The 126,862-nt window shown below is 35.6% G+C and overlaps 1 protein-coding gene across 2 annotated transcripts; it reads left to right on the top strand.

The window, feature by feature from the left end:
• Window positions 1-32,435: 32,435 nt before the first annotated feature.
• On the top strand, window positions 32,436-109,829 carry LOC130851144 (platelet glycoprotein 4). 2 transcript variants are annotated; one of them, XM_057731035.1, is made up of 15 exons: window positions 32,436-32,540; window positions 78,779-78,868; window positions 79,355-79,563; window positions 87,881-88,041; window positions 92,184-92,331; window positions 92,778-92,957; window positions 94,349-94,440; window positions 96,457-96,503; window positions 100,200-100,269; window positions 101,380-101,567; window positions 102,574-102,692; window positions 103,443-103,516; window positions 104,083-104,137; window positions 104,953-105,117; window positions 108,919-109,829. In XM_057731035.1, the coding sequence occupies exons 3-14, from the start codon at window positions 79,444-79,446 to the stop codon at window positions 105,115-105,117; spliced, it is 1,419 nt and encodes a 472-aa protein (XP_057587018.1). In that variant the 5' UTR covers window positions 32,436-32,540; window positions 78,779-78,868; window positions 79,355-79,443; the 3' UTR covers window positions 108,919-109,829. The 2 variants fall into 2 exon arrangements, with proteins under 2 accessions (XP_057587018.1, XP_057587017.1); XM_057731034.1 differs by lacking the exon at window positions 32,436-32,540 and adding an exon at window positions 63,850-64,046.
• The last annotated feature ends 17,033 nt before the right edge of the window (window positions 109,830-126,862 follow it).

A 126,862-nucleotide genomic window follows, 5' to 3' on the forward strand; every position in this document is an offset into this window, starting at 1 on the left:
AGGCAGGGCCAGTGACCAATGTGAGGGGGAGACTTTATTACACTAAGGAAAGGAACTGAGTTCAAAGGGGTAAGAAAGCAGAAGTATTTAAGTTATGAGTGACTGGTGAATGCTTTATTACTCCCTGGCAAGTTCACTTACTGAATTCTTATCAACAAACCACACGGTAGGAATTATCAGAAATAGGGCTTCAATATTTGTAGGTATGGTTTGTAGTGAATATGGCTTTACAGCCACAAGCTCAATAGGGAGAAATATGTCATATACCTATGCCTTCTTATAAACTCAAATTAGATTCTGAGAACCCAATTAACTGGGAAAATTCAGTCTCTGTTATTATGGAGATTCTCGTTCTTCCTGTCAAGGTCATGGATAAATTTTAGAGGGTTAATCTGCACAAAAGCCCCAGAGGCTGCTCATGTCCTTCGTTCTCACTGATTATTACAAAAATCTCCAATGACCATGTCTTCATGGTACCCTGGGTTTATGGGACTCTGTGTTATGTTTTGGGTACAAAATCTTTTATGGAAAGTGACAGTCCTGGAGATGCCATGAGATGCTCCCCCAGGCTCAGCTCATAGCCACTGAAATCCTACCACTCCCCAGGGGTATTGTAATGAAAATGGAAAAAAGTCCTCTTTTTCTTTTTTTAACTTTTTTAACCTATCCACCCTCTACCAAAGTCACTTCTTCACCAAGATATCAAGCATAATCTCTTCAAATGTGTATGAACACTTAAAAAGCTATAACATTGAGTCAACTTCAAGTGACTTCTATTTTCTGCTCTACAAAAATCTTTATGGTAAGAACATTCAAATTGCACAACAGTATGCTTTGAAATAAGGGAAGGAAAAATGGAGGTCAGTCACATAGACATAACTCAATTTATCTATTCACTTTCCACCACTAGTAACCCTTTTTGTCCTCTCAAAGAACACTTGTTTCCCCTTCCTGTGTGACCACATACCATCATCACGGTCACCATCTCTACCACCACCAAAAAGCTGAAACATGTACATGTCATCCCACGTGGAGATGTTACCCCATAGTGTGACATGTACACAAAACAGTGCCTGTCATCATCTCAAGAACTAGGAAAGTGAGGTTGGGTGCCAGGACAATTTTTGACAAACCCTTTCAGGAGCTCACTTTTCTTCATCTTCCTTCTCCCACCACCAGCTCCATCCCACCCAGGGTCTCAGTCTTAGAAGGATTCTAGGGCCCCACTTATTCTCAGTGGTGTTTGTCCTAAACATAAGCACACCTGACCTAAACACAATTATATAAAGTTCACATTTAGTATTGGCAGTTATAACATTGAATCTTATTCCTCAGCAATACCATGTCATCTTCTTAATCATCCCTTTTTCTTCTGCCATGCCTGTATCAAGATCTCCTGCTGATATTTTCCTAAATTAAGCTACTTTGGCCTCTTTATCTCACCCATTTGAGGATCAGGCTTTGAAGATGAGGAAAGAATGAGAATTTCTGCAGCATAATTGCTTAGGACTAGAGTGACCTCACTCTAGCTTACCTGAAAACATCAGCTGCTCAAAACAATATGACTTTATTCCATCAATATCAGCTGAGTGTTGTTTTCTTGGGTGGATGTGGTTCATCTGAAATGTTCTTCTTTCCCACAGAGAGTTGTGTTATGTTTGCAAAAACTCCTTGCAGTGGCTCCTGGGGGTGTTTCCTCTTTGAGAAGGACAGGAAAGGAGAGAATGTCTTATTTCCTGACCTAGTGGAAGCCTGATCATGCAAAGACCCAGCTTCTCAGGTCTGAAGGGACAATGCAGAGAGTTTTAAGAGTATCTTTCACACCACTGTGCTTGGTGCCAGAGGGCAAATAACAGACAATCAGCCAAGGTGATTTACAAGGCCAAGGTATTACAGTGTGCCTGACTCTGAGGATTAAGGCTAGTGCTCTTAAGAATTTGGAGTTGAGGAACCAAGTCAAACGAGGTTAGAATGTGGACAGGATAGTGTGGCTGGGTGGAACAGAACAATTCCAGAGATGTTGGTTAATGGTCAATTCTAGATGCTTACATATTTCCCGATTTGCTACAGTAATGCTGATGAAGGCACCAATCCCCATTTTTTTTCATTTTTATCATAAAAAAGAAAAAAGCGCAAGAATAAGAATACCCTAGATATACTCAGTACTGATGACATAATTCAGAGTTGAAATAGTACATATCATTTAGATGTCAATAAAGCTATAAGTTCCTACATGGCACATGTCAAAGAGGAAGGGAGATCTGACTGGTAAATATCAGTCTTTAGGCTTTCTGTCTCATGCGTGGGTCTAATACTGACCCCCACCATAAAAGGCCATAAGAAACTCTCATTTGGGCTTTGAATGGCAGTGGATAATATCAAGTTTTCTAAATGAAGTGGCCTATGTAAGTACCTTCATGTCTGGCACAAATAGATGATCAATATTCTTATACTAGGTATGATGATGTATCCATAGAAGCTGCCCAAGGCCCAAGTAGGAGAAAATAAGTTTGGGGACTTTATGTCTTTCAAAGTGATTTTTGTAGTTAAAAAAATCTAATTCTTAAAAGGATTTATGAAGACAAAAATTATGGACTCAATCATTCACGAACCAGGGAAACCACAGCATAAGCACCACAGGCAGTCAGGGCTACTTTAGAGCCAGCGTGCTGCCTCATCTAAGCCTGGGGAAGCTCCTGGGTCAGAGTCAGGAGCCCAGTCCAGTGTCTTAAAAGGGGCTGAGCCTCTGGTGAGATTGGAGGAACGTGGGGTCTGAGAACCAAGGGGACCAATATAGTCACAGCCGTTTCAAAAAGGATGGAGAGCATCAGTGGAGCCTCACAGTGCTGAGATGCCAATTTAAAAATAGATTTGTCTTACACCATACATATCTGGGTTCCGAAAGGATTGTGATTTTATTTTTTAAGCTCTTTATTGGAATATAATTGCTTTACACTCTTGTACCAGCTTTTGAGGTACACCAAAGTGAATCAGCTATATTTATACATATATCCCCATATCCCCTCCCTCCCGCGACTCCCTCCCACTCTCCCTGTCCTGGCCCTCTAAGGCATCACCCATCATCGAGTTGATCTCCCTGTGTTATACAGCAACTTCCCACTAGCTATCTATTTTACAGTTGGTAGTGTATATATGTCTATGCTACTCTCTCACTTCGTCCCAGGTTCCCCTTCACCCCCCGACCCCCCCAACCCCGTGTCCTCCAGTCCATTCTCTGCATCCTTATTCTTGCCCTGTCACTGGATTCATCAGTACTTTTTTTTTTTTTTTTTTAAGATTCCGTATATATGAGTATGTGTTTTTCTCTTTCTGGCTTACTTCACTCTGTATGACAGTCTCTAGGTCCATCTACCTCATCACATATAGCTCCATTTCATTCTTTTTATGGCTGAGTAATATTCCATTGTATATATATGCCACATCTTCTTTATCCATTCATCTGTTGATGGGCATTTAGGTTGCTTCCATGTCCTGGCTATTGTAAATAGTGCTGCAATGAATATTATGGCACATGTTTCTTTTTGGATTATGGTTTTTTCAGGGTATATGTCCAGTAGTGGGATTACTGGGTCATATGGTAGTTCTGTTTTTAGTTTTTTAAGGACCCTCCAAATTGTTTTCCATAGTGGCTGTACCAACTTACATTCCCACCAGCAGTGCAGGAGAGTTCCCTTTTCTCCACACCCTCTCCAGCATTTATTGTTTCTAGATTTTTTGATGATGGCCATTCTGACCGGTGTGAGGTGATAACTCATTGTGGCTTTGACTTGCATTTCTCTGATGATTAGTGATGTTGAGCATATTTTCATGAGTTTGTTGCCCACCTGTATATCTTCTTTGGAGAAATATCTATTTAGGTCTTCCACCCATTTGTGGATTGGGTTATTTGCTTTTTTTGGTATTAAGCTGCATGAGCTGCTTATATATTTTGGAGATTAATCCTTTGTCCATTGTTTCATTGGCAACTATTTTTTCCCATTCTGAGGGTTGCCTTCTTGTCTTGTTTATGGTTTCTTTCACTGTGCCAAAGCTTTTAAGTTTCATGAGGTCCCATTTGTTTATTCTTGATTTTATTCCCATTATTCTAGGAGGTGGGTCAAAAAGGATCTTACTTTGATGTATGTCAGAGAGTGTTCTGCCCATGTTTTCCTCTAGGAGTTTTATAGTGTCTGGCCTTACATTTAGGTCTTTAAACCATTTTGAGTTTATTTTTGTGTATGGTGTTAGGAAGTGTTCTCATTTCATTCTTTTACATGTAGCTGTCCAATTTTACCAGCACCACTTCTTAAAGAGGCTTTTTTCCATTGTATATTCTTGCCTCCTTTGTCAAAGATAAGGTACCCATATGTGCTTGGCTTTACCTCTGAGATCTCTATTCTGTTCCATTGATCTTCCTATTTTTTTGCCAGTATCATACTGTCTTGATCACTGGTGTCTTGTAGTATAGTTTGAAGTCAGGAAGCCTAATTCCACCCACTCCATCTTTCCTTCTCAAGATTGCTTTGGCTATTTGGGGTCTTTTGTGTTTCCATACAAATCATAAGATTTCTTGTTCTAGTTCTCTGAAAAATGCCGTTGGTAATTTGATAGGGATTGCATTGAATCTGTAAATTGTTTTGGGTAATACAGTCATTTTCACTATGTTGATTCTTCCAATCCAAGAACATGGTATGTCCCTCCATCTGTTTGTGTCGTCTTTGATTTCTTTCAGCAATGCCTTAAAGTTTTCTGCATACAGATCTTTTGCCTCCTTAGGCAGGTTTATTCCTAGGTATTTTATTCTTTTTGTTGCAATGGTAAATGGGAAAGTTTCCTTAATTTCTCTTTCTGCTCTTCCGTTGTTTGTGTATAGGAATGCAAGAGATTTCTGTGCTTTAAGTTTGTATCCTGTTACTATACTAAATTCATTGATTATTGCTCGCAGTTTTCTGGTAGAGTCTTTTGGGTTTTCTATGTATAATATGATGTCATCTGCAAAGAGTGACAATTTTACTTCTTTTCCAATTTGGATTCCTTTTATTTCATGTCCTTTTCTGATTGCTGTGGCTAAAACTTTCAAAACTATGTTGAATAATAATGGTGAGAGTGGACACCCTTGTCTTGTTCCTATTCTTAAAGGGAATGCTTTCAGTTTTTCACCATTTAGAATGATGTTGGCTTTTGGTTTATCATATATGGCTTTTATTATGTTGAGGTAATTTCCTTCTATGTCCATTTTCTGGAGAGTTTTTATCATAAATGGATGTTGAATTTTGTCAAAAGCTTTTTCTGCATCTATTGAGATTATCATATGGTTTTTATCCTTCAATTTGTTAATATGATGTATCGCATTGATTGATTTGCATATATGGAAGAATTCTTGCATCCCAGGGATAAACCCCACTTGATCATGGTGTATGATCTTTTTAATGTGCTGTTGGATTCTGTTAGCTAGTATTTTGTTGAGGATTTTTGCATCTATATTCATCAGTGATATTGGCCTGTAATTTTCTTTTTTTGTGACATCTTGCCTGGTTTTGGTATCAGGGTGATGGTGGCCTCATAGAATGAGTTTGGGAGTGTTCCTCATTCTGCTATATTTTGGAAGAGTTTGAGAAGGATAGGTGTTTGATGCAATTCACCTATGAAGCCATCTGGCTCTGGGCTCTTGTTTGTTGGGAGATTTTTAACCACAGTCTCAATTTCCGTGATTGTGATTGGTCTGTTCATATTTTCTATTTCTTCCTGGTTCAGTCTTGGAAGATTGTATTTTTCTAAGAATTTATCCCTTTCTTCCAGGTTATCCAGTTTATTGGCATATAGTTGCTTGTAGTAGTCTCTCATGATGTTTTGTATTTCTATGTTGTCAGTTGTTACTTCTCCTTTTTCATTTCTAATTCTGTTGGTTTGCATCTTCTCCCTTTTTTTCCTGATGACTCTGGCTAATGGTTTATCAATTTTGTTTATCTTCTCAAAGAACTAGCTTTTAGTTTCAATGATCTTTGCTATTGTTTCCTTCCTTTCTTTTTCATTTATTTCTGATCTGATCTTTATGATTTCTTTGCTTCTGCTCACTTTGGGGTTTCTTTGTTCTTCTTTCTCTGTTTTAGGTGTAAGGTTAAGTTGTTTATTCGATATTTTTCTTGTTTCTTGAGGTAGGACTGTATGGCTATAAACTTCCCTCTTAGAACTGCTTTTGCTGTGTCCCATAGGTTTTGGGTTGCTGTGTTTTCATTGTCATTTGTTTCTAGATATTTTTTGATTTCCTCTTTCATTTCTTAGTGATTTCTTGGTTGTTTAATAGTGTTTTGTTTAGCCTCCATGTGTTTGTATTTTTTTATAGTTTTTTTCACGTAATTGATATCTAGTCTCATGGCTTTGTAGTCACAGAAGATGCTTGATATGATTTCAATTTTCTTGAATTTACTGAGGTTTGATTTGTGACCCAAGATGTGATCTATCCTGGAAAATGTGCCGTGTGCACTTGAGAAGAAAGTGTATTCTGTCGTTTTTGGATGGAATGTCCTATAAATATCAATTAAGTTGAGATGGTCTAATGTGTCATTTAAAGCTTGTGTGTCCTTATTTATTTTCTATTTGGATGATCTGTCCATTGATGTAAGTGGGGTGTTAAAGTCTCCTACTATTATTGTATTACTGTCGCTTTTCCCTTTTATGGCTGTTAGCATTTGCCTTATGTATGGAGGTGCTCCTATGTTGGGTGTGTGGATATTTACAATTGTTATATGTTCTTCTTGGATGGGTCCCTTGATCATTATGTAGTGTCCTTCCTTGTCTCTTGTAATAGTCTTTACTTTAAAGTCTAATTTGTCTGATATGAGTATTGCTACTCCAGCTTTCTTTTGGCTTCCATTTGCATGGAATATCTTTTTCCATCCCTTTACTTTCAGTCTATATGTGCCCCTTGGTCTGAAGTGGGTTTCTTGTAGGCAGCATAGAGAAGGGTCTTGTTTTTGTATCCATTCAGCCAGTCTGTATCTTTTGGTTGGAGCATTTAATCCATTTGCCTTTAAGGTGATTATTGACATGTATGTTCCGATTACCATTTTCTTAATTGTTTTGGGTTTGTTTTTGTAGGTCTTTTGCTTCTCTTGTGTTTCCTACTTAGAAAAGTTCCTTTAGCAGTTGTTGTAAGGCTGGTTTGGTGGTGCTGAATTCTCTTAACCTTTGCTTGTCTGCAAAGATTTTGATTTCTCCGTCCAATCTGAATGAGATTCTTGCTGGGTAGAGTATTCTTGGCTGTAGGTTTCTCTCTTTCAGGACTTTCAGTATATCCTGCCATTCCCTTCTGGCCTGCAGAGTTTCTGCAGAAAGATCAGCTGTTATCCTTATGGGTTTTCCCTATATGTTATTTGTTGCTTTTCTCTTGCTGCTTTTAATATTTTTTCTTTGTGTTTAAATGTCATTAGTTTCATTAATACGTGCCTCAGTGTATTTCTCCTTGGGTTTATTCTGTATGGGACTCTCTGTGCTTCTTGGACTTGATTAATTATTTCCTTTCCCATGTTGGGGAAGTTTTCCACTATAACCTCTTCAAATATTTTCTCAGACTCTCTTTTTTTCTTCTTCTTCTGGGATGCCTATGATTTGAATGTTGGTGTGCTTAATGTTGTCCCTGAAGTCTCTGAGACTGTCTTCCATTCTTTTTTTTTCTCTTTCCTGCTCAGTGGCAGTTATTTCCCACATTCTATCTTCCAACTCATTTATTCGTTCTTCTGCCTGTTATTCTGCTGTTTATACCATCTAGAGTATTTTTAATTTCGGTTATTTTGTTGTCCATTACTGTTTGTTTGCTCTTTAGTTCTTCTGAGTCCTTATTAACTGTTTCTTGTATTTTCTCTATTTTGTTATTGAGATTTTGGATCCTCTTTACTATCATTACTCTGAATTCTTTTTCAGGCAATTTTTCTATTTCCTCTTCATTTATTTGGTCTTATGGGTTTTTTCCTGCTCCTTTGCCTGCATGGTGTTTCTTCGTTTTCTCATTTTTTCTACCTTATATGATTTGCTGTCTCCTTTCCCTATGCTGCCTAGTAGTAATTCCTCTTGTTTCTGCCCTCTGCCCCCTGTGGTGGGGTTTGTCCAATGTCTTGAGTAGGCTTCCTCATGGCGGGGTCTTGTGTCTGCTTTTCGGTGTGTGGCTCTGTGTCTTTTCTCTCTGACAAGCAGGGCTATGTCAGGTGGTGCGTTTTAGGGTATCTGTGAAGTTAATATGGCTTTAGGTAGTCTGTGTGCTGATGGGTGGGTTTGTGTTCCTGTCTTGTTTGTAGTTTGGTGTGAGGTGTCCAGCACTGGCAGTTGCAGACAGTTGGATGAAGCCGAGTCTTAGACTCTGATACAGGGCTCTGTGAGAGTTCTCTGCAGTTTATCTTTCCTGTGTCTGAGGACTCCACAGTAGTCTACCATCCTGGATTCAGTGCTCCCTCCCCAGAGTCTCCTACTTGAGATGGAGTAGTCCAGACTTCAGAGGTTGCTTGTCCCAGTTGTGTCGGGATCTTTGCAGTCCTTTCTAGTGTCCAAGGTCATTTACTGGTGTTCAGCTGGTTCTTTGTGGGAATTATTGCATCTTTTGGTGTATTCCTGATGCATCTGTGGAGAGGGATGTATTCCACATCCTTCTACTTTGCACCATCTTTCTTCTCTCCGTGATTTTATTTTTAATCAGAAAAAAGTGACACCAAAGAGAAACACAGACACAGACACACACACAGAGAGAGAGAGAGAGAGAGAGAGAGAGAGAGAAATAGTGGCAGGTCTGCTTCTGATAAAAATTCCTTAAAAAGTTTTTTGTCCCTATCTAAAATAGCAAGTTGATAACATTGCTATTTAAAAATAGAACCATCCTGCTGCAGCCCACATGTTCAAAGAATTGAGGAGCAAAGCTTCTTGTATCTTTATTTTTGTAGTGATTGGGATTTGGAATTTTTAAATAAAGGCTCACTGTGTAATCTCAACAGAAGAATGGTCTCATTCCTGTAATTTCATTCAGCTCAGATCTCATATAAAATCTGTTATTATTGCTAAATTTATAGTATTTGTATAATTGTTTTTAAATATAGTTTTGGTTGGGAGTTTTTATGAAGGGTTATGATTTGCTTTTATTGCTTTTTCTTTCTAATGTGAGAATTAGAGGAAGTATTGATCATAATTCAGCCTAGCTTGCTACGAAACATGGGTTATGATGAGAATTTTAACAGTGAGATAACTAGCAAATAGGAGATTTCAGATTATTTTCACAATATGAAAAAAAAAAGAACTACTAATCCTGAAGTCAAAAAGAGGTCCATATAGTGACATAGGAAATGGTTAAAAAACAGGGTACTACAAAAGAAATGGCTGAGGTAGGATTTATTAAACAAAGATCTTAAAATCCAGAAGGTAGATTTAAGTTGCTCTGAATGCATTTTATTGCTTTTTCTGCTGTGTTCCTTTTAATGTCAAATATTCTATAATTCTATTGTGTGTTGTAATTATGACTAAGTTTATTTAATTGAGCTTCTTAGAGGCTCTGTGTTTTTTGAGAAGTAATTTATGTTTTAACAATTCTAATTTGGAACACTTAAAACATCATCTGTTACAGTTTATTGGACATAATGACCACCAATGAATATTTGTTGTATGAAGAGACTTGAATTCAAAAATATTTAAAATATTTTTAAAAAGAATGCAAATATGCGTGTTAGTTTGCTGTTCTCTACAAATAATGCTTTAATGTGTAAAGGATTCTTTAGTTTCCTGGCTTTAATCCTATTCACCCTTTTAGACTCAACTCAAGTGTTACTTCCTAAAAGAAGCTTTCCTGGGTTCCTAAAACAGTTTATTCTCATCCTTAGAGCTTCCCGTGCACATATATGACCCTGCACTTTTCATGCCATCGTGTAGGAATGCTACCCTATCTCCATGCTTGTCTTCCTTACCAGACTTTGAACTTCTTAAGGGCTTGGAATATATATAGTGCATCTTCCATGCTTGGAATGTAGAATGTACTAAATTAGTGTTTCTGGAATAAATATACCCATTTCTTTTTTTCTTTTTCACTTCACTTATTGCAGTAATATTCTCCATTTTCCTCTGTTTCCCTCTATTTCCCAAGTACCTTTTGACCCTTGGCCTTGATATTGAATATGTTTCATCATATTTTAAATAGACCCAGTCAGAGGTTCCCATGATAATCTCTGCTGTAAGCATGTTGGCCAAGGTGCCAGGAGGCGTGCCAGCACATTGCATAAGTGGCTGGATCATGTAGTCAGATACTGTGACATGGGACAAAGTGAGCAGGGGGAGCCAAAGAAGTAAGAGTGAAAGGAGAAAACCACAGAACTGCACTAGAAGTAGGGGAGGCTGCTGAGTCCTTCTGCAGCCATACTGTCAGAGAATATACTGATAGAAATACGTTTAAATAAAATCCAGACTCTAACTGTGAGAAGAGTTATTCCACTTGATTGATGACCAAAGAAAAGAAAGACATTTCCTTTGCAGCACAGAGCTAGCTTATGGTCTCCCTAGTATAGCTGGGACATGCAAAGCTGTGGTAGAGGCCTGATTCCCTCACTAATACCATGTGTACTTCATTTTTCTCTGAAATTTATTACAGATTTTGTTACAAGGAATTATAAGAGAATTAGGAAAAGTTTTAGAATGTATTTTCATGCAATCTCTGAAGTGTCATTTGTATAAAAAAATCTGAAAGGAAAGGGGTTTCACTTCATAGTGCATTTTCCCCATTTTAGGCACCATCATTTTCTGCTTACCCTCAAATGATTGTTTTCTAATACTCTTGCATATTTGGCAAAAAATGGATAAGCAATACACTCTAATTTTACATACAGCAAAGGTTAGAAAATCCTTGTGGTAGAAGACACTAACATCTCTACCTGTTCCTGTAAAAGAGCCTTAAGATGATATTTTTTCAAATCATTTTGTTCAACCCTTGCTCTCAGCAACCTTAATGTCACCACTTATCTGTACCTGAGATTTTCTAAATAGCTTTAAGATTACAAAAAGAAACATTGCAGGAACAGGTTTATAAGAAATGTCTGGATGTCAGATAATTTAGGATCTGAGCTCATTCTGTTTATTTACAGCTTGATTTCTCTAGGGAGGAAATATATTCCCTTTTTACTTATAAGATCTCCCAGGGGAAAGACAATTGTTCTTAAGTCATTCTCCCTGCTCTTGCAATCAAAGTTCTTGGACTTGAAACTGATATTTTTTCCCCCAAGGCTGTATATATCTTGGAGGAAGTAGATGATTTTGGAGAAGAAGGTACAATATAGAAAAAAGGGTACACAGGCTATGAAATGATTTGACATACTATTTCTTGTAAAAGTCCTTAAGGAATCTTTAGTTGCATGTCAACTTCCCCAAACTGAAAGAATACTAATTTTACACTGAATTAATACTCATAAAGTAGTTATAAAAACCATAGAATATTGTTTATGAGGCACTACTGTTTCTATTTCTTACTCTAATGTAAGTAAATAAACATTTATATTTTTATTTCTTAAACTTACATAAACTAAGAATATAAGTGTAATTCTGGCAGTTAGCATAAGGTGACATTTCCTTGGAAAATATTTAAACCATAGCATTTATACAGTCTTTTCGTATTTTTTATTTTTAAAAATTAATATTTGGGGCCTTTTTTGTGTTAAAGATGAACATGTTCCTTAAATGTAATTAGGGAAATACTTAAAAGTGAAAATCATATGTATCTATTACTTGTTCCACTAACTAAGGGTGACCACTCTAAATGTTTTGAATATTTTCTTCCAATGAAAAGGCTATTTCTTATTGCTTAAGAATAGCACTTAGTGGACTTCCTAGGTGGCGCAGTGGTTAAGAATCCGCCTGCCAATGCAGGGGACACGGGTTCGAGCCCTGCTCTGGGAAGATCCCACACGCCGCAGAGCAAATAAGCCCATGTGCCACAACTATTGAGCTTGTGCTCTAGAGCCATTGAGCCCATGTGCCACAACTGTTGATGCCCACGCACCTAGAGCCTGTGCTCCACAACAAGAGAAGCCACTACAATGAGGAGCCGCCGCACCACAATGAAGAGTAGCCCCCGCTTGCATCGACTAGAGAAAGCCCGTGTGCAGCAATGAAGACTCAATGCAGCCAATAAATAAATAGATAAATAAACAAATAAATTTATTACAAAAAAGAAAATGCTAATAGTTTAAAAAAAAGAGTAGCACTTAATGAAGATCAATTATTGTAAAGTATCAAAAAATTAAGAAATCAAATGTTATTAATTAGGATTTGAAAGAAATGATAGAAATAAAATAGTCATATTTAACTAAATTTATCATGACAACTTAGTCCTTGTTCATTTAGGCTTTGCCTCTATTGGATTCATTTTTTTTTTCTGGTTGGAGTATTTTCTGATATTCTAAGTATCTGTTGTAATGGTTCATTTTGACCACTATTCCCAGATATTATGACAGCAAACATCTATAGAGCTTAGTAAAAAATTAAAAATTAAAAAATTAAAAAACACCTTGATTCTGATTTCAGGCCGTTTGCACATCTAAGTTTCAAATTTATATACTGATAAGTCCAAGGCCAGCTTTAGAATCCATGTAACCCACAATCTAACCTTCAAGGGCCCAGGATTCTTAGCTCTTGCTCATAGCTGAGAAAAAGTGGTCCTTGGTTTTAAAAGAAGGTTAGTTGGGGCAGCTGAGTATTGGGAAGTCATCCAAGTGAGTGTTTGGAAAATAAAGATTGATGGGTGATCCATTATACATTCTTTTCCCGTTCCAGAACTGTAGTTGTGAGGGTAGAAACAATAAGAACTGGCTACCAGAACAAGGAAGGATGTTATTACTCAGCTAGATTTGGACACCTGATGAGTAGCTCTTCTAATAGCAATGGTAATGTGTAATGCCTGGCTAGTATATGGGATCGTTTCCTCATGTAGCAGATGGTCTGCAATAGAGTGTTCTTTACAAAGGAGACTTCATGAGGCTTAAATGAAATGGTTAATGTGTTAGTTCTCTGACTGCTAAGTAACTTTACGGTGGAATGTAGCAGCAGGAGTAGGAGTGGTAAAAGAGTGGTTATAAACTGCACATTGAAAGAACATCAGTCCTAAGTTATACCTTGAGACATAAACTCAGTATAATGTAGAGACCAGGAGTTTGTGATGGAGTTGTTCACTCATAGCTGTGGAACTTTGAGGAAGACATTTAAGTTTCCTCCTCTGCCATATGTGTGACTTGAGTTTGCGCTATTAATATGCATTCACTGTGAATAAATTGCTTTAAGTATATGTGTCAGTAAGTCTGGATTTTATGGTCACAAGTCATCAGAAGAGTTTTTCTTAAAATTCAACCTTACTCTGAAAAGTGCAAATGTAAGAAATCACTAAGAATGGCTTGACATTGGAGAGAATTCTGAGATCCAAGGGGAAAGATCGTTTAGCTTGATCTCAAAGCTAAACTTTAAAATTGCTTAATTGTCATAGGAAATCCTTACACATGAGGGAGATCGTACATGATTCTGATAGAACAGAGGATCAGGATTCAATCAAACTATGGATAATTGATTTTCCCTTAAAGTAGTGATGAATCCATGCATCCAAAAATATTATTGAGCATCCACTATGTTCTAGACACAGTGATGACTATAAAGCCACAATCACTTCCTTCCAGAGGCTTCTAATTTGGTGGATACTGATCATTAATAACACAAAGTAGCGTTCATTCATTTTCAAATGAGGGTCACTGACAGTAAGTTCTCCAGGAGTTCAGTTCATCAGAAGAAACAATCTCTTTGAATAGAGGGGCTCATAAAGTCTCTCTGCTTCCTGACAGTATTTTGTCCAGCTTCATGGAAAACTAGATGTTCGACTAAATGTAATTCTTTGCCAAGGAGAACCAGCTGGTGTTTATATGGAATTCCTTTTGGCTTTATTATTGCCATAAGCAACTTATTCTTTATTTCTGCTTTATAACACGGCTGGGAGCAGCAACAAACAAATGACATTAGTAATATTCCCTGAACATATTTCATTTATGTCTTTTAAAAACATGGTGCAGAATTACTAGAAATTTCTATTACCTGATTGTAAATGTGAGAATTTTTCTTAAACAGGAAATTCTTACATCTCATAAGAGATACAGAAAAACATCAATCATACTGATAAACTAGTGTGAAGGTTTATCTAGGACCTAGGTTCTCTGTGAAAGAAAAAAAGATGCTTTGATAATATGTCTTGATCATTTGCTTACATTGCAGTTGTATAAATACAGTTAAAAATTTTATTAAGCCACCAAAACAGTTAACCTAACTGTCCTTCCTGAGAGAAACCATGATAGAAAAGCATATGTGTCATGCTGTTTGTAAAGCAGTTATTCAGAGAACGGTAAAGGAAAGTTTGTGAATTCACAGAATGATCGATGGAAAGTTAGACGATCCCAATAATTTTCATTAAAAATGTCATGAAATCATTCAAAGGTATACACCAAGATACCTCACATAATGTAGGGATGTAAATATCTTTTCTAATTTTTATGTACCCTATCTAAATGCTTCTTCTTATAGGTTCTAGAGGACAGCCAAGTGTTGCTCAGTGATTCAAGACAAATGACACAAGTGTTGAGACTCTCCTCAGGATATTTTCAAGCTCCTTATAGATTAGATTGCTGCACAAGTTACTGATTTTCTCTAGTTTCTTCCTGTGAAGGTGGGAATGAAAACCCCAGCATGGGAAAAGGTGGAAAGGGATCTAGAAATCTGATTTAGTTGTATGGCTGTAAAAGATTTTCAAAGATGGGGAAGGGAGGTTGGGTTTAGGTGGGAGAAAAGGAAGATGGAGAGTCACTGGTCACATATACCTTTTGTTCTTAGGGCTTCTGTGGTGCTCACTGGAGTGTGGGAAGATTCACTAATGTCATCGGGTGAGCTCAGCTAGTTTGCTCATAGAGCCAGTGCTGACGTGGCTCAAAAATGTAAAGTGGGTGACTTTCGTCCTCAGAATATGACCAGCCCTCCCTTTAATGGCTCTTGTCACCTTGGTAGCTCATTAATCTCTCAATTGCTTATTCTGATACCCAGGAACATGTTTTCTTACATGGCTCATTGAACTAATTTGTCCAGTGAATTTTCATAGAAAGCTTTCAGTGTGACAAGCTGTGTGCTAAACAAGGATAAGCTCACTAATGCTGGCAAAAAAAAACTGAGCCAAATCTCCAAGGGAATTTATATTACAACGTGACAAACCCCTATGTGACGTTAAGGCAGTGGAACAGAATTCTCATTTGAGGTATCATCAAGAAGAGTAGAGTTGACATTTTAAGTTCCCTGATTTATATCATCTCTCTGATCCTATGGATTTCTTAACACTATAGCATCCTATTATGAAATATATCTACAGTTTCTTCTGGCTTGCATACGAAACCAACATACAATTCATAACTGTTTTTGCCTGGTGACTCCAGACCTTGGCCTTTGTGACTTTAATCTAACCTCTGACTTAGCTTCCAACTCCAAATATTTACATAGCCATTTATTTTGTATGTGTCCTCCATGTTTCCCTTTCTTTTCATCAAGGCCTTTCGGGCTGAAGATCTAAAGCTATTTGCTGTCCAAATAGCAAAATGTTGATAAACATTGAAGCTGGGGGATGGTCATACAAGGTCATTACAAGGTCATTAGACCCTTATTTCCACTTTTGTAAAGTTCAAGAGAAAGTCAAAAGACAAAGAAAACCATAATAAAAGTGATTTTCAGGTATTGTGTAAGAGAACCAGATGAGTACGAAATTGACATTTAACTTTACAGGAAGAGAGAAGTTTAGAGGAAGACTCACAGGCCTAACTGTGCTACCTCTGTCCATCAAAAAACACAAGAATTTTCTGCTTTAAGAAGTTTGTGTGCAATTAAATCTTTATATGAAAGACTATCAATCTCTCATAGTTCCTAAGTTTCCTTGATGGGGTGATGTCATATCAATCTTGATCAACACAGGCCTTGAAATCTTAACTGCTAAATTCACCAGTTTCTATGTTGTGGTCATTGTTGTTAACTTACATTTAAAATTCCACAGATCTGCGTTTCTTTTTTAACATATCACTAATGTTAGGGACCAGATGTTTCCTCTAGATCAGGGTAGGGCTTCTTAGTTGCTTCCCTTGTTTCTTTTATAATATACATCTTCCACAAGGTTGTTTCACAGACATTGCAGTGTAGAGTCCTTGAGCTGGAAGCTTGGAATAGTGTCTCAGGGACAAAGAAGGAAGCTCTGAGAGAAAAATGTGGTGGAAAAGAAAAAAAAAAAAAAAAGGAAACAAGCACAGTGTATGGATATACCAGATGAGGCTAAGAAAAAAACAGGAAAAATTCTCACAGTTTGTTTAACTGTGATCTTAGTGTAGAAGGAAAAAAAAAATTCTTATGGGGAAACATTCCAATCTGCATTCTTAGGTTACTTTAATATTCGGATAAACTTCTAATAATTTTCTTTTAGGGTGTGATTGAGTATTTCCATAGCTTAATATTCTCATCGTATCATTAAATTTTATATATCATTTAGTAGGAAAAACAACATACTGACAGTGTCATTCACTAGGCTTCTTTTGATATAACTTTTGCTCCATGTGATCAAATAGAATATATGCACCATCAAAAGTCATTCAGGATTATAGTGGCTACTATAAAAACCAAGTTCCTCAGCTCCTATAAGTTATTTCTGCTGCATTTTACAGTTGATAAAATTAACCTTTAGAGAGGGTAAGTGGCCTATACTCACACATCTTAAAGTGGGAGAATCACACTCCCATTATATGCACTCCCGAATCTCTCGATTCAGAACTGTTTAATTTTCAAGGGCTCCCGTTATATGAAAAGCACTTTTGTTTCCTTTAACAATAAAAGAAAAATAGCATTTAAAAATACATATTCCGGGTTTTTTTCCCCCCAGCTTTTCAAATATCTCCTACAGAAAATGTAAATGAATCTCAACCAGGTTGTCATTTAATTTACAAATGTGTTGAAAGGTTGAGTTCTGAATTTTATCTAATCTCGTTGCAAGTGGTTACATAATGTTTTTGCCTGAAAAACTACGTTATTTCTTAAGAACCCATTAGATTTAGAACCAGGTTATTTCCAAAGGAAAAAAAAATGACAGGACAGTATCTTTTTTTTTTAAGTAGATGCTGTATTTTAGGGATGAAGGCTAACTTCTTCGAAGTCTCATAGCAACTATGATGAAGAATCATGTCACTAGGAAAAAAAAAGTCATTAAATTTTGTCTTACATACATGCCAATTCACAACCCAAAGGAAACTGATTGGATTTATTTTGCTATCAAGTAACTTTATTGACATATACACAGTATATAAACAAATTCTTAAAATGCCTTTAAATACTCAAATATCTCTTTTGAAGTGCATTTTAACAGATGGTAAATGAATTCAGGAGACCTATCTAGACTTTATTTTTAACCCCCAAACTGTACACAAGCTGGTCATTTGAAGCCCCATCTGAGTGTCGGGGAAGAAGACTGATTCTTCCAAGGTCCAAGACCTCATTGAAAATATCCCACTCAAAAGTCTACAAATTCTTATTTTGTGATGGCATGAGTCTAAGCAAAGAATGTAAGATAAAGCTGAGATCAATATTCCAGGCAGAGCACCTATGAACACCACATCCAGTGATGAAGCTTAAGGTTAAAATCAGAGAAGTATTCAGAGCTGGATGAGAGAATGTCATGAACACAGATTGGAAAGGAGCAAATAGGTCTGAGTTTCACAGGCTGTCTGAGCTGAGCAGCAGAGTTCAGATGCCAGTGATACAGACTTCTTTCTCACATATTCTGAATGGAAATCTATGCTAGTAATTAGATACAGTGATTTAGCAAAATTCTCCTTGTTTTCTGCTGGGCTTTTTTTCCATCAGGAATAATCACCTATGTTCTCAGTGAAGGCCTCAGACCCCATAACTCCCCCCCCACCCCACCCCCGACCTCCACCTCACACATAAATCAGACTATTTAAACTGGAAGTAAAAGCAAATAAATTATATTACTGCCTGTTCAGCAATTTCTTAGCATCTGCCTGCTGGCAGGTTTGTGGCACTTATACCAGGCTTATTACATACAGTTTATATTCAATCACTTCTGGTGTCCTCAGTCACTTAAAAATGCATGGTAGGTCCCCATTGAGTGTATGGCCACTCTCTGTGCTAGGTATTGAAATATTATTTGGGGGAACATGAAAGAAAAAATATCCTCAAGTTCCAGAGTCATGGTGTGTCTCAGAATAAAAAGTTACCCAAGGATAGGTTGCAGGAATCCAGGGTTAAAAAACATACTAATGATTCACATCAAATGCAGGGCAGAATGAGCCATGTTGGGAAGGATACATTAACAAGACTGGTAGGATCATAAAGAAAAAAAAAAAAAGTTTCCACACTTTCATGGCTACGGTTGGGCCATTCAGTTTTCAGAACTTTGACCTTTGCTCAAACGATGACAGTATTCTACGCTTTGGCCTCTATATTTAATCTCTTTGGACAAACAAACATGTAGTAAAAATCTATAGCCTTAAAATTTCCCATTTATATCTGTGCACTTTCAAATATAATTTGACATGGACTCCATTCAGGCAGAACGATCACTGCTTCATTATGCCATTTTAACCACCAACAGCAATTGTAGACAACAATGTCCTTTGAGTACTGTGTATAATTTAGTCTATCTATTTGTGCTTGAAAAGGTAAAAACAAAGCACATAACTTCTAGATGAAAAGCAAAATAAAAACATCACCAGAGATACATGAAGTAAAGAACAGAAAGCTGTTATTGGTAGCTTATCTACAAATGAAAAGGCAAAAGTTAAAACTGAACTTAGCTCACATCTTTCAGGAATCTACTACTGGAGCGCTGAAATTCAATAAATAAGTGTGATCAGCAAACATACAGGCTTTCATTATCATCTAATAAAAAGACTTGTGATATGTAATTATTAAACAGTTATTTGAACTTTACCTCCTACAAAAATGTAAAAACATCCTCTTATATAATATTATTATTGTCTTTAGGCTTTATGGCAAAACTATTTCTCTTTCTTGTACCCTTATGGTTATGACTGATTTCTGGCTACGTGCTGAGTCACCAGCTGAATCATGGACAGCACAGATAGTGATATGATCTGAACTCAGTAATAAGGCACATAAACTTGACCTGGCTATCCCCTTATCTCCCTCTAGGAGTAGGTTGTTATAAACTATTTACTAAAATTAAAATATTCTTTACATGTACCTAGATGATACTCATACTAGATGATACTCATACTAGATGATACTCATACTAGATGATGTGGCAAAGAATATTCAATTTACATGATTAGAGTTCTAAGGTAAAAAACAAAAATTTGGTAATTGAATGCCAATATGTGAATAAAGCAATAGAGTATCATGGAGGTTAATGGATCACAAGATAGGATAATAATAGTAATATCAAGGCAAAAGGTAGTACAGGTGTCTTGAATATCATTCTAATATTCTTTATTACTATCCTCAGATTCTTATAATTTTCAGGGAGGATAACAGGAGTTAAAAACAGCAAAGCAAAAAAAAAAAAGCAAAGCAAAGGGAATGTATGAGCCAAGATAATTCAGAGATTAAATTCCACCAACCTCTTTCATAAATCTTCAGTATCTCCCCAGTCCCTACTGAATGGCTACTTTGGCCAAGCATTCAACTACTTTTGTGATCACCAAACATACAGACTTTCTTTTCCTTTTTTCCCCATTTAAAAATTATTTCCTACTTCTTGAGTTGGCAGGACTTCAGGCAAATTGATTGCCTGTCTCTTTTCTGTACATATCCCACACTTTTAAGGGCCTCAGAATTTTTCTTAACATTGTGTGCTCTACCTAGAAGCCCTTTTCCGCTTGTTCAAATCCTACTCATTTTTCTTTTTTTCTACTCATTTTACAAAGCTTAACATAATAACCAGCTATCTATGCATTTCCTTATCTCTCTCTGTGATCTCAAAGCAAATTATTTATGCATATTTTATGATTTTACAACTAGCTACCTATTACTGTAAAGCAGTTTTTCTAACCGCTGATATAAAATATTCACAGATTAACAATGATAAAGATAGTAAATGTGTCCACTTCAATTTCAATTTTAAAATCAATTGGAAATGTAACTGCTTACAAGAGAAAAAAATAAGTTTGAGGTCTTAAACACTGTTAAATGAATACACATTCAATTTATCAAAACTGAACACCGCCAGCTATAGGAAGAGCTTTAAACTCTATTCAGTTTTAAACTACCATTATTCTTATATTTATAACTATTTTATAAATCATTGAATAAAGATATTGAGAGGCCTAAGGGTATTGAAACCCACAGATGGGAATAGAAGTAAGGAAGTTTGTATATCTGCAAATTTGCACCAACGCCATCTTTATCAGATTTGAAAATTGCACTCAGCTGATTCATATTTCAATAAAGCAGAAAGAGTTGTGTCTGAAAATTCAAGATCAATAGCCAAAGAGAATATACGTGTCACATATATTAAATTTAATCTTTTACTTGTTAGGTACAAAAGCAAGTCACATCTAAATAGTATTATTGATGCAGAAGTGTTTTCATAAAATAGTCTCTAACCTTCTTTCTTATCCCATAACTAAGAAACTGAACAATAGAAATATAAAAAATAATATGATATAGCTTAAAAGTATGAAATGCAAAAAGTCAAATATTGATTAAGGAAAGATTTTTTTGGTCCATATCTGATGACAGGAAAATTGTTAAATTTCAGGTCACCTTTCACTATGTATTTGGTACTGAAACACAATACATTAAAATTTTAGTTTATGCATTAACAAATTAAGCTTCTTATTACTTAATTATTTGGAAGTAAAATTTTCTTGGTAGGAAAAAATTTAGTTTTCTGTTATGGCTATATTAAAGAATACACAATCAATAATTTCCTAATGTAATTAGAAATCTGATTCTTTACCTCATATCATTAAAAATAAATAAAAATTTTTAACACAACAGGCTGTAGGTATAACTATAAAAATGGGCCACAGGTCTGAAAAGGTTTGGAAATGTTGGTTGATAAATAAAAATAATTTAAAACTGAATATAACTAATACTTTACATTCACTCAGAAAAGTGGTGTATAAACAAATAGATGAATAAATACATGAATTAGAAGGAGGAGGGAAGAGCAAGATTTGTTAGAGAAGAAATTGATTGTAAAGCCAGACAGACCTGGTTTGAATTTTTAAAACTGCCACTTATTAGCTATAGGTCTTTAGGAAAGATATCCCACCAAAAGCCTTTTAGCATAAGTTAATTATAAAAATAATAGATATGACAGTGCTACTAACAGACCTTCCTATGCAGTAGTCCTTATGCAAAGTTTTCATCCCATTCTTTTCTTGTTCTACTTTGAGTGTAGCTTCAGCATGCATGTGGTATACATGTGGCTTGAACCTGTGGTGAAATGTTCAGGAGAAAGATACAAATCCCAGAAGTTAATATTTTTTCCCAGCTTTTCTCTGTGTAATCCTCATTGATCCAAATTCAGTTGCATTTTCTCCCACTGTTCTTTAACATCATCCACTACCTTCCTAGATGAACTGGAAGACTAAAAGACCCAGGCTAAGACTAATCTTTTAGTTTTCCATCTCATCTACCTTTTGTAATACATTGTACCAAATTTTTTAAAAAAGAAAAATATATCTTTATAAAATTCAAATAAACAATAATCATTAATCTAATTAAGGGAGTGAATTAGATATTATCACCTATATATTTTTCATAAGCTCAGATAAATCTTCTTAATTTTCTCATGCCTAAACCTCAAAATTAGCAGCACCAGGCTAGTTTCTTCTGTTATATTTGACTAGATAGATCTATGGATTGACCAAGAGATAGTAGAAGTCTCAATTCTCTCTATTCTTCTCCAGACTGCTGTTCTAAAAAGAGGAAATGGGTTGAAATTACATTTAAATGTTTACTATTAAATAATAAAATATATCTATAACTAGAATTTTAGGATCAAGTTACATTAGAATAAGAACATATGTTTTAAAATTATGCAGTGTGGCTTTCAAGTAGTCATCTGCCATGTTGTGAGAGGATCACATATAGCTAGGACCTGAAGGCAGTCTCTAGTAGCTGAGGAAAACCCCTAGTCAACAACAAGCAAAGAAGCAGGAACCTCAGTCCTACAGCCATAAGGAACTCACTTTCTCCAGCAAACATATGAGTGTAGAAGGTGACCTCAAGCCTCAAATGAGAATGTAGCCCAGCAGAAACTGTAAAACCCTGAGAAGAGAATTCAGCCACTCTGTGCCTGAACTTTTTACATGCTGAACTGTGAGGTAATAAATGGGTGTTGCTTTAAACCACTAAGTTTGTTATGAAGTGATAGGATATTAATCTGATAGGGTTTTTTGTTTTATTTTTGTTGTTGTTGTTGTTGCATTAATTCCCATCATTTCCTATATCAAAACAAACAACCTGAAAGCTATTTTTTGGACTAAAGACTTTCCATTACCCACAGAAATTCCTTCATGGAATTAAGGGTTCAATGTTAAATCTTAAGCACTTTAGTTGCAGGTTCATGCCATAAATAAAATATAAATATAGTTTATTCAACTAGTCAGCAAATATTTCTGGTATGCTTTCTATGTGTTGAGTACTCTTCTAAGCAATGTGGAATATGGCAGTAAACAAGACAGTGAAAATTCCCTGTCCCTAAGGACTTTACGTATTAATATAGTATATATTAAAGACTTAAAAAATACCAAACAAATAAATGATAAAATCAGGTAGCATAATAAATGCAATAAAGTGTAGGTAGAAGATAGAGTATGATGAGAGATTGTTGCTTTAAATACATTGAACCCTAGGGAGATAACATTTGAGCAGAAAAACTGAACAAAGAGGGGGAACAGAACCAGCAGACAAATATCTGGGAGAAGAGGGTTTTAGGTTGAGGGAACAGCCAGTGGAAGGTCCAGGGGTAGGATGTAGTTTAGCATGTTCCAAGAAGGCCAGTATAATGTGAGCAGAGTGAATTGAGTACGATATAGTAAGAGTTAAAGATGGAGGAGCGGCCAACCACATGAAGTCTTTTAGACTCTGAGCCTTTGAAGATATTTTCTATTTCTGAACCTTTTGTTAGAACTCTTTGAAGACACTGTCCATTTTAATATCTATCTCTTTCAAAGATCTAGTAATCAAGTTATCCTGGTTCAGGAAGATATTTGATGCCTTCTGAAGGGCTGCTAAGTTTTCTTTTATGATGAGAGTTTTAAAACACATAACAGTTCCCTTGTGGTTATAGCTGCCAGAAGATACCAAGCTTGGGCTTCAGTGAACTAACGTTCCTCAGCTAAGGTTTTAGGGTAAATTCATCTCCCCTCCTTCACAATTTTTTAAAAATTTGTTTCACATCTTCATTGATTTTCTGTTGTTTATTGTTGTTTTAAATGCCTTTTGCAAATAGGTATAATACAAAAGATCAATAAAACCACCAAATCTGCCATTCAGAGATCTTTCTATCTAAAACTATGATTCATATGACATCCATTTATTAAACAATTGGTTAGTATTTAGAGACTGTGGATTAAATGAATAAACCCTCAGTTCCATCAAAGATTAAATATGTATGCTAAGTATGATAAAATAAGATTTAAATTTATTTTAAATTTAAAATAAAGGAAGACTACTGCTGAATATGACTTATTATACACTGAATAATACTAAATGGTGTCATTCACATTGTATATGTGATCTTATATATATATGTGATATATATGATATAATACTTACATACATAATGGCGATTTTTTTGTAGGGTACTTCAAAGTGTTTTGAAGAAGTGGTTCCTTTCATTCACACAAAGTAACCCATAGGCCAATAGTAGCACTAACAGTAATTTTTAAATATGAAAGTATCCAGTAATTCCAATTCAATTTGTCTGGGATGAAGAATGAACATGTTATGTTTTTTAAAGCTTTCAGTGTCCACACCATGTTAAGCATCATTGAATTTGGAGAGTAACATTTAGGTGGAGAATTGAAAATTCTAGATAGAGGAATATTTAAAGCAACGGAAAACGCAAGAAAAAATGTGGAGACTACTTCACTGAAGAATAGATTTCATACATGGAAATAATAGTTGAGAAACTTCAGTACTGGTCTAAAGAGTTTAAAGTTCATTCTCCAGGAAATAGGTACTATTAATGTTTTATTTTAAATAAATAAATCATAAAATAAAATTTGGGTTTTAGAAAGATTACCCTGAAAGCAGTGGGAAGGATAAATGAGAGGGGAGTAATTCTGTATGCAGGAAAATCAATTAGGAGACCATAGTAATGGTTAAAGGTAGGTGGTGATTGAAACCTGACTTAGCTAAAGGCAGTGAAAATAAAATGCAGGAGACAATTGGAAAATATATGGTGAAGTTAGACTTGTTAGGAATTGCAAAATGCCTGGATGTATGGGCAACAATTTTAGGCTGGGTAACAGAAAGTTTGGTGATGTAATTTTACAGAGATTTAAAAAAATTTTTTTATTGGAATATAGTTGCTTTACAATATTGTGTTAGTTTATACTGTACAGCAAAGTGAATCAATTATATGTATACATATATCCCCTCTTTTTTGGATTTCCTTCTCATTTAGGTCACCACAGAGCAATGTGTAGAGTTCCCTGTGCTATACAGTAGGTTCTCATTAGTTATCTATTTTATGCATAGTATTAATAGTGTACATATGTCAATTCCAATCTCCCAATTCATCCCACCACCCCCCTTCCCCCAGGTATCCATGTGTTTGTTCTTTATGTGTGTGTCTCTGTTTCTGTTTTGTAAATAAGATCATCTATACCAATTTTTTCAGATTCCACATATGTGTTAATATACAATATTTGTTTTTCTAACTTACTTCACTCTGTATGACAGTCTCTAGGTCCATCCATGTCTCTACAAATGACCTAATTTCATTCCTTTTTATGGCTGAGTAATATTCCATTGTATGCTACTCAGAGCATTGTAACAGTGAAGTAAGTTACTTAACTTTACTAAACCTTCACTTAAATGTGTAAAATGGTAAATATTAGTTTTACATCCAGAGTTTAAAAAATTTAAATGAGTTAATACAGACACTTTACTAGTGTATAGAGAATTCTCAAAAATGCTAAGTAAATTTACTGTTAGGGTAGAATTTAGGGGTAAAAAACAGATTTGGGGATTAACTGTGCAAAGATGCTAAACTGAGCGCATAAAGTAGCGTACGTTGCCAAGGAAGATATAGGAAGGAAAGAGAATGGATAGGACTAGAATGTAGAAGATACCTATTTTTAGAATGCAAATAGAGCAAGGGGAACACAAAAAGGGACGGGGAAAGGACAATCAAGAACGTGGGTATGAAGAATTCATGCAGAAACAGAGGAATCCTATTTAAAGTATGATCTAAGGGCTGGAAATCTCAGTTTAGAGCTTTGTTAGAATGTTTTGATGGGCCTCACTATCCTCCTACTTAATCTTCCCCTGTCTCTCCTAAAGAAAACAGAGCTACAGCCCTCTAAATAGTGTTTTGTACAATCGCTCGCCAAGAAAGTCCATAAGAATTGTCTGATTATTAGCTGATTATTATGTGATAACATCAAAACAAAATTTCATAAACAGAAAGTACTACAGCATATAAGTAATAACTACAACAAACCAAAGCTCTGATTTAAAAACCAGTGGGACAACTGCTTGGCTGCTACCATAATTGGCTACCAGCCTGTTGTTTTGTTGTGCTAAAAGGACTTTATGTCCTGTGGATATTATTTGCTCTTGGTCCAGGGGGACTCAAGTTTCCATTGGATTACAAGCTGTATACACAGAGCCAGATGTGTGCAAGACTCTTGCACAATTTATAAGTCACTTAAAATTTTTTTCCCTTTTAGTATTAGGTTCATTCATTTTCCTTTGGTCCTTCCTCCACGAGAATTAATCATCTCCCTGGACTTCCAGTCTCTAAGGTGTCACCTGGTACATTGTGACTCTCCCAGCCATAGCCTTGTGAAAGCTTTGTATGGTAATCCAAACAAAAAAGATATATTGACGTTGCAATAAGCATTCACTCCTGTTCACATTGTACTCAATTCCATTCAATCACTCATTCATTTATGTAATCTGTCATTCAAGAAATGTTTTAGCACCAGCTGAAATATGCCAATCATAGAGCTAGATGTGTTCTTATATGTTGTCTGAAGAATGTGTTCATGTTATGGTGTAGAATAATTTCTAGAATAGCTTTACTTTCTGCATTGGGTCTTCGTTGCTGCACATGGACTTTCTCTAGTTGCTGTGAGCAGGTGCTACTCTTCGTTGGGGTGCGTGGGCTTCTCATTGTGGTGGCTTCTCTCAATGAGAAGCATGGGCTCTAGGTGCACCAGCATCAGTAGTTGTGGCATGTGGGCTCAGTAGTTGTGGCTAACTGACTCTAGAGCACAGGCTCAGTAGTTGTGTCACACGGGCTTAGTTGCTCTGCGGCATGTAGGATCTTCCTGGACCAGGGATCGAACCCATGTTGCCTGCATTTGCAGGTGGATTCTTAACTGCTGTGCTACCAGGGAAGTCCCTAGAATAGCTTTATACAGTTTCTCATTCTTCTCCTTCCCCTTTCCTCATATACCACAACACCAAAATCTGTTGATGTTACCATGTAAATATTTCACAAATCTATGTTTTTTTTCTCTGTTTTTTTTTTCATCCATTTTAGGACATTACCATCAAAGTCAGTAATGGTTGCCTTGCTGGTTTCCCCACATCCATCCTTACCTCTCTTTAATCCATTAACCATGAAGCTATTGGAGAGCTTGTTTTTAAATGTAATTCAGATCCAATCATGTATCTTTTGATTAAAATTTTTCAAAGGTTTCCCATTGTTCTTAGGTTAAATCCCTACAAATCCCTATGACATCTGGCTCTTCACCAGCTCTTGTATCTCATCTCATATTACTCTTCCCTATCTTCTCTCATCCAGCCACATTGGTCTTCTGCCGTGCTCCTTCCTGACCATGGCAGCCTCCTTACAGTTGCTGGACCCTTACTTTTGAATGCTTTCCTGTTTCTTTGCCAACTCAGTTTTAGATATTTGTGTGTGTGCATGTGCGTGTGTATGATACATATATATATATAACTATGTCATATACCAGTATTTATATATATTTGAACTGAATGGTAAATAAAGAGCCAAAGTTAGTGCTCTGAAGTACCTTACTGTTTAGTGAAGGGAGACAAGCATTATTTAAGATATCTTAATGTATTATCATAAACTGAGATAAATGAGGATAAATTTTGAAGGAATTTACACTGTGATAAGCTGAGAGGTCAGAGTGGCTTCCCTAACATATCTGTATATAAGCTTCCCTATATAATATGTATATTTATATACTTTATATATACATAAACAATATCTGCATATATCCATATCCATATATATATACACACATACACACATATAAACAAATGCATACAATATATAGAGGTATACATATATGCACATGTATATACATATATAAATAAATACATACAATGTATATATACATAGATGCACACATATATATACCTTCAAATGCATATGTATATGAGGGAAACCGCTCTGACCTTTCAGCTTAGCTTATCACAATAAAAATTTCCTTCATTATTTATCCCACTTTATGATAATAAATTATGCTTTGTTAAATAGTGCTTGTCTCCCTTAACTAAACAATAAAATACCGAGAGAACAAACTCTGGCCTTTTACTCACCATTTTTTCCAAAGGAGTAGCACAGTACCATACACATAAGCAGAATCTCAGTGTGTTTTGCTGTTGGATGGATAAATGATTAAGTGATCACCCATCCACCTTAGAAGGGAAGAATGTTGCTTTGGAGCTATAATATTTCATTGCAAATTATTAACTCTTTTACAGCTAATGAAGATGACATTGGAAGGGAGGAAAAAAATACACAATTGAGCAATAATTTTAGACTTCAAAGATTTAAGAGCACTATTCCATTAGATTAGTTTTAATAGTATAGATTTCCATTAATCCTCATTACTTTTTAATAACAAACATATAGCCAGCACGCGTCTTGAAAGTCAGCTTTGAGAGGAAATGGTGGTAAAACTTTTACCTCAAGCTGCTGTTTGGAATAAAGGCATTTCACACATGTATAGATTTGAGGAGAGCAAGGTAAGCAGAGAAGATTAATATTAAGACTTTTTCTCCATTGTATATTCTTGCTTCCTTTGTCATAGATTAGGTAAGTCAGAAGGAGAAAAATATTGTAGAGTAACGCATATATGTGGAATCTAGAAAAATGGTACAGATGAACCTATTTGCAGGGCAGGAATAGAGACGCAGACAGAGAACAGATATGTGGGCACGAAGGAGGGGGAAGGGGGTTGAGATGAATTGGGACATTGGGATTGACATATATACACTACAATGTGTAAGACAGATAGCTAGTAGAAACCTACTGTATAGCACAGGGAGCTCAGCTCGGGCGCGCTGTGATGACCTAGATTAGGGGTCGGGGGGAAGACGGGAGGGAGATCCAAGAGGGAGGGGATATATGTATACGTATAGCTGATTCACTTTGTTGTACGACAGAAACTAACACAACATTGTAAAGCAGCTCTATGCCAATTTAAAAAAAAAAAGACTTTCCCCCAGCTTTCCTGCAGGAAAATGCTCCTTATGAAGAATGTCTGAGTGAAATTATTTATTCCATGCTAATGTGGGAAAGCAAACAGACAAACACCAAAGCCTAGAAAGAAGTGTGTGTTACTGGAATCAGTGACAAATTAGCCCCCCAAATGTCTTTCAGATCCTGCATATACACTTTAAGCAAGCTGATAATTATCCAAGGGTGTTTTTCAAATGTGTATTTCCTAAAAACAAGTTAGCAAGGTTCACATGTTAAAGAATCTTGGTAAATAGTCTCAGTGTTTTCAAGTGTTTACAGGGGTTTATACCAAAATTTCCTGACAAAGCCACAAACTATTCCTTCCCTGTTATGTTACAGAGCCAAGGATTCAGGAACAGGTTACTGTTAACACTTACACAGTGGACAGGAATATAAACAAAGGGGCGAATCTTTGATTTAAAATTCAAATTTTTCTGAAGGGAAATTTTTTTTTTGGAAGGCATAAACTTTGTTTTTTAATAGATTGCTTTTTTAATAGATTTTAATAGATTTGGTTTTGAAACAATTAGTAGATGTCCAGTATTATTTATTAAATAAAGAAATGAGATGCTCTATTAACTCCTTGAAAGATCTACCTGATTTGATTTTTAGTGACCCAGGGAGAAGGGTGTAGTGTGAGAATTAGAAAGTTCTCTTTTTGCCACGTGAGTCAGAACTTTGCGGATCCAAGATGTTGTACTGGTTCTTTCTAAATGAATATATCTTTCCCCTCACCGGCCAGTTCATATTCATTTTATTCCCACACTTGCCACAATATTCTTTTGTTTTTCTTTTTTTAAGCCCTTTATTGGAATATAATTGCTTTATGCTGTTGTGCCAGTTTTTGCTGTACAACAAAGAGAATCAGCTGCATCTACACATATATCCCCTATCCCCTCCCTCCCGCGCCTCTGAAGGGAAATTTTTAAAAGCATCATGTTATTAATTGAAAGTGCCCAAACACATTCAGCAAGACATAGTACTTAAGGATGAAGTCAGTGCTGTTAATAATATTTGATGAAGCAGATGGTGCTGGGCAGATGGAGAAGAGATATCTGAAGGAGTGGTGGCATCCTGAGGGCATCAGGGAAACAGGATTTGGGAGGTAGGGCAATGGGAAGCACAGAAAATGAGTGCGACTACTGCCACTGTATCCATGATGCTATAGTGTATAGACAGATCAATTTGATTGCTGTTCTGAGAAAGAAAATTTCACATAGAAATGGGACATTTCACAATAATGTTTTGTGAGAACATACTATCAACAGCTGGCCACAGCTGCTGTTAGCAGCAGGACTGTTGGTTCAAGTTTAATGCCTTACAGTTTGTGGCTCTCCGTGTGCAACAAAAACCAGGAGAGGTTTTCATTTTGCCTAGTTTAATACTTTAGGTTCATAAACACTCGAAAGGCAACCAGTTTGGGGTGAAAAAGTCCTAGGTTTAATTAACAACCTGTGGTCAAATGTTTAATTTTGAGGATAGTTGCTGAAGAATGACAATTCTTTGGTTGAAGAGGGTCAGAGGTCTTGCCTGAGTTAGTTACCTCAGAGCCCAGTCATTTTTTAGCTTAATCCACCACTATTCTTCTCTCTCCCTCACCATCCACCCTTCAGAAGTCAAAGCCATCAGGGAGTGAAAAACTTAATAATAATGAATATGTAATTCACAGGAAGGAAACGCCACATTTCCTATCCTAATTTATAGGACATAATGCATATTCAAAGATAGTGGAGCTTCGGGTGTGGGCATTCAGTGGTGCTTATTGTGATTCATAGAAAATGTAAGTGATCCTGAGTTCACTGAATTTGTGGTTTGTCTTCTGACTTCTTTGATAAAACATTTTGTTTAACAAGTTCCTAGCTCAAGTAATAGAAAAGCTTTTTATACACATAGAACATTTTTTTCTATATAGAAAAGGGTCACGTTCTATGGTAGATGAGCATCTGGCCTTCCATCTCATGCCAAAATCTCTCTGGTATTGACCACCTGGCCTCACCAGCTGACTCCTTGCCACGTGGATGTCACTCCCGTATGCCAGTTATCCAACCTCTGACTGCCAATCATGGTATTAATGACTGAGAAGTGGCCATCAGACTGGCCCTCCAGGCTCTGGTAGGTCAAACTCTGCTTATGCAAACTGACAAGGACAAGTTGAAAAAAGTAAATGCAAGAGATGAGAAATCTCTGGCTAGGGTTGTGCCTTACAGATCTTCTATCTATCCCTTGTGTTAGGGACATAATGCCTCTGGGGATTTCCTGGTGTCATAGCAATACTCTATAGGGACCGTTTCTGTACTTTCCCTAACTTTGTTTGAAAAAAATTAAAGCATCCTTGGAATTACTCATAGGATGGTTAATCTGACACAGATAAAGTGTGAGGATGAAATTCATTTTTCACTTGTAACTATATTTTAGGGTGGGAAAGAAACATGCTTTCAATCAAAGCTGTATGAGTTAGACTCTATGAACCACTTATTAACCATGTGTCCATTGTCAGTATTTCTCCTTTTGAGTTTCAGTTTTCTTTCCTGTAAACATTTGGACCTAAAAATATTGACTTGACTTGAAAGGATATTTTGGGCTTAGGAACAAAGAGTGAGATTATATGATATCTACCTAGCAAAGTGCCAAGCACTTAGTGCTCAATGCATGGGATCTATTATCATGATATGAAAATACTAGTTTTGGTAATTTGAAAAAAGTCATGCTCCTTCCTGGGATGATAGGTAATACAATAGGTAAGATCAGCTTCATTTAGAAAGTGGTAACTCCAAAATCCATCATTTTTCTCTAATGCCATTCTGTAAAGACAATATTAACAGAAAATAATGAATACCTCAAAAATCTCAGGAGAGCAGCGTGACTTTTCTAGTTTTTCTATTCACTTTGCTTTAATATAGTATTATAGATACTTAATATATGAATCCCAGGAAGTGACTTATTGTTAGAAATCTTGCCATTATAGCTTCAGGGTAATATCTTTAATCATAGAGTCTGCTCAGGCTGAGCGTAGAGCCTTATTCGTATGCTTAACAACAGAACTAAGCAAAATTCAATTTAAATCTACTACATTATACAACTATACCAAAAGATTAACTTACACCAAAGCTCTCTGGAGATGCATGACACTTTCTGCTTTGTTAATTGAGGCAAACCAAAAAGGATGAAATCACTACTTAAACCATGTAGGAGAAAAAATATTGAAAAGCTTACCAAATACATATTCACATTTCAAGGACTCAACTGCAAAATTTCTCCCCAAAAGTTTGTTGAATAAATCTTTAATATTCACCATTATGTTTCTTTCATACTTAATCAAGCACAAACAATTCAAACCTGTCTCTATACGGTCACAACAAATGCTAATCACAGAGGGAAGCAAATTAATTGTTTACAATTGATGATCTGAATTCCCATGTTTCATAAGCAAAGCAGCTATCTGTTAAGGGACATAACAGGTTTTAACAGGAAAAGGATTAAGGGCTTTATTTTCCTCACTGAGGCTATAAATGAGTGAGATTTTTCAAGTTAACTTTCATTTCATCTGGCTCAGGTGTCAGGGATCTATATTTATCTCAGTCTAGGCATGCGTCCGAAGTGCTGGGAGTCTCAGGATGTCAATGGCTTTCACAAGTCAGGATAACCTTAAAGGCAGATGAATGGTCAAGACCCTGAGCCTCATTTCTGAGTTCTCAGCTGCTGTGCTGTGGAAATCATGTGTTTATTTTCTGCGTCTCCTCCAACAACGGTCACTCTGAAACCAGTTTTAAGAAACTACATCAGGGCAAGCAGGCTCCTCTAGAAGTTGGTGAGCACAATTATTTTTGATTAGGGGTGTGGCTATAAATGTCTTTGTAATTGATGGACTATTCTCTAGTAAATATTAATAATTGTTATTTTCTAACTCCTTAAGAAGATAAATACTAACTGGTGTAATAATTTAGTTTATGATGCTTCTTTTAAGAGTTATAAACTTTCAACTAAATGGATAAGTAGACTTTTAACACATTTTTTATTTTCCACTAGTCTCTCAATTCATTCTATGAAATTTAAACTTGCATATTTTCATACCTTTTATTTAGAAAGTACCAGAAAACTTTATTTTGAAAAGTACAATTTTAGTGGAAATTTTTCTTCCTTCAGATTCTCTAAGTTGATCTGGCATGTCCTAATCTAAACTGATTGTGTACCCTCTTTTAAAAATGTTTCTGTTTTGAAAAGGATGCTCTATATTTCTGACCAATTCAATTTTTTTTGCTTTGAAATTGAAAAAAAAAAAAACGTTTTTTAAATGAGACTAGAAGTTGAATGACCTTTGTTCATGGGACCTAAAAATGTTTTTTGGTGTGTTGCCAATGCTGACAAGTATATTTAAGAAATAATTTAAAAGGCTCAATCCTCTTAACTGACTCCTAGAAGAAAAAAAAATTGTTCCATACATAGACTTATTGATCACTAGTGATGATAGAAATTGTATTGGCTGTGGGCGCTAGATATTTGAGGCGAGGGGATTTTGTTATATAGCAGAATTTTTGTTACATGGTGTGTTTTTTATACTATGACTATATAAGATCAGGAAACACTTCAAAGAATGATAGAGTAATGACTTATTCAAACAGGAAACTTAAGGATATACTTATCTAGAGACAAAATTAAGTGCTGAATAGAAAAAAAAGCACTTCCCTCTGACTCTATGCTATGCTACAAAGTCTAAGAATGAATTGAACAGGCTTCTTTACCTTTAAAGATGGTCACTTCCTTTATTCTTTGGAGAATGGTTTCTTGGAGCTGTGCTGAAATCAGGGGAAAGCATTCTGGACTGATACTTGCAAAAGTATTAACTTCTTGTTCACTTCCTATGAGAGAACTGGAACTGAGGTAGGTTCTGGATCAGATGAAGAGAAATAGGCAACCTGTCTTGTTCTCAGCTATATCTGACTAAGTAATAGAAGTGGCATTTGTGGGGCAATATATGAGACTCCTGCAATCCTGACAAGGGGAAAGGAGAAATATTTTCAGATGATGTACAGCACAAACTGTAATTCTTTGGAATCAGATCCTTTTGTAAAGGACGATGACAACTTTGCAATGAACTGTTCTCAGAGTTTCAGAAGGAAAGCAAACACCTGAGGATAATAAAACGATTTTCACCTAAAAAAAAAGGTAAGCCCCTGAGCTAAGAAGAATCATTGTTAGGCAAAAAAAAAAAAAAAGTAAAAAACAAAAGACTTTAAAGTGCTAACAAATCAGTGGCAAAGACCATATAAGACTGCAGATTGGACCAATCAAATAGAGCAGTATGTTTTTCTTAGAGCAAAGAAATACATAATAATATCTTGCTGTTGATGTGACTAAGGCTGGCTTTGCATTTAGCAGAGATCACTGACTGAGATTACGAATTAAGGAATTTAATAGTCTTAGTATTTACAAACTAAGTTTCACAGTTGAATTCTTTGACAAAAATTCACAGAATTTTGAAATGAAAAAGAAATGCTTTAAAGTGAAAGTGTTTTTTCTGTTGGTCAGTTGTTTATATGTTTTTGGTTGCTTTTGGATGAAAATTGAAAAGCGTGTCACTACTTTACTACAACCTAAAAGCAGAGATCTAGAGTGAGAAGCAGGGAGGTGCCAGTGGAGGAGTAATGCTGTTTCCATATCAGATTCCTGGAATCCGAAATAATGTCTAATCCAAAATGATTCTCTCAATCACAAACAATGAACTGTTTGTCAGGAAAAGGAAATAGTCTAAAACTAGCTTAAGTGCACAGGGAATATAAAAAGAAATATAGTTTAGTAAATAGTTTTACTGTTTCATGTGTTTTATGTTGAAGTATAGATAATGGCTAAGCCACAGGAAACTTTTTTTCCTGAACAAAGGGCAGTTAGTAGGTATGTCATTGGTTCCACAATGGACTTTCTAACCAATTCTTTATGGAGAAGGATAAGGTGTATCCTGCTTTGTGTCTTCTGACAAATTTAGTTCTGTGGAGAATACATATACTTTTAAATTGGCGCGTCATAGTGCACTGTTAAATAAAGATGTTTTGAAATATGCTCAGAGACCTTTGTCACACAAACGCTGTCATCTGAAGGAGGAAATGACAGAAAATTGGCAAACGTTCTGGAGGGGACATAGCAGATAGCTTGGCCACGTTCACCAAGGACTCCAGAGTGTGCTCAGACAGACAACCATTGTTCCCCCTTCAGTGCTTGTGAAGTTTAAAAGTAGAAATGAGGGCAGTTTGAAAAATGATTAGTTTGACCTCTTAATGTTGTTTTTTTCTTATTCAATTTCCCAAACTTGAATCTTACATTCCTCCCACTTTAATTTTTAGGAAATCAAAAGGGATATTATTAGTCATCAGAATGCCGTGTAACTGAAATTCATCGGAGGCTCGCTTCGTTCTATGTGGAACTTCATTAATACTCTATTTGAAATGTAACGGATGCTATTATAAGGGGTCTTTCTTGTGTCTCACTCTAGGAAGTTTTAGAATGAAAGTAATAAAAGGTTATTCAGTACAGTGGTCCCATAGGGTGGACCCTAAACACAATGTCTTCTCAGAGCAGGTGTACATTTTAGTAAGCGGGACCTTTTCTACAAGTATTCCTACTTTAAGATGGAACCCTAAAACAGCAAAAACCTACTTTGGTTGAATACATGATGGAGTCACTATCTTCCAGATACACTTATTCATTGATGCATTGGTTGAAAAATATTTATGAGTATTTACTGTGTATCAGATGGTGTTGTAGGCTACAGAGAACATTATTAGAAACCTCATTGTGTGGGCAGGACATTTATAAGAATCCGGCATCTTTTTTTTCAGGTGGTGTTCAAAATTTTGAACCTTTTGATAAAAGTTAAAAAAGGAAAAACTTAAGTTAGTAAATGATGGAGACGTAAGTTGAATCCTGTGGATACTTTCCCACCACTGCACACAAACAGATCCCTTAAGGAGCCATCAATTTCCTGAAGAAAATAGGCCAAACAAGTGACTTAAAAATAATGCTATATTTACAGGAGGAGTAGAAGGAAGATACCGGGCAGAGTTAACTTCTTGCCATTGCCTTTCCAAATGCCTATTTGACTCTTAAAGTTCTAAGTGGCTAACATACAGCACATGGAAATACCCCCAGAATAAGATAACTGCACTGTGCACTCTCAGCCTTAGGTTTCGTAGCTTCCTAAACTTATTTTGGTTGAACTATTTTCATCTGAAATGGTGAATAAATACAGTCTAAATTGCAGCTATATCTCTTTGTGGGGAAGACTTCTAGTTTGCATGGAAACCTCTAGTTGACATGAACCCCATCCTTTTAAGAGCTGCTTGGTCAAAAGTTATATCCAAGCATACACGTAGACAGGGAGTTCCAGTGCAGGAGAACTTGAGCTGTGATAAGGACCATGCTCAGAGATAAGGGCTCTATTTACAGACCTTTGTTATTAGGTACAGTTTGCACTTCATCCTGAGCTGTGAACTCCATGAAGGCAGGGGTCATTTGTAACTCAGAATCAGCAATATTCAATGCCTGGCACATAGGAAGCACTCAATACACAGATTGTATCCATTTATTCAAAAATAGGTCTAAATCTTTTTTTAATTAATTTTTATTGAAGTATAGTTACTTTACAATGTTGTGTTAGTTTCTGCTGTACAGCAAAGTGAGTCAGCTATACGTGTACGCATAACCACTCTTTTTTAGATTTCCTTCGCATTTAGGTCACCACAGATCACTGAGTAGGGTTCCTTGTGCTAAACAGTAGGTTCTCAATCAGTTATCTATTTTTATATATGTCAAATAGGTCTGAATCTTTTCTAACCCAAAATGTTCGCCTTCCACTGAGGTTTATGACTAGAATGCTAAGAATTTTTAGTCATTTAAAACAATTTAAAACCTTTTTTCCCATCTCTTATGCTTAGCACTTTTTAAAATATCCAAATTGACATAAATCTCTACCATAAAGTAATACATAGATATGTGCATTTTTTTGAGTGAGAAATTCTCAGGTAGGTAGTTTCATGGAATATTACCATCACCAGCACAACCCCTGCCTTTCCCAGCATGTCTTTTTGTTTTGTTTTGTTTTTGTTTTTATTTTTTCTTTTGAATTGGGGGGGGGGGCTTGTATAGGGTAGATCATCTATAAAAATTAATTATAAAATTTAACAGAGAAATATTCTATATTTCACATTATACTAAGTATGTAAACTCACAGACACTGATAATTTCTCAGCGAGTCAAGTCCGTGAAGCTCATTCATCTCAGCTAATGTCACTGAACTCTCAGTCCTTTTCCCCAATCTACATGCAAAGCTTAGATGTGCTTACTTCTGTGTTGTTTCTTAGATGTCTACACTACATGTACCAAGTTTCTGAATAAAGCTAGAGAAAATCTCTTGGCTCAGTCATTCCACTCTGGGTCCAATGGTCATCTTTAAGATTTGCTAACAGGCAACATACAGATCTTGATTTCTCTACTTCTTACTTTATGGGAAACCACAATATGTATAGCAGTTGCTCTTTGCTAGCCTAATCACACATACCTCCAAAACCCTCCCTTGAGGCGGACATAGGGGCCAGCGAGTGGTAGACATGCAGATGTCATTATCTGTTCTCTTCCTCAGTTCATTGGTCAGAATTCCTTCCAGATCTCATTGAGTTTCTTTGCCTCCAGTTATTCAAATGTCTGTGTTTTGCATACTAAAACTGCAGTCCTATTACAGTATTTTAGCAAAATTCTATGTTTTACCAGATGAAGTCAGGAAAAACAGGATTAGGAAAGGGAAAAATTAAATTCTAGTATTGAGAGGCAAACAGAAAGGAAGCTTACTATAACGATTCCTACTATCTTCTCTACCCCATTAATATTCCTCTTAAGCATGAAAGATGCCGTTTTGTTTTGTCTCTCACATCTCCCATGCAGGACTCTGTACATAGTAACAGCAAGAGCATTTCTGAAGCTGAAATCCTGTAGAATAAATAAAAGCAATTGAAGCCATCTGAATGGGCTTTTGTGAGAAGAAAACTTGGTTAATAATTATTTACCATGGCAGAGCAGCAGCTATGAAGCTTGGCTTTTTTTCTGGGGTTTAAGGCTAGATGTCAGCTTTCAGCAGGTTTCCCAATGTTCACATTTGTTCATAGCAAAAGCTGCAAACATTGGAGGTGGGAATAGCTCTTGGCACACTCTTAAACCAAGATCCACTAATTTTCACAAGTGAGGACTCTGAGGCCCATGGAAGTGAAGTGAGCTTTTATGCCCTGGCCTAACCATTGGCATGTCATTCTTGTTTCCCTTTCTGCAGTTTTTCTAGGTCCTGCTCTCCCCCATCAACATCAACATCTATTTTTTAATGGTTTCAGCCTATAACCTAGATGTCAAAGAGACCCAGCTCTACTTTTCATGACCCCAATCTCTTCCCTGGGCTTTAGACTCATCCATTTATGTGTCTGCTGGTCAAGTTCTAGACATGGATGCTCTGTTCTTAAGTTGAAAGTATCTAACCTCTTGCAACACATAACCTTGTGTTCTGATTCATGATGTGCATTTTATGCTCAAAATTAAATTGTAAACAAACCCAAGAGAGATGTGTTTCCTACTCTGCTTGAATCTCTTCTCATGTTCAGTAAAATATGTGCACATACAAGCACTCTGCAAATCCTTTTTAAACAAATAGGATGTATTAAACTATAATAGCTAATTATAATCTCCTGGTGTGCTCAGGGCACTCTGATAATAATTACGCAAAATGCCTAGTATTTATTGAGAGGCACTGTAAATTATTGGGTGAGATACATTCGCTGCAGCTAGACTGAAAAGTTTTGATGAACCCAGTGACAAGACAAGAATAAGGATACAGATGCAGAGAATGGACTGCAGGACACGAGGTTGGGGGGGGGTGGGGGGTGAAGGGGAAGCTGGGACGAAGTGAGAGAGTAGCATAGACATATATGTACTACCAACTGTAAAATAGATAGCCAGTGGGAAGCTGCTGTATAACAAAGGGAGATCAACTCAATGATGGGTGATGACTTAGAAGGCCAGGACGGGGAGGGTGGGGGGGAATAGAGGGAGGGATGGAATATGTGTATAAATACAGCTGATTGACTTTGGTGTACCTCAAAAGCTGGTACAAGAGTGTAAAGCAATTATATTCCAATAAAAAAAAAAAAAGAAAAGAAAGAAAAAGAAAAGGTTTGAAACTTGGGATCTGCCACTTTCCAGCTCTGTGACCTTGGGCAAAATAGTAAACCTCTTTGTGTTTCTGATTCCTTGTCTGTTGAATAAGAATAATAAAAGTATCATCCTCATGGTTCAGTTGTTCAAAATAAGCAAATGACTATATGTAAAATACTTACACAAGTGCCTTGCACATGAGTGCTATAGTAGGGTTTACTATTGCTATCTGATTCTCACAATAATTTTAAATAGGTAGTGTTACCCTCACATAAGAATGAGTGAACAGACTCACAGATATTAAGATAACTGGCCCAGGATCCTGCAGTTAGTCAGTGAAAATGCTCGATAGAACTATCCTCTCCGACCCCAAATCTCTTATTTCCTCTCCATTCTTTCTTTTTATCTTGCTACTCTGAGCCTGAGACCTAGAGTACAGTTTTTATTTTTTACCTCTCTACCTAGCTCATTACTCACCGAAGCTTAGCTGTTCATTATACCTTCTAAATCGCTCCTCATCTCTACTAAATATCTCTGAAATCTTTTCCAATTTCTTCTTTCTCAACCACTGCATTAATTCAGACTATATCATTTTCTACCTAGATTATTTCAAAAGACTTTCTTGTGCCTTAGCTTCCATCTCTTCTCCATGGTATACCAGAGCCATCTTCCTAAATCCAAAATTTTTTTAAGAACTTTTATTGAGATACAATTGATATACAATAAACTGCATATATTTAAAGTGTACAATTTGATATTATTTTTCTTATTAGTAACGTATATATGGCAATCCCAATCTCCCAATTCATCCCACCCCAATCACCGCCTGCTTTCCCCACTTGGTGTCCATATGTTTCTTCTCTACACCTGCCTCTCTATTTCTGCCTTGCAAACCGGTTGATTTGTACCATTTTTCTATATTCTGCATATATGTGTTAATATACGATATTTGTTTTTCTCTTTCTGACTCACTTCACTCTGCATGACAGTCTCTAGGTCCATCCATGTCCTAAATCCAAATTTTATTATACACTCCTTCCCTAAAACCCCTAAGTGACTCTATATTGCTTTCAAGAGAAACTCCTGAGAGACTGAATTCCTAGGTATTCAGGCACAACCCTCAGTCTGGTATATTATGCATTATATTAGGGCTTCACGATGTCATTTGTGCCCACCTCTCCAGTGTCCTTTCTTGTCTTTACCAAAACTCGTACATTATACCAAAGCCTAACCAAACTATTTATATTTCCCCGGTTGTACGTTTTCTTATGCATCTGTATTTTGGGGGCATGCCTTTGATCCCTTGGCTCTCTCCCCACTTCTTTATCTGGACTTGTATTCTATATCAAGTAAGCTATCACTTCCTCCACCAGCTGTCCTTTCATATCCTTCCATGACACACCATTCTTCTCCCCACCTGGGCTGTAGGTGTCTCAATGTATTATAATTGTCTGTTTACAAATCTGGCTTCCTAGGCATGCTGTGAACTACTTACAGGGAAATACCAGGTTTGTGTTTTGTTGGTTCTCTCATTTTATCCCAATTAAAAGTCCAGGCTAAAAATGCTTAAGGAATTTATTTTAATTTACTCTTGCAAGGGCTACGAATTAACAAAACATTTGCAAGTGTCACCGGAGGAACAAAAGCATAAATAAATGAAAAGCACAGTTAATGACTCAAACTATTATAGGAAAGTAGCTTCAAAAGTAATCTGAAATTTTTAAAAATGTGAAAGAGTTTGATAGGACAAGCGATCCAATATGATAACCAGTAAAAATCATTGCAGAAAGACTGGAGCCAGAATTTGCATATCTTCTGGGTTGTGATATAGTGGTGAAGGGAGCCAGATCAGAAGTTGGTACAGATTGCAAGCGTGACTGCCCAGCAGGTGCTGGCCATGTAGGCAAGAGGTTGAGGGCAAGAGAAGATAAGGGAAGGACATGTACTATAATGGGTAAGCCAAGTTCAGAGTCTGGTCTGGTTTTAAATTCTTCTTTTTTGGAAAATAAGAACTAGTAAGTGAGTGCTGGAAACTAGAGAGGAAGACGTATTATCTCATGGCTCAGTTTTAACAGCTGTTTAAATCAGATTAGATTTAGCACAGTAGGTCTGAAAAAATTGGTGTGCATGAGAATAGCCAAGAACGCTTGTATGATCAGGCCACTCAAGATGGCAGTTCTCTTGCTCTCTGCACATGCCCTGCTCTATCAGTCCCTGCCCACCTACACCCTACTCACCTTACTGACTTTCCCTGTTAATCACTGAGTGTAATCAATAAATGCCTACAAACTTGTCCCTGGCCCCAGCTAGTGATTGTTCTAATCTTTAGATCAGAACATCTCCACCAAGATAGCTTATCAAAGGGGAAGTGAGGAATGTGTTTGCTGGTTTCCATGGTAACTGATGACTCAACCTGATGTCAACTGGCAACCTCCCTCTCCATGCCATCCTCCCCCCACGTCCCCTGACCCCAGCAAAGACCACTGCCATGTCCTGCCTATCGTCTGCGCACTGTTGTTCCAGGACCTTGCTTCAGACATGTAAGATCCCCAATCCATTAAACCATCGATGTCTCTGTCACTGACTCTGGGCTCTTTCTTCAGTCTTGAGGCTGAGCAAGCACAGGGCTTGGAGGCCAGGTGCAGCCCAACAGTGCTTAACTCATTACTCATAGTGCCTGCTTTCAAGAAACTGATTGTTGTTGTATTGCTGTTATAATTCATCGTCATCATTACTCTTATTGTTTTCCTAATCTGCATTTGTACCCTTTTCTTCCCACCTCACTAATTACCTAAAATGTCATCCCTTCTAAATACAGACTTTGTCTTAATCCCTTCTAAGTTATATACAATTCACCTACTATCCCCTACCTGGGAGGGTCATTAGTTCCCTAGTGATACTGTGCTCTTCTTTTGTGCTCTCTTACAGATATAAGAATAGTATAATATCTTCAACATAGTGGCTGAGACTTTTGAAACAGGGTTATAAAGCTCTTTGATGTTTCACAGTCCTTCAGCTGTGCCCTGGCTTGTGGACCTCATCTGGGCAGGATCTTTTACCCCATACTTGAAACAGCTACTTTTACCTCAAAATCTTCGTCCAATGTCATTTTGTACACCCCATAATAATCTCTCCTGTTCCTTATCACTATGTCATCTTCTAATTTTCCTTCTTTGAAGTTCTATTTACTCTGCTCCAAAATTCTGGGCAATTATGCTACCAAATATGTCACAGCTTTCTATTACTGTCCATGCCCTTTAGCCAGAGACCCCCAGGAAGACACCTGGTTGAAAAAGTTGAGTTCATTACTTATTGCAAAGAGGGAGATGTGTGCTGTAGGGGTGTTAGAAAGAAGGTCTTAAAGAATTTGAACTTTGGGTGAGTGATCTGAGGAGAGGGTTTAAAGAAGTAGAGCATTGCTCTGAATTGAATGTTGTCAGGAAGCACAGTAATTTTACAATTTGGTGCCCTAATAAGTCTTATCTAGAAAGAGGAAAGAGACCGGTTTGGTAATGAAGCAGCGGTGACCCATACTAGCGAAGAAAGAGGTAGTGTAGTGTGACTTAGTGTCTGTGACTTAGTGTCCATAATTGGTCTGTGTTCAGACATGATTGCAGAGTGTCTTGTTAGTGTCTTGGTTGCTCATGATCATAGACTGCCCTTGTCTAGTGCTGATGTTCTATGAAATTGTTTATGCTCAACAAGAAGATACAAGGCCAGGCTGTGAGTACAAGACCAGTGTCCAGAAACAATAAGACCTAACAGATAGCACCAGGCCAGGTCCTGGACGTCAGGGGCTATTTTCTCTTTCTTATGATAAAATTCTTTGCTACTTCATTAATTTAACCTACTTCCATGATATCTACTTTCCACTACATTGGCGATAAGATTTTAATAGCGTTTCTTTGTAATTTCCTTCCTAAGCCCTATAGGATGCTCAACACATAGGGCATTTTAACACAAAATTTCATTCCTCTTATGTTAGCAATATGATGACAGTCAATGAGAACCACATGAGAAGATTAATCTGTGTGTAAATAACTACAAAGTGCACACATTGTTTAGGGAATTGATTAGTTGTTTTGTACTTATACCATAAACACTAATTTGTTATGTAAATGAAAATGCATACCATTGGCAGATATGAAATAAATGGAATAAAATCTTAATTTTATTTAGTGAAAGTTACTCATGAGGAAATTAAGGGATCTTTCCACTTACTACGTAGAGAAAGAGCTTAATAATCAGAGACTGTAGAATCTTGGAGTTGGGAATTATCATAAATCAACATATCTCTGGAAATCTATATCTAAGCTAAACATATAAATGTGGTTAAAAAACTTTCTACTTAGACATTTAGATGCCTCCTAAAATAAACAGGATAATCTTTTTCTTTTACATAATAGACTATCATTATCATAAGTTTTGCTTAAAGAAAAGAACATCTAGTAAGTTATTCAAGTTCATGATTGAATTATATTCAATATTTAAGTAACGTATGGACTTAAAATAAGTAGAAACATAGACAAATGTCCTGTGCTAATAATTTGCTTTGTAAGTTGTTATAGGTCTGTAGAGGAAGTGTTGTGGGTGGAGGGCTCTGGGGAGAGGAGGAGATGGGATAAGGCTATATAAATTAGGCTTGATTCCATAAGTCACACATGAAAAAATATCTTTCCAAAATGTAATATTTAAGGTATTTAGAATATTGTTAAATATAACACTGTCTTTGACTTACACATATATGCTCTTTAAGCATGAGCTGTATAATAAATTCAAGGTTACAGTCCCATACATAAAATTAAGTTTCTTCATCTTTGAGTTTTTTGGTTGGTTTTAAAATAGAATACAGGCAGTACAAAAGAAATATTTATTTTCCAGCTCTGCTTTATTTATCATATTATCCTGTTAATAAGGAGATGTTTTGATTGAACTTCATAGAGTTTGCCCTTTAGTTACCCTCCTAGATAAGATCTAAACAAAGAAAGGTGCTCATTTTTCACTTTCTCCTTAAGGTTTACCCTTTTGTATGATCCTATTTCATCTTTCCTGTTTTCAAGTAAAACATGTAGCTATATTGTATACGAGCCAGAAACAATAATTTACCAAACATGAAACTGAAATTCAGAGGTTAAAATTCCAGTTAAACATTTTAACTTTTAATTAAACAACAAGGCTTAAATCATGTTAAAGATTACTGGTGGCTGTCATGGACCTAGAGGTGGGTTTATTCAGGCCTTGTATAAACAACAGCAGCACTTTGGATCCTTAAATCTGAATGGTTCAATAATTAAATTACAGCAGAATCCTGACAACCAATTGAATTTTTTGTTAACAGTAATAAAAGGGGAATAATACTGAGAAATATCCATTGGTTACTTGGGAACTTCGTATTCTTGGAGTCTACTGTATGCGGGATCAAATGTGTATAATCAGCTTTTGGATATGTATGTTCTTTAATATTACTGTCTGGAAGTTTGCTACAGATGAACATTTATTACTGCTTTTTGTCAAAAGGAGTATTTTGTGTACCCATTTTAGCCACAGGTACCTATCTGAAATGAAAATAAAAGGATTAGAGTCAATCAGTTTTCTCAGCTGAAATATTCCCGCACACGGCATGCTTCTGCAAACTCTTTACACATCACAGATATTCTCAAAATTGTTGTTGTGTGACTTATGCCAGAATAAAATGGCATCTTTCTTTTTTGCTTACATATAATCCTTGCTTCTCAGAGTATATCAGGCATGGAGGCAAACAGTAGCAATTGTTTTCAACTGCAAAATCTATCCAGATGATTTCTTGGAGAGACTCCTTTTTTCTGATTGCTTTTAGGCTTAGGTCCTCTTTCCCTCTTATCCTGTCATTTTTGAACTGTCATGATGCATTTACATGTTACACACCTAGTGGCTAAATAAGATAAATTATAAATATGTTCAACAAGAAAGCAGGTTCATTTTAATCCATTGCTTCCTCCTGACAAGGTCCAGTACTGACTCTTGAGTAAGTAAATCAAATGACCAGCATCTTCTGCTTACTGTACCGTGGCCGTTTGCAGCAGAGCTCTCCATCTCCTGACCTTCGTTCCTCACCCTCAGCCCCTACATCTTTCTCCCAACTCAGGGGAAAGATGCTGAGCATGGCCCAAATTCCACAAACCAGGGCCTGGAATGTGAAGTGGGGAAATTGAGAAATTAGGAGATTAAATACTTCCTAATATCAACTGAAGTCTGTGCTTGCTCTTGTTATCTGCTCTGCTGTTTGTAGAGCAAATACTGTGTTTGTCATTTCATCCAGAGCCAATATAAAAGAAGTACTAACTCCTTCAGTTCCTTTGACCTTTAGTGTATTGCCTCTCCTTTTGCCAGGACTGTTACTTCAGTTCTTATCCAGTTTTCCTTACTTCTTCCCTTTCTACCCCTGCTGTTTTCCCCCAGAGTGCCATCAAAAAAAAAAAAAAAAAAAAGGCATAGCAAGAGTATTTCTCCCACTCATGATGATGGCTGTGAGGGTTGCTTTTTATTTTTACAGCCCTCTTGGCTTGGCTGCCACCATAAGCTTCACCCATTTCCCCTCTAATCCAAATTGTGTCTAGAATGAATCCACCTTCTCTTCATTTGACTGAACACAAGTCTTGGTTCAGAGCAATATGTCTTTCCAATATTATTTTATTAGTCTTCTATGTAGATTCTCTTCCCAATTTACTGCTTTTAATTTGGCCTTTTAAAAGTGAAAACACTTATCCTGTCCTTTTCCCTATTTACAATTACTCAACAATTCTGTTCTGCTTCCAGAGTAAAGCTCAAGTTCCTTGGAATATTTTACAAGGAGCTTCAGCATCTGGTCATCACCCATTTTTCTCACTTTTTGCTATTGCCCTAAAAATAAATACTTATGATTTTCCAAATGTATCAATTCCTCCTGCCTCTGAATTTATGCACACTGTTCTTTCTGCTTCTACTGACCTTTCTCTTTACTGTGTGATTAGAAAATGTCTTTTGTCCACTGAAGCCCTTCTATTATTTTATAGTCTATCTCCTCTTAACAACACCGCAATCTATTAAAGACCCTATGTTATTCCTCTTAGTATCCCAGTGCCGAGCTCAAAGTCTGTATATAGTTGATGGTCAGTAAGTGTTCAAATGAATAAATCAGTTCCTGAACACCTTTCCTTTCTTTTAACCCAAAGCTTGGAATTGTCTTTACTTCCACTTTTTATAATTTCTCCCATGAAGGCTTAGGGAGTATGCTTCAGTGGTTTTTGCGGATAGTAGTTCCCAAATGTAAAAACTAGAGGTTATATGGCATTGGATAGATTCCAGTTCAAGTGTTAACTGCTACATATTAGTTTTGTGACCTTGAATACATGATGTAACCTCTCAGTGTCTCAGATTCCCCATCTGTAAAATGGGTACAAAATTATCTTATGGTTAAGATTTTAAAGAAAACTATATATGAACAATTTGGAACACTTTTGTTTCCTCATCAGAAAAATAAATCATTTAAATTATTTTAATATACCTTTCAGCTTTCAAAATCGAGAAACATTAAGTTGGTCCCTGTTCTCTATCTGTGACATTGAAAAAGTAATTTCTAATATCACATCTCTGCTTCTTAGCTAAAATGAGGATGTTGTACCAGATGATCTATAAAGAATCTTCCAATGTTAGGTTTATTTGATCATCTATTATGTGAATCTATGTTTCCGTTTCCTTCCTTTTTTTGTATATACTATTACACTAAAATTTTTAGACTAAACAGAAATGATATAAGCAAAATGGCCATTACAGAAATGTCTACACCCATCTCCTACCAGAAACATGAATTTAAACAACTATCAATGTGCAAAAATACCTTCACAATAGCTCATGATTCCAGGTGAAGGATTATACTAACTGGGTGAAGGAAGGAGGTGTATTTTGAAGAGATGTTAAGAGATACACAGTGGAGGGCCTCAAACTTTTCACTAAAGTAGAAAATAAAGCTGTATCCTGAGAAGATAGATTTCTAGGGAAATTCTCAGGAAAATGAAGCCACAGAAAAGCCAAGAGAGTGAAGGTAAGAGTCACAAGACAGAAAAAAAAAAGTAAAGGATTTTGGTAAGCACAGCTCAGTTCAAATATAATCTTATTTAAAGATGTATGTGGTTACCAAATGAATGTTTGTTGTTAAAAAAAAAAAAGAAAAAAAAGGTCAAATAGTATTTTAAAGCTTAAAGAAAAATAAAAAGACAATTGCCCAATTTTTCCTACTCTCTCGCATCCCCATGTTTCTTTATAGGAGGACACTGAACTGTTTCTAGATAATATACTTAAAGTGTTACTCATTGGTTTAAAAAAAAATTGTTTTGTTTAACACAATTTCCTCCTGTGGAAGAGAGAATCTAACTTTTATAGTATCACACACAATAGCACTCCACCCACTCCACTCACCACATCCCTATACACACGTCTTCCACACGATCAATGTAGTTATTTTTTAATATTATTGAATGTTTCAATCATTATTATAAATTTACTGAGCAGCAGAGCCAAGAAATAAACAATGACTGTTTTCTTTCTGGTACAGTTAATGTTTTCTTGGTGATAATTACATCCTTAAATCCTCTGTCCTCTTGGTTCAATACTGTTTTTTTCGTTTTTGTTTTTCCCTTGATCTGTGACATAATTCTTCCCATGAAACTTCCTTTCAACTCTTCCTGGAAATTCTCTATGCCCCTTATTTGTCAGGTTAGCTATTTCCTTAATTCTTTGCCTTCTGATTTCTTGGTTTATTTCCTTGTTTCACTAAAGTTTATATTCTGGGATTTCTTGGGCTCCTTAAAGTACAAGAGAAGTAAAATTTAGGACCTTGTACATATTAAAATGTCTATATCCTCATTCTTGAAGATGTGTTTGCACACAGAATAGCAGTTGGAAATCATGTTTGAAGATTTTTGAAGAGATGGCTCATTTGACTTCTAAATTCCCAGTTCCGTTGTCTGTTGTCTTTCTGATTTGTATGTGACGTTATTCCCAAGTCCACCAGAGGCTTTTAAGATCTTCTGCTTATTCCAGATACCTGTGACGTGAAGACAGGCAGGTAGGTCATGGCCTGTGGCCCTTTCTATCCACTGTGCTGTAGTTGGATGGCTTCCTGCACTCTGGAGACTTATGTCCTTCGATTCTGGAAAGTATTCATGCATTCTATTCTATTTCCCCACTTTCTGTCTGCTTTTATCTTCTTTTCTTTGGAAACCCCCTTATACGGATGTTTAATCTATTCTATATCTCCTCTACTGCTGCTCCAGTGGCTCCTCTGTACTCAGATATTCCAACTGCTTGCTCTGCTGACAGTGTTATTTCTACAATCGAGGTTTTAAATTTTCCAGGTTGCTGCCTTTTATTTCTCTGGGTTTTAGGATTGCATGGTTTTCTGTTTCACTAGTATCATGATGCAATATCATCTCCTAGTTGCCTGAAGATATAAATCACAAAAATATTTACACAAAAGTATTTAGTGCTTTTCTTGTATTCATCCTTATGGTTTGCTTATTTGTTTTTAACTTTTTTCATGCAAGCCAGAGGTATTCCTCAAATGTCTGGTGATTATCCATTTATATTTAAGATTGTGGCCAAATGAATAACGATTTCATTCTAGAGCTGCATTGTCCAATACAGTAGCCAATAGCCACAGGTGGCTATTGAGAATTTGAAATGTAGTTAGTCCAGATTGAGGTGTGCTCCAGGAGTAAAGTGAAAACCAGACTTCTAAGACTTTGCACCAAAAAAATGACAACAACAAAAACCAACTCCAATAATTTATACTGATTGAAATGATAGTATTTATGATACTGAACTACTATATAATATTAAAATTAATAGTACCTATTTACTTATACTTTCAGTGTGGCTACTGGAAATTTTAAAAGGATATTTAGCATGAGGCTCATATCATACTTCCACCGGAGAGTACTGCCTGGGAGTGATCAGATGAGGTCCTGACCATTTCACTGTGCTCCCTTACCTCCCCACCTCCACTAAAAAGTAGTATCAACAAGTGTTTTCTCTTGTATCAGTCAATTTCCCTAGAAAGGAATCCTGTAATCTTTTGTTTGGTAGAGTTCTAGAAGTGGCAGTGGAAAAGGAATCAGTATGTGAACTTTCACTTACACTTATTTCAACATGGATCTCCCCCATACCCTTAGCTGGGCATCCCAGACTTAGGTCCAGAGATCTCTTCCTCCGTGTCTCCAAAGAGGAAAAACCCCACCTCCTGAGAGGTGAGGAAGGAGAGTGAGCAGGCTGTGCAGAGTATATGGGGAGAAGATCTAGGATTTAGGACTTGTGAAGATGTTCAACCAAGTTAGATTCTGCTTCTCCTGCACCCATGGTTCTATCTCAGATTGCACAGTAGATTCTTTTTGCTTCTGCTCTAGGTCTAGATGTTTAGAATATGACACATGAGGATGTTTGGGCAATTACCATTGGTCCATTATGCTTTCCATATGTTGACTGGTTTCCTGTCTTTTGTCATCTAAATCTGTGAGCTGAACATGTGTGTTCATATTTTGTAAATTGTTACTTTCATTTTAATGAGATTTCAGGTGCAAGTGAAAATGTATTCAATCTGCCACATTACCACAGGTAATATTACCAAAGATAATAATTTTAAAACTTAAAATCATCTTGTTATTCCCTTCTTCAATCTTTTCTGTCAGATTATGCTCAGATACTTAAGTCTCCTATAACCTGGTCTAATGTGCTTCCCTTTACCTGTAAATATGAACCTTCATGGTAAACCAGGCTTAGCTTGTGCACATGGTTTTTTTCAACCATGCCAGTTACATTTCTAAATGCTTTATGTGATTATCTAATTTTATGTGCTGAGAATGCCACTTCCTTCTACTTTTTTTACATCTAACTGCTCTTTTAGGGAAGATTACGGATCTAAGAGTTCTGTGAACATATTCTTAGGAATTTAGTCCCACTGATCTCTTTCGCAGCTAAACGTCTATCACGTTTGTTTCCCACAATTTATAGTTTTTATACTATGATAAAATGGTATTGTGAGGTATTAATCCACATGGTTTTGCTCCTCCCACTTGATTCTCTTTTCTAACTGCAAGATATGAAGCTGCAAACCGAGGGAGGACTTTTAGTGGAGATAAGAAACTGACATAATGTTACTATTCAGATTTAATAAAGACTAAGAAAAGAGTTACGGTCAACTTGAAACAATTATTCTCAACACTGTCCTAAAAATGATAAAAGGGCCATAAGCTTGGATAGAAGTTGGACCATGGGAGCTTAGATGAGGATGACAGCCAGTGATCTGCCCTGCTGCAGACTCACTCCTGAAGGCAGGTTCTTTCTTCCCTTTCGCCCACAAGTGTGAGGATCTCAGAGTGGAAGTGTCACTCAGAGAGAACAAGCCTCAGAAAACACTGCATCCGTCATGGCACTAGAGCAGTGGAGTATCCTGGGCTACTGTGGAGTGTAGGCAGCTATGTGTAGAAGCAGATTTGTGGAGCCCCTGGGACCCCAACACTGAGCTTAAGGCCCTTGGAGGTTGCGCAAGTCAGGTGAGAAAAAAAGAGCCATCACCTGCAAAGTGCTCAAGGCCAAGATGAGGGAAAGTCATAGCCACAGATTCAGAGAGGCCATGCTCTGTGTTGTCATCTCCTCCTCTTAAAATAGCAGCCATTGAGAAAAATTGTTATATTTTTAAATGACTGAGAAATATCAAAAATGAAAAGTTTCTTAAAGGTGACTATATATCCTGGATCAGACAGAACCTCGAGGTAAAATGCTATTTCATTTTTACACACCTGAGTCTGTGACTGTAAAACTCATTTCCATTTCAGTAATACACAACCATCCCCAAAGTTTCTTCTTGCCAAAACAAAGGAAAACCCTTTCCGGGTAACCATGATAACTTTTGTTTTAGATTAATTTTACATTTCACATTCCCTTTGTCAGGATAGACAATACCATTTCCCAGAGTGATGGAAGCTTGGACTTCATTTTTATTTTGAACTTGATTTGATTTTGAAAGCTGAACATGTAATATTTTCTCCCTTTAAAGAAATATACCCTTCCAGGTGACAGGAGATGGTGTGGCATTTCTATGGTCTTTATTTAGAGTTGATTGTATGTACATACACATGTATATGCAATTTGAGCAAATAATTGTATTATCAAGAAGGTACAACAGCCCAGTATTTTAAAATGGCTGCTTTGGAGAATAGCTGAAAATTATTTCCTAATATTTATTATTTGACAAGTAGATAAGTTCCCCTTATATTCTGATCTACTTTTATTGGCGTATTCTGTTACTTGCAGACAAAAGCATCCTAACTGTTACAACCATAGCTTGGTGTTCTTTGACCTTGAGCAATTTACTTAAACTCTCAGTCCTTTTGCCTCTCAGTACCTTAGTACTTTTGCCATTTATAATATTAGAAAAACAGTATTTCTTCCTTCAAATCATTTTTATGAAGATTAATTTAGCTAATCCATACAGAGTCCTTACAGTGGTGTCTGGCCTATAGTAAGCACCCTCAGGATTAGCCGTTGGTATAACATGACTCAATTTGGGTTTTTCAAAAAATGAGCTTCTAATAAGATTATCATTTCACACATTAAATGCCAAAGTGGTAATCCAAGGAATAAAAATGGTGATGTGATTATTTTAAAAGTCAGTCAACACACAAAACTGTGTCAACTGTCCTCCAGACAGATTCTGGAGATAAGTTCAATGACTTTCAAAAGTTCTCACCAGAAATAGCTTTGGTTACACTTAGCCTAAAGGAGGAGAGGGCACAAGATACCATTTAGGTATTTACAATCAGACTTAAATAATGATTTGCCCTGTTGTCTCATTCTTTGAGGTTGCCCATGTACTGAACATTTATTTGTGAGTTTAAACGTTGAAGCTCATTGAATTTCAAGGCAAGAAGAGACCAGTCCCTGCCCTCAGGAACTTGGGGAGTTTACCTATGGGATAGGCCAGAGCAAGACTGCTTCTTATTACCTAATCCATTTGAGCAACAGAGGAGGGAGAGACTCCAGGACAAACTGCCTGACAGAGGCCGGAGGGAGGGTTACACGTGGAAAGAGTGTGTTGTCCTCACGTTGCCTCTGAGTCTGGTAAAGTTAGTAGAGCTTGGAAGTGAATAAGATCAGAAAGCCTTATACTTGGGTGGTACCTGTAGAGTAGATTTTAAAATGAGCGATCTGAGATTGTGAAAAAACTTTTAAAGTGAGGGGAATAAAGGATATTAGAGGAAAATCAGTACTTCTAAAAAGCCAACTTCCATGACATAGTGCGACAATATAGGCTATACATATTTTAAGAATGTTTTATGGTAAAAAAAAATAGAAGAACCAAGAAATTTTTATTTAAAAATATTTTTCCTCTGTTCTTTCAAATGTAAATAAATTTCCCCCAGGTTTATTATTTTTTTAACATAACAATGCATTATTAAGTTTCTATCTCATCATGAATTAGTATTTATACAACCTCAGGTTGCTTATTTCCTTAGCCTTGTATATGAATGTTTGCTTTCTCTAACCCCTAACATTCACAGTAAGAGGATAAGCTTTAACTATAGTAAGAAACATAGAAATATACTAAGATCATTTTTAAAATTTTATATTACTTAATACAGCGAAGAAATTGTAACTATCTTAAATATTTACCTTTTGATATATTTAGTCTGACTAGTTTTCAATTTGAAAATCACTGAAGTGCTTCCAAAGTTATATATACACCTTTACTTTTAATCTTTATCATTTTCAAATTAAATTGGTAGGTTTGTTTTTATAACAGTCAACATATTTATCTTCATTTTCTAAATTTAAATGAGCCTTCCTTTATAAAGGCACCAAATAGTAACATAACAAAGATATTTGTAAAATGCATCCAGTATGGTTTTCTTCCTTTTTCAATATAAAGTAAAACTTTTGTGCTTTGAAGCAGAATTTTTAGTTCTTACTATACTGCTCTTATGCAATAAAAGCTATAACTTTTGGCAGTTCAGTACAAATTTCTTTTAAATTCTAAGGTGAAACTACATTTTTTTTCCTTAACAGTGCCTGGACATAGCAGACACTCAATTCGTTTTCAATGAATTTCCTCTAATCTTATATATTTTGATGTTACCACAGCAACTTTTCATATCTTCTTCCTTGAAGTCACTGGCTTCTGGTGGAAACTGCTATATCCTTCAAAAGATTGAGAAATATTCTGACTTTATGTTAGCCAATATGTTCTGTGTTAGCCAATACATGGTAATTGGTCTCTGACTCATGCTTGAGGAAGAAGCTGGAAAATCAGGTCATCTTTCCTTCTAAAATCACCTCCCTGTGTAAGTTTTCTACTATACCATAAACCTTCCATTAGACCATCTATTGTATGATTTTATAATAATTTTTCTATATGTCTGTCACTCTATGAAGCTAGAGTTTATTTTATTTTCATAATTTCTAGACCCAGAAATATCTGGTGCAAGGAGGAATAGTTTATTAAATTAAGTAATTCTGTGAACAAATGAGTTATTTTAACTATAATCTGTACATGAAAATAATGAAAATAATTCTGAAATATCAAAATAGCATAACACAATTACTCAGCTATAAAAAGGAATGAAACTGGGACATTTGTAGAGACATGGATGGACCTAGAGACTGTCATGCAGAGTGAAGTGAGTCAGAAAGAGAAAAACAAATATCATATGTTAACACATATATGCAGAATATAGAAAAATGGTACAAAGCAACTGGTTTGCAAGGAAGAAGTAGAGACACAGATGTAGAGAACGAACATATGGACACCAAGTGGGGAAAGTGGGGGGGGGGTTGGGGGGGAATGAATTGGGAGATTGGGATTGCCATATATACATTACTAATAAGAAAAAAAATACCAAATTGTACACTCTAAATATATGCAGTTTATTGTATGTTAACTGTATCTCAATAAAAGTTCTTAAAAAAAAAGCATAGCACAATGCATGTGCTGAGAGATTTATATTGACACAAGGTAAGGATTTAGATATGGGCAAGAAAATGCCTTACACGATCATGCACCCTTACATCTTCCTACTAATCTTTGATACTACTTGTCATCTGGACGCATAAACCCAAGGTGACCTATTTCATATTAGTGCTGGAAATCTTAGCATTTATCTAATTTTCTTGATTTTCTCTGTCAGTTACCCCCTCTCTAAAAGTGTGGCTAACAATACATAATTATGGAAGTTTTGGAGACAAATAATGATATGGAAGCATTTAGCGTGATAATATGTTAACAAATATTTGTCCTCCCCCTTATCCTTTCCTAGGACATTTCAAGTTGTCCTTGTAAGGGGGAAGAAACAATATTCTATTTTTATGTTTAATAATTTAATTTAAATAATTAAAAATACATATTTAAAATAAAGTAAAATTTAAAAAGTCAAAAGAGCACTGGAACCAGGATAATTTGAAAAAACTAACTTCACTCTAGTAACAGGGTACAGTGTATGGGAATCAAAGAGGTATAAATTATTCCAATTATCCAGGAAATTAATATTAAACTGACTACCACTGCTGAAGAAGAACAAAGTATAATGACATACACACATAAAACCCTAAAGTAATACATTAGCGAATATCAGGCCAGATCCTGGGAGAAGAGATGTGAAAAGAGGTGAACAGAACAAAAAAGAAACATCAGGAGAAAAAGAGAACAGTATTCTAGCTGAGCGGTTTTGTTTTTTAACTGCCGTTAGGGCAATGTAAAACAAGAATTTCCCTGGACCTCTGAAACTTCATCTGTTAAATGATCAAGACTAGATGATTCTTAAAATTCCTTCACATTTTGTAATATAAAGGTCATTCACGAGAGAGAAAAAATGTGTCATACATGGAAGTGGGTAAAAGGTCTTTGAGCTAACAGTCACAGCTATTTATATCTGAGTAAATGTGGATGTCTTGTAAGCCTGGAGACTTGTGGTTGTCTGCGCTAGAATCTTTATGTAGTTTGTCCTCTGTGTCTGAGCTACACCTCTAAAACATGAGCTCCTTGAAGTTTAAATGTTGCTAAACTATCCAAACCAATTTGAACACACACTATTATTGCGTTACCTTGGTAAATATTGGTAGCTTTCAGTAAGTAACAGTAGGGAGAGCTATAGATCTCCTTCGCAAGACAAGTACAGAGAAACCCTCTCAGAACTGGCTTCTGATGGAAGGAGTTAAGCAGCAAGAAGGAACCCAATCTGCTCCATATGCTCTGTGAAGTCGCCCCTCTGTCCTTTTAAGTACCCCAATAGTTCTTACATGGAAGATTTGTCAGAGGCACACACTTAACATGCTAACTACAGAATTCAGCTAACCATCTAGTCCCAGTCAGACAACCAGAAATGCCTTGAAATCAAGAGCTGGACAATAGGCCATTTCTGAACTGGGCTTGGTGGGTTTTTTATAGCCTATGATGTAAGGGTAGAGACTTAGCCAGTAATATTTCTAGCTAATTCATAAGTCTTGGAGACCATTAATTTCAGCAGTAAAAACCTCATTGTTACATTGAATATGAAAATATCCAGATTTTAGGAGGTGAAGATAACTAAATTATATGCCAAGTAAACAGTTCTAGAATGAATATTCACAGCTAGGTTAGCTGCCTGCTTTGAGATGGTAGATTAAAAGTGTTCAGTACTTCCTCATTGCATTTTATATGCAAGTATTTGTAGTACATTACAGAAAACCTCACTGCAGGGATCACGCTATCTTCTTTGTGACAGGATTCTCGGCGCACAGTGGCCACATGACAAATCTTCATGGAGTATGTGTGTGTGTGTGAGGATGCATGTCATCAACTTTAACCCTTACAGAATTATTGCCATAAGTGATACGGGGAAAATCATATATTTTTTTGTCTAATTTAGCATATAATTTAATGGCTTGATTTGCTTTTAGAATATCTTTATTTTTGTCTCAGTTTCTTTATTCTTTTTTTTAAAGAAATTTTATTGAGGTATAATTGCCATGCAATGAACTGCACATATTTAAAGTGTACAATTTGATATATTTTTTCTTATTAGTAATGTATATATGGCAATCCAAATCTCCCAATTCATCCCATCCTAAACTTTCTTTATTCTTACAAGTTGCATATATAATAGCATACTCACCAAATATTGCTAATCTTACATAGTAAAAGAATGTCATAACTATCATAAACCTGCACTTGTTCATTTTGCAAGGCCCTGCCCAATGTTGCTATCATCTCCAGCTTTCCACAAACTAGAATACTCACTGATGCTTTGTTTCTTATCCTAAAGACCAGTGTGCATGTTGTTATGTGGTTCCTAGCAAGACTGTAATGTCCTAAACAAAGACGAAGGATGAAAAGAGTCGAGGGAATTGCTATGAGAAAATAAGTAGGAATATCTCTGGAGAGGGAGTTGCTTCTGTGTTCTTTTAAACGTCACAGAGTAATTGTTTCTTTTTTTAAGGAGAGAACAAGGGGGATGAGCAGCTCATTTTCAAGCTGGGGAGCTTGGCAAACACAGGCTGCAGGGTTTACTTTGGTTGAGGAATCCCACTGCCTCACTGAAGTGTCAGTCAAAATCCCACAGCCATTCTTGGATACTTGGAGGTGGGGCTGACTGATGTACAGCAGTGACTTGACCCAGCACTTGAGGCAAACACAACCAGAGTCATCAGTGTTAATTCCGTTGTCCTCCAACCAGCATTCTGAAAGTGCGTTGACATTGGTGGCCTTGCACTTTTTCATCGGACTTCTAACTGGTAATTACACCTATATAATCACTGTGAAGTTATCTAGCCTAATAGCGTAGGATTTAAGAGGTGGTGGCTGCTAAAATCTCTTACTTTGATCTGAGTTCTGCTTTGTTCTTGTCCAGTTTAAGCTATACGTGCATTTTTCTCTTCTCTTGAGGAATAGATTATATGAGATAGTATAGACATTCACACACCCTATCCCAAGCTTTTAGATAAGAAATTGTGTCGAAAAGAAAATGGAAGGAGTTGGTCAAGTATTGTAATTTTACTATGATCTTGTCAGTAATAACTACAATACTAAGTGATAAGAGGACATTCAAAAATATTTGAAATTGTCCAAACCCTCCAACATGCCTATGCTTGCATACATGCAACACTGGAGGAATACCTTAATAGAGCAACATATTAAAAGGGGAAATTCATGTGCAGCTACCTTTTATTCTTAAGAAAATATATGCCCAGGAAGACTGTTAAATTGTAGATGGCCACTTTTACCTGAAGAGGCAATTATAATGAATATTATCATATATGTTTTGGACTCTCTTATACTAAGTTTGTTAGGCAGAGTGGTAATCTTCCCAGTCTTGGAGAAAGAAGAATCTATCCTTCCCCATCTCTTACAGTCAACAGTAACCAGTAGAGGTCACAGGCAATTTCTACTGGGGCATTCCTGGAATGGATCTAGTTAACAAGGTGTCACTATGACTTGCTAGAGAGGTGACTTTGCAGTTTTATTTTACCCTCAGGTTAGGGAAACTCAGTCATCATCTTGTATACCTGACTTGGGCTACTGAATCTTTGATGCAGCAGTTAACAGGATATAGGAAGTAACATTAAAAAATTAGCCATTACATTAAAGCCAATTTTCCATTTGTAAATCATTCCTATGAGGTATCTCATGGCAAGAACTAGCTACATAGAATGATAATGGGAGGCAGAGAAAACCAGGTATAAGAATTAGGTAAAAATTTACAGATTCCAGACATAATCATTTTATTGGTCACCTATAACCATTTTTATTAATAACATTTTATTTCAACCCATATTTGTGATGCAGTTTTCTGTAGGAACAAACAACATTTGTATAACTTAACTTCATTTCACTGTGATTATCTTAAACAGTTGGAAACTGTGAATTAAAATTGGAGGCAATGGTTTGCCTCAGTGGGGATTGTGTGAAGACAGCAGACTAAAGAAAGTGTTTAACATAGACAAGGACAGGAAGTGTTAATACAAGCTCATTCAAGGAATAATTCATAACCTTGCTTGTACCTCAGACCTATACAATTCTATTTGACCTTTTGTAGTTAATATTGTTATTTAAGTATTCCCAGACAACCCATAATCAAATATTTCAATTCAAAGTCACAAACAATTACTGACTTACAATTATGTACGTTACCTTAATGTAAATAATTAGGAAACAAAAAATTGAAGTGACATGCTGTATAGTAATGCTACTAAACAGATATACTTTTTATACAAAAAGGCAAGGACTTCATGAATGTCAGCATTTTGTAAATGACTTTGGGGTTGGATTATGCAGTGAATCTTGTTTATTCATTCGACAAATATTTGTCTGCCCATCATATACGAGGCACTGACCATTTTCTGTACCTAATTTCATCCACTTAGCACTTTGAGTGATCAATTAATTCCCCAGTATAAATATCATTATTTAATAAATTAAATCTGTCAATATAGGGGATGTTGTAGAGGGGTTACTGCTCTACTGGGTAATCGGGAAACCTTCCACTGAGTTTGGTACCACAGGTCCTCATACTTTTTCCCTTAAGGATGATGAAAGATCAGTGGACTCCAAAGTATCTGAAGTCTGTGGAGTCTTAGGTTGCTTAGAAACTCAGTGACTATGGGCTTGCTACAGCAACCCAATTTATCAGTGAGTGGAAAACTAACTCAGCTGGCACTTTGCCAAATCTCTGTATTCAGCTAGTAAAAATATTCAGGTCAGCTCTTCTATCACATAAGTGTTTTTATTATTCGCACAAATTAAATAATACTGCAATTTACCAGATTTTGAAGAGAATAATTTCTAGTTTATAATAGACAGCAACTACATGAAAATTAAGCTTAAGTTCACTATGTAATTTTAGTTATTTCAAATTTGTTATGTCAGCTGGTTATTACTCCATTGCCTGAACTTGCCTATATACATATAAGATTTGCACTAAATTAGAACCATGGGAAAGTTAGACTAGTACAATATATAATCTATGTGTTAATAAAAAAGGCTCTATAAATTTGACTTCTATTAATCTATACAAATCCATAAATGTATCCATACACGCATATGTAGTACATTTTAGTGATATTTTTATTTTACATTATTAACCCCCTTTTCACATATAAATATAATACATTTCAAAAAATTATTTACCATATTATTTCTGTTTAAAATCTTAAGTAATATGCCATGTAATTTGTATACACAAATGCATTAGAAAATTAATTTATTTGAAAGTACATTTTTGCAATAACAGAAAAGATGTTAGGGAATGTACTTGCATCTTCAATCTAAATATTTTTTCCTTGCAGTACATTTTCAACTCTTTTGCCCTTTCTAATTTAAGGCATGTTTTTAGCTTTTAGTAATACTTTCTGTTTATTAGTTTTACATACTCATGCTGTATATAAACTGTAATCTCTGTACCTCTTCATATGTAGGTGTTGTTTTTATCTTATCTCACTATTGATTCCAACTCTCATGTTTATCACAGCCAATAGCACAGGTAGAGCTGGCAGCCTCTCCAGAGACTAGACTGCTACAGAGTTCTAGTTACTGTCCTTTGCCCATGGGTTTTGGCATTTATGCATTTTGTTTTGATATTTAAGAGTTTATCGTATTACAGGTTCTCTTGAGAATAAAAGAATCAGTGTGACTCAGGTTTTTATGTGACAGGGATGCATTTGGTTATATTTTGAATTTTTCTTTATATTTGATTTCTACAGAATTCTGCAACTGATCAAATTTTTGACTCCTCTAGTATGTCAGTTCAGTTGAGCAGTGCCCATGTTGCTGATAATATATCTCAACTCACAGATGGAAACAAATATGAAGACAAAACTTGAGTTGTTTTCTTTGAATTAATTGCCATCAGAACAGAAAAGCCAGTTCCCAGGGGTCCTTATTTAAGGCTCCAATGACTAGGCTACACTGGCAACCTCTATAGTGGTACATTTTGTAGTCAGATAAAAGCCTGCTGTTTTTTAACAAAATAAGTGAGCAGTGCAGTACAAACCCACTAAACAACCCAAAGGAATCAAACTATTAGCAAGGGATCACACATGTTAGTTTATAAAGAGATAGTAGATTGGCATGTAAAATTAGATGGCAGAGTAAAATATTCAGGAGACTTAAAAAGAATTTGGAATAGGCAAAATAAAAAAAAACCAACACAGGGAATGATCCATATTTAATATTTTTTTACATTAATTAATTAATTTTTGGCTGCGTTGGGTTTTCATTGCTGTGCGCGGGCTTTTCTCTAGTTGTGGTGAGTGGGGCCTGCTCTTCACTGCAGTGCACTGGCTTCTCATTGAGGTGGCTTCTCCTGTTGCGAAGCACGGGCTTTAGGCACATGGGCTTCAGTAGTTGTGGCATGTGGGCTCAGTAGTTATGGCGCATGGGCTTAGTTGCATGTGAAATCTTTCCAGACCAGGGCTCGAACCCGTGTCCCCTGCATTGGCAGGCGGATTCTTAACCACTGCACCATCAGGGAAATCCCTACATTTAATATTTAATCATGGTTTTTGGTGTGTGATTGAAGTACTTTCACAATTTTACAAAATCTTCAATTTAATCAACATGTCTATTCCTGGTAATGGAGACAAAAGCACAATTGGTACATTTGATCATTTAAAATGTTTTGGAAAAAGCTTATTGTGTAGTCACATGTCATTTGTTCTTGTATTACAGTTACTCAATAAATATCTGTGGAACAAAAGAAGTAAGCCCTTAAGAATATTTTCCAGTGTGGAAGAGTCAGGCTGTTTAATACACTCAGATTTTTGTTTAAAGGAGAACTACATCTGTCCTTTATTCCATTACATGCCTGGTATCTACTAAATGTAAAAGATGCACATCTAGAAAATAACTAGTCCTTTTAAATTTGTTGTTGGATAACCTGGAAAAGTAAATATGCTTTTTACCAAAGTATTTAACATACCCATGTCTCTTTAATGTATGTTGTGATACTTGTAGTATAGGTTTTTCAGCAACTATTCAATGAACATTTGAGCACCAATTTTGTGTCAGGCACTATTTTTGAATCTGGCCTATTACCCAACACAGTCCCCAGTGAATACATTATAGGGAGTTTCATTGTGACCTACTCCCTTGCAATTCACAAGTGAACAAATAAATAATGAATTAAGCTTTATTATGACACTTTGTACAAGTAGGCACAGTAAAGTATTCTGAAGATGTAGAGATGAATCCAATATACTGCCACGGTATTTCGTATGTGCTTAATATTAAGATCTCTGTTGCATGTAGTATAGAAAACCATGCTGCGGGGATTTTTTTTCTTTCTTTACTTTTTTTAGGCACCTACTGATGAAATCATATTTCTTGACCATACTTAATAAGCGAGAAATTTGGTTAGCTGTTTAGTTGTTTAAAATGTATGTGATCTACAGTTCATATTTTACATAGAATCTCAGGGTATCAGTTTTGAGTGCTTTCATCTCAGATTAGCTGAATCAATACAGCAATCTGGGGGGCCCACCTATTGAAAACTTCAGAGTCAGCGCCCTTCAGGTACGGCTGAATCAAACTGCTGGCTCTTCTGAACTTCCTTTGCTCTTCCCTTCATTTGGGTGTTGGCTTTACCCCTGGTTTCCTTCCCTGAAGTTCTAAGATGGTTCCTGGCAGCATGAGTACATGTTTCCTTACTTTTAAATATCCTTACCCATAAATTATGAGGACGGGGAGAGATGACAGTGGAAAGATGAATTCCCACCCATATTGAACAAAGGAGCTTAGCTTTTGTGAGTCCTGAGGAGACATAGGTTCTTAAAACACTCAAGTTCTTGTAATGCTTTAACATAACAATTAAATGGGGATTTAATAAAGGAAAATATTAAATAGAACATGGACATTTTTAGAGGCAATATCATGTTAGTACCATGTTAATGTTTTATAAATCAAAATTTGGAGGTAGCTTTTTTTTTAACCAAGTCTTTTTTTTTAATTAATTTATTGTGTGTATTGGGTCTCCGTTGCTGCACATGGGCTTTCTCTAGTTGCGGTGAGTGGGGGCTACCCTTCATTGTGGTGTGCAGGCTCCTCATTGCCGAGGCTTCTCTTGTTGCGGAGCACAGGCTCTAGGTGCGTGGGCTTCGGCAGTTGCCTCACATGGGCTCACTAGTTGTGGCTCACGGGCCCAGCTTCTCTGCAGCATGTGGGATCCTCCTGGAGCAGGGATCAAACCCGTGTCCCCTGCATTGGCAGGCGGATTCTTAACCACTGTGCCACCTAGGAAGCCCCTGAAGTAGCTTTTGAATTTTCCCTTCTGTACGTCAATATTAAGGGGCATCTCTGAAAACAGTCAGCTGCTCATGGCTTCTGGAACACAAGTTGCATCTCACTACACAGGAGGCACTAAAGGTCTAAGGATAAGTTATTGAAGAAACATTACTATCTTCCTTTTCTCTGAGAAATTCTTAAGCATGTGGAAATATTCCTTAAAGATTATGATTTAGTCAATCAAAATGGCTGAATTTATAGTTATTCATTACATTTCATCCTTAAAAACTGAAGCCAATCCCCTAAAACATGTCTTAACATGCACATATTGGAATTTTTCAGCAAACAGATATTGTCTATTTTCAATTTTAATTTCATTCACCTAAGATTGGATGAAGATTATCTGAAAGGGTGACATTTTCGATGGTAGAATGTTTTATCACAGAAAGAAAAGGTTTTGCCTGTAATTAATTTGCACGAAAAGGCTTACAAAGAAAATCAATCACCACTGTATTTTTTTCCCTAACCTAAATGACAAGGCAGATAAGCCAGAGAAAGTTTAGTAAATAGTGCAAATTTAGTTTAATCTTTACTATTTTTAGTTTCATAGCTTGAAGAATTTAAATATTTTCTACTACACAGGATGGTAAATATGAACTTAAAAGAATAAGTGGCAGAATAAGGTTCAGTTGTAACTAAAATATTTTTTGGTAATATTTGGAAACCCGTGATTGTGTATTGAACTACCATTGGAGGGTGGATGTCTTTCAAAACAGAAATACGCATTAAGTGGATAATGTGAACATATCAATAAAAGGAGTGAAGGACCAAATGAATTCATGGTTTCTGCTATAGGAATTAGCTGTGATTTTGTAAGTATAATCACAGTAAGTTAATTTAGATGCAATTCCAAATTTACATAGCTAAAACCAAATTTAAATTTGGAAAACTATTAGAAAGATAAAGATGAGATGTCAAATAAAAATCAACTAGGACAGATAAATACAAGATAAGCAAGGAAGAAGAGAAGGCAAAATGAAAACTGAGAAGCTTGTGGAGGAGAGAAGTCTATGCTGAAACTTATTAGAAAAATATTTGGGGACAGGCTTCTTTAGAACATGGGAAATGTTTAGTGGTTTTTAATTTTTATGGGCTTATTTCGCCTCCAAATATTACTCACCATAGTCCTCATTTCTCTAGCCTATTGTGATTATCCAGTTTTCCCTGAGGTGTTGTAGAAAATGAGAGGAAAAACAGGCCTGCAGAACTCCTGGATCATGTCCAGAAAGTGCTTTTAGTCCTTGGACTACATGGAGGATGGTGCTGCAAGCCTTGCATACACAGATTGGGAAAACAGTGGTAATCTCAGCGTATTCACTCTGAACAGGAAAGCCCTGTGTCGTTAACAAAAGGAGTACTACAGAGTACACTGAAACGCACTTGGATAACATAAGCATCTTGACTCACATCTGTATATTTACCTACGAACAGGAGGCACTGTAAAGTAGAACAGTTCACTTGCTAAATACCACAACTGAGAGCCCGGAGCCCTGAAAGCCAGAAAAACAGTTGTGTTAGCAATCTCTGAGGGTGGATGTACTAATCAAGCCATGCAAAACTAGCAGAACCAGTTGATCACTTAAGGGTGACATTCCATGGCAATTCAGATTTCATGACCTGCTATCGTTTACTTAAATCAAAACCTCGGGACAAAAGACAAGACTGACATCTGAAAGGGGATGGTCAGAATATACGTGATTTGAGTCTTTGGTCACTTGTTGGCCAACAATGAGGATGACAGACACTTGCATAAAGACACGGCTGATATTACCTAAACCTACTTCAGAATAGAAGATTTCTTTCTACGATCATAAGGTAAATTCCCTCATCAAGTCCATTTTCAATGCCTCCTAATGTGAAGCAAACTTTAATGCTGCTACTAAAATGTTAGGGCTAAAAAGAAGTTTAATATGTAAGTTGAACTTTTGTATTATTCAGAATTTAAGTGTGCAGATACTAAAGGGAAGGTTTTACTCTACCCCTGACTAGTTGTCATTTCTTTCATTCAAGCAGAGAGAAACACGCAGGATGGTTGCAGGGTTTTGATATTTTAGAATTCTGAACTTTTCTGATATCTACCTTAAGTATTATAGAGCAGTAGTCTGCCACTTATATTCTGTTTGGATTTTAATGTTTATGATTTATAGAATATAGTCATGGAAATAAGATATATAGAAAGAAATTTAAATGATTTATAACATTTCCAGGAAAATATTTGCTTCCAGAAGTTTTATTTGATATATTAGATATATACCCCCACACACCCATACACTGTATATGTGTGTGTGTATGTGTGTCACAAAGGTTTTTGTTTGTTTTGTTTTTATAAACTACTATATGAGGCTTTGTTCAAACTGAAAAATACATTTAGAGCAAGATGATCCCACTTTGAATCCTTATGGATTCTTGGAAATCTTAAGAATATATTTCAAGTCCTTCCAAAGAGTTCATTTGAGAAGTAGCACTTTAAACCAAACCCTTTGGTCTCTTGGAAGACAGAAAACTCAGGCTTCTCCACAAGCAAATCCTTCCCTTAAGCCCACTGAGAACCAACCTGGACAATGATTTAATTTTACCATAGGGTTTGATAGGCTGTTTAATATTTCTTTAAAGCTTCTAGCAGAACCTGCTGTGCCACTCAAATACAAGGTTTGTGCCAAACATTTCTTCAAAGGGTCAGGGCAGAAGGATCAAACTTTTCCATTTTCAATCAGAGAAGAAGGGCATCAGAAATGTATTATTTCCTGTATGGTGATTTCTAAAATAAATTATTGTTATATGACATGTTTCTTAGAAAGCATTTTACTTCTCAGCCTTCAAAAGGAATTTAATTAGGTATGCTTCCATGTCCCTGGAAAAGTGTGTGGCGGGGGTGGGGTGTGCGTGCCTGTCTGTGCACGCACATATGTGAGTTTAACTCTTTCAGGAATCTGACACCCAAGTGTTGTGTATCTCCAAACTTAGACTGTTAAATGACATAAATGTCAATATAATTGTTTAAAAGATAGACTAGAGTGTGGTTAGTATGTCTGTTTATTTACTAAATGGAACAAAATCACTTTAAGTCTCATCCATCTGATTTCTTTTCTGTTTTTATACATTCATCAAGCTTTTCAACCTTTTTACTGGTGTTTAAATAGAATAAAAAAAACATTTTAGCATTTTAAAGCATATCATTTTGATCAAGCCATCAGCCAGTGTGAAGTGTGTAAATCGATTTCTCTAACCCTTCTTAAAATTATCACATTTATTTCCTTTTTAACACCCCACTAAAAGGACTGTTTATGGTGTAGATGACATTTCTCAAAACAAAACTTTGTTATACCCTCAATTTGATGAATTTGTATTTCGGCCATGTGAAATTACAAATTAATTCCTCACAATTTTTTTCGACCTTTTTTTGGGCATTTAACTAAATGCTTATTTTTGTTATTGATTATTGATTTTTTCCTACTATTTCATAACAACACGCTTTGAGGTCTAGTTATTCTTTTACCTGAAGATTTCTGTTTTTTACCCCTCATAATTGCCCTTCCACTATGCTGATCTTAACACTTCCTTAAGTTTCTTAGTATTGTTTAAGCGTTGACTTTCCCCCACTCTCCTTAGAGAGTTAAGTCAGCTTTGCAAACAGTTCAAGTAAAGATTAGGTGCGTCAACGTTTTTAGAAGGCCTGTGAAATTTACATATTGATCTGGCCTTGCCCACATGAGAACTATTTACATATATGGAGGTGTTGTCTCTTTGTCTTTGATACACAGCTTATACCACGGCGTCTATCAAACATATGGGGAAGTTTACTTTATATCATTAATGCAGTAGGTTTACTTTCATTGTGTGCTTTGATTCATTAAATGACACAGCTTAAGTCTAAACTTTAATGACTCTGATATTTTGCATTTTATCTTTAATGATGTCCTTTGAAATTTTCCTTTAAAGGTGATATTAAAAACCTCCATTTTAATCTCTCAAGCTTTCACTAGCATTACTGTATACTGCTATGTCTTGTGTATTTAATATTCTCTTTTTAAATTACATACATACATATATATTCATTTTTATTCCTGCATGTGAAGCCCCTCCTCACCATATAAAGCAGTTAGAACCTACCATTGGTTTAATACTTCCATAAATGAATAAGGTAGCAATTGAAAAAATAGATATTTGTTTATATAGCACACGCAATCATGTGTGTTACACGTGTGCATAAATGTTTATGTGTGTGTGTGTGTAAATCTCCATGATTAGTTACCCCAAGGAGTAAAGTGATAAAATGAATTTTGCCTATGGTTTTACACTGGCAAGTAATGTTTTGAGATACTTTATAGTGTGTGTGTGCAGTGTATGTGTTATAGGTCTTTAGAATGAAATCTGTATTAGTTAATCTCAAAATAATTCTAACTGCCTCTTACAGAATATGTTCACTGTTCATTCCTTGTTTATTGTACTTAGATATCATTTTCTAATATCATTGTTATTCATTTTATGCAAATGTGTTGAAAAGAATATGTAAATTAGGTATTGATCAAGAACTCATTTATATATACATTTTTTTCTTTCAGAAAAGAGTATAGATTCTTCAGTCAGTCAATCTGGGTTTTAATCCTTGTTTTGGCACATGCTGACTGTGTGACTTCAAATAGTTGTCTAAAAACATAGTAAAGTGGTATAATAGGTCAATGAGAGAACATATGCAAAACACTTATTACAAAACTGGCAGATAGTAAGCCCCCAATACATGTTAACTCTGTTATTGTATCATCATCATAATTTATAGGTCTTTGTTTACCCATACAATCTAGAATTGTAATGCATATGATACTAAAATTCATTTCATTTGCTGAACTGTAAAAAGAAAACAATTGATCACAAATATTTTTATCTACTACATAGAATCTGCATACATCTTTACATTTTAAAATTTAAATCTACCACATGATTTGATCTTCAGCTTGAAGCTGTAGGTAGGCTCTGTAGTTATTCTCTTTGACAATAAAAGAAGTCAGGAGTATGATAACTGTGTGCTGCCCAGTTTACAAAACCTATTATTATTAAAAGAGCTGTGGTCAGAACTTGGACCATGTGATTCCTCTTCTAGAACGCTTATTATGCATCCATTGTCTGCTTCTCAAATATGTTGCAATGTTTATAATTACTCAACATACTTTACTCTTCCTCTTTTACTTCACAAGTGTTAAATTCCATGAATCAGCTCATCTAGAAATACTGTTCTAAAGGATTTTTTGAAACCATACAAATGCTAGAAGAAAGTTTATTATTTTTCATATTCTTGGACAAAGCCTTTCAAAGCATGACACAATACTTAAAAGGAATTACTGTGAAAGCTAATGGCATAAAATCTGAAATTGTCAGTAATTAAAAAATACAATAAAAATAAAGTTTAAAACAGTCAAAAAATTTCAAAAAATTGTCAAATGTCAGAAGATGAGCTATTTCCTTACTAGCTAATAAGGAAGAGCAAACAAACCCACAGCGGGGAAAAAAGATGAAAAAAGGTATTATTACAAATATTTAAAAATATAAATGCCAATATGCTTAAGAAAATAGGTGAAACTTCACTCAATCAAATATTTACCAATAAAATAAGTACTTGTTAAAAACAAAGTTTAGTATAAACCAGTGTGTGATGTATGGAGATAGGCATTTTCACACATTGCTGTGTACATGTATGAACAGAAATTTGGTAAAACTGCCTCTGCCAAAAAAAGTACATACTTTTAAATTTCACTTTCTGCTGCTTACTAGTGTCCTAGCACAGCAAACAAAACTATATGGGGACTTCCGTGGTCGTCCAGTGGTTAAGACTTCACCTTCCTATGCAGGGGGTGCAGGTTTGATCCCTGGTTGGGGAGCTAAGATCCCACATGCCTCACAGCCAAAAAAATAAAACATAAAACAGAAGCAGTATAGTAGCAAATTCAATAAAGACTTTAAGAATAATCCACAACAAGAAAACCTTTAAAAAATACCTATATGTACATGAATTTTTAGTGTTGTTTTTGTAAGATCAAAGAACTAGAAAAATCAAAAGTTCCATTAAATATGATACTAGTCACTTGAAAGACAATACTACATTTATTATGGACTATTTTTCAATAATGGAAAAAGAGTTAACACTATGATATGAGAATATCTCCAAGGCACTTGATATTAAAGAGACAAGTTGCAAAAAGTGTGATTCATTATATGTTTTAATTCATATGCATATATGTTATAAACTTGTAAGTATAAGTTTATACTTACAAGTTTATATATATATATAAAGTTTGAAATTTATAAAATTCCAAGGGGGTGGGGACATACCTAACATTGGTCACTTCTGGTCACTTCTGAGGAACAGAATCAGTAGTTGAAAGAGACTTCATTTTACACCTTCCTATAATTTTCAATATTTTTTACTTGTCCACATTACTTTAATAAGTTCCCTAAAACAAAAATTTGCCTAATAGCCAATGATCACCATACCAATTATTTATTCAGTAAATACTATATGTCAGGCTCTGCACTATGTCCTTCATATTATCACTCTCATCTTTACAACAATTCGAAGAGGGAGTTATTTCCACTATAACGAAGAGAGGTAAGGTAGTTAGCAACAAGTCCCACACTGTAGCAAGGGTTGAATTCCCAATTCCAGCTTAGGTCCATTCACTTCCATAGTACATGCCCTTCATCTCAAAGCACTGCCTATTTGTGGTACAAACTAGCAATATAATAACTTCTCATTTCTCATCATTCTCACTGCTTTCAAAATATCATTGTGGTTGTGTCCATATATTCAACTGATTACCAGCTATAAGCGTACTCTGGGGATTCAGCAGTGAACTAAACAAGTTCTCTTGGAGTCATGGAGCCAACATTCTAGCAAATGCAGAGAAAGGACACACACAAAAAAAGTCAAATGTATGTCTGTTGGACATATGTAATCTCCAGGAACAAGGGCAGAGAAGGGAGAAAATGGGCAGGGCCCCAGTGGGAAGATAAGCACTTTGTTGCCTCATAATCAGGCCTTTGTCAAGTGTTGCACACAACTCAGCTCAGTTAATTCTTTTTATGATGCTGATATTTCATTTTCTCCATTTTTTGATTAAGAAAATAATGTTATTAGTTAACTCCTAATCCCCAGTTAATACAGCTAGCAGTGGTAACATCAGAAGTCACTTATATCTGTCTGATTCCGAATTCTAAGTGGTCTTCCAGAAAAAAGTAGTTCCCAAAGCACTGTGCCTAAGCTGAATTAAGCACATTGACAGTTTTATCTTTCATTCCACTAAATTTGTCTAGTACTATAGTGGATTGACAGAAGGCAAGGTGTACCCTCATATAAAACATACCCTTCAAAATATTGCACACACATAATCTTTTTAAAATGAAAACCCAAAATGCATTACTCAGAAATAGGTGCAGCAGTTTTCTGCCTTGTTCAAGGTGAATATTTTGCTCAAAATATAAATACATGGTTGCAGATTTTACTTAGCTCTGCATTTTCTGGGTCTTGTGTGCTAAGTTACTCAGGAACTTTGTCTGTGAGGCTGCACACTTAGCAGCTGCCTCTGGGAATGTAAATTTGATTCTTTGGGCTGCTCAGGGGAGGGTGTGACATTTTCCTCTCCAGAGACAGACATTTGGGTGGCCTGGGGCCACTGATGAAACAGTGAACCAAGGAAGTTCAGTGTCAGCTTAGGCCTGTATTTGACATGTATTATTTCTAAAATAACTTTCTCCAACAGTGTTCATATTTTCATTGTACTTTAACTATCTCTTCAACATATTTAAGATATGCTGTTTAAAATAGCATCTGCACTGCTGTGTTGGGGGCTGTTTCCAAATTGTCACACTGGAGGGTGTGCGTATGTGTATGTATTTGTGAGAATGAAGGCTGAGAAGGAAATGTATCAAAGCAGCTTAAATACAAGAAAGCAGATATTCTTAATCAAAATAATTATTAAATTAGCCTTTATACTACCTTTTAATTAATACAACAAAGATAAAAGTTCACAATTATAAGGAAATCATCTTTTTAAATTATCTGAAATCTCTTTAAGTTATTCTTTTTAAATGAAAAGCATCAGTCATAATAAGATTACACAAGGCCATTTCTACTTTATCTTAATTAAGTGATCATATATTTGAAAAAAAAATCCTAATATACCTAAAGACTTTTATAACTATTAATTTTTAAATAACTGTATCTGTAAAAACATCCTGGAAAAAGAAAGTCATGCTCAAGGAGAAAGAGCGCTCTGGATTCCCTTCCAGTTGTACTGCACAGCTGGCGAATGAGAGGCTCCAGCACCAGCCCAGAAGGCACAGCACAAGCAATCCAATGAGGACTGGTCTAAATGTGATCTAATGAACTAAGTGTATTTCTGCCTGTGACTGTCAGGTTGTTGTCTTTGAAGGCTGACTTCGAGGCGTTTATTCAGCTGGTCTGTCTGATAGATGACAATTTAACCTTCTGAAGATTTTGATTTTCCCTGTATGATTCTGAGAATTTCTTTATAAGAATGGGTTTTTAATATGCGGGTTTTCCCCCAAAGTACAAGGCCTTCTATTTTGATTCGATTTTAAAATAAATGCCTTTCCTTTAATGTAACTTCAGTATATATATTTTTTTATTAAAAGGTCATTCTAAATAGTAATTCTATTTAAATATTTAATAGTTGTCTTTTTATATGAAGAAATCTAAGAGAAACAATTTTTTGTTTTCGTGGAAAGATGTTGCTGTGCTCGTAAAACTTCTGTAAAGCTAACAGAAAATAATAGTGAAAAATTTCCTGTTGAAACAGTCTGCTATTTCCTTTTTAAAAATCTGTTTGTCATCCTTGTTGATTGACCGTCTCTGTTTTCAAAATTATTAGCCTCAACACATTTTAGAATAATGAGGCATAGAAAAGTGCATCTTATTTAACTTCATGAAGTGAGTGTTTCAAGCAGGAAAGTTAGACTCTGGTAATTCTTCCCAATCTACACCTTCCACCCTCTAGCCCAGTTTACCATCTGGAATAAGGATTGTGCGGTAAAACAGAGTACATCAGCAGCTGCTCAGAAAGTTAGTTCGTTTTGTCTCTCTGGCCTCTGACTTACTTGCATGGGAAAATGGCCAAAGGAAAAAAAAAATGTACTGCCGAGGATCTCAGATATAGGCAATGAGTCCTTACCAGAACATAAAAATAGACCGTTAAGAGCCATATCAGTAGTGGGATGTGTGTGGGTTCCTTTTTTTGTTTTTTTAATTCCTCTTGCAACAAAACACTCACTGGGATCTGACGTTGTCTCTTTCGCTCTCTCTCTTTTTTTTTTTTTTTTTTTCTTAAAGCATATTTAAACTCACACACTTTTTATAAGGAGGATTTCAGTGTAGGGTTTTTTGCAGAATACCATTTGGTCCTACTAAGAACTGACTGTTCAAATATTGGAGCATTTGATTGAATGCTTCTTACCCCTTTTAAAGGTAAGTCACAATGATTTTTTTTTAAATAAAAAGATTTCTATCTCCCAAGGGATAGGAGATGACACTACTATATAAACACCCTTAAGAAGTTATAGAAATTATAGAACCACAACAGCAAGCAGGAACTGTTTTGTTGAAGTCATTAGGCTTTTTTTAAAAAACTAGGTTTGAATTGTTTTCCAAGTTATTGATCTTCTTACCTTTTATGTTTAAAAAATGTTAAAACCTTGTCCAGTAGTCAGTGGCATGTCACTTCTTGATGTTTAAAATCTTATGTTTATCTGTAAACATTTATCTGTTAATATTTAAAATGACATACTATCCAATTGATTATTGCAGAACTTTCATTTTCTACTTAGGCTATTTATACATGATTTTTAATTTATGAATGAAATCAACATAAATAAAAACCAGTATAATAGGATTAGTTCTTGTAAATGACTTGCCACTCTTATGCCAACATGCTTTCTAATATGCAATTGTTAACTAATTTTAGAGAGTCATTAGTTTGTTTAATCTTCTATCTTAATTGCAAAATTTTTGGTGAACCTGGCTTTATCTACATGGTTAAATGCAGTGAATATTTTGGATATAGTCTTATTAAGCATTTTTTAAAAATGAACAAAGTAATTGCTTTTGGGAATGATAAATTATATTAATTCCAAATGATTCTGATTTATATAAATTTTTTCAGATTATATAAAATTTGGTAATAGAATAAAAATTAAAGTTTTTGGATATTTAGGAAGCTTATTACAAATATCAGCAAATTATTTTCTTGAATGATGATACCGAGTTTAAATAAAGGACAAATCATTCTGGAGAAATTAAGTTTTAGTTTAATTATAGTAAGTGAGTTCATACATAACTGTAAATGGCATAAATTCTCTAGAATAAATTTCAAACAGTTTCTAGAATTGTCAAGTAACATATTGATTTTTTTTAATCTTTGCATGTACTTTTTAGTCCTTTACTGTGTAGTTTTAAATTAGTAAAAGAAACAGAGCTTTTAATATTCATTCAAAAAAAACCCAAAATAGTAATTTTAAAAAATTTTGTTATGTAGAGTCCAAGGGTCCACTGAATTTCATGAGAGAATAAAAGACATAGAAATTTTTTTCATTTACCAGAATCTTTATGAGACCGGAACAATAAATCTAATACACAATCATCAGAAGTTAACCTGGGAGGAATAACAATTACAATTGGAGAGGTACTGGACAGAGTGTACTAAAATTTTGGAATTTATATTGGGAGTTATAGTTGCTATGCTTATTTTTTAAGAAAATGTTGGCAAAAAAAAAAAAAAATACTTGTGGACCTTTTCTTCCTGAAGGCATCGATTCTGTAACTATTTTCTGATTTAACCATAAGGTGTTTTAATTCACTCGCCCAAGTCATGGCTGAAAGTTTTGAGGAGCATTATTCTAAACTAGAAGCTGCCTTTTCATTTGCATGATATTCTAAATTCCTGTATACATAAGAAAAATGAATCTCATCAGATTTTACTGTAATCTAAGAGTTTTGGAAATGATCATTCTTATTTGTGTAAATTATATACATTTATTAGATTTTCAAAAAGTAATACTTGGCTAATTTGCAATAACATTTTACTATTGTGTTACAGTTGTTCAGTATGATGTTTCATAATAACATTCCAAGTAACATAACATGCTATGATAGGAACTTTTATTCATTATCTCATTGAGTTTTGTTTGATATTTGTTACCATATATGATGTATTTATAGCCATTTTAGAGAAAACTGAGCCACAGAGAAACTGTTAGACTGAATTGAACCTAAATTACTTGAAATCAAAGCCCAGAATCATAACTATTGCAAATCTTATAGTATTTTACTGTTTATAGTAAGAGTTGGGTTGGAAAAAAAGAGATAATACCATTTCTATATAGGGCTCAAAAATCAAGAATGGCTCCAGATAATCCTATTTAAACAAGACAAGATTCTAAGACAATCATTTTCAAATCTATAGTAATCTCTATAATCAAGTACTCCAAAAAGTACTCTAAAAGATTGGCTTGTTTCTAGAAGAACATTTAGTGTAATAATGAGCTCAATGTAATTATTATTTTAATTTTTTAAGACTGCCACTAAAACAAGTTTTAAGTTGTTATATTTGAAAGGCATAATTTAGTAACGTATATTACTGTTTTGTATTATAGATGTCTATAAATTTTTTTCCATTATATATTTTTACCTCCATATATTCTGATAGGATGGAAATGCAGTACAAATTAAAAGGATTATGGTAACTTCAATAAGAGAAGGTGCTGGAGCTCTCCAAATCTAGTTATTTAAACATTTTGCACAGAGCCCTTGGGTTCTGTAGGGTTGACTCAGCCCAAATGAGATGTGACTAAAAGGAGAAAGGGCCACAGTTCTTGCCCACTTTGACCAGAATACTATTCTTTTAACTAGCTTTATATTCTGGAATTGCATATAAAGTAAGTACCAGTCTAATGACCTTCTGTTTTCACATAATGAAACACAACCAGATTTAAGTGACTGATTTAATTAACTTGATGTGAATCTGCACTTTACTCATGGCTAGAGAATCTTGGCTTTGCAAACACACCTGGATATCGTGTAGAGTAAGAGTGTGAAAAGGAGCTTAATTTGGGAAGTTAATTTTCATCATTCATATTCAACCTGTTTAATTAATCACCCCCAAAACTCCAAAATTGGATTTTGTGGGCAAATACTGTGTTTCTTAGGTAAGGAAGACTGTGTATCGAAAAAATCACAGTGTGTGTCTAGTGTAAAACAGAGGTGTGTGATCTGGTTTCCCATTCTAAGGAAAAAGTGGAATGAAGGCTTATGGATAGAATAGGAAATATGAGATATTCATGAGTTAGAAAATGTCCTCCAGGTGCTGACATTCATTTATGGTACAAGTATGTACTCTTGTAATCTGAAACTGTTTTGAAGTTTTATAGTTCACAACCCAGGAATCTGTACCTTGGGGTCATGCCTTTTCTGGGTGGAATTTCCCAAGAAACACAGTTCTAGACACACATGGGAATAATTACAGACTCTCTGGAAACTTTCTCTATTATTCTGATCTTCTTACGCAGACATTTCTTATAGTTCAGTTTCAGTTCCTACCACCAGGTTTCCAGCATAGTGGAAAGGTATAATGCTCATAAGTTCATCTAGGAACACTCTGTTGACTTGACAGCAAGAAGAAAAAAAGAAAGATATGGCCCACATATAGATACACTTATGAATTCTACAAAAGGAATAGGATTTATGGTCTGTGCACTGATAGGATTACAGCTGATCTCCATAGAGACTCCAAAAAGTTGTGAGATTAAAACATTTCTTTATTTTCTCTTCCTTCCTTTTATGTCTCAAAAATAAGTTTTCTTTCCTGTACTTGTGATTATTTTTTGTTTTTTAAGTACTTCAAGCAGTAAATTATTACAGATATCAATGTCTTATTTTTTATGAAGAAGAAATAACAGTAACTAAAATTTAATCTAAAATTAGCAAGTAAAACAAATTTTATTATGTAAGAAGCTGTATTATTGAGAAAACCAAGTTTGCAAAACACAAATTTTATATGCTCTAAATAGCTGCACGTGAGAGAACAGTGTGGACAAACTACACTTTTTTATGAAGCTGATGAATAGAATGTGCAGAGTAACCTGAACTTTTATGTATTCAGTTCACATCCTGCTTGACTTGTTGGTCCCTCCTTTGCTTTAGGTGAATAAAACTACAGTTGACCCTTGAACAAAACAGGTTTGAACTTTGTGGGTCCACTTTTAGGCAGAATTTTTTCAATAAATACTACAATACTGCTGACCCACAATGGGTAGCTGGTTGAATCCATGCATGCAGAACTACAGATAAGAAGGGCTGACTGTATAACTATATGGGGATTTTCCACTGCCTGCAGGGTCTATAACTCCTCTGTCTGTTCAAGGGCCAGCTTGTATTTGTAATTCTGTAGCATGAAGCATAAGGTTAAAGTATAATTATAATACCAATACTTACTCACGGTAACAAGGCACTGAAGCATAATAAATGAATGAAAGTAAGTAGTTCTGCCATGTTCACGGTGTGTGGGATACCTTCTAAGACCCTCAGTGGGTGCTTGAACCCAGAGAGAGCACCAAACCCTAAGTAGTCCCCCCCTTAGCCAAGATTTTGCTTTCTACAGGTTCAGTTACCTTCACTTGATCACTTTTGACTATGAGTAAGTGAAACCGTGGAAGGCAAAGCCATTGGTATAAGAGGACTATACCCATGTGAAATATCTTGCCTATTCTTAGAGGAAAAAAAATGGAAACTTACATCAAGGTAACAAAAGTAAATAGGCCAGTAGAAAATCTGAAAAAGTCGATAAACTCAATCTGTTTCTGGCAAAAATATTAGTACATGTATGCAGGAACATTAGAGTAACACTTGTATCTTTGCTTGTACATCATCCAGACCAGTGTTAGACTAGTAACTGTCTAACTATCAAACTCAACAGCAGTGGGCTGTGTGCACTATCTCACTTCAGTTTTAAGTTCAAAGCAGACAGAGCCTAGGCAGTACCCAGGTCTGCCCATGACTTGACATCTCTGGGCTCAGGGTCCCTGGAAGTCACAGTAATGAGTTTTCAGGTTTAGAGAGGGAAGCACTGAAGAACCTGTTGCCCCCTGGATCATCCAGTGGCCTTTCTTGGGACTCTTTGCCCCTTGCAGAAATTTTTTCATATAGTCCACGGGGCTGCTTGAATAAAGGAGAATTATTCTGGGAAAGGTCAGGTAGATTCTCAACTATGTGATGGTGTAGAACCTGGAAAGGGGCAAATAATACACACCTCTATCCATCTCAGAAACAACAGAATCATAATGTTTAAATAATTTCATATTCCTCTGTCAGAATTGCAAATGACATTAATATTGAATAATTATTAGTGGTGTTTATATAGAAGATACAATATCTTTCCGAAAGAGATGATTTTATCTTTGAGTTGTATTTTTTGATAGATTCATGATGTTATATAAACAAAACTAGAATTCGACCCTCGGCATTTCATGTCCCAACTTTTTAATGAATTGCAATCCATAGGTTTCTACAGAGATTCTCCTCCAGCTTCCTAAATGTGGCTGGTGTTAGGTGGGTGTGGGGAGACCAAGTTAGGCACTGGGATCTCAACGTTCCCACTGCTGCTGCAATCAGAGTCACTCTGCCTGGTCTTCCATGTAAGAATTTGAAGAACCAGTTCAGCTGCTTAAATTAAAAACTGGGGATCTCAGCATCTTATTTTACATATGAGGAAACTGAGGAATCGAGTTATTAAGTGACTTGCCCAAAGTCACCTGGCAAGAGAGTGGGCCAATCATGCTTTGGTTTATTCTCCAGTTTACAGTCTCACTTATAGCAGGTGTGAACCTTGTATCTTGATGACTGCCTTAAGTATAACTTGCAGATACAGACTGGGAAATGGTCTATAAAATCGGCATTCAGTAAAATATTCCTTGATAAGCTCCCCTGAATATAATCACTTGTATACGGTACCGAACACCTGGGTGATGTTCTCTACTTAGCAATTACAATTGTTTAAAAGATGATGTTTCACAAAAATTTTAAGGTGCTGTTAAAATTATCCTCTGTAAAAGAGATTCTACTTGTGAATATCTAGTCATTATTATCAGGTTTAAATAATTTGTTCCATTGCATTATGACAATCCTGACCAAAGCCATAGGAGGTAGCATGTTATTCTTCACCCTCCACTCCCAAGCAATTAATAAAAAGTCAACTCCACTTGCTCAGGGGCACATAAAATTCCACGGGAAAAACAAATAACTTGTTTAGGCTTGTGTGTTTTGTTTACATTGGAAAAAACATGTGACACTAATGACTGTTCAAACTTCTTAGCCACCAGGACCTCAGTGTGAATCAGTTTGTTCATCCTGATTTACAGTGGAAGTATCCTGGCTATACGGTATAGGTAAAGGGAAATCCTAAAGGGTGAAAAATAGTTTGCCATGAAAAAATTTTATAACATTTGTCTTTTTCCATTTGGGGGAAAAGTCTTATTTTCTTTATTTTCTTAACATTATTCTTAACACTATTTTCTTAGCTATGCAATTAATACTTTTAAAAAACAAAATGGTTCCTTAAGTGGAAAGAAATACTAATAAAATCATCAGAGTAGTACTTCTACCACAACAAAGCTATGGAGGGAAAATCTGAGGCCATAACAAAATATTGTTTGTGCCTCTTTTTTTGTGTGTAGCCTCCATTCTGTTGGCATTTTTGTTTTCCTTGGCCAGGGGCATTCTGAAGTAGCAAATATTTGTTTATAAGCTATAAAGCACATTCTGTTTATCAATGTCAGGTCAACCCCATTATAAAAAATGCTTTTGCAACCAAAATAGCTCAAATGAATATGTTTTCAATATTTTTTTTGGTCATATTTATTTATTTATTTATTATTTTTGGGGGGGTACACCAAGTTCAATCATCTGTTTTTATACACATATCCCCGTATTCCCTCCCTCCCTCGACTCCCGCCCCACCCTCCCTTGACTCCCCCCACCCTTGTTTTCAATATTTGAATAAAGTCTTATTAACTTTGTTACAATAGGATCTCCTTTTTCCACCAAGAGTTTTCTTCCAAAGATAAGACTAAGTGAAATACATATTGACACAATCTAGTTGATTTTAACAGAATTGGCAAGAGTCAGTTGCCCATGACAAAATGAACAATACTGCCCATGAATATGTTAAAATATATATATATTTAAGACTAGCAAGAAAGCATTGCCTACCACAGAAATTAGACATATTTTCTTCAAATTCTTTTCACCATTAGACGATCTAAAAATCAGTAATTAAAAAAAGAAATGGAAAATAAAATACTGTTCTTTAAAATATTTCAATGTTTTTAGCACTGTGTATAAGAAAGAATTTAGGCATGAACTCAATATTCATGAAAGTGGAATTTTCTTTTAATAGTGATTATAATTTTGATGATATTAGGGAATAGTCTAGTGTTAATTTTCTGATAAGGTATTTTCCCAATTTACTCATGCTTTTTTGTTTTAACAGATAGCTTACAACTGATTAGAAGAATTGATTCCTCTGCGGCTCATCAGATCACTTCCTGTAAAATCCCCCATCTTTCTGTTTGTGAAAAAGGTAAAGAAAACATCCGTTACCATTACTTGCTTAGCATTTAGATAGAATACACATCAGTCCACCCATATTCAGTTTGCAGGAGAACTCCAGGTAGGGTGCAGATGGTTGTGTTTGGGTGGAGAAGCCAGACAGAGAGTAAAGATGCCTGTAAGTGTCCCAGGCTTCTGGAAGGTAGGCAGAGGGTAAGAGTACAGTAAGCACATTCCCCTTAGATAAGATTTCAGTGTGTTAATCATACACAGAAAGAAAATTTTAAAGAGGAGAATTTTGAAGAACTGCTCCATGTGACATTATTTATTACTTCTACCACTGGTAGGTAGGTCAGATCTAGAAAGGACAAGACCTAGAAAGTTTTGTTTAAAAAAAAATGCATCTGTTTATTTATAACTGGCAAAATGATCTGTTTCAGTTGCGTGTTTTCCTTGTACTTTGATCTTTTTGTACTGATATTTATGCTTCTGTTTTATGATCTTCTTCTAATGATAGAACCAGACCTCTTGGAAACTATCTTCATCAGACCTGGGAGTTTGAAAGAAGCAGGTGCTGAACCTTAGTTTTCTCCCTGATCAAGAAAAATGGGCTGCAATCGAAACTGTGGGCTCATCGGTGGTGCTGTCATTGGTGCAGTCCTGGCTGTGTTTGGAGGTATTCTAATGCCAGTCGGAGACATGCTTATTCAGAAGACAATTAAAAAGGTACAAGTAGTATTGAGAATATTTCTTGTCATTCTGATTCATTCTATCTTCCATCCCTTTTTGGCTTAGGGTGGCACATTCAAATGGCTTCAGGGTTTGGGAAACAAGGTTTAAAAAAAGGGGGGTGGGGTGGGGCAGGAAGCTACCAAGAACAAGATAAAAACAAGACAAGGACTATTGTGAACTTAAAACTGTGTGCTCTGCGCAGAGGCATGTATGCTCATTTTTAAAATATACTACTAGCCAAGTAAAACATATCTGAATGCTGGCCTCAGCTGTCAGCCTGGTTCAGATGTCAGTGGTCTAGATGTCAGTAAGAACAGTACACATGGAGGACAACAAGAACTGAATCAGAAAATGGGAATGGGCTAGACTACCAACTCATACTTCTGCTCCTGCCAAGACCTTGATCTGTCTCATCCATTCAATCACGCTTAACATCTTACTCTTTCTAGGAGTATAAACACATAGAATTATATTTCACTAAAGCACTGGCTTAAATGACATATAAATATGAAGATTTAATTTCAAATCTAGTTACCCGGGCAAGAAGTTACTATTTTGCCAATATATTTTGTTTAGCTAAAATGCTTAGTCTTTAAATTTAAAAAATTTTCTCAGTGTACCATTATAGCTATTGTCAGTATAAAAGATTTTTAAAAATAGGACGTTTTTAGATACAGTTTCTATACTTGCATGCTATATTTGCTTAATAACAATATAGTCATTTCTATCTTTTCTCTTGCTAACAGACTACAAAATTTTTAACCTCTTGCACTTAAGTGAAAATATATATTAAATCCCATCTCCTTCCTTGGAATTCCCAATTTTCTTGATATTATTTTTAATATAGTGTAACAGAGACAGACAGGTGATGGTGACGTGGGGAGTATCTAACAGTGTGAGAGGGAATTGCCATTGTTCAACACCCTTTCTGCTCTATAAACTTGCTTCCCTTCTGTATATGCTGTGGAGAGAGAACAGGATCAGTTCTAACACAGAGACTATAACTTATTTTTTGGAAAAATCTTCAGAATAGAAAAGTGACAATAACCTTCCAGTGCACAGCATTTTAGATCAAGACTATTTTTTGATACTTAATTGATCATCAATAGCCAAACAGTGATCATCTATTCTTTCTTCTTCTTATTCAACAATATTAAACATTTAGACTCTCTGTTAGATGGCATGAGAGATGGTGGCATCTATTTTAATTGTTTAATATTTATCTCTAAGTTCATAATGGCTAATCCTAAGGAAATAAGAATTTTGAATCATCAAAAATTTGCTTTTGTATAGAGGCTAGGAGAGAATAAAATAAATATTTAAGAAATATAAGTTTTAACTGGGGAAAAGCATGTTGTAAAAAACTACAGAGACCTGTGAAACTCTATAACTGAATTCTAAAGCATATACTATAGAAAATAAATATTATTTAGAAAGAAAACATTCTCAGAGTATTCAATAACTTCAGGAAGAAGGTGAGACTTGAGTTGGACTTTGAAGTATAAAATTTGGAAAGTCCAAAGAGGGCTCCAATAAAAGTGTCAAAGGACTGTTTAATACTATGGAAAAAGTTGTGGAAATGCAACTAAATGTTGTGGCGAGGGAAGGAAGAATATTTTTTAAAATGTGCCAGAAATATAGGATTAACAGGAGAGACAAATAGAAAAATAATATCATGGGGTAAGATTTAGGAAGCTTTGAACATCAGGCAGAAGACGATTCAATTAATGACATGATAGGCAATAATAGAGGGTGTATGTTTTCTGGTAGGTATTAGATATAACAAAATCTGCATTTAGAGATTGATATCAAATATACTATGTACTAATATACTATATACCATAATACTAATATACTAACTATATACTAATGTACTAAATAAGTAAAGCATTTATTTAGTCCTACTAAGAACTTCATATAATTAATCTTCACAAATATCTACAAGAAGTTACTATTATTTTACCCATTTTACAGTCACAGGACCTTAAATCAACTTGCCAACTCACCTAGCCAAAAGGAGGATGAGTTGGTTTCCAAACCTAGGCAATTTGAAGGGAGAGACTAGATGATTTACACAGTTTTGTACTCTATAATTCTACAATAGGAAAGTGTTGGAAAGGGAGGAGACAAAAACCAACAAACACTATGTAGGACATGACCACTTTCAAGGAGAATTTAAGACTCCCTTCTAGAAAGATCTTTGCACAGTCTGCACATAACAAGGCACTCTGGTCTGGTGTGGTGGAGTACACAGAACTGATGGGTTATGGGATGCAATGGGATAGAGGGACTAAGTAAGGAGAGAGAGGAATTAAAACAACAAACTGCAAGATGTCCAGTTGTTATTGACAGAAATGTATACCTTAGAAGGATGAAAAACAGAGCTTTTGTATGTGATTTGATGTGAACCTCAGCGTTTATTTCAAAGGTCAGAGCTCAGAGAGTTTTGATCATACTGTAGAGATTGCAGATAAAACTGAACAGATGTGCTTAAGAAGAGTTTGAATATAGAGACAAAAGAGCAGAGAAATTACTATAGGATTTGTGCATTCAGATGTAGGTAGAAAGACAAAAACAGAAAAGGGTAAAATTATTTTATATGAAGCAATGTAAACAATAGAGTGCATTTTTTAGATGTTAATAGGCCAATTTTCAGGGAAAGAGAATAAAGTGATCTCAGGCAGATGAAAATTAAGGAAATAATGTTTAGAACATGGTCACTAAAGACTTTAAAAGTATAATTTCAGTAGGGTAGGGTAATAAAGCAGGGATAAAATAGAGAAATAGAGTGCTTTCCCTTCTTGTTTTTGAAATGAGGGCTACCTGCAATCTTTGGGTTACATTGTAACCCAGCTCAGTATCCATCCACTAAGACATCATCAGAATCCCTTCAATGGTCAGAGGCTGTGTGGTACATTTTAAGACTAAGCCTGATACTGTTCTCAGATTGTCATATAGCCATGTAGATCTTGCCCTTTGTAATCATGTAAAGATGCTGGAACTTTTTCTTTATTTAAACAAAACTGTTTCTTTTTTATTTAGTTTGCAAAATGATTTTTTAAATGAGATCAGTATGTGTATCTGTTCCCAATACAAGTCAAATCTTTGAATCATGTGTTATCCCAGAGAGCCAAGTGTCTCAGCCCTGCCTCAGGAGCACTTAGGTTAATGCTATTATTTTACAAATATATACAAGTTTTACTACTGGTCAGTTTTTGTCTACATTTGAAACTCACTGCAGTTTACTTGCTTTAGTTAATGGACTAGTAGCAAATTGGCAAAGTTATTACCTGTATACAAGGACCATAAAAAAAAGTAAAGTGCTTAATTTAAAAAGATCAGAAAATCATATCATGTTGTTATTTAACTTTTAAATGTAGAATTGGGACTCCATGATACCTTCCGGTTCTAAAAGACGGCACCCTGACACCAGCGTTTGAAATGGCCTGACATAGTCCATACATTTTACCTCGTGTGTGTGTGTGTGTGTGTGTGTGTGTGTGTGTGTGTGTGTGTATTTCTTTACTCGTTATTTCCAGGGGATATTTTCTAGGGACTTTGTGTTTTTTATCCATTATAAATGGAAACCTTTTTACCAGTATTTTAAACTACAATTCCTAGTAGATTTATGTGGGGCCAGCAGGTTTATGCAATCTTGCTGGACAGACTAAAAGTCACTGGCATGAGCTGCCACAAATGTGGAAAGTAGAAATTATCAAAGGACTTCAGAAAAAGGTCAAAGTTCTGCCACCATGTACAAAGGATAATTTATCACTGGACACTGTTAATGTCACATATATATGTTTGGTGAATATTATATAACATAGGCAATTTTAAATAATTTTAATTTAATTTCTCTATGATATTAACAGAACACAAAGAAGGAATTAAAGGTACCTTTTTTCCAATTAAAAACTAATGTTCATTTATACTGTCATTCAATTTTACCATCATTTCCTTCCCGTATTCTTGAAGAGTAATCCTTTAGTAGCCAAAAAATGCTTCCAAGTAAAATAGATTGAAATAATAATTATGTATGTTTAAATCAACAGTACATATTTAATAGTAAAATTAATTTATATTTGTATTAATCTCATAATATATACATAGAGTATTTGCAGATATGATAAAATAATTTTCACATTATTATAGTATCTAAAAAGCTGAAAAAAAGTGCCAGAAGTATAGGCTGTTAAAGATGGTAGCATTTGTTTTAAATTTAATGAAAATATATGAGAACATGAAATAATCTAAAACAAAGTATAAATTTAAATAGCAGTATAACATGGATTAAACTCATATATTTGCATATCAACTCCAATAATAAAGTCACTTCAAAATGTTTTAAGAAAAAGCAGGTCAGCATGTATAATTTTCTTCCTCCAGCCCAATTTAATATCAACATAGTTTACTTTTCATGCCAAATACGAAATCTCCCGTTTTAGGTTCTAACATAAACTCTTGGAGGCTGATTTCATGAGTTGCAGAAACATATTAAATCTAATCCATTTTACCAGAAGGTTTTTCTGAGGCTTAATTGATGACTGGATCACCTGAGACGAAAACCACTTTGACACCCAGCACAACTGGCACTAATATTCTAATTCATTCTCTTTCAGCATGCACACGCATGCCTGTGTATCACGTACACATACAGGAGGAAATCTTTTGAACATGGGAAGACTGCTCGTAACTGCTCCTAAACAGAACAAGTTGTGGCAGTGAGTGGAGAGGATAAAGACTCTTTTCAGTATGTTTCTGCTTTTTAGGGAAGTTTTGATTTCACTGGATGGAGAATAAATATAAAAGTGATTAAACAGCAGAAGTAGTATCACAGGATTTTACGTGAGTTATTGCCACATGACTGCTTTAGACAGGAATCCTGTGAATGTAGTAGTTAAAGCAATCTGGGAAGTAAGTGAGATGAGAGTTCTCCCTCTAAGGGGTGGATAGTATTTGTATAATAACAATAGTCAACGTTTATTGAATGTGCTAACACTGTTCTAAATGCTCACATTTATTAATTCTTACAATAACCTATGAGGATAAATATTTAACTACACCATATTGCACTTATTTTGAGTTTCAAAAATACTAATTTCTTATAGTTCAACATAATGTTATTATTATTATCCCTATTTTACAGATAAGAAAACTGAGGTACAAAGAAATTAAATAACCTCCCCAAGTTTAAATGGTTAGTATGTGACCAAACTGGGAAACAAACTCATAGCATCTCTTCCATTGTTAACCACTTCACCCTAGGCTTTGAGTGAAGAAGCCAATATACTTGGTCAGGCTTGGAGTTGGCTAAGGAAATCTACTCATAGATTAAAATCTGGTGGACTTCCCTGGCAGTCCAGTGGTTAGGACTCTGCGCTTCCACTGCAGGGGCACCAGTTCGATTCCTGGTCAGGGAAGTGGGATCCCCCATGCTGTGCGGCATGGCCGAAAAAAAAAAATCTGCTATATATGATTCTGTCTATTGGTACTCTGTAAGAGCCTTGAGAAATGGGACAATATATTTTCTACACATGTATTCTATATATCTCATGCATAGGAAGATATGAAGGACATTTTAATAGTTACACTAAAGTTGTCTGTCTTGTGGATGAGTACTAGTTTCCCATAACAGCAATAATCAAGTGGCCACATGACTAGATAGAGAGTATTACAGTCCCAAATATCTGCCTTGAAATTAATGTAGCAAAATAGAAGTTTCAAAATAAGTGGCTTTCAACCCAGCTGGAGACTATGTTCACGTTGACAGTCATCAGGCTGGAACCCACTCATTACTAGGGCTGGAGAGTCCGAACTCTTAAAGTCAGGGACAGATACTGCTGTACATATCAGCCAAGTGAGGGGATCTTAAATTATATTACTTTTTCTGTATACACTCATCACCTTTGTACTTCAATTTAGTGAAAGATCTGCAAAATAGGCCAGATAGTCTAAAGTCAATTTAAAACCAAGGCCTCCTAAATTCACAAGGAACATAAACACTTTTGCTCCTTTTAAAATTAGAGGAACTTATGATATATTTAGTCTTGGTTGTCAAAGAGGCCTATATAATTTTCTAGTACATTTGGTAATGTTAGGATCAGAAGAAATTCATTCCTAATGCGACTGCTTCAATATTTTTCTTTGTCTCTGAACAAATCATGGTGTTATGGAAACCACACAAGATTGGAGTGAAATGCCAGATTCTCCATTATCTATTACTAAATTGTCATACAACATTGAATCAGACATCTGCTTCTCTAGGACCCACTTCTACCTCTAAAAAATGGATGAGGTTAGATAACCCTAACTCTAAAGCTAGTAATCCAATGCATTCATTTCAACTCTTCATGTTTCAGCTTCCCCATTAAAAAAAAAAAAAGAAAAAAAAATCTCCAGGTCAACAAAAAGGACGAAGTAGTTCATGGCCTTTAGAAGAAAGGCATAATACAGTTACAATGTCTTTTGATATGAAATGCACAAGCATTAGAGTTAGGGAGTTTTCTGTTCTGCCAAGTATATTATTGAGTTCCTTTCATTAAGAACTGAAATAAAATATGTGGTTTGAGAGGTATGTGATAAACAATTGACATTATATTAGTCCTTAAGATTCTATAGTGTCAGAGTAATAATGTGTATGTGTGTATGTACATGTGTTTTTTCCCCTCATAAAGATTTTAGCTTCAAAACCCTCATCATTTAGGGTAAACACCTTTACATTTAGAAGAATAGCCACAGTACTTTATTACACAATTTTGTTTTAATTTTGAACTTGCTATGGAAATAAGGCTTTTTAGGAACAAAACATTTTTCAAGGATAATTGGTTGTAAAAGTAAGAAGGTCTCACATAGCTTTAGAAGCTCCAATGTACCCAGTGTAAAAGGATTGCAACGGCACAGGATTTTGTAATGGCATTTTAGCTGATGCCTTGTTCTTCTCTAAGGAATTCCCTTATCCTCTCCATTAGGTAATAAGTTACGTATCCTGAAGATATGAAACTTAATTTGACTTCTACCAACTGAGTGCAGAGGTGACAGGAACAAAAAATAGTAGAAACATGGTGTAAAAAAGGACTAGCCTAAGGGTCAGAGACTAGGATCTTTGTCATGATTCTACCTCTAGGTATTTGCCTCAGTTACCCTTGGTCCAGACACCTGGTTTCTCAGAGCCTCAGCACACTCTCCTAGAAAATGCATTAATTAATGTTCAATGTCCTTTCCTGATCCGTCATTCTATGAATTGATGCTTCCAGGTGAAGGAAACAAACAGGTCAGATTGTCCCTGTATTCATGGGTCTTGTTAGGCTCATTTTGTGTGAAATACTTTCCTCCCTCTTCCTAGCACTAAGGTAAGTTGGAGCTTTAACCTGTGTATTCCTCCCAAGGTACTTAACTGGAAACACTGCCTCTTACAAAGTCACCTTTGTCTGCGTTAGCTACTAGAGCTTCACAGGCTTCCTGCTCGGAGAGTGAAAGCCTTAGAAGGAATCTGGGAGACCATCTATGATAACTCCCTCATTTCTCAGATACTGAAATTGACCCAAGGGGTTTGATGACTTTCTACTCAGTCCCAGCTCCTAAAGCATGGAAGAGATTTCTAATGCATGGTTTTCTCATTCTGTCTTTGGTAGTTTTTCTATTTGTCTACTACAAGGAGCATTAAAAATTTTTAATGGAGTTCACGAAAGAATAATAGGAAAACTTCCTTATTTCATCCTTTTTTTTAATGTATTAGCCTAATAATAATGAATTAGACTGTTATAATTTTTAGAAACACGTACTAATAGGTTTCTGCAAATGTATTGAGCATTAGGAATGCCTCATTGAGCAGGGTTTTGAAGGGGACAAGTCAAATTTGTGTTTTTCTTAATTTAACAAATATTAAAGTGATTTTTCCCTTTACTTCAGGGGAAATCACTCCAACTTTTAAGAAAGTGAAAAAGCTTCCAATAGCACTAGAATTTTCTCTCAGTTTTTCTGTTTGCCTCCTCAGTCTAAACCACTGAGGGCAGAAGAGGAGTTAATATTCACCCTGATAAGACCTTTTTGGAAAAGCTTTAATTAGCTTAATAAATTGTGTTATAAACTGTTGAAAGATTGCCATAAGGCCACTCTATAACTTGCCAATGGTTGGCCTTACAATCAACAGACATGTCTGCAGTATTACACACTCATTCTCTTTGTAAACGGTTGACGAAAAGAGATTGTTGTCATAATGTGTTGGTTCTTTCACAACTAATTAAAGGTCTTCAACTCCCAACAAGTGCCCATATTGACTACAAAGAAATAACCCAAACTTATTTTTTCATAGGAAGTTGTCCTTGAAGAAGGTACAATTGCTTTTCAAAATTGGGTTAAAACAGGCACAGATGTTTACAGACAGTTCTGGATCTTCGATGTGCAAAATCCAGAGGAAGTGGCAGCTAACAGCACCAAAATTAAAGTAAAGCAAAGAGGTCCTTACACATACAGGTGAGCGAGTCCCCACAATAAGTGGCACTCTTTCCTTGACCATATGTATTTCTGAAAAAGCTTCCACTTGACAGATGTCATTGTATTGAAATGTGCTTGTTATTTTCTTGCATGAAAATACATTGAAATATTTTGTTTCTGCCTATATAGAACCCTAATCTAAGGATTTAATGATTATAAGAAATGCAGATTTTATTATGAATTTACCAGCATTAATTAAATGCCCTATACGTAAGAAGTTATAGGTGTTTTACATGTGTGGCATATATTTTCAACAACTGTGAAATATGCATGCTAAATAGGAAAAAAATCTATCAAAATTTTAAAAACCAGAGTACTTTAAAATCCTAAAATTGAAAATGTAAGTTGTATGAGTGGTTCTCAAACTGTGGCTCCTGGACCAGCAACATCAGCATCACCTGGGAACTAAGTAGAAATGCAAATTCTCAGGCCCCATTTAGCCCAACTGAATCAGGGACTCTTGGTTTAGAGCCCAGCAATGCGTTTTACAAACACTCTGGGTGATTTCGATACACACTCAATTTTGAGAACCACAGCATTAAACTGATTCTACATAATTACAATACCTGCTAAGGATTCTATTCAAACTAATTTCCAGGTCGTGTGAGTGTCTGTATTTATTCAGTAGTTTCATTCTTATATTTTCTCCAGTACTGAGACTGAATAAGCTGTACCTTTATCTACATGCCTTAACACACTTTGGAATAGAATCGTAGACTATTGAAAGTAGGAGGAAAAAGTTAACCAGATCTTTTCATTTTGTAAATTTAAAAACAAACTGACACCAGGGTAAGTGAAGTGATTTGTCCATGTTCTCACAGACCTAGGAACAGGTAACTCTTAGATATTTGTGTACATTTTCTCCTATCTAAATTATAGACTTGGACTTCCCTGGTGGCACACTGGTTAAGAATCCGCCTACCAATGCAAGGGACACAGGTTCGATCCCTGGTCTGGGAAGATGTCTTGAAGAAGAAAAAAAAAATTATAGACTGTGTATTTTCTAACTATCAAAGTAAGAAAAGGGGAGACTGAGGTGATAAAAACACTAACCGTCTCCAGGTATTAGGAGTATATTTAAGGTGTCCATATGGGAACATAGCTAATCCTGCTGTATCATTTACTATACAAATGTTGATTTTTCCTCAAGAATAATTACAACTAGTTATATGCCATGATGAAGTATTATTATAAAATTTCCTATTTGTAATGATTTATTCTAATTCACAGTTTTACTTATCTGTTTATGATAGTCTAGAATTATATAATTTCTTTCTTCTCCATGCATTAATACGTTTCTAAATTGACAACTCACACTCAAATATAATGAAATAACAGTAGTTGGGAGGGTGATGCCTGCTGCCACAGCACATGAGGTATAAGGTGCAGAGCACCTGGGTGCCTACTCTGTCCTAGTAATTATCCCCAAGTCTCCTGTCTCCAGGCACAGGTCTGTGACTATTCACAACTCTGTCAAGGAAGACTTGGTTTTCATTGTTGCAAAAAACCAAAAATCCAAAAAATGAAACAAAACAACCTCACCTTGGAAAATGTTTTTATTTTTTCATGGCCTTATAGTTCTTATGTTATTATCAAAAACCTATATGAATACCTTGGTCCAAAAAATGGTGTGGCTATGATGTATACCTCTGAAAATCTAGAGTTCACATATGACCTAGTAAGGATCTAAGCATAATTGATTAATGTTTTGTTTGAAGGGGTTACAGTTTTACTTTTAAGGATATTAACTGGGGTGTGGAAAAACAAACATAATATTGAATCCAGTCCTAGTCCTGCTCTGATAGGTGACAGTTAATACATATTTTTTTCTTGGAGGCTTAAATCTCTCTCTCTAAGGGATGAAAGGGGGTGGGTTAGATATAATTGATTTACTTGGAGGAGGAGTGAGGGGAGGGTTGGAAAAGAGAATTTGGATTTGCAGCTAAGGTACATAAACCACAAACTCCTATTTATATAACAGTGTTAAAGGAATTTCTGATCACCTACAAAGTCATCGTGTCTCATGATGTCAACAAAAAATAGAGTCTTAGTGTCTGCTTGGATGCCTTAATAACGGAAAAATGACTGGTTATCTTTTAGAAAAAGTTAATAGTTTGATAGTCTTCCACGTGTTGAGGCGAACCTGCCTCCCCATCAATTACACCCTGAACTCAGTTGAAATTGGAAGTGGAGGAGGATGTCCCTCCTCAAACAGAGCCACAGGCCTATTTGGCTTTTGGCTGCTAAAGTGAGCTTGATGAAACTTTGACTGACAAGGTATGAGTTGGTCGAAGCATAAAATTGCCAGGACAGAGATCTTAATTATATATATTCCAACCTACACTCTCTCTATGAAGATCTGGTAACTCCTTCAGATCCAATGTAAATCTTTCTTTCTTTTTTTTTTTTTTTTAATTACTTTGTTTTGGCAGGAGTACATAGAAAGCAAATTCTGAGGCAAATTCCTCTGGCCTTAAAAACCAACACTTTCTGAATCCTGTATATATCCTAATTTTTAAACAAAAACTTGCGTGATTATGTTCTTTTTTTGAAAGTACATTCTAGTAAACACCGGTCTCAGTTTAAAGGATTTTTCTGTTAGTGAGTGCCATCTACTGGTACAATGTAAGTACAACTAAGTAAACTAGAATTTGGGTCACAATTATTTGGTTACTATTTCGATTTTTTATATATATTTTATATATATATATATATAAAATTGTTCCCGAAATATACATGTATATAAATGTTCTCCCAAATTAAAGTATTTTAAGTGTTAATATGTAATCTAATTTTAATGTGTAGTTATCTAATAGAAAATAGTAATTGACTAGTAATAGACTCTCCAGGGTGATGTTTCAGATTTTTATATTTTTTGTATTCTACAGTACTCCAGGAAGAATAATAAAGCTTGATGAAATCATATTAGAAATAAAATATATTTCCATATTTTTGTGAATTCTTTTTAAAGCATGTGAACAACAAATTAACTCATTCATTCAAAAATATTTACCAAGAACTTACCACATACCAGACACTGCTTGGGGATATAAAATGCTCTTTTATACCTGATTGAAATCAGACCAGGTTTTTTTGGTTTGTTTTGTTTTTTTCCATTTCAGTCCCATGTTTTTTCAGTCTTTACCTTAGTTAGATAACAACAGATAACTATTATAATCTCAAATAATAGACATCCAGATATATGATAGCACAATGACTCAAATAGATCTTATTTCATCTCAGTAAATATCTTGTACTTGCAAAAGAGTTTTTTCCCCATAATATCACCCTTTACCATGTTCCAAAAAAGTAGTTGGTACTTTGCCTAGAGATGTTACAGCCAGGAGCTTAGAACTAATAACTATGCCATACGTGGAGGAGGGTTGGAGGGGAATTGATCTGTAAAGTGGAAATTATATTCTATTAGTTATCTTTAATTCTCACTAAAATACTGGAAATTATAGTCAAGCCAGTGCTGGAAAGGCTATGTACTTTAAATAGTCCTTCTAATATAAGAAAATGTGCTCTTAATATCCCCCTGCTTAAACCTCTCTGTTATCTCCCCCTCACCCTGAGGATAAAAGCTGAACATCTGAGTATGGGATACAACCCTTTAATGTTTGAGATCTTGCTCATTTCAGTGGCTTTATTTCCTACCACTCTCCTTACTCAGACTCTGTAAACCAACCATACTGAAACATGTATTTCCAGAAGTACACTATGTTCTCACCTCTTATCTTCTACTTTCTACCCTATTTTACCTAATTAAACTTCTCTTTGTCACTCATGCCACTTAGGTAGAATTGTATCTTGTCCATTATCCCCACCACAACCACACCAAGCCTGGGTTTGCACCTGTTCTGTACCTAGTCCCACAGACTATGTGTAAACTCCTATAATAACACGTATTCCTTCTCCCCTGCTATGCACATCTAAGATTCCTCTTCTTTAATTTGCTAGAGATTCAGCATTGGCTTGCTTATCATTGTAACCTACTTGTTTAGCCTAATTTCTGCCATCGTCTACATACTCAAAAATTACTTGTTGCGTGAATGAACGGCATTTGAGGCAATGTTCACTTGAAACAATTATTTTGAGATTTATTTACTTCTGCTTTTCAGAGTTCGTTATCTAGCCAAGCAAAATATAACCCAGGACTCTGAGACCCACACGGTCTCTTTCCTCCAGCCCAATGGTGCCATCTTTGAACCTTCACTATCAGCTGGAACCGAGAATGACACTTTCACTGTTCTCAATCTGGCTGTGGCAGTGAGTAGACAAATAGCAAAATTATTGGTTTCGAAATACTCTAGAATCCACTGTAATTAATCTCAAGATTAGAACTATCATTAGATATTATTTTGTCATTTTTATCAAAATGTGTTCTTATGGCATTATTTTGCATTACGGTTCTTTGGAAAGATGACAAGATCATAGAATAATCAGCTGAATTAGAAGACCACTTAAAGTGTATCATTTAAAAAAGTAGGATTTAACTTTGAATATCTTCTTCCTGTGCCTCACACTGAAGGAGAGAAATGTAATCATTCAGAGATAACGACACAATACACTGTCAGTCCTGGCAAGATTTGACAGTCATTTTAAAGATACAGTTGAAAATTGTTTTATTAAGCTTAATTCTAGTATTTTCCATTTATTTATTAAAAATCTGAAACTGCAATTGTGTCTTAAACAGTGATTTTTTTTTTTTGCAGGCTGCAGCCCATCTCTATCCAAATGCATTTGTTCAAGGAGTACTCAATTCACTCATCAAAAAGTCAAAATCTTCTATGTTTCAAAACAGAACTTTGAAAGAACTATTGTGGGGCTATAATGATCCATTCCTGAGTTTGGTTCCATACCCTGTTCCTACTACAGTTGGTGTGTTTTATCCTGTGAGTACCAAATATGAATGTTGATATTGTTAGACTTTAATTGGATAAATATAATGGCACTGACAATGCATAATTTTATCATGTAGTGTGTTGATCCTATTTCTGATCTGGGAATACATATTCTAAGTTTTTAAAAGTCTCTACCTCACATGGATTTAGCTTTCCTAGTTGGGAAAATTTACTTACCTGAACTTAACAATTAAATTTAAAATTAGGAAGCTGACATTTAATCAAGTTTCCACTCAAATAAATATACAGTTGTCTAAAAATAGGTTATAAGCTGGTGAGACTTTGAACACTGTTTTTGGTTTTGACTTCCTGTCTAAAAAAATCAAGTTTAATGCCATATTTTTATTTTTGTTAATTGTGTTCATCATATCATTTTTCTTTCTGTAGACCTCTTAAAAACTTGTTTCAATGTAAATTTAAAAGTCACCAGAGGGACTTACCTGGCGGTCCAGGGCTTAAGACTCTGCGCTCCCAATGCAGGGGACACGGGTTCAATCCCTGGTTGGGGAACTAAGATCCCACATGCTGCATGGCATTGCCAAAGAAGTGAAGTTAAAAAAAAAAAAGTCACTAGAAACTGCACATGAGATTGATAAATCAGCAATGTCATATTTTCATAGAATTAGTTGATAAGAACTTCTAGAAATCTACAAATGTCATGAAATGGCAGTGAAGAAAAATGTGAACTTGGTGATGTACTTAATTATGGTGTAATGTTTGGAATTATAAATAGGATAAGGTGCCTATTGCATTGAAAATTTGACTGATTTCATATGACACTATATGAGATATAATATCCAGTTTATGGTTGTTATTTTACTTTAGATAGTTTTTAGGGCTGCAAGTTCATATATCAATCAAATATGAATATAGAAAGCCTTAGGGGATAATAAATTCAGTTACTAGTATTTAACCAAAATATTCTTAATTATTTCCTTAACTAATGCTGTTTTTAATTTTGTGCACCTAATCTTCAGTAACTACTTATTAAAGATCATAATGTTGAGAAGACTTCTAAAATCTATCATTGTTCTCATAGGTTTTGTTCACTATCGCCTCACCTCATTAAAATAGGAATAGTGATTAAAATGGCCTTTCTGGCCTAATTATGAAAATAGTGCTGGATTTGGATCCTGTCAGCATTGATATTTGTTTCCTTCCTCCATCTCAGCATCTAGCACATCTAGGCACCTTTTATATTCTGTCTTTTTAAAATGTTAAAGACCAATAATTTTAAAACTTTATTGCGTATATATTTCAAATCATATAAAATAATTATGAACAACCACTGAGAAATGAGAAAGTGAGTTAATTACACATTTTATAACTTGGAAAATGTGGCTTGTTCTAGAAGTAATCTTTTCTCATACATATCTTTTCAGTACAACAATACTGCAGATGGCGTTTATAAGGTTTTCAATGGAAAGGACGACATAAGCAAAGTTGCCATAATTGACACATATAAGGGCAAAAAGTAAGTATCCAGGCAAAGTGTGTGTGTGTGTCTGTGTATGTGAGAGACAGACAGACAGACAGACAAGCATAGTCTAAGGCAGGCAAGAAACCTATTTAACAACTGCTAAGGCACAGGCACCAACCTATGGAACAGACCTGCCCTATCTCAGCCCTAGAAACTCCCGTTCTGCCAGGCATTAACCTTTTAGTTGTGACTGGCCACACTAGTGCATAGCTGCTGAGCATCAGCCCCTCTTGAGGGCTGACCTTTCTGCGCAGGGTCTCTTACATAAAGAAATCTAAAGGGACTACGTCCTTCTCTGCTGCACAGCCAGCGCTATCAGGCACTCATACAATTACATAACCGCAAATGAAAGGAAGGAAACGCAATACACCAACTCGTCATCTAGTAAGTAGGAAAATATATCTTTCTGCTTTTTTCTTTTTTAAACTGAGCACATCAGATAAAACTTGTTCATTCCAGGGACGTGACAAATGTGCCTATAAAGATGGAGGCTTAATGAATCCATGCCAACACTTTCATGACTTCCCTTTCCAAAATTTTCTGGAAATAATTTTCTATATTGATAATTCAGGTTTTTAAAAACTTTATCAATATGAAAATGGAATTACTATTTCCTGTTCTAAAATTGACATATTAAACTTGGAAATAAAAAGCACACCTGCTGTGAAGTAGCAGTAGAATGGGGTATGTTCATACAGCCATGATTTCCTACTTTTTCCTAGCTCCTGCCTGTTTATCTGGAGTGCACCTAATTCATCATATGTCTAAAATAGGAAGATCCCCAGTAAATATCAAGAGAAAGAGCTTTTTCTCCTCAAAGTTAAAAAGACTTTTAGATCAGTGATTTCCTGACAAAGAATAAAGTATCAAAATCAAAAGAGATGAAATATTCTTATTAGGTAACCTTTACCTCGTACTGAGTTCCTATCTAAAAATTGCTTAAAACAGTTAAACACTCACTCGTGTAGTCCTTTTTTCTTCTACAGAGTTCACAGTCACATATTTTTTCTTGAGCATTCTAGTGGAGGAAAACAGACACTTCTAAATGCACATTTTAGGGGAAATCACATGACTGTATATTGAGGAAAGTGAGCATTTCTTCTGTTTCAATATTATACAGAGTTTTTGAGGAGAGTTACTAAATGCTCCAAATTGGATTAAGAATTTCACATGAGTTTAAGATTATGATAAGGTTAATTTAACTGACCATGGCAAGACCAAGCATAATTAACAGCTTATTCTGTTTAAAAAAAAAAAAGCAACAAGTTGCCTTGACATCATGATGGTATGTTAGGAGTGTAAAAACTCCATTTTTCCATCACCAAAAAGTGGTTGAGTGTGCAGAGAAACTATCACTACTGTTGTTATTTTTTCCAGATACATGTATCAATAAATATATCTTAGGTAGATACCAGAGTAAAAATTAATAAACTCCATCCTACTTTAATGCCAGCTCATGTAAGAGTTAAGAGAGGAAAAGTATAAATTATCTACATGTTTCTAATCACTATTGATCAAACATCTGCTCTTTCTTCTTCTTCCACACTCCCCTCTTCTCCCTCATACTGAGTTTACATCAGTTATCCACTTAATATTTTCCTCCTATTCAGTTGAGTACTCAACATACTATGAAATAATCCACTTCTCCCTTTGGAACAAAAAAACTTACCACTAAGTAGAGATCTAAATTTCTGATAAGTGCTTCTCAATTTTCTTTTTGCAGAACTCTGTTCTAAGTTGTTTCTCACTACCAACTTTTGGCAGCTTTTATTTTATAATCTGGCCACTTAATGATATCAGGCACTTCATTTATCTCAACAAGATACAAACTTCAAACAAAACACAGACCAAATGATTTAGAATATTTCTTAAACAGCGTTTGTCACATCTAGTCTAATCAATATGTATTATTTTAGCAGAAGTACTGAATCATAATAGACAATGAATGTGAAAAGGTGCTCTTGAAATGAGACTGATCCTTTTCTTTCTTTCTTTTTTTAAATACCTAAGGAATCTCTCCTATTGGCCAAGTTATTGTGACATGATTAATGGTACAGGTAAGGGCATTTGTTTTGTGGTAATAATCACAGTGAAACCATCTTCTTTCTCCCACAAATCTACCATAATACCTACAATGTTCTGTAGGTTGAGGGTTTGCGTTTACCTATCTTTGTATCCCTACAACATAATTCAGAGTCTCTATTCTTATGCAGGCTTAGTAAATGTATGTCTAATGTGATGGGATTTCTGAAGAGTAACCATTGAGAATAAGCCTTTACTGCATTCCTAGGGAAATGTTTGCTTTATAAAAGCTTTACTTAATTGAACTCCTTTCCTGGCCATAGAAGTAAGGGGTTAGAAAATTTTATAGTAGTAGTTACTGTTTGCATCTTTTGTAAATACTGTAGAGATAACAGTTTAAAACTGAAAGAATTAAAAATTCAAGATAAACACAAAAGTAAAACATGCGTACAAGTGGAAGCTTATATATGAGGTAGAATCAGTGAAGCTGCAAGACAGAGCCACAGAATTTGAATGAGATGATCAGAATGAGAGAAAACATCAACAGCAACAAAACAAGGTTACAAGTGAACTAACCATGAAAAATGTATGCAGATATGAACATTCTGAATTAGAGTTGTGAAGAAAGGTACTATGAACTTAGAGTATGGTAGATCCAGCTTATTCTCCTTAAGAAAAGCCAAGTACACATATGCCTATTAGTTTAAAATTAAGACTATAAAAAGCAACGGGGATTGAATATCATGAGGTACTTAAAATCAGAGGTGAGCTTTCTGTTGCTGAGAAGCAAAAGCAGAGTATAATTTTACAAAGCTGGTGAGGCACTACTTTATAGGAAAGTAATATGACGATGAAAAATGTTAAATACAAAGTTATGTAAAAGGCAGGAAATAAAAAGGAAACAGAGAATGTTCATTTTCTAAAGGTATTGCTGAGTTTTGCATGTTTATTTAATTTTGTTAACACTTCTAGAAAAAAAACAAACGGCAAAACCACTGTTTGCTTTGTAGCACTTTGAGGCAGGAGGATGGGTGAAGACGTCCTTTCTAAGTAGTCCATTTCTGCAAATAAATAGTCAAGTGTCCCAATACCACTAACTCTAGTAATTTCATAAGCATAAACTTCAGTCCTTAGATACAGAGAAAAATATACTGTGCTTCTTCTAAGTAGTAAACTATTGTTTATGGGCTTAAAAATATATTTAAAAACTTTGTCCAAAACAAAGAAGTAGAGAAGTTTTAAAAAACAGGAATTAAAAGTCTCATTAATGACAATACTATACATATATGTGCATCAGGCATGAAGTTAAAAGTATCTAAGAAGACAATAGCAGTAAAACAAACTAGGAGCAAAGGTAGAATGAACAGGCCAGAGGACTCTGATGGAATCCCTGTGAGAGAGATTCTTGGTTATGGCACTAGGAAAAGAGATTAATGAAATGGAAAAGATTACAGAGTGTTGTTGTTGTTTTTTTTAACTCATGATTTAGATGTACTTCTACCTCCTTCAATAAGTTTAAAAAGACATAAAATGAAAATATTTATTTACATTAGTTTTTTTTTTTTTAAAGCCTTGCTAATATCAGCTATCTTATGATCATGACCCATGGTAATTCCTGGTGTCATTATGACATAATCTTCAATGATATTTCAGATGATTTTTAAAGCTTTTCAAGGTATTATTTTCCTTTAATGGCTAAGGTGTTGGGATGGTAGCTGTAGGCAGTGCCCATTTAGGGACCTATCTGGAGAATTTAAGGTAATAGTCAATATCCCATTCTCTGAATGTCAGTATCAAGTTCACTGAGATCTTCTGTTACATTTCAATTATCACAAGAATGTAAATGAAATGTAATAAGATCACAAGGTTAAAGCAGTTACCAGAAAAAGAGTGTGGTATTCATAACTGAAGGATGGGTCTTACTGATTTGAACAAACACATTCAGCGGTGGCTCATTTTGGCGATATTCATTTGTGGAGCAAATGGAGGAATTATCTAGCTATTTCTTCTTATATCCAGTGTGTGGCATGGATCATACCCATAGTAGAGAAGCAGTAAACCCAACAAGTACCCTTTTTAGTTTGATGTGTATATTTTCCAACCATTTGCATGAAATTCTGTTTAGTGAGAGAACTTCAATAAATGATTTTAAAATATTAATCAGACATTAGTGTAGGTGAATGAATCACTGTTAAAAGTAAGAACAACATTTACCAAAATGAGTTCTAAAGGAACCTCAAGGTAAGAAAAATGCTACTCTACTGATAGGTGGGGGATTTCAAAATACACAATCGCAGTTTTAACAATGTGATTTTGCCATTTTTTAAAAACTTTCATTTATTTTTAAGGAGTGGCAAAATTTAATATGAAATTGAATACCAATGATTGTATATAGTGTACAGACTTTTTGAATATGGTAGCTGCTAGCCACATGTCACAATTCAGCACTTGAAATGTAGCTACTACAATTGAAATGTGCTGTAAGTATTGGGTTGGCCAAAAGGTTTGTTCAGTTTTTTCCGTAAGATGGTTCTAGTAGTGCTTAGTTGTCTAACTTCATTCAAAACAATTTTGTTAGACTGTATTGTGATAGCTGACGTACCAGCATGCATTAAAAAAAAAAATTGGTGAATTTTGTGTCGTCATTTTAATATTGAAGATGGAAGAAAAAAGTAACATTTTCAGCATATTATGCTTTATTATTTCAAGAAAGGTAAAAATGCAACTGAAATAAAAAAAAAAGATTTGTGCAGTGTATGGAGAAGGTGCTGTGACCAACTGAATGTGTCAAAAGTGGTTAGCAAAATTTCATGCTGGAGATCTCTCGCTGGATGATGCTCCATGGTTGGGTAGACCCGTAAAAGTTGATAGTGATCAAATCAAAACAATAATTGAGAACCATCAATGTTATACCATGTGGGAGATAGCCGGCATACTCTAAACATCCAAATCAAGTGTTGAAAATCATTTGCACCAGCTTGGTTATGTGAATCGCTTTGATGTTTGGGTTCCACATAAGTTAAGTAAAAAAAACTTTCTTGACCATATTTCCACATGCGATTTTCTACTGAAACGTAATGAAAATGTTCCTTTTTTAAAACAAGTTTTGACGGGTGAGGAAAAGATGCCAGGCAAAAACTGTTACAGCTTGGCTGGGAGGTTCTTATTCATCTGCCACATTCACCAGACATTGCACCTTTGGATTTCCATTGATTTTGGTCTTTACAAAATTCTCTTAATGGGAAAAATTTCAATTTCCTGGAAGACTGTAGAAGGCACCTGGAAAAATTCTTTGCTCAAAAAGATAAAAAGTTTTGGGAAGATGGAATTATGAAGTTGCCTGGAAAATGGCACAAGGTAGTGGAACAAAACAGTGAATATGTTATTCAATAAAGTTCTTGGTGAAAATGAAAGATGTGTCTTTTATTTTTACTTAAAAACCGAAGGCACTTTTTGGTCAACCCAATATAAAGTACACACTGGATTTTGAGGTTTTGTTAATTTTTATATTGATTATACGTTAAAATGATGGTATTTTGGATATATAGTGAGTTAAATAAAATATACCTAATATCTTTTTTCTATTTTAAAATGTGGCTACCAGAGAACTTTAATATTGTATATACAGTTTGCATTATATTTCTCTTAACCATGCTGAAATCAAGGTTTCTAGATTTTTCTAGGACACACATCACACCTAATTCCTTGCCACCGGCTTGGTTTTTAAACAGATGCAGCCTCATTTCCACCTTTCGTTGAAAAGACACGGATATTGCAATTCTTCTCCTCTGATATTTGCAGGTAAGACAGAGACATTGATATATTTCTCTAAGTCAGAATTCTTTCCCTAAGAGATAAAACACAGACCGAGAAGCTCATACTTAAAAATCATGTTATTTGAGAAAGATAAAATACATTTAGGGAGGGTTTTTCTTGATATATTAAGAATAAAAACAATATGGAATTCATAATGTTTATAAATCCTTAAAAAATTGAAAGATGTAGAAGGATATTTTGCATAATGCAAATCATTTTCTTCTTTGTTATTTCTAAGATCAGTATCTTTTCATTATTTTAATAAACTAGTAGTATGTGTAATAACAGTCAAGTCTAACGTGTCCACTCTTTGTAAAAATGTCCAAAGATGATACCAGTCACAAAATTATGTTCATGTGCTCTACTGACAATATAGCATCTTTTCAATTGATGGGGCCCAGTAACTATTACAAAAGCATTGGCATCCACACAGGTATCCTTGAATCCTAGCCGTGTTTCTAAACACTTGTGGTGTGGGTAAGCATTTAATACCTCTGAATCTTTTCCTTATCTGTAAAGTTGAAGAGGGAAGCATTTCTCCATTTAGAATTATCTGGGGATTAGAAAAACCATGTACTGAGTTCTACTACATTGCTGAGGTTAATGGTGGACACTCACTTGATAAATGATGGAGCATAGGAGACATATGTCAAAACCCACATGTACACACCCCAGGAAATGACAAGCCCTTCTCTCCAGGACTGAGTTGTGGGACAATTGAAATTTTATTTTCCTTTCATTTAAATTGGGCACAAATAGAGGACTTGAGGGAGTTATATAAATATTTAATTTATAAAGGAAATTAACTCTGAGAAATGTCCTCAGTATAAATTCTCCATAGTAGTTCACAAGCAAAATTTATTTTCAGAAGCTTTTGAAAACAAAGGTAAGAAGAGCTAATACTCAGGTATTGAGTTCTGGTGTATCTTAAAATTTCACAAGAGTTTTTTCCCAAAACTTAAACAAGAATTCTAACAAGATTATATCCAATTTTTCTAATTTAAGGCAATAATATAAATTTTAAAATAAGAAAAAAAGAATCTCTAGAATGAAGTTCAGGTTCCCAGAATGAGGCTCTTTCTTATCTGTGTTTAGGTCAATCTATGCTGTGTTTGGAGCTGAAATGAATCTGAAAGGAATCCCTGTGTATAGATTTCTTCTTCCATCCAAGGCTTTTGCATCTCCACTTCAAAATCCAGACAACTATTGTTTCTGCACGGAAACAATTATCTCAAAAAATTGTACTTCATCTGGTGTGCTAGATATTAGCAAATGCAAAGACGGTGAGTAAAAGTTCTCAATGTCACAATCCATGGCATAATTTGCAGTTTTCTTTAAAATGTAAACTTCACCCAGGATTCCTTTCCACCAGAAATATAAAGTGAGAAAGCAATAAGGACAGAAAGTAAGGGTGATGATAGGATATTTGTTTTGATTTTTGTACTGCTTTCAAGGTCCCAGTTGTTTCAGTGTTGCAAAACTTAGTAGGGTTTTACCTACTAATAACTGATATTTTCCTGTGCTACTCTGGAAAGTGTCTCTTTAGGTCGTTTGCTCTCTTTTTTTATTGGGTTATTTTTTTGAGTTGTGCGAATTCCTTGTATATTTTAGATGTTAATCACTTATGGGATATTGTGTTTTGCAAATATTCTCTCCCACCCCATAGGTAGTCTTTCTATTTCTGATGGTTTTCTCTGCTGTGCAGAATCCCTGTGGTCCTTTTAGATTTAGGGTAAAATGAAAATAGTTCCCAGAATACTTTGAGCATTCCCAACTTACCATTTGACATTTTTCTACGCTAGAAAATGGTAAATAAAAATAAGTATATTTCAGGATAAGTCTGAAACAAGAATTTGACTCAAATACAACATTTGGAATCTGTCATATGTTGTTCACCTTCTTCATATTGGAATGGGTGAGAATAAAGAAAGCCTCTTAAATACATTCTCAATCCATAGACATAGTACTGCCTGAAAAATATGAAGGTATACAGTTGTAACTTTGTGTTCAGCAGATAAGCTTTACATATGAAAAATAAACACCTAAGGGATGAACAACAGACATCAACTGAACAGTTAGTAGGATGATGCAGAAGTTTATAGTTTATTTTTGCTCAAAAGAGATCAGATATAATAATTTTCCCCCACTCTCATCCCCCAATTAGTATTCAGAGCCAACTTTATATTTTTTTAAATTCAAAAAGCTTCATCTTCAAGGAAATCTTTCCTGAGTGGTATATGAAATGAGGAAAGCAATTTACCCCAATTGTCTCTTAAAATTTATTTTCAGGAAGACCCGTGTACATTTCGCTTCCTCATTTTCTACACGCAAGTGCTGATATTGCAGATCCTATTGAAGGTTTAAATCCAAATGAAGAAGAGCATAGCACGTACTTAGATGTTGAACCTGTAAGCAACTACATTATTGATATGATTTGTTTTTTAAAAATGAAGGAAAAATTAAATTCTCTTTTGTCAATAACATTTACTGATCAAATTTATTGTATCACAATCTTGATAAATTACTTTTATTTCAATGAAAATTACATTGGGTATATGTGCATTTGAGGCAAGATCTATCATATACTTAGTGTAAAAAAAATCTATACAGTGTAACAGTTTCAACTTTTAATATTCTCCTTTTCAACAATTAAGTGAAATGCCAGGATTTTAGTAGTCACGTTTCATTTTAAATTATGACAGAAGTAGCATTATAATTACACTGATGATACATGAATTCTGACTGAATATATATTTGACCATATATAGTTCATATTTAAACTGACTATATGAGTTCTAGGTTTCACTGCTGTTGTTGATTCCCTAAAACCAGTTCAGATAAATGTCACAAATCTAACTAAAACTTTGAGAGTAGTTTGGGCAAAGCAACTGTGTATGTGTGTGCACGCGCGTGTGTGTGTGTGTGTGTGTGCGCAGATATATACATGCATGTATATATCTGTATACACACGCATATACACATAAAAGTAATTATGGAGAATTATGTACATAATATTTAATATGTCCAATTATTTAATACATTTCACAAGGTTCAAGTACTACAGTTTCACCTTTGGTTCTACATAACAAAATTTTGGATATTATCAAAGAATATTTTTAAGATAAGTTGGTAATTATTTTAGTTTGTTCTCTTTTTAGATAACTGGATTTACTTTACGATTTGCAAAACGGCTACAGGTCAACATGTTGGTCAAGCCGTCAAAAAAGATTGAGTGAGTCTCTTCAAAAAGTTTATGATTTTTACTACTTTCTTATCAGGATGTGGGTATATCTATGAAATAAAGTGGAAATAAAGCCAAATAGAAGTTGAAATACTTATTATGTCATTAAACAATTAGTAAATGCTTATAACTTTCATTTGTAATTTAGAATTATATCTAGTGTATATTGAAATGGTATTTACATATATTTTGGAATGAGTATTTGTGTCATTTCTCATTTTGTTTGCTGTCCAAATATTTTCAAGACAATAGTTTCTAGCAATCATATTTTAGTTTCCTGGGTATAATTTGTTGAAAGGAAAAACATATGCTTAGAAAAAGTCAATCTAATTATAAATCTTTCTAATACAGATTTTCTAAAAGTGAAAGATATCTAAGAAACAGCCCTATTAAAATTTAAGTGATTCATTACAGGGAACAAAAATCAAGGGATTTAACCAAGTTGTAAGAGCAACTAATTTCTGAACATTTATTTTCACTAATAATTACTAAAATTTCTGTCATATATGTATAGTATTAGTACATATTTTCATAATTATTTTCAATGTTTATTACAGAGCATTAAAGCAGCTGAAGTATAACTATATTGTGCCTGTTCTTTGGCTTAATGAGGTTAGTATTTTTATCTATTAGTCACTAAAAACAGTAAACTTCCTAGAATATAGAAAAAGCTTTTGATGTTTGAAAACTGAATACATATATATAGTGTTTGAACTTGTGTTCCATTGCATATATGGGAGATTTATATATTATTAATTATATAATCATTTTGACAGTACCAAGTGACACAGAAGTATCAGGATTATGTTAGATTTCAGTGTTTCTATTTTCATAATGCATTTATTAAACAATTTTCCTTGCCATACTGCCCGTGTTAGGAAAAAGTCATACAAACGTGTAACTCCACATAACTCAATGTGAATGTTGTAGTGCTAATAAAAGCCAACCAAGCTTATAAAAACCAGGTTAGAGTAGATGTAGGCAATCTATCCGACAGCCTGAAAAGATATTTTTAGTATAAATCGTGCAATTGATTAGCCACAGAATTAGGAAATGCACAGCCGAACCTTTAGAGGAAGAAAACTGTTGACCCTTGCCATCTCCCTCTGTCACTAGGAAACAACCTTTGGAAAATTGGAGAATATTTCAGTAAGACCATTGTATTGATCAATGAAACCAATATATTGACGAATGCTAGATAACATGTTTAAAGGGAGGAAGATTATATTTCTCTCTATATACATTCTACCTTGGCATTTATTGCCTTCTTTAATATGCAAAGGGAATTCTATTGGCTTGTCTTACACATAAAGATAACTAACATCTATGCAGTGCTCTGAAAAAAGAGTGATACATGTAAGTGGCGAGTTCTGGGTATTTTGCTCCCAAATCTAACCAAATAATGCTCTCTATTAACTCGATTACAGACTGGCACCATTGGTGATGAGAAGGCAGAAATGTTCAGAAAGCAAGTGACTGGAAAAATAAACCTCCTTGGCCTGGTAGAAATGATCTTACTCAGTGTTGGTGTGGTGATGTTTATTGCTTTTATGATTTCATACTGTGCATGCAGATCAAAGAGAGTAAATTAAGTAAGTATATAACAAAAATCACATATGACTTCGATAACATTAGTTTATATATTACTTGTTTTCATTTTATCTAAAAGAGGTTATAAACTAGGCTGCAAATATTTCTGGACATGTCTAGTTAACTACAATTTTTTAATACACCTTTGAAGTTTTTTAAAGCTCTTTATTGGAATATAATTGCTTTACACTGTTGTGCCAGTTTTTGCTGTACAACAAAGTGAGTCAGCTGTATTTATACATATATCCCCATATCCCCTCCCTCCCACCTTCCCTGTCCCAGCCCTCTAAGTCATCACCCATCATTGAGTTGATCTCCTTGTGTTATGCAGCAACTTCCCACTAGCTATCTATTTTACATTTGGTAGTGTATATATGTCAATGCTACTTTCTCACTTCATCCCAGCTTCCCCTTCACCCCCCCGCCCCCATGTCCTCAAGTCCGTTCTCTACATCTGCATCTTTATTCTTGCCCTGTCACTGCGTTCATCAGTACCATTTTTTTAGATTCCACATATATGAGTTAGCATACAGTATTTGTTTTTCTCTTTCTGGCTTACTTTACTCTGTATGACAGACTCTAGGTCCATCCACCTCACTAGAGATAACTCAATTTCATTCCTTTTTATGGCTGAGTAATATTCCATTGTATATATATACCACATCCTCTTTATCCATTCCTCTGTTGATGGGCATTTAGGTTGCATCCATGTCCTCACTATTGTAAATAGTACTGCAATGAACATTGTGGTACATGTTTCTTTTTGGATTATGATTTTCTCAGGGTATATGACCAGGAGTGGAATTGTTGGCTCACATGGTAGTTCTATTTTTATTTTTTTAAGAAACCTCCATACTGTTCTCCGTAGTGGCTGTATCATTTACATTTCCACCAACAGTGCAGGAGGGTTGCCTTTTCTCCGTACCCTCTCCAGCATTTATTGTTTCTAGATTTTTTGATGATGGCCATTCTGACCAGTGTGAGGTGATACCTCATTGTGGCTTTGACTTGCATTTCTCTAATGATTAGTGATGTTGAGCATCTTTTCATGTGTTTGTTAGCCATCTGCATGTCTTCTTTGGAGAAATGTCTATTTAGGTCTTCTGCCCATTTGTGGATTGGGTTATTTGCTTTTTTGGTATTAAGCTGCATGAGCTGCTTGTATATTTTGGAGATTAATCCTTTGTCAGTTGCTTCAGTGGCAAATATTTTCTCCCATTCTGAGGGTTGTCTGCTGGGTGATGACTTAGAGGGCTGGGATAGGGAAAGTGGGAGGGAGGGGAGATGGGGATATATGTATAAATACAGCTGATTCACTTTGTTGTACAGCAACACCTGGCACAACAGTGTAAAGCAATTAAAGAGCTTAAAAAAATAAACAAATGGAATCTAATAAAACTTAAAAGCTTTTGCACAGCAAAAGAAACCATAAAGACGACAAGAAGCTTTGAAGTTTTGAGATGCTTAATGTAAATGAAAACATAAATGAAGCCTGATTCAGTAACAAGGCCTATTAATATTTAGCATACCACTACATTACATCTTTATTCTGGGAGGAATGGGCTAAATTATGAAACTGTCACCTCTAAAAAGTTAGAATGCTGCACAAAAGCTAAATATGTACTAAATTTTTATTTCTTATTTCCAGCTAGTTATTTCAAAAATCCCAAATAATTTATTTCTGACTAGGAAAGGTTATGTGAAACTTAAAATGGTAGATATTTGGGGAGACTGAAATTTTCAAGGGAAAAGAAAATAAAAAGGAAAAGTAGATAAGCTAGAAATTAATGAGAATTAAAAACTCAATAAATGATAGAGATAAGATAAAAATACACTATTTAAAAATGAAGATAGCATACTAAAATAGAGTTGCTACACACAGACATGGTGTCCAAAATCACAATGTGCACCCTAGATATTTAATGTGGAAGCCATGATGAATGATTACAACTCAGGAGGTAGAATTGAATACATCAGTACAAGAAAATAGAAGACAAAAAATGCTCAACACAGTAAAACCAAATTACTCAGACTTTAGAGGAAAAATCAGGTAAATGTGGATAGATAGGAGTTTTAGCAGAATGAAGAGGTGGTTCATTCCTCTGTGTTTTAGACATTAGTGCCTGTGCCCCCTTGTAAACAGAGGAATGAATGTCTGACTCTATCGTCCCTAAGTGGAAGCCTTTCTTTAATAATCATATGTGGCATTGGTATTGCCCGACGGAGGGGATTTTCCACTTACCCACAGTTTCCATTCACCCTTCCTTCCCAGGAACATCAGAAAAATTAAAAAAATGGACTCTAAATAAAAGCAATATACTTGCTATGGAAAACCACAATTTCAAAACAAGTCTTCTTACTCTACTTTCAATCAGATTCTTGACTATAAGCTGTCGAATATAGAAATTCTGGACCTGCCAATGATAATTATTGACCTTTCTAATGTGCCAAAGTCATGCTAAATATTTTGCATGAATTATCACAACTGATCCCTAATAAAGTTTTGAGTTTCCAACAGCCATGATTCCATCAGCATCCATTCTATCTTTGGGAGACATTCCAGAAAATTGAAAATGGATAATTTTGCACTGTAAAAATGTACAAAGTGTGAATAGGTCAAATTGAAGATTAAAATAAAGTGGCATTTTCGACCAATATTTTTTGTGTGTGAGATTAAGAGCTTGGGTCTAGGAAGTCAACTCAATCTTTAGTTCTGATCCTTTCAGCCTATATATTTATTCCTTGAAAAGAAGACTGAACAATTCTGCCTACAATCTATTTGGACAGAATGTATTCAAAATGCTAACTTAACATATTCACAATATAATAAATAAAGGAAATATGGCATTACCTTTAAGGCCTGTCATTAGTCCAGTAACAACTAAGTTAGGATTAAACAAAGTAATTCATATGACCATTTATATAATAGAAAAGATCATTCACTGAAAAGCCAAATTATAAAACCTTATTCTACTGGGAAAATATGCTTGTCAAAATGAAGTATAGTACTACTCTCTATTAAAATTATACTATCTATTTCATCAGTGCTTAATGAGCCCTGAATGTCCACTAGCTTGGGTCTCTGTGGCTCAATTAAGGTGAAAGACTGAAAACTTTCTAGAGTGTCTTTGTCAACAAGTATATTGGTTTGGTTTAAATATTTGTTACAAGGAAAAGTTATTGTTCTTTACACAATGATATGTCTTTTTTTTTCTTTACAAATAGAGAAGAAAATTTTTCTATGTAGATTACTTGATTTACCATATTTAGAAGAATCACAGATACAGATTTCCTTAAACAAGCCTTAGTTTTGAATATTATAATAATTATGCCTTTGGGAAAATTTATAAACCATTGAAAAATAAGGAGATGGACCTACAAGAGGGAATAAAGCAAACATGGTGGAGCTAAGGTGTGGTTTTGCTCAATGGATCACAAAGAGAATAAGCCAATAGTCCTTTCAAAAGTATTGATAGTAGTATATACACCGCTAAGTGGAGGATGGTTGGAAGGGACAGCAAACAGCAGAAATGCTCATCCAGAGCAGATTTAGCTTAACTACATAGCTCCTCCGCATCTGGCTACGTGCAGCGCTAAATTGCCGGCAGCAGCCCTCCATGCATCCTGGAATGGGAAAATCATTGCCTTATCCATGAAGTTCTTCAGAGAATTGTTCTCTACAGCTTGAGAAATTGGGCTAATTACTACAAAATATGACATCTTCATTATATAGAATTTGCGTATCACCTGTTTTATTTTTCCATGACTTTCTCATAAGTACTCACCTCTCTTCTTCTTTCCAGGAAGCAAATGAGCCTTTACCTTTACGCACCAGCTACATCAGAACCTTTCTTAATATCATCCTATAAAATGAAGACTCAATATGCTTTATTTTTGCAAAACACACTTATAGTTGAAGAACTGGCAGAATTTTTTTTTTGCACTGAGCAGCAGCACATTTTTAAAGGATTAAGATGTCATTAAAATCCATACTTTGAAAAAAAAAAAACAACCAGCATCTTTTATCATTCAACATGTTCACAATGGAATGGAGTTCAGTTTTTACAGATCCAGTTATTTTTATTTGGTACTGATTCACTGATTGGGTCCCTGTTGCTAAATTCAGCAGAGGGGTGGATGTTTTAAACAAAAATCCTGGACCCTGAACTCTTGTTGTCCTCATCAAAGGGAGAACATCACTACCTTCATCAGTGTCCCTGTGACACACAGACCCCAGGACTGTCAGTACATTGCATTTCATGAGCATCAACTATTTTAAAAGACATTTAGGAATGGAAACGAAATGACTAGCCTATGAACCATTTATTATACATTACTTAAGTTTCCTTCTCTATGGAATCCTTTGTACAGCATCAGTAGGCATTATAACCGTGCTGTCTATAACAATATGGGCTTATATTTTTGTCAACTGTTATGCAAATGGACATGTCTGGGTACTGTCATTTTCCTTCTTCTGCACCTCCTCTGGAAATCTGAGTAGATTTTGATCTTTGTACTCATTTTCATACAACTTATGCTTGGCAACTTCAGAATGCTGTGCTAGTATTAAGAGATGTAAATGATAAAGAAATTACTGTGTGGGAGACTACAAAGAGTAGAATGTCCATTCATAGTCATTTGTTGTAATATTTCTTCCTTTCATAGTCACCTCAGAAAGACCGGTTTCAAACATTAAAAGATGTCCTTCCTTAAATGTGCTTTGCCTAGTTCCTGTTGTCACAAGACATTTACTCTAGTTTTCTGTCTGAATTTTTATTTCTTTTTGAATCTGCATCTCCTTCTGAAACATTATTTCTAAATTCAATCTTGACCACTTTTTCCTTAGCTAATTATTCGAGCCAGTTGGGAGAAAAGGAAATAAACAGATACTCGGTCATGCTTTAGAGCTGCAGGACTTACATTCTAAACTATGAAGGATCTTTCCTTTTTATTAGAAGACACATTATTAGGTGGCCCTGCTTTCTTTAGCAGGGGTTCACTTATGGCAGAGAGCACTCGTCCTCCTAAAAAGTCTCCCCAGAGAAAGGGATGATGGACTACATTCTGCCTTGTGTTTTATACACAGAGGTTTATAGAATAAATTACTAGTAACTGGTTTGTTTAGATAATAAAATCAAGAATAACTAATCTCTTCATGTTGGCTACCAACAAACCCCAAACTGAGATACCACCAGTTTGGAAGGATCTTTGGAAAATCTTGAAGACACTCAGAATATACTGATGTAATGTCCTCTCATTTATTGGGAACAGAAAAAAAGTATCCCCCTAAGATATGGATATGTGAGATCCTAGACTACTTCTTCTGATACTGAGTCTACTTTTGCTGCCTTAGGATATTTATGGACATGTTGATCTAGGAGGAATATAAAGGATGCTTCTTTAAATCTTAAATTAAGTAGGGCTGGATGACGTAAAGTAGAAACTGTTCAAAAGAGCTGGTTGAGAAATTACATAGCCACCTCATTGTAGAACCGCATAACTAATCAATGACTCAGATTTTAAATCTTTATACAGAAATGCACCTCTTAATATTTAGGTATCAAGAAAAAGGTTTTGACTTATGTGTCTTTAGTACTGTTCAACTAAATACATATATGTTCTAATCTTTATCATTCCTCACCACATTTTCTCTAAATTCTATAAATTATACATAAGAGGAAAGAAAATCCATGCACATAGATAAGTGAAATACATTAAAAATAACCAGTAGGAAGTATAATAGTCTTTAAAAAACAGGAGATAAAGTGTTTATATGAAAATTGGGTTTGGATGTGTGTGTGTGGGTGTGTGTGCGCCCATATGCAAGCATGTGCTGAGGGGGCACTGGAGCACTTTTTAGGAATGTGTTAAATATTGACCTGCTGATTGCCCCAGAGAAAGTGTAATTGTACACAAGGATGAATTTGTCTGCTTTATTTTGTAGAAAAACTACCCCATATTTTAAAGAGGCACATTTTCATTCAAAATTGTTTAATTACCACAAAATTATAGGTGTTCAAAACTTAAGTTTGAAAATGTATACCATCTCTGCAACGGGGTTACATAAATTAGAGAACCTACAGCATCTTAAAATGGGTTGAGGCTTATTGTTGTTGAAAAGTACATAAATAGAGAACAATCTGTATAGCTTTCAGTTCTCAGAGAAAAAGAGAGGTAAAAGGCGAATCATTTCATGAATAAAACATAACTATATGTTGGATTTTTACATGTGCAATAATCTGTCAGTCTTAACCCATTGTCAATGTCTGAGCTACACAATAATTATCTTTCTACCTGGAGTTTGTTGCAGGTGTGTTCCATCTGTCAGTTCAGTGTTTCTAGCTGAAGTTCCATGTATTAGAGACACTTTGGCTACTCTTTCCTCATCTGTCTCTTCTGGCCCATCTACAACTCTAAATGACCACTCCACTGAAATGATCACTGTCCACTAGGCTTTTCTGCATACTCTAACAGAACTACCCATGATTGTTTTTCTGAGTTATTTTCAGTGAGCTGACCTAGTAAACTAAAAACGAGTTGGTATTTAATATCAGTACCGAATACACACAGGCATACTCTGCTTTTTTCTTTCCTGGCTCAAAGGTAGCTGCATTTTTAAGTATTTGTGAAAATAAAAACTTCCTTTATTAGAATAATGGTTTACTTTTCATTTATAATTTTTGAATGTGTTTGACTTCAATGTTGTTTGATATTGCTACTATAATTTTATATTAGCTGCTTTTATCTATGCATGAGTTATTGACATATTAACTCCTATTTTCTTTTCCCAATTGGTCTCAGATGCTAGTAAGCTTATATGGACACCTTTCAAAAATGCTCCATTCTACACACTCATGAAGGGGAACTATGATGTCATTAGGACAAACATAAATGTTTTAAAGTCTTGTTTGTTTAATTGTGTGAAATCTGAGTCAGATGCCTCTGCATCACCTGTGAACTTGTTAAAAATGCGGAATCTCAGGTTGTATCCTAGACCTACTGAATTAGAATCTAGAGTTTAATAGGATACCAAAGTGATTTCTACACAAAAGAAAATTCAGTAAGTCCGGATTTAAGTCATACTGAAATCAGAATACCTGTGTAACAGTTTCATTTGATCTGTTCCTGGTGTTAGTTAGATTTATTAACACAACAACTTAAGAGAGCAAAGCTATATAAGCATACTGAGATGAAAGTCATGTCGCTTGACAATTTGCTATAAATATTCCACTAAATTTTCTCATTAGCCCTGTTGAACTCATAAATGTTATTTTCAGATGGTAATAGAGCTAACCTATTTGGCAGTGCAGAGGATGAAGCAAAAGTAACTTTACTCTCTGAATTTTCTGGAATGTCCTCTTTGATCTGCTTGACAATATTCGTGACAAATATTCATATTGACTGTATGTAAAGCAGGAGATAGGTCAGGGGCAGGTAAGAGAGATTAACACTGGAGATATCCACCAGAATTTATCTGAGATGGAAATTATCCACTGGAATAAAAGGACTCTTCAGCATCCAGGAGTTTTATATATTACACGAATTATAAGAAATATATTAACAGCTACAGAGCTTTACTCTGGGCAAAAAAAAATGGGCTACATTGCTTTCTTGGAGGATGTCTAGAGTGGGATAAAGAGCAGGGGCAAGGGATGAGAATACAAAGATGAGGGCTTATTTCAAGAGAAGAAAGAGCATCTATGAAGTTATAGAAGAGTAAATAAGGCCGGTGTGGAGGAGAGAACTGAGCTTGGAATTATCTAGGCTCAAAGAACCAAGCTCACAACTACTGTTCTGCTCTAATCCTACCCTCAGTCTACATGGTTGAGGACTACGGACTTTATGGAAAGATGGGCCTACATGAAAGGATAGGTAATCAGTGGCAGGTAGCTTTATAAACTCCACATCCTAAGTATTAAAGAAGAGAATTTCGTTATTGGAGACGTCTAAGGGACCATCTTAAAATGGAAATATAGTTTGTGAGAAAGTGTTAAATAACTTCAGCTTTTGATATAGATTAGGGAGCAGGATTTTTGAAAAATCTGTCATTTCTGGAACTTGTTTGAAATAACATCACATGCTAATGTTCCTTATTTCCCCAAAGATATCTGAATTTAACTTAAAATTAAAGGTCTTATAAGACTGTAAGAACTATCTGTGTTGATAGTTAGCAACTTCCTTTTTCCTATCTCCCATTCCCTTCCCGCCCCAGCCTGCCACTGGCACACATGTAGCATGTTTATAGAAGTATAAGCAGGGGTATCAGTGGAGTAGCCAACTGAATGGCCAGTTGAATCACTAGGATTCAGAAATTTCTTCTACAGATAATTTCTTGCTAAAAGGTGTTATTTTGCTGCATTATTTATGTTATTACTGAATATTTAGTTCTGGTTCCAGTTGAAGATGGTGACATAGGAAGATCCTGAACTCACCTTCTCCCATAGACACTTCAAAACTACAGCAACATAAGAAACAACTTCATCTGAATAAACTAAAAACTAGCTGAGCAACTGCTACACGTAGAGCAAATGAGAAAAACCCCACATCAAAGCAGGTAGGAGAGGCTGAGATTCAGTCTTGCCATCGGCAAGAAACACTGAAGAGGAAACTTAACCCAGAGCTTCTTCCTGAGGAACAGAGTCTAAACTCTCACATCGGGCACCCTAACTTTTAATATGTGCACCTGAGAGATGAGACCCCAAAACATCTCGGTCTGAAAACCAATGGATCTCACATCCACAAGACCCAAAAGGGTATAGCAAACTGAGAAATGACTTAAAGGACTCACAGGCTCAGACCACCTGCCCCCAGGGCCAGTTACAGAAGCAGCAGAACAAGAGGCACCCAGACTATGTATGAAAGAGGCTCATTTGCAAGCCTTGAAATGTCAGACTGAGGGGCAGGCATCTCATTTGACATACATATAGGGGCTGCTGGGATACTTTCTGGCGACAGAGGATGATGACACACTCTTCACTCTCACACTCTTCTTCTGCCTTGTTCTACCAGGCAGGTGCCATCTCCCCTGCCCCATCTTGGACATGTGCACCCCCTCTGCCTCACTCCAGCCTGCAGATGCCAATTTCACACTCTTGTTCTGCAGTGGGAAGGAGAGCAAGTATGTCAGAAGGGAGCTTTTACACACATTTGGTAATTCAGTTTTTACATCTGATGACCTGGGTTTGGAGGGTGCTTCCCAGGGGACACCCTTTGATCACTTGGCTTTAGAGGCCCAGGAGCCTTCTGTTTCTGAGTCCTGTGTGACTCTAACAATCAGACGGGCAGTTCTTGGCAGACAACCATACCCAGGACACTGCACAGAAAACACACTGAAACACTCCCATTCTTTCTGTGATAGAGGCCTTTTTGCTTGCCCTGGGGCTCTGACCTGAGAGGCAGACTTCAGTATTGGCATATATCCAGAGTCCTATGAAGATAGTCTCAGGGAACATAGGCTGGTGAACACCATCTCTGTGCTCTGCCTCTGCCTCACCACATCTCACTGGTATCTCCCAGAAAAGAATTATTTTACTTATATGGAGCCCTGATTTTTGCCACTGGCACCCAGGGCACAATCCAGAACACTTGGTTTTGGAAGCCAAAAGAGCAAAACCTGTGATACCACCAGGCAGTATAAATGTGTATAATTTAAAAGCTGCAGCGAGGTCCTGCTTCCAATCAGCCTGAATAAAAGTGCTCAATGAGCTCCTCCTATTTGGGAGGCTGAGAGGTCTTGCACACCTGCAACTTCTTTGAGCTGTTAAAAATAAAGTGGGCTTCTTGGACAATCACAAAGGTGTGAGAGAAAATCAAGAGCTATGGTACAGATGAATGATATGGTTCATCTCCTACTTAAGACCAGTCCTTGAAGACTGGGAGAGATGGCTGTTACATCTCATGCACAGAAACCAACACAGAGACAAAGGCGAAATAAAGGAATATATTCCCCCCAAACAAAAGAACAAGGTGGAACCTCAGGAAAAAAAAAAACCTTCATGAAATGGAGATAAGTCATTTTACCTGATAAAGAGTTCAAAGTAATGGTCATAAAGATGCTCCCTGAACTCAAGACAACACAATGAGAAATTCAACACGGAGAAAAAAAATCTAAGAAAGTATGTTTTAAAGTACTTTGTAGAAATAAAAGTCACAGAGCTGAAGAATACAATAACTGAACTGATAATTACACTATGAGGGGTTTAACATCAGAGTAGATAAAGCAGAAGAAAGAATCAATGTACTCAAAGACAGGGCAGTGGAACTCACCCAATCAGAACACCAAAAAAAAAAAAAAAAAAGAGAGAGACAGAGAGAGAGAGAAAAAGTGAAGATAATTTAAGGGAATTATGAAACAACATCAAACGAACTAACATTCTCATTACAGTGGTTCTAGAAGGAGAAGAGAGAAAGGAAGGAACAGAGACTTAATTTGAAGAAATAATGGCTGAAAACTTCTCTAACTTGGGGAAGGATATAGACACCCAGCTCCAGGAGCACAGAGACTACAAAACAAGATGAACAAAAAGAGACCCACAGCAAGAGATAGTATAAGTAAAATATCAACAGTAAAAGGACAAAATCTTAAAAGCAGCAAGAGAGAAACAACTTGGTCTATGCAAAAGAAACCCCATATGACCATCAGCAGAATTTGCAGAAGAAACTTTGCAGGCCTGAAGGGAGAGGCATGATACAGTCAAAGTGCTCAAAACAAAACAAAACACAAAAAACCAAAAAACTTCCAACCAAGAATACTCTACCTGGAAAAATTATCATTCAAAATTGAAAATCCTAAAGACGCTGCTACTAGAAAACTACTAGAGCTCCTCAATGAATTCATTAAAGTTTCAGAATACAAAATTAATATACACAGGTACTTGCCTGGTGGCACAGTGGTTAAGAATCTGCCTGCTAATGTAGGGGACATGGGTTTGAGCTCTGGTTGTGGAAGATCCCACATGCTGCTGAGCAACTAAGCCCATGTGCCACAACTACTGAGCCTGCACACCAGAGCCTGCAAGCCACAACTGTTGAGCCCATGTGCCACAACTACTGAAGCCCATGGCCCTAGAGCCCATCCTCTACAAGATAAGCCACTGCAAGAAGAGCCCATGCACTGCAATGAAGAGTAGCCCCCACTTGCCACAACTAGAGAAAGCCTGCACACAGCAATGAAGACCCAATGCAGCCAATAAATAAAAATAAGTGAATAAGTAAAATTTAAAAAAAAAATTAACATACATTCACTCCCTCTTGCAAGAGCACCAGAATTACAACTAACTGCTGAACAACCATCGACAGAAAGACACTGGAACTCACCAAAAAAGATACCCCACATTCAGTGACAAAGGAGAAGCCACAATGAGACAGCAGGAGGGGAGCAACTGTATTAAAATCAAATCCCATAACCACTGGGTGGGCGACTCACACACTGGAAAACAGTTATACCACAGAAGTCCACCCACTAAAGTGATGGTTCTGAGCCCCATGTCAGGCTTCCCAATCTGGGTGTCTGGCAATGGGAGGAGGAATCCCGAGAGAATCAGACTTTGAAAGCCAGCAGGATTTGATTGCAGGACCTCCACAGGACTGGGGGAAAGACTTCACTCTTGGAGGGCAGAAAAAAATAGTGTGCACACCAGGACCCAGGGAGAAGGAGCAGTGACCCCATAGGAGACTGAACCAGACCTACTTGCTGGTGTTGGAGGGTTGCCGGCAGAGGTGGGGGGCAGTTCTGGCTCACTGCAGGGACAGGGACACTGGATTCTGGAAAGGGGTTCTGGTGGCAGGGGTTCTGGAAAGTGCTCATTGGCATGAGCCCTCCCAGAGTCTGCCATGAGCCCCACCAAAGAGCCTGTAAGCTCCAGTGCTGGGTAGCCTCAGGCCAGACAACCAACAGGGTAGGAACACAGTCCCACCCATTGGCAGACAAGTGGATTAAAGTTTTACTGAGCTCCACCCACCAAAGCGGATTAAAGTTTTACTGAGCTCAACCCACCCAGCCCTACCCACCATCAGTCCCTCCCATCAGGAAGCATGCACAAACCTCCCAGATAGCTTCCTCCACAAGAGGGCAGACAGCAGTATCAGTATTTCGTTCTGTGGAACTGAAAACCACAGCCACAGAAAGAGAAAATGAAAAAGCAGAGGACTTTCTACCAGATGAAGGGACAAGATAGAGCCCCAGAAAAACAACTAAATGAAGTGCAGATAGGCACCCTCCCAGAAAAAGAATTCAGAATAATGATGGTGAAATGATTGGGGACCTTGAAAAAAGACTGAATGCAAAGATCAAAAAGATGCAAGAAAAGTTTACCAAAGACCTAGAAGAATTAAAGAACAAACAAACAGAGATAAGCAACACAATAACTGAAATGAAAAATACACTAGAAGGAACCAATAGCAGGTTAACTGCAGCAGAAGGGTAAATAAGTGACATGGAAGACAGAATGGTGGTAATCACTGATGCAGAAAATAATAAAGGAAAAAGAATGAAAAGAAACGAAGACAGCCTGAGAGACCTCTGGGAAAACTTTAAACACACCAACATTAGCATTATAGGGGTTCCAGAAGGAGAAGAGAGAGAGAAAGGACCCAAGAAAATATCGGAAGAGATTATAGTCAAAACTTCTCTAACATGGGAAAGAAAATAGCCACCCAAGTCCAGGAAGCACAGAGAGTCTCAGACAGGATAAACCCAAGGAGAAACAAGCCAAGACACATAGTAGTCAAATTGACAAAAATTAAAGACAGAGAAAAGTTATTAAAAGCAACAAGGGAAAAATGATGACATACAAGGGAACTCCCATAAGGGTAACAGCTGATTTCTCAGCAGAAACTCTGCAAGCCAGAAGGGAGTGGCATGATATATTTCAAGTGATGAACGAGAAGAACCTACAACCAAGAATACTCTACCCAGCAAGGATCTCATTCAGATTCAATGGAGAAATCAAAAGCTTTACAGACAAGCAACAGCTAAGAGAATTCAGCACCACCACACCAGCCCTACAACAAATGCTAAAGGAACTTTTCTAAGCAGGAAACGTAAGAGGTGAAAAGGACCTACAAAAACAACAACAAAACAATTAAGAAAGTGGTGATAGGAACATGCATATTGATAATTACCTTGAATGCAAATGGACTAAAGGCACCAACCAAAAGACACAGACTGGCTGAATGGATACAAAACAAGACCCATATATATGCTGTCTACAAGAGACCTAGGGACACATACAGATGGAAAGTGAGGGGATGGAAAAAGATATTCCATGCAAATGGAAATCAAAAGAAAGCTGGAGTAGCGATACTCATATCAGATAAAATAGACTTCAAAATAAAAAATGTTACAAGAGACAGGAAAGGACACTACATAAAGATCAAGGGATCCATCCAAGAAGAGGTGATAACAATTATAAATATATAAGCACCCAATATAGGAGCCCCTCAATACATAAGGCAAATGCTAACAACTATGAAAGAGGAAATGGACAGTAACACAATCATAGTGGGGGACTTTAACACACCACTTACCCCAATGGACAGATCATCCACACAGAAAATTAATAAGGAAAAATGGGCTTTAAATGACACAATAAACCAGCTAGATATAATAGATATCTATAGGACATTACATCCAAAAACAGCAGATTACATGTTCTTCTCAAGTGCACATGGAACATTCTCCAAGATAGATCACATTTTGGGTCACAAATCAAGCGTTGGTAAATTTAAGAAAATTGAAATCACATCAAGCATCTTTTCCAACCACAATGCTATGAGTTTAGAAATCAATTACAAGAAAAAAACTGTAAAGAACATAAACATATGAAGGCTAAACAATATGGTAATAAATAACCAAGAGATCACTGAAGAAATCAAAGAGGAAATCCAAAAATACTTAGAGACAAATGACAATGAAAACACAATGATCCAAAACCTAAGGGATGCAGCAAAGGCAGTTCTAAGAGGGAAGTTTATAGCAATACAATACTACCTCAAGAAACAAGAAAAATCCCAAATAAACAATCTAACCTTACACCTAAAGAAACTAGAGAAAGAAGAGCAAACAAAACCCAAAGTTAGTGGATGGAGAGAAATCATAAAGATCAGATCAGAAATAAATGAAATAGAGACAAAGAAAACAATAGCAAAAATCAACAGAACTATAAGCTAGTTCTTTGAGAAGATAAATAAAATTGATAAATCTCTAGAAAGACTCATCAAGAAAAAGAGGGAGAGGACTCAAATCAGTAAAATTAGAAAGGAAACAGGAGAAGTTACAATGGACACTGCAGAAATAAAAACACCATAAGAGACTACTACAAGCAGCTATATGCCAACAAAATGGACAACCTGGAAGAAATGGACAGATTCTTAGAAAGGTATAAGCTTCCAAGACTGAATGAGGAAGAAAGAGAAAATATGAACAGACCAGCCACAATTAATGAAATTGAAACTGTGATTAGAAATCTCCCAACAGTCACGGGAGGGAGGGGATATGGGGATATATGTATAAATACAGCTGATTCACTTTGGTGTATCTCAAAAACTGGTACAAGAGTGTAAAGCAATTATATTCCAATGAAGAGCTTTAAAAAAATAAAAAAAATAAAAAATCTCCCAACAAACAAAAGTCCAGGATCAGATGGATTCACAGGTGAATTTTATCAAGCAATTAGAGACGAGCTAACACCCATCTTTCTCAAACTCTTCCAAAACACTGCAGAGGAAGGAACATTCCCAAACTCATTTTATGAGGCCACCATCACCCTGATACCAAAACCAGACAAACATACTACAAAAAAAGAAAATTACAGACCAATAACACTGATGAATTTAAATGCAAAAATCCTCAACAAAATACTAGCCAACACAATCCAAAAACACATTAAAAGGATCTTACACCATGATCAAGTAGGGTTTATCCCTGGAATGCAAGGATTCTTCAATATATGCAAACCAATCAATGTGATACACCATATTAACAAACTGAAGGATAAAAACCACATGATCATCTCAATAGAGGCAGAAAAACAATTTGACAAAATTCAACACCCATTTATGATAAAAACTCTCCAGAAGGTGGGCATAGAGGGAAGCTAGCTCAACATAATAAAGGCCATATATGACAAACCCACAGCAAACATCAATCTCAATGGTGAAAAACTGCAAGCATTCCCTCTAAGATCAGGAACAAGACAAGGATGTCCACTCTCGCCACTACTATTCCACTCTCGCCACTACTATTCAACAGAGTTTTGGAAGTCTTTGCCACAGCAATCAGAGAAGAAAAAGAAATAAAAAGAATGCAAACTGTAAAAGAAGAAGTAAAACTGTCACTGATTGCAGATGACATGATACTATACACAGAAAATCCTAAAGATGCCACCAGAAAACTACTTGACCTAATCAATGAATTTGGTAAAGTTGCAGGATACAAAATGAACACACAGAAATCTCTTGCATTTCTGTACACTAACAATGAAAGATCAGAAAGAGAAATTAAGGAAACAATCCCATTCACCATTGTAACAAAAAGAATAAAATACCAAGAACAAACCTAACCAAGGAGGGCTTCCTAGGTGGCGCAGTGGTTAAGAATCCACCTGCCAATGCAGGGGACACGGGTTCGATCCCTGCTCTAGGAAGATCCCACATGCCGCGGAGCAAAAAAGCCTGTGTGCCACAACCATTAAGCCTGCACTTTAGAGCCCGTGAGCCACAACTATTGAGCCCATGTGCTGCAACTACTGAAGCCCACATGCCTAGAGCCCATGCTCCACAACAAAAGAAGCCACGGCAATGAGGAACCTGTACACCACAACGAAGAGTAGCCCCCACTCACCGCAACTAAAGAAAGCCTGTGCACAGCAAAAAAACGAAAAAAGACCCAACACAGCCAATTAAATTAATTAATTTAAAAAAAAAGTTTCCTAATGAGCAAATTATCAGTTTAAAAAAAAAAAAACCTAACCAAGGAGGTAAAAGACCTGTAACTCAGAAAACTATAAGGCATTCATGTAAGAAATCAAAGATGACACAAACAGATGGAGAGATATACCATGTTCTTGGAATGGAGGAATCAACATTGTGAAAATGACTATACTACCAAAGCAATTTACAGATTCAATGCAATCCTTATCAAATTACCAATGGCATTTTTCACAGAACTAGAACAAGAAATTTTACAATTTGTATGGAAATGCACAAGACCCTGAATAGCCAAAGCAATCTTGAGAAGGAAAGATGGAGTTGGTGGAATCAGGCTTCCTGACTTCAAACTATACTACAAGGCTACAGTGATCAAGACAGTATGGTAGTGGCACAAAAACAGAAATATAGATCATTGGAACAGGATAGAAAGCCCAGAGATAAACTATGGTCCACTAATCTATGACAAAGGAGGCAAAGATATACAATGGAGAAAAGGCAGCCTCTTCAATAAGTGGTGCTGGGAAAACTGGACAACTACATGTAAAAGAATGAAAGTAGAACACTGCTTAACACCATACAGAAAAATAAACTCAAAATGGATTACAGACCTAAATGTAAGGCCAGACACTATTAAACTCCTAGAGGAAAACATAGGAAGAACACTCTTTGACACAGATCACAGCAAGATCTTTTTTGATCCACCCTCTAGAGTAATGGAAATAAAAACAAAAGTAAATAAGTGGGACCTAACAAAACTTCAAAGCTTCTGCATAGCAAAGGATACTATAAGCAAAACAAAAAGGCAACTCTCAGAATGGGAGAAAATATTTGCAAACGAATCAACAGACAAAGGATTAATCCCCAAAATATATAAACAGTTCATCCAGCTCAATATCAAAAAAACAAACAACCCAATCAAAAAAGGGCAGAAGACCTAAGTAGGCATTTCTCCAAAGAAGACATATGGATGGCCAAGAGGCATATGAAAAGCTGCTGAACATCACTAATTATTAGAGAAATGCAAATCAAAACTACACTGAGGTATCACCTCACACGGGTGAGAATGGGCATCATCAGAAAATCTACAAACAGTAAATACTGGAGAGGGTGTGGAGAAAAGGGAATGCTCTTGCACTGTTGGTGGGAATGTAAATTGATACAGCCGCTATGGAGAACAGTATGGAGGTTACTTGAAAAACTAAAAATAGAGTTACAATATGACCCAGCAATCCCACTCCTGGGCATATACCCAGAGAACACCATAATTCAAAAAGACATATGCATTCCAGTGTTCATTGTAGCACTATTTACAATAGCCAGGACATGGAAGCAACCTAAATGTCCATCAACAGATGAACGAAGAAAAAGATGTGGTACATATATACAATGGAATATTACTCAGCTGTAAAAAGCAATGAAACTGAGACATTTTTAGAGAGATGGATGGACCTAGAGACTGTCATACAGTGAAGTGAGTCAGAAAGAGAAAAACAAATATCATATATTAACACATATACCAGAATATAGAAAAATGGTACAAATCAACCAGTTTGCTAGGCAGAAATAGAGACACAGATGTAGAGAACAAACATATGGGCATCAAGTGGGGCAAGCAGGGAGGGTTGGGGTGGAATGAATTGGGATATTGGGATACCAAATTGAACACTCTAAATATATGCAGTTTATTTTATGTTAACTGTATCTCAATAAAAGTTCTTAAAAAAAAAAGAGAATGAAATATTCCATTTGCAGCAACATGGATGAACCTAGAGATTATCATACTGAGAGAAGTAAGTCATACAGAGAAAGACAAATTTTATATGATATTGCTTATATGAGGAATCTTACAAAAAAGATACAAATGAACTTATTTACAAAAAAGGAATAGACTCACAGACATAGAAAACAAACTTATGGTTACCAAAGGGGAAATGGGGGAGGAATAAACTGGGAATTTGGGATTAATAGATACACACTAGCATATATAAAATAGATAACAAGGTTCCAGTGTGTAGCACAAGGAACTATATTCAATATCTTGTAATAACCTATAATGGCAAAGAATCTGAAAAAGAGTGTGTGTGTGTGTATGTGTGTGTGTGTGTGTGTGTGTGTATAACTAAATCATTTTGCTGTAAACCTGAAACACCATAAATCACCTACACTTCAATAAAAAAATAAAAAAATAAAAATAAATTTTAAAAAAATCAGAAAAAAGAAAATAGATGGTAAAAAACTAAAGGAATAAATTACCATTAAACCAGCCTTATAAGAAATGTTAAAGGGATTTGTTTTAGATGAAAAATGGGTTCTAATTAGTAACAAGAGAACATATGAAAATATAAACCTCACTGGTAAAGGTAAATATTTACTAAAGGTAATATGAAGGTTAACTCAAAAGTATAACTAACTATAATAATTACTTAAGAGATTTACAAGATTAAAACATGTAAATTTGACATCAAAAACAAAATCTGTGGGAGAATAAAAATGTAGAGCTTTAAAATGTATTCGAACATAAGTAGTTATGAACTTAAAATAGACTGTTAGAAATGTGTTATATGTAAGCCTTTATGTGCATGTTATAATGTTGTTGTGTAAGATTAATGAGAACCACAAGCAGAAACCTGTAATAGATGCACATAAGATAAAAGAATATAAGCACACCACAAAAAATGTTATGAAACCAAAGGGGGAAGACAACAAGAGAAGAAAAGAACACAGAGAAAGTATAAAACAGCCAAATGACAATTTACAAAATGGCAATAAGAACATATATATCAATAACTACTTTAAATTCTCCAAGCAAAAGACAAAGATTGGCTGAATGGACTTTTTAAAAAGATGCATGTATCTACTGCTCTCAGAAGACTCATTTCAGATGTAAGAATGTATATAGACTGAAAGTTAAGGGACAGAAAATTATTTTTCATGCAAATGGAACCAAAAGAAAACTGGGGTAGTTATGTCAGACAGAAAAGGCTTTTAACAAAGACAGTAATAAAAGAAAGAGGAGAGCACTGCAAAATGATAACAGGGCCAATCTAATAAAAAGATGTAACATTTGTACATATTTATGCACCCAATATAGAAGCACAAAATATATAAAGCAAATATTAATAGACCTATAGCGAGAAATAGTCAGGAATACAATAGTAGTAGGAGACTTTAATACTTTAATATAGATCACAGCATCTGTGAGTTGATTGTCTTGTAACTCATATACTTCTCCTCTGTCAAAATTAGTAGCCCTGGAAAAATTATTCAAATTAATCAATTTATGGAAAGAGCTGAAAGTTTATTACCACATTGTACTATTATATCCTGGATTTGAATTTATCCTACTTACAAGCTAGTAAGTTAGCCTAAATTGTTCACCGATGTTGGCAAAAGATACATGATACTCCTGGGCCAAAGACGAAGGACATTTGTTATAGCTCAGTAAAAAGCACAAGTCAGTTCCCCTGGACCTCAAGTCTCGCAGGAGAGAGGCACCAAGGTCAAATGGATGCTGTGCACATAGTGAGACTGTACTGCAGCTCAGGAAGACTGAATTTCAGGGATCCACCACTTCCACAGCAAGCAGTAAGCAAGGCCTCTTATGGTTTGGGGGCAGTGAGACATTACATCATTCCTCCAGGTTCACCACTGCGAACATAAGCCCAAGTAAAGGCTCATGTAACAAGCAGTTAGGGCCTTTCATTCTTGGCAAACCCAGCAAGACACATAGGAAAACAAGAAGCCCCATGGCTACGACTTCTTTCAGTTCTCCACCAGGCCCTGCAGTGTGTGATAAGTTAATTTTTCTTTAGTCTTTTTAGCTTTATGATAAAAAAAATTTGGGTTTAACAACACTAAACTGACTTCTTCTGGGGAGGCTTCTCAGAGTTATTAATGTGCTATAAATCTCCAAGAGGAAAAAAAATTAAGTTCTTTTTAATTGAATTACAGTTGACATAATGTTGTGTTACTTTCATGTGTACAGCAAAGTGATTCAGTTATACATACATATTATTTTTCAGATTCCGAGAGGAAAAATTTATTGTTCAGTGTTTCCAAAGTTTTATGACCACAGATTCCTTTTACTTAAGAATAATTACGAATACAAAGTGTGTTTTTCAAAAGTACTGTTGAATGTTGTTATTTTGCTTGCTTCACACAATTTATTTCCTGGTATTTTAAGAAAAATCACTATAATACCCTTCATCTGTGTAGGAATATAAAGTGCCTAGGGCAGAAGGAGATACACATAAAGTGCTCAATGTTTAAAACAGTTGTCTTCCCTGTTCTATGGCTTTCACTGAACATGCTAACCTTAATCATCTGATCATGGTTGTAACTGCATTGTTTTATTAACTTCTTGTACCATATAACACATTCCTGGACAACATAGCTACCATTTGTAAGTGAATGCTAAACATTCCTTCAATTCCCTACTGTAACTTTCTGAAATTCTTCTCTTACTCTTACATGTGCGGTATCTTACTAAAGATTTAATCTTCCTTTACATTCAAAACGCCCTCATTCTGTTGCAAACTTTATCCACCATCTTACAATATTTAGATTACTCTATCATGACATTCAGCAGACACCTATCTGTTAATGCCATGGCAATTTTGCTCATAAAAAGCTGTTAAGGACAGTAACTGGCAGACAGCTGTGGCAGAGACAGTAGTGGCCCCAAATATTTTGTCCACTCCCCTGCATTTCTCAGATCCCTATAATTAAGAGTAGGTATGTAATAAATTCTGGCTGATTGTCCATCGGTGGAAGTGCCATGCAATACTTCCTAAGAAGCTCTGCAGAGCATTCAGGTTCTGGGCACCTGTTACTACACCTGACAGCATGCAGATGAGACAGTGGGTTCCGTCAGCTTGACTTCCTGGGTGACCGCTTCCAAAGCCCCACTTGCTCACAAGTTTGAGGCATGTGTTATGAGAAAGAAATAAACTGTTATTATGTTAAGCCATGGAAATTTTAAGTTATATCATCATAAAAAGAAAACTGGAAGTTTTTAGGGTTCTCTTTGAAGCCACCAAAAGCCTATACTACGTGTTTAATAATCTGGAAACCTTGAAGATCCTTGTATTTGAGAATTAAGATATCCTGTAGTAACGTTTACTAAACGGTAACTGTTAGAACACTAATTCTGGGGTATAATAATATATACTATATGGGAAACTTTGGTCCTCTGGGGAAATATTTGGGAAATAGTGCAAACTAATTAGCCCTCTTAGAGAGTCACTAAACACATAAGCATGATATATGTTCCAAGACACCAATATTCCTTTAATCCAATTTCCTAAACATAAGCATGGAACAGTTTTTTCCATTAAATATCTGGCTAGTAACTTATAGAATTCCAATTTGGGAAAGCCAACATAGAGAAATGTTTGGTACTTCTTTTCAATAGGGCTGCTAAGTGATAGAGGGATTTGCATATTTCATATATTTCAAGAGCTCCAGATAAATGAGTACAACATAAAGAAGAGAAAGAAGACACATGTTGGCTCAAAAAAGAAGCCTCTTTACTCCTAAGAATGTGCTTGGATGGAAATAAAGGAGGACAACACTCAACTTCAGCTGGCAGCAGTCACGCTCCAAATGCGAATAGATTTTTTGAGTGGGTGCCTAAAGCCCCTGAACCTTAACTTCTCAGTCATGAGAAAAATTTCCTGTTACATATAAAATTTTGAAGCAATAAACAAAGGGAAGTACAAGCTGTGCACGTACGCACACACACACAAACATACGTGTGCATATGTGAATGTATATACAAGGGGGAGTCAAAACTTACCTGCATTCTGGCTGTAGAAT

Source organism: Hippopotamus amphibius, chromosome 4 (genome assembly GCF_030028045.1).
Source record: "Hippopotamus amphibius kiboko isolate mHipAmp2 chromosome 4, mHipAmp2.hap2, whole genome shotgun sequence".
Taxonomy (NCBI): domain Eukaryota; kingdom Metazoa; phylum Chordata; class Mammalia; order Artiodactyla; family Hippopotamidae; genus Hippopotamus; species Hippopotamus amphibius.

What these genes read in the sequence shown, in the direction of transcription:
- LOC130851144 (XM_057731035.1), top strand. Translation starts at nt 79,444, where the DNA reads ATGGGCTGCAATCGAAACTGTGGGCTCATCGGTGGTGCTGTCATTGGT. An exon ending in TTCAGAAGACAATTAAAAAG is followed by an intron (nt 79,564 to 87,880) that starts GTACAAGTAGTA and finishes ATTTTTTCATAG; the next exon opens with GAAGTTGTCCTTGAAGAAGG. An exon ending in TATTAGCAAATGCAAAGACG is followed by an intron (nt 101,568 to 102,573) that starts GTGAGTAAAAGT and finishes ATTTATTTTCAG; the next exon opens with GAAGACCCGTGTACATTTCG.